The 117383-nt window shown below is 32.5% G+C and overlaps 1 protein-coding gene and 1 pseudogene across 1 annotated transcript; both read right to left on the bottom strand.

Moving 5' to 3' along the window:
* Window positions 1-34941: 34941 nt before the first annotated feature.
* LOC143066285 (uncharacterized) lies at window positions 34942-50086 on the bottom strand. The gene is made up of 4 exons (XM_076239276.1): window positions 50022-50086; window positions 37089-37188; window positions 36710-36786; window positions 34942-35539 (listed from the first exon to the last, which is right to left on the bottom strand). The coding sequence occupies exons 1-4, from the start codon at window positions 50074-50076 to the stop codon at window positions 35355-35357; spliced, it is 417 nt and encodes a 138-aa protein (XP_076095391.1). The 5' UTR covers window positions 50077-50086; the 3' UTR covers window positions 34942-35354.
* Window positions 50087-64515: 14429 nt separating this feature from the next.
* LOC143069845 (CD109 antigen-like) lies at window positions 64516-114341 on the bottom strand (annotated as a pseudogene).
* Window positions 114342-117383: the final 3042 nt, after the last annotated feature.

Here is a 117383-nt window from a genome sequence, read left to right as displayed (position 1 = left end):
TTCAACACCATGAATTGTACAACCTGTGCCATGGATAAACCCATATCATAAATTATAGAATAATAAAACTCAAACCGTGAGTTGTAAAACTAATACAAATTACGAATACTCCAATGGTTTATCCTCAACATTTTTTTCAATATAAGTCTAGAGAAAAATAAATGCATGGCAAATACCAAAAATACAATTCAAAGAATGTTTGAAAAAAAGTAAAAGCATAATAAACTCCAAGGAAAATTCAAAACAGAAAGTCCCTAATCAAATGGCATAATTAAACGACAGAACACATTAAACGAATGGACAACGACTAACATATTCCTGACGTGGTACAGGCATTTCAAAATGAACTTATAGCGAGTTGATTTAAAATAGGGACGAAAGATACCAGAACAGTCAAACTCATAATTCGAAAATAAACTGACAACGCCATGGCTAAAAATGAAAAGGACAAACAGACAACCAATAGTACACATGACACAACATCGTAAACTAAAGAATAAACAACACGAACCCCACCAAAAACTAGGGGTGATCTCAGGTGCTCCGGAAAGTATTTGATATACCAATATTGAAATCATACTATCTTATCATTTGTTTCACATATGATATCGGATATGTTCCTTACGTCGTATCTACAATCCCCTTCCCTTTCATGAATATGACCTACCGAATTAAACTATTTACCGGATTTGTTATCACACAAGCAACACGACGGGTGCCGCATGTGGAACGGATCTGCTTACCCTTCCGGAGCACCTGAGATCACCCCTAGTTTTTTGGTGGGGTTCGTGTTGTTTATTCTTTAGTTTTCTATGTTGTGTCGTGTGTGCTGTTGTTTGTTTGTCTTTTTCATTTTTAGCCATGGCGTTGTCAGTTTGTTTTAGATTTATGAGTTTGAATGTCCCTTTGGTATCTTTCGTCCCTCTTTTAAACATGTACCAATAATTCTCTGTGTTAGCTCAGTGGTTCTGGCTGAACATTGTTTTTGTTAAGGTATGATTGATTGAGTGTGGATTAATGCCATCAAACATAAGCTTTGTTGCAACAGACACTGAATTGTCCATCTATGTTCACCTATTTCCGTTAACAAAATACTTGTTGACATTACCAACTTTAGGGAAACCACATAAACAAGAAAATGTGATTCTATGACATAATAAATGTTCTTATTTACCTGCATTAGCATATGATGTAATAGCCATTCCCTAGTGAAGACCACAACATAAAATAAAAAACAGTTTTATTACGGATATACAAAGTTATGACTCGCATATGTATTGAAAGACAATTACAGAGAATGATAATTTTCCGGGTTTTGATAAAAGTGAATAATAGCTAAACACCGAACTATATTTATAAAGAAATTTCATGATAACAAAGTGATAATTTGGGGGAAATTTAAATAAAATATATAATTGTTCTTCTGCTCAGTGCTTTTAAGAGGGACAACAATTAATTTTGTGCAAAGACTGACCCGAGTTTGAAAGATAAAAACTATAATCGAGCGATTAAAAATTTATGTGTTTTTTATGTGGTCATTTCAATAAATTTCCTGTTTATAATTCTTTGAATTTTCGACTTTCTTATCCCAGGAATAGATTACCTTATCCGTATTTGGCACAACTTTTTTGATTTTTTTTTGCATCCTCAATGTTCTTGAACTTTTAACTTGTTTGGCTTTATAATTATTTTGATATGAGCGTCACTGATTTAGACGAAACGCGCGTCTGGCGTACTAAATTATAATCCTGGTACCTTTGATAACTATTTTGGCTGAGCGCTTGAATAATGGAGTCCTCTTTTTCTAAATATTTTACGTATTTGGTAGGTAGTTAATAATTTTTATTATAATAGTGTAAAAAAATTCATACACTATTGCTATATTGTATGGAAAAAGTAAAATCACGAAAATATCGAACTGAGAGGAAAATCCAATCGGAAAGTCCATAATCACATGGCAAAATCAATTGACAAAACGCATCAAAAACGAATGGACGAGAACTGTCATATTCCTGAGCTGGTACAGGCATTTTCAAATGTAGAAAATGGTAGATTAAACCTGGTTTTAATGCACAAAACCTCTCACTTTGATAACAGCCTAATACGTTCTGCTATTTATTTGTATTGTAGTCCTGTATTATTATGTTGTCATTTTAATGTTATATTTAACAATGCCATCAAAGTGCGAGGTTTGGCATGCCACAAAACCAGGTTTAACCCACCATTTTTTTGTTTAAAAATTTCCTGTACCAAGTCAGGAAATTAGCCATTGTTATATCATAGTTCGTTTCTGTGTGTGTAACATTTTTACGTTGTGTTTCCGTTGTGTCGTTTGTTTTCTCCTATTTTTGAGTGTGAATTCACATTACTATAAGACGTGTCACGGTACTTTTCTATCCCAAATTCATGTATTTGGTTTTGATGTTATATTGGTTATTCTCATCGGATGTTGTCTAATGCTTAGTCCGTTGCTGTGTGTGTTACATTTTAATGTTGTGTCGTTGTTCTCCTCTAATATTTAATGTGTTTCCCTCAGTTTTAGTTTGTGACCCCGATTTTGTTTTTTGTCCATAGATTTATGAGTTTTGAACAGCGGTATACTACTGTTGCCTTTATTCATCATATTCCGTTAAATTTACAATGATTCGTGAACTAAACAGACATAATACATAAAATAGTTAAAATATTGGTACAGCAGTTATTATCGTGTTACAATTTTAAAAGAGCAGGCACATGTAATAAGTGCAAATAAATTAAAATATTATAGAATAAGTCTTAAAATAATTCCACCCTATGAAGCGTTAAAAACTATTTTTCAGAATGGTAATGTTACTTATAAAATCACAAAAATATAGAACTAACCTTAAGACCTCGTTCCGACTAGCTTTTTTTAAGAATCGATTCAAATTCGATAAACCAGTGAACTATAATTTTAGTTCGAACGATCTCTATCGATCTCATTTGAACACTACACGTTAAATGACAATCGATCTGATATTAAAACCCATGAGATTATATAAAAAAAACACTGTGTCTAAATAGATAAAGTTTATCAAATTAATATGTTGGTACACACGCTTGCAAAAATAATGGGTGACGTTATTATTTAACTTGAAAAATTACAAAAAAACAAATTCTTTTCTTCTCGGTGATTTAAAGAATCCTTAAGGATAACCATTAATTTTGTGTAAATATAATAATACTCTATTCAGAAGCAATACAGCTTATAGAATATACAATTTTACAATATTTTTTTTGAATGCATCAGTGAAATATAAATACAATAATTATACACAATACATGTATGGCGGAGAATGAAAATAAATTCATATGATAAATTATTATTAATACAACTACATAATACGAATTTTTTTAATATTAAACAAAAATTTACCTAAATTATTAAGTTCTTTCACATTGTGAACTGATAACAACTGTATAAGTTTAAAAGTGGATGGATATTGCCAATAATATTTCTTAATGTATAGTTTTCTTACATCACTATATCTATTACATTCTAGAATAACATGGTATTCATCTTCTACCATATTGTTATTGCACATAGTACATAATCTGTTTTCTCTATCTACATTGTAATATCTGCCTGTTTCTATATTGAGGCTATGGGCGGAGATACGATATTTACATATAAAAGGTTTATATATTTGATTAACAGGTCTATCTAAATAAAATTGCAGTATATCTGTGTCATATATATATCTATAAAGAATACATTTTGATGAATTATTAAAAAAAGCATTAACATCAGCAATAAAGGTATCTTTCATTCTTTGTTTTAACTCATGTATGAATATATCAACATTATTTACGCTTTGTTTTAGCCATACATCATGAAAACCATATCTACATAAAATATCTTTGACTGAACATGTCCAATTCGATTTGTCATTGGGTTTTTGAAATGAACTCTACAACATATCTTCATAACATGCTTTAAGTATACAGTTATCAGTATTTAATAATTTAAACCAAAACTGAATCAGTCTTCTTTGTCTTTCATAATACATTGGATAACGTCCCAATTTACAGTAAACCATGTTATTTACAGCAGTTTTTTTAACCTTTAGAATTCGTTTTGAAAAATATAAATGTACTTTCTCTATATCATCAGCTTTATGATTACCCTACACTTCACAGCTATAATTAAGTATACTAGATACATAAGTATCAAATAAGGACAGTAACGTTTCACAGTTATAATATTCATCTACAATTTTACTACATAAAGCAAAAACAGCTTTTCTTCCTTGATTGGCTAACATTTTTTGTGTATGTAAAAAACTGCCATTATAATTAAAAAGAATACCCAAATATACAAAACTGTCACATATATCTATTTGGTTGTTATTCAAAAACCATTTTTCTTGACTTTTTACACTACCTCTATTTCTAAACACGACCACGTTAGTTTTAGACATATTACTATATAAACCATATTCCTCTGCAGAAGAGTTTACAGCATTTATCATATTTTGCAGATCATCTATGTTCTCACTAAATAAAACAGTGTCGTCTGCATACATAAGTAAAAATAAATTTAAGGATTTCAATTCATATGACTGACAGCCATTACTGATTAGCTCTACTTCCATATCATTGACATACAACGAGTATAATAAAGGGGATAAAGATTCCCCTTGCATCAAGCCAGTATTACAATTAAAAAAATCTGAATTTTTTCCATTACACTTTATACTAGTTTTCAATTTAGAATACATAGATTTAATTACAGTAAGAAGTTTACCACTAACGCCACATCTAACTAATCTCAACCACAATTTTACATGAGAAGCACTATCAAACGCTTTAATATAATCTATGAAACAGCAATATAAGCGTTTACCTTTTCTTAATGACTTAGAAATCAGGGAATGAAGACAGAAGATGGCATCAGAAGTGCCGTATCCAGGAGGGAATCCAAATTGTGCATCTGTCAGAGTGTTGTTAATCTTGCACCATGTTATAAGTCTTGAATTAATCAACGACGTAAATAGTTTTCCTAAATGTGACACCAACGAAATACCTCTGTAGTTTCCAGGATCGTCAGGATTTCCTTTCTTAAAAATTGGAATTAAAATACATTTCACCCATATTTCAGGAAAATATCCAGAACATAAAATATTGTTGAACAGTTTGCAAAGTACAGGTTTCAATAAAGGTTTACCAAACAGTATATACTCATTCATGATATTATCATAACCAGTCGACTTGTCTCTTTTTAGTTTTTGATGCACGAATCCAGTTCTTTTTCTGTAAACGGAAGATCTAGTTCCTCAAAAACTGTTTCCGGAGTATCACTCGTTCCAACATTCACTTCGGGAGGTTTAGACATAAGTTTTTTAAAGGTAAAAGGTGGCAATATATTGAAAGTATAAAACTCTCTTCGTTCGATTAACAGTTGATGAATGCGTTTTTGGCTGGGCGCTTGAAGAATTAAACCACTTTTTAAAACATGTTGTTGTATGTATGTGTGTTTTTGTAAGCCAGTTAATATTCTTTAACATTTTAATTCATGCTCATATATTTCATCTGTCCTGCTATTTTTTTTTAATTACCTAATAGTTTTGGACACTCAATTATGATAGTTGAGTTAACTATAGTAATATCGTATGGAAAAGTGCAGGACACATTAAATAAGTACACATACATTAAAAGTTTACAAGCATGTGTCCCTAGTACACGGATGCCCCATGCGCACTATCTTTTTCCATGTTCAGTGAACCATGAATATGGGGTAAAATTTCTAATTTGGCATTAAATTAGAAAGATCATACCATAAGGAACATTTGTATTAAGTTTCAAGTTGATTGGACTTCAATTTAATCAAAAGCTACCTCGACCAAAACCTTTAACCTGAAGCGGGATAGACAGATGGACAAACGGACGGACGGATGGACGCACAGACCAGTTAACATAATGCCCATAAATGAGGCATAAAAATAAATACCGCAAAACTGATTTCGATTTCAATAAACGTAACATTTGAAAGCAGTATTATAGATGTCACCAGGTAAAGTTGTTTTCAATCCTTTTCACATTTAGAAATACCAACCCCAAAAGCGTTATAAAAAGTATCTTTTATCTAGAAGAGAATGACAATGTTACTTATAACGATACAAAAATATAGAATGGACCTTCAGACACAGTTTAGACTAACTGTTTGAGAATCTATCTAAATAAAAACAGTTTGCTACAGTATTCACAATATCTTTAATCATAACCATTTCTATCGGTCTAATCTGAACCACTGCTATCACACTCCAAGTTAGATCCCAAATATGCGGATATTATTTTTTGCTGATTTTATAAAGTTTCCGTACGAGCTATTATAATTTATTAAAGAACTAAAAGGGTAATCAGAACAACCTAAGCAACAGACATCTTTTTGGTATTTCATTTCAAAATTGTGTCCAATATAAACACCGAGCTAAAATGCATTAGCGAAACATAAAACAATAGGTTTAATTAAATGCAAGTCTTATATGTTGAAAACTATTACAGTTATAGAAGAAAACAGTAGCCACAAAACCATTTGCACGTCATGATCTGAAATTTTTTTGGGTCCGAAGTCACTAAACAACTCTTTCACCTTTCTTTGATAACTATTTACACTACTGGGTCGATGCCACTGCTGGTGGACGTTTCGTTCCTGAGGGTATCACCAGCTCAGTAGTCAGCACTTTGGTGTTGACATGAATATCAGTTAAATAGTCATTTTTATAAATTTCCTGTTTACAAAACTTTGAATTTTACAAAAAACTAAGAATTTTCTTATCCCAGGAATAGATTACCTTAGCCGTATTTGGCACCACTGTTTTGAATTTTGAATCTTCAATGCTCTTTAACTTTGTACTTGTTTACTTTATCATTCTTTTGATCTGAGCGTCACTGATGAGTCTTATGTAGACGAAACGCGCGTCTGGCGTATTAAATTATAATCCTGGTACCTTTGATAACTAATTTCATATCAAAGTACTTTTTATTATATAAAAAAGAAGATGTGGTATGATTGCCAATGAGACAACTATCCACAAAAGACCAAAATGACACAGACATTAACAACTATAGGTCACCGTACGGCCTTCAACAATGAGCAAAGCCCATACCGCATAGTCAGCTATAAAAGGCTCCGATAAGACAATGTAAAACAATTCAAACGAGAAAACTAACGGCCTTATTTATGTAAACAAATGAACGAAAAACAAATATATAACACATAAACAAACGACAACCACTGAATTACAGGCTCCTGACTTGGGACAGGCACATACATAAATAATGTGGCGGGGTTAAACATACTTACGGGATCCCAACCCTCACCTAACCTGGGACAGTGGTATAACAGTACAACATAAGAACGAAATATATGTTTACTGTAGATTGTTTCGTTTATCCTGTTTCCTTTGCAGCCATGGCATTGTCAGTTTATTTTGGACTTATGGGTTTGAGCGTCCATTTGACTAACCTTCGCTTCAGAGAAACATTCCTTCATTGCTGATCAAAGTGACCAATCTTCTCCTCTAATATACAAGTGAGATATTTAGCTAGCTATAAAACAAGGTTGAATTGCCTTTGCAAAGCCAGGAATATAACAGTTGTTATCCATTCGTTTGATGTGATTAAACATCAGACATCATTTACTTATTCCATCAAATAACAGATTCTCCACACATGTACAACACTTAGTCATTTTAAAACACATGTGATCATAACCTAGGGAGTTTCAACTTGTTGTGTAGCCTGCAAGATTGGTAATATATAGGCATCCAAACCTGCTGTTCCGCTGAAGGCATATTTATTTGATGATTAATTGTATGAAAGTTCTCATACGTGACAGTTGATAATTTTTTTTTGTTTTTACAGATATGAAAATAATAACACAATATTGACTGCTGAATCCATATTTCTGAGATTTTACCTGTTTAATTGATTGTTTTATTCACACATTGTTGTCAACTATAATGGAATTTTATTCGACTGTCATACAATAAAGAGATTCGAGCATTTTTAATTTTACCATTTAATTAGGAACTTTCTGTTTTGAATTTTCTGTATGTAATTAGTTTTTTGGTAATTTATTACTAAGTAAAAGGATTGTCATGTTAAGGAAGCGAGTATCTTTAAGATTCATATAACACGGATTAGAACTACTATATTTTTTGTTTCCTTTCCATTCCTTCTCAAATGGTTTAGTTCAACGCCTTAGATTTTTTAGTGTTTTGATGGCGAATATATTCCAATTGTTTTTGGCACAATTATAACAACTTATTTAGTAATGATTTTTCCTTTTTTGGAATGACGAAAAATGAGATTGTAATGATAGTTGATATCTTATATTAAACTGTTTTTACTGTCTCAATATCCACATTCTTCAATGACAATCTTGTGTAACAATTTTCATGTCAACTTTGACCAAACTTAGCAGGAATCCTCTTTACGAAGGTATTCAAGAAAGTGTTATATACATGTATGTTTGCCTGGGATTGCATAGTGAAATATTAGTAGTGGAGTCACTACAAGTTCCAAAAACTATGTTCTCAGTATTTGGTATTGTACAGATAGTTGATATCTTAATATATTAAACTGTTTTTACTGTCTCAATATCCATATTCTTCAATGACAATCTTGTGTAACAATTTTAATGTCAACTGCCGGTGTACGTTTCTTCCTCGAGGGTATCACCAGCCCAGTAGACAACACTTCGGTGTTGACATGAATATCAATTATAGTAGATATAGATATAGGAAGATGTGGTGTGAGTGCCAATGAGACAACTCTCCAACAATTCATAAAAGTAAACCGTCAATGTACGGCCTTCAACACGGAGCCTTGGCTCACACAGAACAACAAGCTATAAAGGGCCCCAAAATGACTACTGTAAAACAATAAGGTCATTTTTATTAAGGTGTTGTTTAAAAAACTTTGATATTTCGAAAAACTAAGGATTTTCTAATCCCAGGCATAGATTAGCTTAGCCGTATTTTGCACACCTTTTTTGAATTTTGGGTTCTCAATGCTCTTCAACTTTTTACTTGGTTTGCTATACAACTATTTTTATCTGAACGTCACTGACGAGTCTCATAGAGACGAAACGCGCGTCTGACGTATTAAATTATAATCCTGGTACCTTTAATATCTTTTTTCATTAAAATCGATGGTATTTTTTTCTTCAACAAGGAAGTTTTCCCCGGTCAAAGCAATATATTTGATATAAGGTTCTCGCTTTTCTCTGAATTAGCTATTGTTGCATCAGGGATACCAATAACCATGCCTGACGATAATTGGTTTCACATAGCAAGAACCCACGATAATTGGTTTCACATAGCAAGAACCCACGATAATTGGTTTCACATAGCAAGAACCCACGATAATTGGTTTCACATAGCAAGAACCCATGTTTTTGCAGATCATAGAAACACAAATATAGCTATGCAACTTGTTTTGTTTTAAAATATCAAGAAAAACATTTTGGTGTTTCCTTGATAAGCTTTTCCTTTTTAAACTCTTCTCAATTCTGAAATCTACCTTTATAAATTACTTGTATTTATAATTGGTTCAAATAATACTGCAAATATAAAAAAATAAAGTTATAATACATACACTTATTAATAAATTTGTGATAACTAGACTAATGTACTCGGTATTCAGAAAATGAAAACAAATTTCACGTTTAACGAGGCTACCATGACAACAAATCATGCTGAAATTAGTATATATGAAAAATGTCTTCATTTCATTTATTTATCAAATAAAGAATACTTTAGACTGGCAAATATGTGCTCACACAAGAACCAACTTTATATTTGCCGAACTTATATCAAAAGATATAATAAAGCTTCTTTAAAATTGTTTCTTGCCTGCGCACGATGTTCCCACAATGTAAGTAAGGATGTAAAACTGCATAAAATCTGTACTTTTCATCGTTTTCATGGAAATGGTATATATCATGACGTTATTGTGACGTCATCAGATATAAAATCTTATGTTTTCCCGTCTCTATGTATTTTCAAATAATATGTGCAAAATTAGAAATAGTTTTTTTCTTTGGCCAAAACTGGGCGTTTATGCCCCGCCCTACTCCTTTATTATCTTACCTTGACCTCCACACAATTATCTGTCACACACACTTCTATGATGGAAGCGGAAAAAAGAGCCCTTGAATGGTAAGTCTCTATTACTACATTACCTAAATGTAAAAATGTATCGTAAGTAAAGTAAGATGTTTCTGACTTTTGGTTAGTTTTTTCTCTTTGACCAATTCCCCATTTCTATTCTAAAAAAATCCTTCAAAAATTGAAAATGCACGTGCATCGTTCTGAATTGACACGAATAATTTGCCGTTTGACGTCATACAAAACATTTATATATTGAATTCAACACATTTAATATTTTTTACGTAGTTACCTAAATCTTTACTAAATGGCGAATGATACCGAACGAAAACTCTAATGAATAATACAAACAACAATTTACAATCACGTTCTTATACACAGCACAGGCGACTAAAAACTGAGCAAAAATAATTTCAAAATTGTAAAAAAAAAAAGATTTAATTCGGTACATTACATTCCAGGAACAGAATTGGTAGGTTCGCAATTCGGAACTAAAAAAAATGTTTGTTCTTAGCCGACCATTAATGTCTTTTTTGTTTTATGTAAGCCATTATACGACACATAATTCATCTTTAAAGAGATGCGAAAGATAAACAAGAACTATCTTTAAAAAAGATATCTGACGTATCTAAATTTGAGTATATGTTTAAAACTATCCGACGTATTTAAATTTGAGTATATGTTTATAACCTTCAGAAGCACAATGACTAAATGATGCAGGACCTCTATAATTAGATTTCCATCTGAATGTAACTACAAGAAGGCGATTGCAGTGCACTGAAAACCTGCATAGTTTGACACAATTTGTCCTTGGTGGCAACGCCCGTCCACTACCTTCATCTTGTGAACAACAATGCTCTAACTATCTAAAAATCAATGAATTACCAACAAAAGAACGTTACAAATTGTTTTGTGAATATTCCGATTATATTTAAATAAGTGATTTACCATTTAAATAACGTGTTCTCTGTTTTTGTTCAGTATTCTCGGTCCTCGTATCTTTCTGTTTACATTCACCAAAACCCCGCGGAAATCTCACATGCGTAGGTGCGTTCTAAAAGTCATGTACGTTCGTACAACAAAGTAAACATTAAAAATTATATAATTGTCCCGAATAAACAGCTGTCATGGATGCAAAGAATTATTGGAGAAACAATTATTTTAATAAAAATATAAATCTTTGTAAAATCTAGTTCAAATATTTATAGTTTTTCACTTGCTTTCCATCATGATATAATTAACGAGACGTTTTTTTCAAACACAACCAAATCACCCACCATGACAGCATTTTGTCCAATCACAGAAAGGATTTTCGAGCATGCGTATTCTGTTGTCATAGTTAAGCGTCCTTAATTATAAGTTCAAAGGGCACAAACCGAAACTATACCGACTACGTCGGAAAAAAGTAAAATCACAAATGTACTAAACTCCGAGGAAAATTCAAAAAGGAAAGTCCTTAATCAAATGCCAAAATCAAAAACTCAAAGATATCAAATGAATGGATAACAAATGTCATCGTAAAATGATAACTCAAACAGAGGCTCCATTTCTCGTTTAATAGATTTGAATGTTTAATCCATGGATGTTGAAAGTCATCCATCACACACAAGTTATGTCCATACACTAATAATTTAATTTTGGATGTAACGCGTCTTCTGATTGGCTGACGTTATTTTGTTATGAGCCCATAGACATAATTTAGTCATGTGACCGTGATGTCATCAACGTTTTTTCATGGTTTTCTACGGTTTAAAATGGAATTTAGAATTAAATTATAAGAAATGACTGTAATATTTTTTCTGTCCATTCGAAATAACGTAAAAAACGTGGTGCACACTGTTAAATAACCCGCTACGCGCGTTATTCAGTGTGAACCAAATTTTTTATGTTATTTCTTCATAGACAGAAAAAATATTACAGTCATTCCTTAATTATTTTTAACAGCACTGAATTGACATTTTATAAAAAAATAAATATCAGAAGACACATTCACGCAGACGTTCACTGTTTACATTTCCATAATTTTCAAATAACTGAGACAAAATTTTATGTTGACATTAATGCTGTTAAAGCTTCTGTATCATCAGCATTGGTAGTTTTTATTTCTTCTTCAGATTGCATTTCTGCAACTCCCACTTCCAAAATTGATATTTAGGTATTCAGTCTGTGGACTTTCTCTTACGCTTAGTAGATTTCAAGCTTGTTGAGATACATGTAGCAACTGTATGGCTTTTTTTTACTGTAGGAGAGCTTGTCTTATGTACATGTATTAGTATTTGAGTATTTGTATCAGTGGATATATCTGCTACAAATTGTACTGCCCATGGTTCTGAATCAACTGCTTTAACTACACCTTAACATTTATGTAGACAAACTAGTTAATTTGATTATAATCAGGTTTCCCTATTAAGCATTTTTTATGTTTAATGGATATTGATATCTTTTATCATGTTTATTGAGAAAGATTAATAAAGACCAACAAATGCATATGATCTTAGTATACATGTATTTAATAAAATATCTGTAAAAACATATACGATGGCATTCATGTAAATGATGTAAATGCGGAATTTACAGTGTTGTAGTGTAATAATTTGCTTGAATTTATTAAAATTAATAATAACTCAGGTATAAAATTAAGCTTTATTTTATTTTATCTCAATTGAATTAAATAAAAATATAGAAATATGATAAAATTGTAAGCAATTATTTATATAATTAACAATTATTTGAATAATATGAGTTAATTACAATAATCTTTTGTTTATTTGTACAAGTATAGTAATTATTTTTAACTGGTTATCAATTGATTTCACAATTATCCTCTATAATCTTTTTGAATTCATTTATTAAAATCTCCCTTGGAACTTCAATATCTAATTTTGCTAAAAATTATTTTTTCATTATACATCCTAAAGTATAGTCAACAAAATAACTAAAATACTGGTATACCAGTAATGTACCAGTATTGTTGGTTTTTTTTTTAAAAGTTACAATACTGGTATAAATTTTTTATACCTGTATTGTTGACAATACTGGTATACCATACCAGTATTGCGATCACCAACTACAGGAGATCCTATGGATCTAATAAGTATGCTGGTGAATACTCTTAAATACCTTAGTTTAAGGAAAATTTAAATCGGAAAGTCCTTTATCAAACAGAAGAATTAAAAGCTCAAACAGATCAAACGAATAGAAATTAACTTAAATTCCCGACTTGGTACATGTATTTTCTAATGTAGAAATAGTGGAGTAAGATTTTTTTTTAAGTTAGCTTAACCTCTAACTTGTTTGACAGTCGCATAAAATTCAGTGTTTGAGACAAAAAAAAAAAAAAAAAAACAAACGACATAACAGGTAAAAATGTAAAATATAAAAAAAATAGGTGCAACATTAAACATATCACAACCATAATCATTATTTAAAAATCAAATATATCAACAAAGAAATCAAAATTGCATACAAATGAAGCACATAAGCAATAATGAAATAATTCAAAAAAATGACCACAGGACAACACATTAGCGGGATGCATAAGTCAAAACTTAAACAGATGAATACGATGATAAACAACGGCAGTATCAAGCATTTATACTTGAAGACCTTAATGCAATAATTTATACGTAATATTTATCAACAAAAGATTTGTATCTTCCAATGAATATTTTGAGACAACTATCAAAAGAAGGCCAACGAACAAGAATGTGAACAATTAAATGTCACCATACAGCCTTCTACAAAACGTATATCTCATAAGTCATGTCTTCCCCTACCATTAAATGAAAAAAAAAATATCGAAAGGTACTAACAGTCAAGTGTTAACCAATACATAAGTAAAACATTTCTAATATATGTAACTCTGGAAATAAACTCATCATGGATACCAGGATTGAATTTTTGTATTTGCTGTTGTGTACGGGGAAAGATCTGGCAGCCAAAAAATGTTATCGTTTTTCACTTGGCCCGTTTTTATCAGGTTTCCTTATGCTTTGATATTCATATTTAAAAAGAAAACAAAAATAATTAAGTGATGTGATTTTACTTTGACAGGTGAATAAAAGTGAGTAATTTTTATGTTTATTTATCAATACAATTCGAACAATTTTAAAAGTCTTGACTATTTTTGATTGTGAAGAAATGATCAATTGACAAAAAATCATGGGTAAATTATTTAGAGGCAAATAAAGTAATTTCATAGAAAAAAAAAATAGTGTTTTTGCTTGAAATATATCCATAAAATTAATGAAATAATATAACTTGTTAAAGAATAGTTGGAAAATACCGAGCTCCAACAAAAAAATGGCAAAGTCCAAAGCTCAAACACATCAAACGGATGAAAAACAACAGTCAAAACATATATGAAAGTGTTAAAAATTATGAGGTATACTTGCAAAAAGTAACAAACAACAATAATAGACTCCGAGAAAAATTGATTGATTGATTTATTTTTTGTGTTTTAGGCTATTTAGTGACGGCCATTTTTTATTCGTTGAGGAAGCCGGAGTGCCCGAAGAAAATCACCGACCTTGATAGGAAAACTGACGATCAAAGTCTATTAAGATTGGAGTCGAGTGCTCCTGCACGAGCGGGGTAGGAACTGACAGCCTCAGTCTTACTTCCTCGTGATTAGTAGTAGTGACTCCTTATACCACTCGGCCACCGAAGCATCTCCGAGAAAAATTGTAATTGAGTTGCAATCGATTAATCTTGTTCGATATTGGTTTTGACTTACTTGGAGCATTATGTTCTCTCAGTTTGATAGGCACTGTACTGTTAGATGTTATTCATGTTTGGTTATTGGCTTGAACTTACTTGGTTCATTATGAGACTGCTTCATTTGTTCTAGGTCGGTCTATACCCGGTTGCCCTATCACGTGACTGGGTTAAATATGGCTGAAACTAAAACGAGTGGAACCGGCTGATTTAAAGATGGCGACAGAAGTTCAAATTTATACTTTTTTTGCTTTCTAAGCTAGGGAATATAAAAAAATAACCTGTTAACAATAAATATATATTTTTAAAATGCAATCTTTTTTTCTGAGGCCTTATTCACCATAAAAACGTTTCTCCAAGATATTTTATAAATTTGAAAATAAAATATAGCATGGCAATTGATCATCGTCATAGTGGACAAATGCAGTATCATATAATATAGTCTGATTCAAAAAAAAAAATCAATCTGCACCTTTCAAATCCGACAATTTATCTAAAATTGCGTTTTCCGCCATACTTTAATGACCGGTTGATTGCTTGCCGGTGAGTGAAAACCGGCGAGGGCGGCATATGCCTATTTGCGCCGGCGGCTGATTTTACAGCCAATGTAGCGACGGTGCCTATACCCGAAGCGTCGACCGGGCTAAGCCGGGTTAAGCCGCTGTGGCAAATGAAGTACTACCATTGTTCCAACAGTGTGCTTGGCAATGTTCTGATAGATGTTATTCATGTTTGATTATTGGCTTGATCTTATTTGGTTATTATGTTCTCTCAGTTTGAAAGACACTGTACTGTTAGATGTTATTCATGTTGGGTTATTGGCTTGAACTTACTTGGTTCATTATGTTCTCGCAGTTTGCTAGGCACTGTTCTGTTAGATGTTATTCATGTTTGGTTATTGGCTTGAGCTTAATTGGTTCAATATGTCCCAACAGTTTGATAGTTTGGATTACTTTACCTGGTATGGGTATACATACATGTACATACAACACGTACTAAACAGACATAGATACAAATTACCAGAGAAGATGCTACAAATAACACCTGTAAATACATGTATCATATACAATTACCAGAGAAGATGCTACAAATAACACCTGTAAATAAATGTATCATATACAATTATTACAATAGAAACAGATGTCGTGGGAATATAATGCTGCATTTATACAACTAAACAAAAATGCGTTACTTATAGACGTTGCCCATGAAGTTGGTACACATTCCATTTTACTATAGATTATCATAAAAATAAATACGTAGACTTGTCAGTTCAATAAGATTATAGTGATTTCGGGTTGAATTCATTACTATAGACTTGCAAATTTAGAAAAAAAAACGAAATTTTAAATACCTAAACTTTTACACTTGATTATACCAATTTCAGGCAAAAACGGTATGTTCAACATGAAATCATCGTTTATCATAAAACAAATTGAATGTTAAAGTCTTCTACTTTAAGCTATAATTCCTATCAAAAAATTAATTTCCCTGCAGAAAAGTATTTCATCACATTATTCAGACTAAAATATCCCTTTTAAAAATGGTAGTATTTTGTGCAAAGTTTTGGTCTGTCTGTTTTTACATTGTTTAAAAGATAAACAGTAAACCACAACACACCAATGCAGAAATCTTCAGCAAAAATATTCAAACCCAATGTCACAATTGAGGACAAAAAGACGCGGCATATAAAATATGTCTTTCTGGAATTTTATACACAGATATTTCAAACAGGCAACAACATATGATAATGACAAAGTTAAGAGTTTTAAGGACTGGATGCAACTTCATTATTAGGAACAGATGGTTTCTTTAGTTTGTCGTTTGTATGGGTATACTATCTTTCGGTAGCTATATCTTTCAGATAGAATCGATTAATATGATCATACGTCTACAAACTCAAGAAAAAGCGGATGAGCAAAGAATCCACTAATGGATTTAAAAAACAGCCGGAACAATTTAGTTTGAAAAACATTTTTTTCTCTTAATTGTGACTATTTACCGCATCAAAATATAAATTGATTTGACGGAAGCCTTCTCCACTTTTCTGTACTGTCCTCCTGTATTGGTTGTATCGATTGAGTCTAAGTCAGCTTCCATTCCAGATGGTAAAGATCTTTCTAGAATTCCCATAGTACTCTGTCCTCCTCTTAGCCACCTTAAGAAGATAGTATATTTGTTAATTTGAATGTAATACGAAGTGTGCATAAATCAGGCACATCAAAGAGTTTCGTAAACTTCATACTAAGCAAGACCGTTCCTCAAATGTCGACAATGGTATTTCAATAATTAATTAGCCATGGCATTGTCAGTTTATATTCGATTTAAGAGATTGACTGTCCCTCTGGTATCTCTAGCCCCCTCTTTAACAAAGTAAAAACTAATTCCTATTTTGAAATGATATAGTCAGTGACAATAAGTTTGAACGACAATTCACTTATATGTTGATTAGAACCGAGATCACCTTTTACCCCAATGTACCCACATATTTGAACATTTACTTACAGTTTTAAAACAATATTAATGACCGGTGTTCTGGTAGCAGATACATACATTGACTATATCACTTCTCTCAAAATATTGTAAAGTTAAACGATCGTGTTGAATTGCGACGCTTATTGTCAATATCTAGATACAAGTGCATATATGAGTCAGATTACAGTGTATTTGTGGTTTCAAGTTCGATAAGATAGACGCAAAATGAATAAAATGTATACGACTTATTGAGAGCGCATCACATGTACTAAGTCAGGAATATGATGTACAGTAGTTGTCGTTTGTTTATGTAATTTATACTTGTTTCTCGTTTCTCGTTTTTTAATATAGATTAGACCGTTGGTTTATCCGTTTGAATGGTTTTACACTAATAATTTTGGGGCCCTTTATAGCTTGTTGTTCGGATTGAGCCAAGGCTCCGCGTTGAAGGCCGTACATTGACCTATAATGGTTCATTTTTATAAATTGTTAATTGGATGGAGAGTTGTCTCATTGGCTCTCATACCACATCTTCCTATATCTATAGAAACGTAAAGTTAATGTATAACGTTAGTTAATTATGATTTGTCCTAAAAATCGCCTGTATAAAATCTGCATTATATGCATAATGGAACAATACGATCAGAAGTGGACCACGACCTCGAAACGTATTAGATATTTTTTTTTGTAACGTGAAATAATTTTCTAAGTCATTATGCATGGACATATTTGTGGATTCTTTTTTCTTGTATGGAGTTTACAATTTCGAGTTGATTCATGAAGAGTTTTTCTCTAATAATTCAAAGGATAAGTCTATTTGTTAATTTTTCTTTTTGGTGTTTACCTAATGCGGTTGAGGATTCGTTAATGTATAAGTTAATCATATATACGGTGTTTCATTTGATTTGGTAAATATTTGATAATTTGATGTGTTCACTTGTGTTTGCCAGTACGGGACAATTTTACATTACGTAAATATATTGTTTTCTCATTCATAATAGTAAAATATTAGGTATCAAACGACGGTAAAATGTTCCTTAATGCAAAACGAAAATTCTCTCAACATGCTCAATAAGGCAAGTGATATATTACCTAAAACATGCCTTGAGTCTGAAACCTTTAGTTGAATCATTGAGTATTGTTGTTTTATTTGTAAAATAATGGTTTACATTAATACCCATACAAGTTAACGAATTAAGATCAAAGTGAAGTGAATATTAGTCTTGGGAGAAAGTGTTCAGAAAAAAACACATAATATTGAAGAAAAAAAACAACATCCGACAAAAAGCAAGTATAGGATTTAAATGATAAATTTGATCTTGTAAACTGTAAAAGTATTGTGACGAAAAAGTTTAGTATGGTACTTGAACTAAAGTGTGTATCCGTAGGTTTGCGCTGTGTTGTTGGATGTATAAGTTTCAGGTCGTGCCTTTTACTCGTACACGGACGACAAATTTCAAGTATACTCTTTAACAGGGTTACCCTTGAAATCTACTGGTAGCATGATTACGGGAATCCTGGTCACATAAATGAATAAATAAATGGATCCTGGTGCAGTCTGAACGATCTCTTGTAGGTGAAAATAAACACGAAGTCGAATGAAATTTCAATACTGTACTGTTAAAATCACACTACTATAACAAAGTTACAAGTATAACAAAAAGTACATCTAACTTCAGGCTAAATACAATATGGTTCTCCTATCTACTACATAAACGTTACTGTCCTTCCTCATTATGAATTCTCTCCCCTTCCTGTCTAACGCTCTTTCTCACTTTTATATCACTTCTACAAGCCCGGATACAAATATAGATTACTAGGGCAGTCCGTGCTCCGGAAATCCGGGTGATCCGGTAATCCGGGCTTCTAGTGTTCCGTGCTCCTTACATAAATTTACTAAGGCACCATATGCAAATCATTAGGGGTCACTAGTCAAACAAAGAAATGTTAATATATCTCTTAATTAATATATTCTCTTATGATCTCTAGCTGTATTAAATGGCTATGTGTGAAAATACAAATGTATGTAAACCTGATACAATTACATAACACACTTCTCTTAACTATGAACTTCCACTGTTCAGTTTATAACATCATAATAATAAGAAAAAACAATTAAATACTGATATTGAACACCTTCTAAAAAATTCACACGTAGCCAACAAGTAAGTACATGTATTTAAAAAAAAATGTATATATATTGTTATGATATTGTAATTATTATGTTTATTTATGTTGGCCTAATTTGTGTTGTATGGCCTGATAGTTGTTTACCAAATAATCTTATAACTATGCAGTTTAGGAATCACTAGAACAATCACAGAATGATTGGAACTTTCTAGAATGATCCTTATAAAAGATGCGTAATTTAAACTTCTACGTTATTCCAGAAACTTCCGTTGTAACTTTCCAGGATTTTCCACAATGTTCCATTATAGAGTGTTCTAGAATTTTCCATGACAACACTATATATACAGACACTAAAGTTAAACTCTCATAATTAAACTTGGACATAGACATTGATAGACATTAGTATTCACAGCATTTGGATTGACACTTTTATTCTACAAACAACATCATACTGGATTGTGACATTAGTAGTGAACGTAATATTCAAATTGGATTCCGAAAGATTTCCGGATACAGATAAAGATAACAGATTGGACTCATATTTTGACAGTTAAGTTAACAGTAATATTTGTGTAATACCTTTTGTAAACTTTTGTATAATAAATATTGTTAAATTTTAGTATTGATTTGTGTCTTTCGTTCGCTACAATTTAAAGGCGATTTCTGGCCGTAACAGAAATTGGGGGGCTCGTCCGGGATCTTAAAAATATTTTATTCAAAATTTGTTTAGTATTTGTATTATAACTAGCTAACAAAATTCTACAAAATGGCATTTGATGCTGGTAAATTTTTAAAAACGCCAGACCTGGAGAGTTTTGATAATTTAAAGAAAGAGGAATTAGTGTTGCTTGCTAAAGAACTGAAATTAGTTTTTAAAGTATCTATGAGAAAACAAATTATAAAAAATTTGGTTATAGACAAATTAGTTGACGCAGAAATTTTAGGTGAAGAGGCTCTTGAACTTAAGGTCGAAAATATTGACGCCTTTAAATTAAAACAGCTTGAATTAGAACATGAACTCAAATTAAAAGAACTGGAAATGAAGGAGAGGGAGAAAATAAAAGAAGATGAATTAAAATTAAAAGAACTTGAAATGAGAGAAAGGCTAGAGATGGAAAAACTGAAAATTGAAATGGTCAAAGAAGAAAGCAACACTAAAGTCCAGTCAAAATCAGATTATTTTGATGCAGCAAAAAATATACGTTTGGTTCCCAGATTTTGTGAAAAATCAGTCGATAAATATTTTCCACAGTTTGAAAAAATTGCAAATAATTTGAAATGGCCGAAACCATATTGGACTACGATGCTGCAAAGTGTTTTTGAGGGTAAGGCCGCTGAAATTTATTCCGCACTTCCATCAGAAAAAAGTTCTGATTATGATATGGTAAAACAGGAAGTTTTGAAAGCTTATGAACTAGTACCAGAAGCATATAGACAGAAATTTAGATCTTATAAAAAGTTTGATTCACAAACATATGTGGAATTTGCTCGAGAAAAAGAAGATCTATTTGATAAATGGCTTACGTCAAAGAAAACAGATAACAATTTTGATAACCTAAGACAATTGATGTTATTAGAAGAGTTCAAACAATGTGTTCATTTAGACTTAAAAACACATTTAGACGACAAAACTGTTGAGTCAATACATGATGCAGCTGTTATTTCAGATAATTATACTCTTTCACATAAAAGAAGTTTCAAGGGTCAAAATGTTAATACTTCCAGTGGAAATTACAAAAATCAAAGCACTGAGCATACTTATAGTAAGCCTGTTCCACAGAATAAGAGTCAGTCCAGTTATAATATGTCTAGTCCAAAATTTGATACTTTTGAGAAGAAGTCACTGACTTGTGCTTATTGTAAGAAGATTGGTCACCTGATGGCTGATTGTTTTAGACTCCAGAAGAAGAATGAACGAGATGATAAGCCGAAGACCAGTGCTTGTACGACACCTTATATTACCAGTACGTTGGAATGTCCTGCGAGTCAGGCTTTTAAGTCCAGTTTTTGTGATTACATGGAGGAATATAAACCCTTTATGTCTGATGGGTTTATTTCTATTGTTGATGATACCACTCTTCAGCCTATTAAGATTTTACGGGACACTGGAGCTTCTCAGTCTTTATTGTTAGAAGGCGTGTTGCCTTTGTCCGAGGAGACTTCTGTTGGTGCCTCCGTTTTGTTACAAGGTGTAGAGTTAGGTTGTATAGATGTTCCTCTCCATCGTATTTATCTGAAGTCAGATTTGATAACTGGACCAGTTGTTGTAGGTGTTCGTCCTAATCTCCCTGTAGAGGGTGTTACATTATTGCTAGGAAATGATCTAGCTAGGAACAAAGTGGTTGCTGAACCAATTGTTACCAGTGAACCAGTGGTGGATGTTAAATCACCTGAAGATGATGCTGAATTGTAGCCAGCTTGTGTTGTTACTAGGGCGATGGCTAGAAAACAACAAGATGAGAATTTGCAAGAAGACCAGTTTGATTACATGGACCTTTCTGACACTTTTATAGCTGATATTGAAGATCCTGGTAACTCAGAAAAGGCTATTATAAAACCACCTAGTGTTCACAAAAATGTTATTATGCCATGGCCAGATGTGAACAGCCATTCATTAGACCGAAATAATTTACTCGAAGAACAACATAAAGACCCTGAGGTTCTTCAGCTCAGCCAGAGGGCTCAACCACAGGAGGAAGCAGACAAAGTGGCCGAATGCTATTACCATCAGGACAGTATTTTAATGAGGAAGTGGAGGCCTCCTGATGCTACCCCAGAGGAGGAATGGAGAGTGCTATACCAAGTGGTGGTGCCTAAAGTTTATAGGCAAGAAATTATTGGTCTTGCCCATGACACCCCCTTGGCTGGGCACTTAGGTATAAGGAAGACTTGCCTAAAAATATTGCAACATTTCTACTGGCCCAGACTTAGAAATGATGTCGCAGAATACTGTAAATCATGCCATATATGCCAGGTTGTTGGTAAACCTAACCAGAAAATACCACCAGCACCACTTCTGCCTATTCCAGCCTTTGACGAACCTTTCAGCAGAGTTCTAATTGACTGTGTTGGACCTTTACCAAAAACCAAGACTGGAAATGCATATTTATTGACAATCATGTGTACATCTACCCGCTTTCCGGAAGCTATTCCGCTCAGAAATATCAAGACACCTACTATCGTCAAAGCTTTGATCAAATTTTTCACATTAGTAGGACTTCCTAAGTCTATACAGTCCGACCAGGGATCAAATTTCATGTCAGGTTTATTTCAGCAAGTCGTATACCAGTTAGGGATTGCTCAGTACAGATCAAGTGCTTATCATCCAGAATCTCAAGGTGCCTTAGAACGTTTTCATCAAACATTGAAGAACATGATTAGAACTTTTTGTCTTCAATTTGACAGAGACTGGGATGATGGAGTTCACTTTCTACTTTTTGCGGTTCGAGAGGCTGTTCAAGAATCCCTTGGATTTAGTCCCTTTGAGTTGGTATTTGGTCATACTGTAAGGGGACCGTTAAAATTGATTAAGGAAAAGTGGCTTACTGAACATACTGACTTGAATCTTTTAGACTATGTATCTAGATTTAAAGAAAAATTGTATACTGCTTGTCAAATTGCTCAGAAAAACTTAAAAAATGTACAGAACAAGATGAAAATATGGTATGATAAAGATGCCAGGGATAGAGTTTTTGAGCCTGGTGATAGCGTACTTGTATTTCTGCCTGTCCCTGGACATCCTTTACAGGCTAAATATTGTGGTCCTTATACAATAGAGAGTAAAATTAATGATTTGAATTATATTGTAAAAACTCCAGGTCGGCGCAAACAAAATAGAGTGTGTCATATTAATATGTTAAAACCATATTTTGAGCGTACTAATGTTCTATGTGATAGTAAACCAGTTGCCACTTTAGGCATGGTTAAATTTGAGAACAATCATGACAAACCAGATGTAATTGAACCAATTTTTAGTTGTAAAACTATCGAAGAGACAGTTAGATTGAAAAATTCAGAAATTTTGTCAAATTTAGACTCAAAACTTGCACATCTGTCTTTTGATCTTAGAGAAGAAATAAAAACTTTGGTATTTTCTTTTAAAAATCTTTTTCCAGATGTGCCAAACAAAACTACTGCTGTTTGTCATGATGTTGATGTAGGAGATGCTTCTCCAATTAAGCAACATCCTTACCGGCTCAATCCACTCAAACTTAAAGCTATGAGAAAAGAAATTAAATATATGCTTGACAATGATATTATTGAGCCGAGTAACAGTGAATGAAGCTCTCCTTGTCTCCTTGTGCCAAAACCAGATAAAACCTTTCGTTTCGTGACTGATTTCAGAAAAGTAAATTCAGTCTCAAAATCTGATTCCTATCCAATTCCAAGGATAGACGATTGTATTGATAACATTGGTCAAGCAAAATTTGTGAGCAAATTTGATTTGTTGAAAGGTTATTGGCAAGTTCCATTGACACAGAGAGCTCGTGAAATATCAGCTTTTGTTACACCAGATGGCTTATTTCAATATACTGTAATGCCGTTTGGCATGAAAAGTGCACCAGCTACATTTCAAAGAATGATCAATAATGTTATAAAAGATTTAAACTGTTGTTATGCTTATATTGATGATCTAATTATATGTAGTGATAGCTGGGAACAGCATTTAACACATTTGTATGATACTTTTGATAGATTGTCATATTCAAATTTGACTGTTAATCTTGGTAAAAGTGAATTTTGTCAGGCCACTGTTGATTATTTAGGGCATACAGTTGGCCAAGGTCAAGTAAAACCTATTATGGCTAAAGTGGAAGCTATTTCCAAATTTCCACCTCCTACAAATAGAAAACAACTTATGAGATATTTAGGCATGATTGGATTTTACAGAAAATTTTGTTCAAATTTTGCTACTGTGGTTCAACCATTGACTCATCTTTTACGAAAAGATTCTAAATTTATCTGGAGTGAAAATTGTCAAAACGCTTTTGAAAATAGCAAATCACTTTTAATTAATAGTCCAGTTCTGATTACTCCAGACTTTGAAAAACAATTTAAACTTGCCGTTGATGCAAGCGATGTAGGAATTGGAGCTGTTTTATATCAAGAGACAGACGATAATGTTGAAAAACCTATATCATATTTTTCTAAGAAATTAGATAAACATCAGAAAAATTATTCAACTATTGAAAAAGAGTGTTTTGCAATGTTGTCAGCACTTCAACATTTTGATGTATATTTGAATCCCACTGTATATCCTATTCTTGTTTATACTGATCATAATCCTCTCACCTTCATGCATAAAATGAGAAACAAGAATCAGAGGTTGACTAGGTGGAGTTTATTGTTACAGGAATATGATGTAATTGTAAAACATATTAAGGGTAAAGATAATGTAATAGCTGATGCTTTATCTAGAGCTTATTAAATCACTTTGTATATATTATGTATTTTTGTTCATATTATTCATGATAAGTTTTTGTTACACTAAAACTTCTTTTAAGGGGGGAGGTGTTATGATATTGTAATTATTATGTTTATTTATGTTGGCCTAATTTGTGTTGTATGGCCTGATAGTTGTTTACCAAATAATCTTATAACTATGCAGTTTAGGAATCACTGGAACAATCACAGAATGATTGGAACTTTCTAGAATGATCCTTATAAAAGATGCGTAATTTAAACTTCTACGTTATTCCAGAAACTTCCGTTGTAACTTTCCAGGATTTTCCACAATGTTCCATTATAGAGTGTTCTAGAATTTTCCATGACAACACTATATATACAGACAGTAAAGTTAAACTCTCATAATTAAACTTGGACATAGACATTGATAGACATTAGTATTCACAGCATTTGGATTGACACTTTTATTCTACAAACAACATCATACTGGATTGTGACATTAGTAGTGAACGTAATATTCAAATTGGATTCCGAAAGATTTCCGGATACAGATAAAGATAACAGATTGGACTCATATTTTGACAGTTAAGTTAACAGTAATATTTGTGTAATACCTTTTGTAAACTTTTGTATAATAAATATTGTTAAATTTTAGTATTGATTTGTGTCTTTCGTTCGCTACAATTTAAAGGCGATTTCTGGCCGTAACAGAAATTGGGGGGCTCGTCCGGGATCTTAAAAATATTTTATTCAAAATTTGTTTAGTATTTGTATTATAACTAGCTAACAAAATTCTACAAAATGGCATTTGATGCTGGTAAATTTTTAAAAACGCCAGACCTGGAGAGTTTTGATAATTTAAAGAAAGAGGAATTAGTGTTGCTTGCTAAAGAACTGAAATTAGTTTTTAAAGTATCTATGAGAAAACAAATTATAAAAAATTTGGTTATAGACAAATTAGTTGACGCAGAAATTTTAGGTGAAGAGGCTCTTGAACTTAAGGTCGAAAATATTGACGCCTTTAAATTAAAACAGCTTGAATTAGAACATGAACTCAAATTAAAAGAACTGGAAATGAAGGAGAGGGAGAAAATAAAAGAAGATGAATTAAAATTAAAAGAACTTGAAATGAGAGAAAGGCTAGAGATGGAAAAACTGAAAATTGAAATGGTCAAAGAAGAAAGCAACACTAAAGTCCAGTCAAAATCAGATTATTTTGATGCAGCAAAAAATATACGTTTGGTTCCCAGATTTTGTGAAAAATCAGTCGATAAATATTTTCCACAGTTTGAAAAAATTGCAAATAATTTGAAATGGCCGAAACCATATTGGACTACGATGCTGCAAAGTGTTTTTGAGGGTAAGGCCGCTGAAATTTATTCCGCACTTCCATCAGAAAAAAGTTCTGATTATGATATGGTAAAACAGGAAGTTTTGAAAGCTTATGAACTAGTACCAGAAGCATATAGACAGAAATTTAGATCTTATAAAAAGTTTGATTCACAAACATATGTGGAATTTGCTCGAGAAAAAGAAGATCTATTTGATAAATGGCTTACGTCAAAGAAAACAGATAACAATTTTGATAACCTAAGACAATTGATGTTATTAGAAGAGTTCAAACAATGTGTTCATTTAGACTTAAAAACACATTTAGACGACAAAACTGTTGAGTCAATACATGATGCAGCTGTTATTTCAGATAATTATACTCTTTCACATAAAAGAAGTTTCAAGGGTCAAAATGTTAATACTTCCAGTGGAAATTACAAAAATCAAAGCACTGAGCATACTTATAGTAAGCCTGTTCCACAGAATAAGAGTCAGTCCAGTTATAATATGTCTAGTCCAAAATTTGATACTTTTGAGAAGAAGTCACTGACTTGTGCTTATTGTAAGAAGATTGGTCACCTGATGGCTGATTGTTTTAGACTCCAGAAGAAGAATGAACGAGATGATAAGCCGAAGACCAGTGCTTGTACGACACCTTATATTACCAGTACGTTGGAATGTCCTGCGAGTCAGGCTTTTAAGTCCAGTTTTTGTGATTACATGGAGGAATATAAACCCTTTATGTCTGATGGGTTTATTTCTATTGTTGATGATACCACTCTTCAGCCTATTAAGATTTTACGGGACACTGGAGCTTCTCAGTCTTTATTGTTAGAAGGCGTGTTGCCTTTGTCCGAGGAGACTTCTGTTGGTGCCTCCGTTTTGTTACAAGGTGTAGAGTTAGGTTGTATAGATGTTCCTCTCCATCGTATTTATCTGAAGTCAGATTTGATAACTGGACCAGTTGTTGTAGGTGTTCGTCCTAATCTCCCTGTAGAGGGTGTTACATTATTGCTAGGAAATGATCTAGCTAGGAACAAAGTGGTTGCTGAACCAATTGTTACCAGTGAACCAGTGGTGGATGTTAAATCACCTGAAGATGATGCTGAATTGTATCCAGCTTGTGTTGTTACTAGGGCGATGGCTAGAAAACAACAAGATGAGAATTTGCAAGAAGACCAGTTTGATTACATGGACCTTTCTGACACTTTTATAGCTGATATTGAAGATCCTGGTAACTCAGAAAAGGCTATTATAAAACCACCTAGTGTTCACAAAAATGTTATTATGCCATGGCCAGATGTGAACAGCCATTCATTAGACCGAAATAATTTACTCGAAGAACAACATAAAGACCCTGAGGTTCTTCAGCTCAGCCAGAGGGCTCAACCACAGGAGGAAGCAGACAAAGTGGCCGAATGCTATTACCATCAGGACAGTATTTTAATGAGGAAGTGGAGGCCTCCTGATGCTACCCCAGAGGAGGAATGGAGAGTGCTATACCAAGTGGTGGTGCCTAAAGTTTATAGGCAAGAAATTATTGGTCTTGCCCATGACACCCCCTTGGCTGGGCACTTAGGTATAAGGAAGACTTGCCTAAAAATATTGCAACATTTCTACTGGCCCAGACTTAGAAATGATGTCGCAGAATACTGTAAATCATGCCATATATGCCAGGTTGTTGGTAAACCTAACCAGAAAATACCACCAGCACCACTTCTGCCTATTCCAGCCTTTGACGAACCTTTCAGCAGAGTTCTAATTGACTGTGTTGGACCTTTACCAAAAACCAAGACTGGAAATGCATATTTATTGACAATCATGTGTACATCTACCCGCTTTCCGGAAGCTATTCCGCTCAGAAATATCAAGACACCTACTATCGTCAAAGCTTTGATCAAATTTTTCACATTAGTAGGACTTCCTAAGTCTATACAGTCCGACCAGGGATCAAATTTCATGTCAGGTTTATTTCAGCAAGTCGTATACCAGTTAGGGATTGCTCAGTACAGATCAAGTGCTTATCATCCAGAATCTCAAGGTGCCTTAGAACGTTTTCATCAAACATTGAAGAACATGATTAGAACTTTTTGTCTTCAATTTGACAGAGACTGGGATGATGGAGTTCACTTTCTACTTTTTGCGGTTCGAGAGGCTGTTCAAGAATCCCTTGGATTTAGTCCCTTTGAGTTGGTATTTGGTCATACTGTAAGGGGACCGTTAAAATTGATTAAGGAAAAGTGGCTTACTGAACATACTGACTTGAATCTTTTAGACTATGTATCTAGATTTAAAGAAAAATTGTATACTGCTTGTCAAATTGCTCAGAAAAACTTAAAAAATGTACAGAACAAGATGAAAATATGGTATGATAAAGATGCCAGGGATAGAGTTTTTGAGCCTGGTGATAGCGTACTTGTATTTCTGCCTGTCCCTGGACATCCTTTACAGGCTAAATATTGTGGTCCTTATACAATAGAGAGTAAAATTAATGATTTGAATTATATTGTAAAAACTCCAGGTCGGCGCAAACAAAATAGAGTGTGTCATATTAATATGTTAAAACCATATTTTGAGCGTACTAATGTTCTATGTGATAGTAAACCAGTTGCCACTTTAGGCATGGTTAAATTTGAGAACAATCATGACAAACCAGATGTAATTGAACCAATTTTTAGTTGTAAAACTATCGAAGAGACAGTTAGATTGAAAAATTCAGAAATTTTGTCAAATTTAGACTCAAAACTTGCACATCTGTCTTTTGATCTTAGAGAAGAAATAAAAACTTTGGTATTTTCTTTTAAAAATCTTTTTCCAGATGTGCCAAACAAAACTACTGCTGTTTGTCATGATGTTGATGTAGGAGATGCTTCTCCAATTAAGCAACATCCTTACCGGCTCAATCCACTCAAACTTAAAGCTATGAGAAAAGAAATTAAATATATGCTTGACAATGATATTATTGAGCCGAGTAACAGTGAATGAAGCTCTCCTTGTCTCCTTGTGCCAAAACCAGATAAAACCTTTCGTTTCGTGACTGATTTCAGAAAAGTAAATTCAGTCTCAAAATCTGATTCCTATCCAATTCCAAGGATAGACGATTGTATTGATAACATTGGTCAAGCAAAATTTGTGAGCAAATTTGATTTGTTGAAAGGTTATTGGCAAGTTCCATTGACACAGAGAGCTCGTGAAATATCAGCTTTTGTTACACCAGATGGCTTATTTCAATATACTGTAATGCCGTTTGGCATGAAAAGTGCACCAGCTACATTTCAAAGAATGATCAATAATGTTATAAAAGATTTAAACTGTTGTTATGCTTATATTGATGATCTAATTATATGTAGTGATAGCTGGGAACAGCATTTAACACATTTGTATGATACTTTTGATAGATTGTCATATTCAAATTTGACTGTTAATCTTGGTAAAAGTGAATTTTGTCAGGCCACTGTTGATTATTTAGGGCATACAGTTGGCCAAGGTCAAGTAAAACCTATTATGGCTAAAGTGGAAGCTATTTCCAAATTTCCACCTCCTACAAATAGAAAACAACTTATGAGATATTTAGGCATGATTGGATTTTACAGAAAATTTTGTTCAAATTTTGCTACTGTGGTTCAACCATTGACTCATCTTTTACGAAAAGATTCTAAATTTATCTGGAGTGAAAATTGTCAAAACGCTTTTGAAAATAGCAAATCACTTTTAATTAATAGTCCAGTTCTGATTACTCCAGACTTTGAAAAACAATTTAAACTTGCCGTTGATGCAAGCGATGTAGGAATTGGAGCTGTTTTATATCAAGAGACAGACGATAATGTTGAAAAACCTATATCATATTTTTCTAAGAAATTAGATAAACATCAGAAAAATTATTCAACTATTGAAAAAGAGTGTTTTGCAATGTTGTCAGCACTTCAACATTTTGATGTATATTTGAATCCCACTGTATATCCTATTCTTGTTTATACTGATCATAATCCTCTCACCTTCATGCATAAAATGAGAAACAAGAATCAGAGGTTGACTAGGTGGAGTTTATTGTTACAGGAATATGATGTAATTGTAAAACATATTAAGGGTAAAGATAATGTAATAGCTGATGCTTTATCTAGAGCTTATTAAATCACTTTGTATATATTATGTATTTTTGTTCATATTATTCATGATAAGTTTTTGTTACACTAAAACTTCTTTTAAGGGGGGAGGTGTTATGATATTGTAATTATTATGTTTATTTATGTTGGCCTAATTTGTGTTGTATGGCCTGATAGTTGTTTACCAAATAATCTTATAACTATGCAGTTTAGGAATCACTGGAACAATCACAGAATGATTGGAACTTTCTAGAATGATCCTTATAAAAGATGCGTAATTTAAACTTCTACGTTATTCCAGAAACTTCCGTTGTAACTTTCCAGGATTTTCCACAATGTTCCATTATAGAGTGTTCTAGAATTTTCCATGACAACACTATATATACAGACACTAAAGTTAAACTCTCATAATTAAACTTGGACATAGACATTGATAGACATTAGTATTCACAGCATTTGGATTGACACTTTTATTCTACAAACAACATCATACTGGATTGTGACATTAGTAGTGAACGTAATATTCAAATTGGATTCCGAAAGATTTCCGGATACAGATAAAGATAACAGATTGGACTCATATTTTGACAGTTAAGTTAACAGTAATATTTGTGTAATACCTTTTGTAAACTTTTGTATAATAAATATTGTTAAATTTTAGTATTGATTTGTGTCTTTTGTTGGCTACAATTTAAAGGCGATTTCTGGCCGTAACAATATCCTGAGATAGATGATAATAAAAAAATAAAAATATTATAACTTTAAAAATATAAAAATAGCACCCCTGACTAGTTTTGGTTATTATGCGATTCTTAATAACAAATCTTAACACAACTTACATAAATATCATATTTTGATCATGGAACATAAAAAAACATCGGAATCTAAGATTTGATTCTTTAAATGTTCAAACGTACACTCAAAATTGGGCAAAGTTACACCAAGTAAATATCAAAGGTCACATGGCTCCATATCAACAAAATTATACTTTAAACTAATTTTGCGAACAAAATTTAAGTCTACGTGAAATAAGCACCACTTTATGGTCACCCCTCCTTTAGTATTGAAAAATCAAATAGTAGTGTTTTTAGGGCATACAATACAGTTTTGATCCCATATTGAAATTTTGATGAAATTTGCATATTTATTAATACCAGTCCTGATTAAATCAAATATGTAATAAAATATATACCTTCATGTGCTACTTTTTGGGTAAAATGAGGTAGAAATTTCAGATATTTGCATAAAATTTGGATTTGTGGACTTAATTTTCCATTCAAAGAAATACATAACTTTTTTTATTTTAAATGATAAACACAAGCTGTTTTTCATTAAATTATCTGCAATTTCTGTTTTATAAAAAAAAAAATCTTTAAATTCATGATTTTTTTTTTAAATAACTCATATTTATCAAATATTTATGAATGTAGAAAAAACGCATTTTTTGCTGTTTTTTTTAAATTAAAAAAAAAGGCATTATTGACACTTTCTTGAAACTTGATACAAATAATCTTCCTACATATAAAACAAACGTTATTAGTTTGAATGATAAAAATCAGTCGAATTATACGTCTTTTCCAGATATGTCCCAGTTTGACGTCGCGAAACAATAGTTTACGTTATCAGCGTCAAATAAATGTTACCTCCCCTGTAACTATATCGTATGCCATTACACTTGGACCTTGGTCCAGTCACAACTTCCCACAAGAGCCTATGCAATTATTCGCTTATTGCTGTTTTAAAGAAAGATTGAATGCATAAAATCATCGAACAAAGTTGATTCTTGTTGAATTATCATGAAATAATATAATTTAATTACGGGTGCCACATGTGGAGCAGGATCAGTATTCTCTTCTGGAGCATCGTTAGTTTATTTTTGATTATGAGTTTGAATGTCCCTCTGGTATCTTTCGTCCCTCTTTTACACCACATATGCTGGTTGCTATGCTATAAGTAGTGTTACATTAGATATTTTTAAATGAAAGATCATTATGCACATACATGTAATGCAAAATTGATCTTTTTATGTTAGTTTAGTTTTTATCAGGTATTTATACTTTTAAATTGTGCTTGTTATCCATGAATTGAGCGTGGGTATGTTTAAGTATCAGTTACTAGGCATTTATGTCATGAATAAGTGTTGCTAAGGAGAGTTTCGCATCTCTTAACGCACAATTTGACTGTTATTATGTTTTATTTTATCACCAGCAGGCTTCAAGTGACTTATTTTGTACATTTTTGTTAAAAATCATCATTAGATATTTTCAGCCTCAGTTGCTATGCAAAAAGATGGTTGCTATGGAGATTTTATGCATATTTTTCTACTCAATTGAATACACTTTAATGTGACACTTATTTTGTGAGTACAAATTAAATCATATGTGCATTTTTTTTTATGATAGTGACCCCTATTAGGTGACAAAATCTGTAGTTTTTGTACAAACTTGCTTCCGAAGCAGCATAATGTTGGGTAGCTGCCACCAATAAAAATTCAATAGTCTACCCAATTTTAGTTTTTCTTTGAATTATATGATAGTCATTCATTTTTGTCAGTACCATATTTTATATTATATACATCTGGATTTTTTACAATTTTGACCCAAAAATTGCTTATTTTTGTGTAAAATTTATAAACTTGAACCCTTTGATTTTCCTGTTACCATAGCAAACAGAAATAGACATTTTTTTAAGAAAAGATTTTTTTTAGCTTATAATTTTAAGGTTATATAATTAAAACATTTACTTGCAATAACCACTATTCTTTATTCTGATATTAAATTTCATGTCGGAATATCCTGTTTTTTTACCTCAAATAGTGTCTCAGATTCACTAGTTTCTATGGTAACCATTATTTAACTGTCAAAAAAGTCTTTTTTCCTCACAAATGACGTTATTGTTTGTCGTATGATCTTTTAAGACTAAGATGTTTATTTTAAGCAAGGTTTGATGATTTTTAATTTTTTCACTTTCCACCTGAAGCTCTATATGCTTATTGGCACAGCCTCTTAAGACTTTAAAACAATGGAGTTTACTGGTCTTAAAAATATGTAGCTAATCATTGTTTAAAGGGCATTGAGACACCATGATTGAAGGGTTTCCATCGACATATTGTAATTTTAAAGGGCTTCGAGACACCATAAAAATGTATTAAGGGTTTCGAGCACCAAATGAAGCTTAAATTTCTTACTCATAAAAAAAAAATCTGTATAAAACATAGTTCACACAATGAATACACAACTGTTTATAAAGTCACTTGTTTTAATAACTATCATCTTCCGTCTTTTCGTTGTGTTTTCTCTTCTTTTCTTTAGGCTGTCCAAGCCATGGTGACCGAATCAAGACCTCTAGTGCCAATATCAGTCCCGAGGGCCGAAGTTTCTTGATTCTGGCGTGACGCAATTATTCTATATTTATCATACATTCAGAAGTAAATACAGTAGTTTTGAATATTTGATATATAGCCTGCTGGTTAATCCATATCGCGCAACTTTGATGCGCACCCTTGATAATACCCTTTATCCTATATTTAGTAGTAAATACAGTAGTTTTGAATATTTGATAAATAGCCTGCTGTTTAATCCATATCGCGCAACTGTGATGCGCACCCTTTATCATACCCTTTATCACACCCCTATTTTTTTATTTTTATTTTTTTTATTTTTGCATTCAGTCCGTTTTTGTTTATGCAAGCTTCTGAAAATGTGTCCTAAATGTTAAGGTCATTCGGGCGTGACGCAATTTATTGAATGGCATCAGTGTTTGACATGTGACGTCACAAACGTCAAGATTTTATATTTTCTGGTACACGAAATGCAACTATAATAAAGAATGCAATGAAATACCATACAAAACACACACAAAAATACAATAAACAAAATATTTTTAAAACAACAACACGCAAATTTCATATATAGTCTCCTGTTGAAATATATGATAAAGCGTATAAAACATTATCACCCTCGACCAATATCATCCCTCGGGCCTAAAGGCCCTCAGGCTGATATTGGTATCTCGGGATGATACGGCATGTGATACAGATTTTGCCATGTATTATTTTCTATATGTCATATATAAACGTCTAAATATTTGACATCTTTACGACACACGTTAACGTAGGATTATCAAGGGCTTCACGATACAGTAAATGCATTCTTATGGAGTCATACAATTGGGTTAAGGTCATCTGTGACTTGACCATCGGTAAAATCCATTGATGTAATGCAAAACCACGTTTTACTGAGAGTAAAATGACAGGTAATAATTACATAAAAGATAATTGTAACCCCGTCTGTATCAAGTCGGGAGCTTCTGGCCTTTGTTAGTCTTGTGTGATTTATAAGTTTAAGTTAGTTGTGTATATTCTGGAGTTTGGTATGACGTTCATTATCACTGAACCCGTATACATATTGTTATGAGGCCAGGTGAAGCACGCCTCCAGTTGCAAAAGTTTCTCGCTGCATTGAATACCCATTGGGGGCCTTCGGCTGTTGTCGGTTGAGTTGTTGTCTTTGACACATTCCCTATTTCCAATTTTATTGAAACAAACTTTTCTATAGCATAGAGAGAAGATCAGTGGTAGTAATATATTTAACTATAAGTCACTTCCATTCATTTTAGTGCGTTATCCAGTATACGATAACTAAATATAGTTTAATATAATTTTATAATTTACGAAAACATATAATATGGTAAACGATTCAACAATTTGATAATAAAATTGAAAACAAGAAAATGTAAAATACGTGCAAAAAGTGCAAGTGAAGATTATTTGCTTTATATATTGTTCGATCTGCGCATGATTTACACATAAAGTTCCCATGTATTATTCTTCGTGTGTATATCATGCGTGGAACTTTTGCCTTTTTCGTTTCGAAGTTTTTTTCTTAATAAATCTACTATTCTAACTAATTATGATTGAAAGGCCTACATTAGGATTATATTTTCATACTTCAATTCCCTTAACTGCAAAATAAGAACGTATATAAGTAAATTCACACAATAAAATATTGATAAATATAATAAATGTATAGTTCCCGAAACAGTAGCTTTAGCACAACAGTTATGGTTCAGTGGGTGGATATGCTGGATCCGGGCCTGGCTGTGCAAAACTGCTTGGTTGACTGTACTGCGTTTGATCGTATGCAGGCGGTTGTCCATAAGCTTGCTCCCCATATTGGTGTTGTCCAACTACTGTTGTGGTTACATCTGGATGTGTCAAAACAGTTCCAACTCTGCCCTTCTGCTCTGTGTGAACAAATATTTGTTCATTAATTTTAGATCGTTTAAAAGGAGTAAAACAATTTTGCAAGTTTATATAATATCTTTGATTTGGGCTTTAACATCTTTTCACATTAAGGTTGCATGTGTTATATGTTGTTTAGAGCATTATTTATACTTCAAATAACATCTAAGTTTATGCTTAAATCTATAAACAAAAACAGAACACGCCACACAGCAACCATCTAGCACAGAATATTACGCTCTTAACTTCCTAGGGATTGAACATGATGCGAAGTGCTCAATACATCTATAATATAGAACAGTAAAACACAAGGCAAGGACAAATTGTTAGATATGTAGGATATGAAAAAGAAGTGCATTGCTAGTCAGATCAACAAGAATAGCACAAGCCTTTTAAAGACTATTTTAAAATGATAGTATGTTAATGAAGGAAAAAGCAGAAAAAACTAAAGTCCTTGTGTTATCTTTTTCTAAATATAAGCCATTGAAAATTTGGCGGGAAATTATCTCTCTGGACGTTTTATATATATTTGACATTGACATAACTTTCTTTCAAAAATTATAAAAAAATTACAAGAATTTTATAGCATGTTCAAATGTGACTTTTTAAACAATATGTAATAAAAAAAGAAAAGTATAGTTTGGCAGGGGAAATTGTTTAATTACATGGATAAAACTAGAGGATTCCGAATATCAGGCAAAAAAGGGGCCTTTTATACATTGCTGTTCGTATCTTAACATAGGCACCGTGTTGAAGCCATTTTGTTACCAATATTTGTTAACTTTTTATACAATGTTACCTCAATGGAGAGTTGTTACACTGGCACTCAAGTGCCCACATTTTTATCATTTATATTTACAACATTGTGACAATTATCTAACATTGATAAAAACAGATCTAATTTATGTGCTAATCTAAAACTCAAGGTTATTGCTCATATGAATGTAAATATGTCCACGATAGTTCATTTACATGCTCTACCAATTTTGGCGCTCATTCGGCGTCACTCTCAAAATGAAACACCAGTTTGATTTCATATTTTGATAATCACCATTGTGTGCCATCTATTTTAATTTCTTTTTTTAAACATTATATGTTGTCTTTCTCTTAGTAAATCAAAACGATTAATTAATCTTTTTTCAATGTTGCATGAACACTTAATATAAACCTACTTTTGCAGCTGAAGTATATGCAGCTGATGAAAATAGCGAGACCAAACAAACCTCCAATACATATACCGACTATTGCTCTGAAAACAGAATATATTCCAAATTAGGCAAAGATAAATACTGGAGCAAATTTGGAATACTCTACATGCAGTAAAAACATTCTTTAGAGCGATTCATAAAAACATTATAGCGAGCCCATGCATTAGTTATTGTTTACAAAAAAAAGGTTTGGTAATTTGGAACTTTTCTTAGTAAAAGAGAGGCATGTTATAGATAAACTATGATAATTTGTGTGAAATCACTGAGTATGTAGTTGACAGCTAATGCCCTTTCAATCGATTAAAAGACTTTCCAAAAAAACTCCAGTAATTACAGTACTCACCGAATGGATAAACAGGTTGACGACCCAGTGCAAACGTAACTATCAGGGCAGCACCAATCATATCCTGTACAATGATGGTAGTCATAGTAACACGACTGACCTGTAAAATACAGTAAAACCTATGAACATTGGGACGCAATTTGAGGCTAACCTCAAATAAAGGCAACAGTAGTATACCGCTGTTCAAACTCATAAATCCATGGACAAAAAACAAAATCGGAGTAACAAAGTAAAACTGAAAGTGAGTTACTTTTATAACATTGAATGTGAAGACTTCTAATTGCTTTTTATACATTGGAATATTTTCTCTTGTGGAATTAATGGAAATTAAACTGTCTTTGGCAGTATATTTTCTCAATATACAATGGTATGTGCTATCAATAATGTATTCGGCATTTCGTACATTATTAGATTAATTCAACACATTGAAATTTTTTATTTGTATTATAGCTTTTGACCATTCATTAGATTGGTTTATGATTAAATTATCAGCATCTGCTAGTCGTTGTTTTATTGAGGTCAATCGTTGGTGAAACTTAAACGTGGTAAGGTTTTATCATTTTTTTAAATCCTTGGTTAAATGAATCCCTTGGTTAAAGTTTTAACCACGGAATAGTTTTATCTAAAAATACGATTCCCTGTTTATTACTATATTGTTTAGAAGACACTGGGAAAGTTTATATACTTTCCTCAAAACCATTTTGTGGTTTTGAAAGAGGAGAGTAAACAATGTATTGTTATGTAGTAGATTTGAAGACCACACGCATTTAAAAACGACCTGCCTCTGATCCCTTCTACGAAGAGAGACTATTCAGAAAAGCTAATTTAGTCAGGAGTACGTTTGGTTTAAACATACACGAGCCCAAAATTTAAATTGATATATGCAAACGGCAAACTATTGAAAAGATGAAATCTTCACATTTTTCAAAGCTGGTGAACTTAAGTTTATTCATTTATACCAATCACGGGAGAATTTTCGGAAACAGACATGCTACAAAAAAAAGCTCTTTACCTAGAGATGTTGTGCCGTTTCGGCAGACCTCATATGCTAAGAGTTTTTTTTACCAGTGTGATAAAAGAAGAGCGAACGATACCAGAGGAACAGTCAAACTCAGAAATCGAAAATAAACTGATAACGCCATGGCTCAAAATAAAATCAAGCAGACAAATAATAGTTCACAAGAAACAACATAGAAAACTAAAGATTGAGCAAAACGAACCCCACCAAAAACTGGGGGTGATTTCTGGTGCTCAAGATAGATAAGCGGATCCTGCTCCACACGTGGCACCCATCGTGTTGCTCATGTCATTACAAACCCGGTAAATAGTCAAATTCGGTAGGTCACATTCATGAAAAGGGAAGGGGGTTGTAGTTACCTCGTACGAAAAATATCCGATATGATCTGTGAAACGGTTATTCCATAACGGTAAACCAATTCGTGATGACGTCAATTTACGAAGAGATGATTTCAACTTCACCATTTGGAACTCTTGGCTCAATAGCTTCCTAGTGAGCAGCAAAAGAGGGACGAAAGATACCAGAGGGACAGTCAAACTTCAAAAACAAAAATAAACTGACAACGTTTGGCTAAAAATGAAAGAAGACAAACAGACAAACAATAGAACACATGACACAACATAGAAAACTAAAAAATAGGCAACACGAACCCCACCAAAACCTAGGGGTGATCTCAGGTGCTCAGGAAGGGTGAGAGGATCCTGCTCTACATGTGGCACCCGTCGTGTTGATTATGTGATAACAAATCAGGTAAATAGTATAAAAATTGTAGGATAGGAAAATACAACCCTCTATCAAGGAAATCATGATAGAAAATACAAGCGCAGGAATATCGTATCAATATGTAGATATTTACTTTTTATGCAGGCGCTGCTGGAATGTTGCTACATAGAAATGGAATGTTCACAATTGGGAAAATGAAATCATCCCGTTTGTTTCAACCAACCCTCATTGTCAATTTCTAGAGGTAAGTCGAAATATGAGGCAGACTTAACAGTATCTGTTGAATCCTTTAATTTTTGTTCGATGGGAAAGATGCTTTCAACATAGTCACCAAATTTGTGAAGTATATAGTGAGAGAATATCACCTATATAGCGAAAAGTAAAGTTACAGGATTTTGCTTACTTCTTATTTTTAATCCTGTAGGAAGTCATCCTCAAAATAATAAATAATCAAGTCGGCAAAAAAGGGGCACAATTGTTTCTCATGGAAATGCCGACAGTCTGTTGAAAAACACGTCCTCCGAATATAACAAATATGTTGCAAATCAAGATATCAAACATCTTGATAATGTCAGTTTCAAAGAATTTTGTTTGAATCAGTGTGATACTTTACAAAGTAGGATTTATCCCTCCCTAAGAAAAGTTACTTGTATCTACTTTGGTACTTCTCTTTAACGAAACAAACTAATACCAACTCTTTCAGTTTTTCTTTTAGTTTGGAATGGGGAATACTTGTGTAAAGTGTAAAAGAGTCAAATGTTTTATGCTATTGCAAGATGGAAGAGTCTTAGATTGTATGTAGTACTCTAAAAGATCTTTTGAATTTTTAAGTATCCACATCTGATTCACGCCACCTCTAGAATATTCAGTTTCACAATAACTTTGAATATAAAAAAGAAGATGTGGTATGGTTGCCAATGAGACAACTGTCCACAAGAGACTTAAATGACACAGACATTGACGACTATAGATCACCGTACGACCTCCAACAATGAGCAAAGCCCATACCGCATAGTCAGCTATAAAAGGCCCCGATATGACAATGTAAAACAATTCAAACGAGAAAACTAACGGCCTTATTTGTATAATTTTTTTTTATCGAAAAACAAATATGTAACACATAAACAAACGACAACCACTGAATTACAGGCTCCTGACTTGGCACAGGCACATACTTAAATAATGTGGAGGGGTTAAACATGTTAGCGGGATACCATATCTCCCCTAACCCCGGACAGTGGGATAACAGTACAACATAAGAACGAACTATAAAAACTACTTGAAAAAGGCTTAACTCATCAGATGGACACAAATACAATTGGACGTGGCCGGGTACTTGTACATTCGGACAACAAAAAGACACTAGGAACAGATCTGAGAGTACTCGCAGTTATCTGACAGCTAGTTCAAAGCCACTAATAACTAATAAAATAAATCATGCATCTAAGACTAAAGCCCGGCTTAGATTGCTGATAAAATAGATGTTCATAATTCAGAAAGAGGTTTCGTGGAGAACCATCAATATACCTTTGTTTGTAAGGATACTTACGTAGTTTAGGCATTCAATACAGTGATGGAAGATTCAGTTCGTCATATTTAGTTCAAATTCCAAAGGAACATAGAACAGACATATTTGATTTTTTTCGAAAAACTAAGGATTATCTTATTCGAGGCAACTTTTTGATTTTTTTTTGTCCTCAATGCTCTTCAACTTTGTACTTGTTTTGGCATTTTAACCTGTTAGTCTGGGCGTCACTGATGAGTCTTATGTAGACAAAACGCGCGTCTGGCGTATTTGGCTTTATAAATATTTCGATATGAGCGTCACTGATGAGTCTTATGTAGACGAAACGCGCGTCTGGCGTACTAAATTATAATCCTGGTACCTTTGATAACTATTTAATTATAATACTTTGATTACTATATGATTATCCAGAATTTCCCCTTTTGTAAGTGTCATGAGGGAAATTTTTAGTTTCCATGTGAATTGTCAATACCGAATTCATTTATCAAGCAGTTTTCATACAGAAACGAAGATGTTTGGGGCTTTAATTATGCGGGGACAACATATTAGTCAGAGAGGTAGGATAAGTGTTTTGCAACATTTGGGTCTTTAAAGATTGACGTAGCATGGGGTATTGATAGACCCATTCAGTTTCTTGATTCTAATTTGTATCAACAACCTCACAGCCTTGATTGTCTCGTAAATTGAATATGACACACTCCGGTAGCAAAAGATCTTCATCATTTTATTTTAAGTATTGTTCATTGAAGGCAGATGCTGAGACTAAGTTTGTCGATTCTACTCAACTCTAACCATATATTTCTGTGTTAGAGTGGAAAATTATGCTGATTGTTTTTCAACATTCCCATTCCCCCATTCTTATCCGTCCATTCCGTTTTATACCATCGATTTTATACGGATTGTTCTGTAAAACACATGTATTTTACGAATAGATCAGCATGCTAAAGATTTCAGTGCGCACGTGCACGATGCACACTATTGGAATATAACTCAAAGATGTGCGAGACCACCAGATAATCATCGATTTGGAATCTAATGAAAATACGAGTTCATAAAACGTTAATGAGTATACAAAAACAAATGGGCATAAGAAGAACATATATTCATCTTTCACTTCTTCATTATATTAATAACGTTGTAATTTCAGGTTCAACCTACCACTTTATTTCAAAGGTGTCTTTATCGATAAAGAATAAACAGTATAGCAACAATGTTTTATATATCTAGTGAATGCTTTCAATCAATTCCAAGCGATAATTGCAACAATTATTTCATGCATTTTTGAAAACAGGTCAGCAATTAATCTAGTTTGTAAAGGACAGTGGTTCGCTATATGTGGTTTTTCCATCCTTGCGTAAAGATATGTAGACAGTTATTGTTAAAAATATACGTTGGAACGATGAGAACATTCAATATCGATAATTTCTATTCTAAAGGTGAGCTATGTAAACTAAAACTGTTATATATATAGATCACTGATTTAAAAAAGAAAGATCTTATTGATAGGGTTGTTTCGTAAATCGTATAAAGTATAATTGAACGATTTGTTCCATATGTAAATCAGCTTTTAATTTTAAAATAGTAACTCCCTGGTTGAAAGACCAATGGCATTTCTCGGAACGATGATTTAGCGACATATATTTTTTTTAATTATCGGGTATTGTTTGGAAATTCGACCAAATTTTTGCTCTAACACTTAAAACTAGGGATGGCAACGAGTAGTCGAGTACGCGTACTCGATTGAAAGGCCGAGTACTCGAGTACATTTTTAGTACTCTGATACTCGTTTGCCTGTTATTCCTCTTCAGATAGTTCTCTTCACATTTCCACTCACTTTAGTTCTGTTGAAGTATCCCCTTTGTAATACTTAATGAAATCAATTAGCAACATACATAATATTTATTCTATTTGTTATAGTAGTACCAGCAATGTTCTTTCCTTCTGAGGGAATGTTTTCATGTTTCTACTTGAATCAAAAAATAGAAAGTCAAACAGTCTTTCGTCTGAAATTAGTGAGCAGATCATATTTTTAAACAAAATCAAAGTGACCTGTGGTTAACCCTACGCAACTGATTAGAGACTTTTTTAACGGTGTTTGTACACGGATCAACACTTTGATGGATTATTAATTAACTCATCACAAGCCGTAAAAAATTAGCTTTGTTTGTGAATCAAGACTTCTATGTAAACGTGATTAGTATAACATGTACATTTAAATTAATCTAATTACTCTGTATTTGAAACTTAACTATAATTGTTTCATTTACAATTTAAAGAAAGTACGAGAGCGCCATTCAAACCCAAAAGTCGAAAAAAACAAACAAAGAAAACCAGACAAACGATAGTGCCAAAAACAAAACACAGAAAAAGTACAAGTAATTTGAAGTATTGTTGTTGACAAATAAATGGACAAGTCGTATTATAAAAAATGCCAACTCCTCCGGAACAGTTGATACATTCATTGTCTACTTTTTCGGACTGTTTGTACAAATATTTTTGATTTTATTGGAACTTGGTTCATGAACAGATACACAAACAATAATTGCTATTATGATATAGGTTATTGTAAAAACGGCGGTCGGTAATTCATGTGTAATTGACACACAAAAAAAAAACAACAGAGGAGCAAGCTATGTTTGTAGTACGTTTGTCTTTCGTTAATATGTTTAGGAAAGGTGATAACAAAAAACACTGCATCCCACCTAAAATTTCATACTTTTCAAAAGACGTTTCAGATTCATCCGTGTACTCGCGAGTACTCGAGTATCATGACCGAGTATACGAGTATTAAATTTCAGCAGCCGGTTGTACGAAAGTATCATTAGCTTAATGAGTCATTAAGGTTTAATGATGCATTAAGTTATTAATGTGACATTAGTTAATGAGTCCATTAAAATGTGTTGCACGAATTTTGTTTCACATTAACTAATAAACATTTAATGAAGGGTGTGTCATTAAACTATCATTAAATATTGGTTTTCCCCAAAATATTTCCCACAATTTCCTAAGTTGTAAACATCCGTCGTCTTTAAACTGTTTCTTCATTAAACTATTTGTACAACAGACTTAATGACACATTAGTTAATGACACGCTAATGACACTTTAATGAGCCGTTAAATTTAATGAAACGTTCGTACAACCGACTGCAGATCTTTTGACATCCCTACTTAAAACACAATTTTTGACAATATGATAACTCATTCGAAAAAACGTTCACAGTGATTGAAAAAGTCTCCTCTTATTTTAATGCTTTATATAAATCTTAAACTAAAATATGTTTTCACAATACTAATTGTTTGTATGAAATTGAATGTGATATTGACCATTCCATTCCAAAACCTTCGATTGATATATTTAGTAATGACAATCGAAAATGACATGTACACGTTCTCAAGTCTGGATACGAAACAGCTATGTTCAAGTTGTATTCAAAAGAAAGCGTAGGTTTGAAAAAAAAATAATAATACAAACACCCATGATATTTATAATTGTATCTAGTGATTTATGTAACTGCCATATAGTTGCTCAATGGATAACAAGATAGAAGAAGTTTAAGGCTGAAAAGTAGCATAAGTAATATATTTTATTTATCTTATTTTTTACAGTATAAAACGTATGATAAATCGTGTTTCAGTACTACTCAAGATTCTGAAAGGCAAGATATTAAAGCACCATAACCTCAGAGAAGTTATATCATTTTTCTGTTTTCTTTAACTACAATTTATTTAACTTTACGATATAGTAAATTTGTGAATAAAAATAAAACCCTTGCAGATTTATTTATTTAAATGCCAACAACTATTTAAATCATTATGTATCTTACAAAATATCTGTGTACATATTAATCTTACTAGAACACAACAGCGAAATCGCGGGCATTTAGAGTATGTTTTAAAGTATGCAAACTGTGACAGTTGTAGGAGGAATTTATGTTAAAAAATACATGACCGGAGAATTTCAAGAAAGGTATTAAAAGGTCATATGTACTTTTGGGGGGGGGGACAATTTATATCGGCCCTCCCCCTTTTTCTATTTTGTTTTTAATTTTCTATTTATTTCATTTTTTTGCCTTTTTCCACAGTCCTTTATTTGTTTCCTTTCTGTTAAATTTCATTTTTTTTGCGTTTCTAGAATCAGAACACAATTATTCTTACCCTTTGCTAGAATGCATTTTTTGCAAAAAGTCAAATTAAATTTTAAAATTTGCACCGCTTCAAACATGAAATAAAGGTAACTGCTTATAAACCATTATTTTTCAAATTGAATATTATACTTCTAGGACAATCAATCAGTGTTTTATTCTTTTGAGACCCCTATAAACATGTCAATGGTAGAATTTTAATCTTTTATAAATGACTAAGGCTAATTTCTACCCTACTTTCATTTTGGCCAAATCCCTTCTTTCACTTTCAACAATATTTTTTTTCACATGTTTTACTTATTTCAATATATATGCAACTAATATGACCCCTTTTAATAGTAAAAATTTCAAAGAAAACAGTAGACAGAATACTTCGGAAGCATGACCCCATATAATAATTGGGAGCTATATGCCAAGACCACGAACAAAGGGAATTACTTGTGGTCTGAAGCCTTCTGGAACATACGTATATTCCAAGTTTCTTCTCCATGGCGATCACTGCTATAATTATATAGAGAGTTTCTGCATAGTATAGTAGTATAATCAAGGTAGACATGTAGATACACGCGAAAATCATGTGAAAGTTAAAAACCGGAAGTCTTATCTATCACCAAAAGTCGGTCTGATGACGGATAATATCCGGACGCCTTTGTCCATTTTCCTCCCAAAATAACTCAATCTGAATAATGGATAAAGAATGGATAACAAATGCGACTATGCATGGTACCTACATGACACAGAGACATAATGATTAATTAATTGTGGAAGGAAGAGAAGCGACACACAAAATGAGGTCTTCACGTTTAATAGTATAGATATTATTTGATATCAACTTATAATAAAAGGCATAAGAAAATATCTCTGCTGCCTTTCTGTCAATATGCATAACGTTTCGTCATCCACTTGTACCTTTGCTGTTTATCTATTACTAGCATGTTGTTAAAACTTTAGTGACATTATCAACAAAGCCGGTTGCAATAGAAAATAAAACTATCGTTATTCCTAATAAAAAACGAGATCGTTATTTTATTTTCTGGCACACTTTTTAGTTTTCAGATATCATATCCCTAAACTTAACAATGCGCTATATACAATGTATAATTAATACAAAGGGTAACCCATAATGAAAACGGTTTTTATAGATTAATAGAATAATTGAGCAGCAATATGACAAAAAGAAACATAGTCAACTATGTCTTAGGAGAAAAATACCTTATTTTCTGAATTATTTCTGTGGAAAGAAAAGATATGCAATAATCTATAAGGCTTAGCATCGATTTGACAACTTAGCTCGTGATACATCTTGGGACTAACATACAGGCAGATTTCGACCCAGAGATGGAAAAGGATTAATATTTACATCTAATAAATGAAGTGAACCCAAAGCGCTGTCCACAATTTATAGAAAATATGCATATACCGCCTTAATTCTAAAAAGACGAATTTATTTAATGCCTAGGTCACACATTCACGGATTTGATGTCGGACTAATTAGCTACGGATACGATTCGGCATCATTCGTGGTAATCTATATTAATCCGTAGAGTTCCGTATTGTAGCCGTAGTCATACGTAGTAGTACTTGTATTTCATTGACAATTTTTCATCGTGTGAAAAATTGACACGTATGAAAAAACGTAATAAACCTTACTAAACCTTATAAGAACGTACATATCCGTTTCAGTCCATTTCAGTCCCTCTGAAACTCTTCTTAAGAACGCAAAGGTTCCAACCGTACCAGTAAGACTCAACAGGACAATGGCATTTGAGACTTATAAAATTTTGAATAATTTGGCTCCTGTATGTTTACAAAATTTACTCCAAATTAAACACACTAAATATTCTTTTAGATACAGACATATTTTGGAAATACCACAGGTAAGAACTACCTCATATGGAAACAAATCTTTTAGTTTTGCTGCTGCGTCTTTGTGGAATAGCTTACCAGAACATTTCAGGACTGTTTACAGCTTCTCACATTTTAAAAGAATTGTTCAGTCCTGGAGTGGAACAGAATGTTTTTGCTCTGCCTGTAGATAACTTGTGTTACAATATTTATGTTTTTTATGCTGCATTTACAGTTTGCATTGCAACGGAAATTTTGTTTTTATATTTTAAAATTTGAAAGATTTGAAATTTTTACTTTATAAATAATAAATTATTTAAAAATAATTTTTAAACTGCAAATTTTTAAAAATTTAGTGCTTCATATATATGTTTTGGTATTTTGCAAGATACATGGATATGCTATTTGCTTAGAGTTAATTTTTGGTGCTGCTTTTTATTATTTATTGCATGCTGCATGCCTTGTTTTATTTGTTATTTCAGATGTTTTTATATTCGGTGAAAAGCTCATTGGAGCTTATGTTTGTACTGTTTGTCAATATGCCGAATCCAAATAAAGTTTTACTTACTTACTTATTTACTTACTTACTTCCCCAAGCAGGCTGAAGATTTCAATGCACACGATGCACACTATTGGAAGAGCTTTCAGAGACGTGCGAAACTAACAGAATCTTTTTTTTAATTTTGAAGCAAATGCAAATACGAGTTCATAAAACGTTTATGAGCATACAAAAACAAATGGTCATTCAAAGAACATATAAATTGTTCAGATATGTTTCAAGAGAAGAAGATTCATTACATATTACTTCATTGTATATTATTAACCTTGTCTCAAAGCTGCATTTAATCTGGAATGTCTGTATTATTAGTTATACGTTGCAATTTATGGTTCAACCACTTTCTTTTGGAAGAGTCTTTATCAATAGAGTATAGCAACAATGTTTGATATATCTATTGAATGTTTTTTTATATCAATTTAAAGTCATAATTGTAACAATTATTTCATGCATTTTCGAAAACATGTCAGCAATAAATCTAGTTTGTAAAGGACAATGGTTCGTTATATGAGGTTTTTACCATCCTTGCGTAAAGATATGTAGACAGTTATTGTTAAGAATATACGTTGGAGCGATAAGAACATTCAATATCGTTTATTTTTATTCTAAAGGTGAGCTATACAAACTAAAAGCGAAAAACTGTTATATATACAGATCACTGATTTAAAAAAGAAAGATCTTATTGATAGTATTGTTTCAAGTACAACTGAACGACTTTTTCCATATGCAAATCAACTATCAAAATTAACATAGTAACTTCCTGGTTTAGGAACCAATGGCATTTGGCGGAACGTTGATTGAACTGTCTTAATGTGTTAATTTACGGGTATTGTTCGGATATTCTACCTAATTTTGCTACTGAACACTTCTACAATCTTTATGTTAATATCAATTTACTCATAAGAAAAAGTTTTTAAAGTTTTTGAAAAAATGTTCTCATATTTAAATGTACAAATGTATGTGTTATTGAAATTTTCGCAACATTCCCACTGCTAAATTGTATCCTTTTTATTCCGTTGTATATCATCGATTTTATACGGATTGGTTTGTAAAACGCATGTATTTCACGAATAAATCAACATGTTAAAGATTTCAGTGCACATGATGTTCACTGTTTGAATAGCCTTCATAGACATGGTAAAGATTTCAAAGCACAGGATGCACACTGTTGGAATAGCCTTCAGAGACGTGGTTAAGATTTCAGAGCACATGATGCACAAAGTTGGAATAGCCTTCAGAGACATGGTAAAAGTGGAATTTGAAGCTACTGCAAATACGAGTAAACAAAACGTTTATAGGAATAAAAAACAAATCGATCTGGAAGATTATTTAAATGTTTCACGAGAAGAATATTCATCTTACACTTCTCCATTATCATATTATTTCAGAGATACATGTATTAAGTCTGAAATGTCTGTAGTATAAGTGTAACGTTATAATTTCTTGTTCAAGAGCTTCTTTATCGCTGAAGTATAGCAACAATGTTTTACATATCTATGTTTGTGTCTATTGACTGATTTTTAATCAATTTCAAGCGATAATTGAGACAACTATTTCACGCATTTCCGTTAACAGGTCATCAATAAATCTAGATTGTAAAAGGCAGTGGTTCGTTAGATGATATGTTTCTAACTTGCTTATAGACTCTTATACATTTATTGTTTAGCATATGTACGTTATAACGTTAAGAACATTCTATATAGAACTATTCTTCTTTAAAGGTGAGCTATACCAACTAAAAACGCAAAACTGTTATATATACAGATCACTGATTTAAAAAGAAAACTATTATCCATATCGTCGTTTCTTTGACGTAAATCGTATACGGTATAGTTGTTCGACTTTTTCCATATGAAAACCTATCCGTATCAACATAGTAACTTCCGGATTGAGTAATTTCCGGTTTGAAACACCCATGTCATTTGTCAATATAATTAATCGGCTTGTTCCAAATGAAAAACCCGACGTTTTCTGATACTATATAAAAAAATAACGATCGAAAATTTCATCTACACGTACTAAGCATATTAATACTGGATACGAAACAGCTAGGTTTAAGTTGTACGCAAGAGTAAAAATATAAACACACACAATATGTATAAATTTATAGTGTGACTGCCGTACATTTGCTAAATGGATCACAAGAGAGAGGAACGACATTAACGGATGAAAAGTGTCATTAGTAAATAATTACATTAGATGTATGTTTCATTATAATACGGTATTCTGATTGGTTAACTAGCAATCTCGTGATATTCCTTAATCAATTGCATTACACAATGCAACTTTTCATTCATGATGACACGAGGTCCCACAATAAAGTGCACAGGTAAATGAAATACAAACTTGATAAAAGGCGTGTTTTCATGATCCTATAGGTATAAATGTAATTATAAGTATTGAATGCTTTTTTTTGTAACTTTATAGGGTTGTAAAAGCGTTGACCGTGCGCACATTTTTAGTATGAAGCGCTTCCACGCTTCATACAAAATGTACTTCGGTCAACGCTTTTACACCCCAATAAATATACAAAAAAGAGCATTCAATTCTTAAATAAGAATTATTTATTTTCTATTTTTTTTTAAAGTACAAAATGTATGATCAATCGCGTTTCAGTACAACTCACTATTGTGACAAGTAAAAGATTAAAGCACCATAACCTAAAAACGTTAATTTTCACTTTTCTTTAACTGCAACTAATATCACTTTATGGTATAGTAACTTAGTGTATACACATGAATCCCTTGAGGCATTACCGTCAGTCAAGAAAGATAAACAATCAATTACAAGAGAATTAAATCTGAACATTCCTGTATAAGTACAAACAAATCAGACAAGAGAACTAAATCTGACCATTCCTGTATGTGTAAACAAAAATCAGATTTTATTTTAATAAATGCAAGGAACGATTTAAATCATTATATACATATTTACTAAGCGCAGTTTAATAGTAATAATAAGCGTATTAATAATAACTACGATATGAACCCTTTTCAAAATATATCTTCCATAGCGTCATTTCTTTAACAGCAAAAAAATAGGAATACAGAAAGGTTTTAAGTTCACGAGAAAAGGATGGAAATACATTTCACGTGAAATTATCATTTTGTACAATTTAACCTACCTTTCACATTTATTATCAACGAAGATATACCAATTATGAATAATACGATTTCCATGTTTGCTGTCCTGTACCAAAATTTTTGAAAGATAAAGGATATATTATTATTATATTATTATATTTCAACCTAATGATCTGTTCTGATTTAAAACAATGCCAACTATTTACTTCCTGTAATTTTTATTTATATGCAAATAAAAAAAAAGGTTTCGATTTGAAAAGTTGGCAATGTTTCCTTTGCTTGGTTAAGCAAACATACATTCAGTGTGTACATTTTTTATAAAGAATTGGCTTTTCCGAGTTACATTTCGAAATCATACTTTTAAATAAAGGAAAATTCTTAAAATCTAAGTACACGTTTTTCTTTGACAAAGAATTTATTTAAATGTTATGATTAGCTTTATATAAAAAATGAATATAACAAGACAGTAGAAAATCAGTTGATAAAGTATAGCTTACAAACAACTGTTTGGTTTCAAAGGTAATTAGTCAATAATAATATATTCAAAGGTCATTAAAGTGACGGAAGACAGCAAACACAATGAAACGTACGAAATGATTAATAAGAATGCGTTTAAAAATATATATATATTAACTGAAGAAAAACAAAAATACAAACTCAATCAGTGATACTTAAACAGAATGTTGGGTTAACAATTAGTTATTTTGTTTAATGCATTAACGTTGAAATCGTGTTGGTCATTTATAACTTTTTATCAATAAATCTAAATACGTAATAATAGGCAAATTTGAAAACGTATGCAACTGGTGTGCGGTAACTTCTTTGTAGTCACGAAGCCTAGATGAAATGTTAGAACTATGACACATCATAGTGAAACGTTTTTATGTATTTCGTCATTTAGTTACATTGTTATTGTATCAGATTACTTGTTCTCATCGGCAGTTTTAAAATCATTCGTTATAACCAATTGTTATCTCATTCGGTAAGAGTTTATTTGTTTAATTTTAAATTAATCATGCAGTGATAATCTGGAACCCCGTGGCTCCAATTATTCAAGTGTTTCGTGCTCTTGTTAACCTCTTATCTGTTGAATATTTGTTAGGAGATTTTAATCAAAATTGTTATGGGGCTTATATGGCAAATAGAGTGTAATAGAAGAGAGAAAAAGCTTTGAGATTGTGCAAATGCATTGTTGAGCCTGCAGTGTAGATGTTGCACAAATGTTATAACTGTTACTTTATTAACACATTTTATTTTGAATTATACAGTATTGAATGTTTAAGCTACTTTGTGTAAATGTTTACTTACAAACCTTCGTTCAGACTACACTATGATTCATTTATTTATTTCCGTAACCAGGCTTTCCTTAATCACGCTACCAAAGTTTATCATTGCCATTTGACTTCCGCGTACAGGTGAAAGAAACAACCTACAACTAATACAACCCAGCTTGTCAAACCTTCTTCGAACTTTATGAATCTTTGGCAGAAGCTTTTTATGATTGATGTCTGAGGTAAAAGTTTGAAAGTATTTTTTATTCAATTATTGTCATAATACACTTGAACATCTATGAAAATTAATTATTTCATGTCCATATAAAGAAATTTGCACAAACAAGAGGTTTAATTTGATCGAGTGCTGCTCCTTTTATACATATTTTAAAGTAACTGGTTTGGACATTATCTCTTAAACCAATGACCATTAGATCCCAAAGCAACACAATTAATACATTAAATATAAGATATAAACAGAATTGACTCAAAGTATGTTTATTCAATGGTGGGTTTTCAATGACAGAAATGGTGTCTTATTTTCCATAACTTGTTAGCTACAGAGAGCTTCGCCAACTCGAACCCACTACCAGTAGATGATTTTGCCTGGACCAGATTGGGGCCCTCAACCCCATCGCCGAGGTTTGGGCGTACACTTTAGAATAGCCCCGCTACACTACTGCTTTTATAACCACTGGGTCGACGTCTTTGCTGGTGGACATTTTGTCCCCGAGGACATCATCCGCCCAGTAGCAAAACTACAATTGCATGGATTTACGAAGATCAAACAGGAAACAGGCTCGGACGTCGTCCAGTATAAAAAGGTCCGAAACAGACGTCACCATGGACACGGTGTCGTCTGATACGGCAGGTGTCCCCTCATCACCAGACATGACAAATATCTCAAACATGACTCATTCAAATCATCGTCCAAGTGACAATAGCAATATTACACATATACAGCCATGTTCAGTTCTCCTTAAAGACATTTTGGTTTTTGATGACACAGTACAACACTGTCGCATTTCAAAATATGAGACCAAAGGCTGCAAAACGTGTGCAATTTTAATTACAGATACTGAATTCACTAGCAATTTGACCAAGAAGTCATATTTTACAAGAAGTTACAGTAATCTGAATTGTAAATCGATAAATGTCGTCTACGGATAAGTTTGCAACCTTTGCGGATTGGTATACGTCGGTGAAACGAAAGGAAGGCCGAGCAAACGTATTTGCGGTCATAGATCAGACATTAACCTCAATGCTAACGACATTCTATACCAGCATTTCAATCAGCCCGATCATTCTATCGTTTCTATGACAGTTCGCATTATCGAAAAGATATATCAAAGCTCTAACAATCCTAATCTTTCAACGACTCTCCGTAGACAAAAAGAGGACTACTGGATTAGACAATTGGGAACTGCAACACCTTATGGTTGCAATGACAAAATTGATGGTATAGGTATTCTATCTTGTCCTTCGTGTAACTCGGTGAATGTGATGAATATCTTCAACTCGACTCCTTGACGTAGACGCAGTCATGGTCATCGTCATTATGAATCACCTTCTCTGCATGATGTCTCTTTTAATGATTTGCTGCCATTTATGCAAAAGCCGTTAGGTATTCATCACATTCGCTTCAAACTTTATTCATTACCCCTTTCAAAACTGCATTCTCTGATTAATTTAAATTTGGAATCCACTGTTTCAAACCCTCATTCAAACCAATACAAACTTGAACCTATAATTTCAGATATTGCAGACTTTTGAAGCCAGTCCGCATTGGAAAAGATGAAAAAGAGAAAAGATCTTTCCTTAATCTTTCCTTTGCCAACAAAGGTCTCGATGGCGTCAACTAAGGCAATATTCTCATCATAAATCAGTTCAACCAAAAGTATCTCATTATTTCAAAGACCAGTCTGTACCCATCATTTCTTATACCTATAGCAAACCTATTGCAACTAAAATGTTTAATAACAAACACGTTTTGGAGGATCTCGATGTTGACGACTTCAAGTCTAAACCTCCTGATTGCACTTGTGTTAGTTCCCAATTCACATATAATCCTGCTGGCCACGTAATTACCGGTGATCTCAACATTGTCAATAACACTTCTCTACGAATTGTATTATCGAAAGGTCCGAAATATCGTGAGCCTAAATCCATCAACTGGGAATACAACTTTAAAATTTTGATTGATTCAGTCGAGGATTATGCCAGGCAATTGGCTAAGCGCGAGAAGGAAGACGTAGACACTCTTTCCGAATGGATTAAGGCAGTGAGGTCATTGATACAAACCATAATTAATGTACTGAATGGGACTATCAATGCCAATCTTTAAAGACCCAAATGTTGCAAAACACCTATCCTACCTCCATGACAAATATGTTGTTGTCCCCGCAGAAAAAGCCCAAAACAACATCGTTTTTGTGTGTAAAAATCATTACATTAACTGCTTGATAAACGAATTAGGTATTTCCAATTCACTTGGAAACTCAACATATACCCTCACGACATTTACCAAAGAGGAAATCTTGGATAATCATAGGTCTGTTCTATGTTCCTTTGGAATTTCAACTAAATATGACGAACTGGTTCTTCCATCACTGTATTGGATGCCTAAACTACATAAGTGTCCTTACAAACAACGGTGTATTGCTGGGTCTTCCAAGTGCTCAACGAAACGTCTTTCTAAATTATGAACATTTATTTTTAACTGTCCCTTTGGAAATTTCGTCCCTCTTTTATCAGCAATCAACGACAGGCTTCAAAGTTATTGTGAAACTGCTTTTTCTAAAGGTGGCGTGAATCAGATGTGGATACTTAAAAATTCCAAAGATCTTTTAGAGTACATATAATCTCTTTCATCTTGTAACAGTATTAAAACATTTGACTTTTTTACACTTTACTCATTCCAAACTAAAAGACAATTTGAAAGAGTTGGTATTGCTTTGCTTCATAAAATAGAATGGCCTACGTAGATACAAGTATCTTGTCTTAGGGAGGGATAAATCCTACTTTGTAAAGGATCACTCTGATTCAAACAAAAAATTCTCAGAAACTGATATTATCAAGATGCTCGATTTCTTGATTGACAACATATTTGTTACGTTCAGAGGACGTGTTTTTCAACAGACTGTCGGCATTCCAATGGGAACAAACTGTGCCCCTTTTCTTGTCGACTTGTTTTTTTATTATTATGAGGCTGACTTAATGGGGGAACTTTTTAGGAAGAAAGACAAGAAGTCAGCAATATCCTTTAACTCTACTTTCCGCTATGTAGATTATATTCTTTCACTAAATAATTCAAAAATTGGTGACTATGTGGAACGCATCTATCCCATCGAACTACAGATAAAGGATACTACAGATACAGTTAAGTCGGCCTCATATCTGCACTTACATCTAGAAATTTACAATGAGGGTTGGTTGATAATAAAACTTTACGACAAAAGATATGATTTCAGCTTTCCAAATGTGAACTTTCTATTTCTTAGAAGCAACATTCCAGCAGCACCTGCATAAGGGGTATATATCTCCCAATTAATACGATATTCCCGTGCTTGCATTTTCTATCATGATTTTCTTGATAAATGGTTGCTGCTCACAAGGAAGCTATTAAACCAAGAGTTCCAAATGGTGAAGTTGAAATCATCCTTTCGTAAATTTTACGGACGCCATCACGACTTGGTTAACCGTTATGGAATAACCGTTTCACAAATGATATCAGATATGTTCCTTACGTCGTAACTACAATCCCCTTCCTTTTCATGAATGTGACCTACCTAATAAGACTACATACCGGATTTGATATCACATAAACAACACGACGGGTGCCACATGTGGAGCAGGATCTGCTTACCCTTCCGGAGCACCTGAGATCATCCCTAGTTTTTGGTGGGGTTCGTGTTGTTTATTCTTTAGTTTTCAATGTTGTGTCATGTGAACTATTGTTTCTCTGTTTGTCTTTTTCATTTTTAGCCATGGCGTTGTCAGTTTATTTTAGATTTATGAGTTTGACTTTCCCTTTGGTATCTTTCGTCCCTCTTTTGTGATGGAAATGAACGACTGCAAACCTTGCTTTACTAAATTTAAAGGGAACAGCTGTCATTATAATTTGTTGACTCATTGGTTTTCTACTCCACTAGGACAGGGATTTTCACATGAAAGTGGACGTATTAGATATTTTTTTTACTTTCGATCATTATACTCTTTAAGCAAATGATCTTACATGGTCCATGTGCATCAGACAATGACGTCGATGGTTTGTTTGATGTAACGATATGTCTGTCCAGTTTGGATTAAACAAGCACAACCATGGATAAAAAGGGTTCGATATTGGCCCCCGAAGCGAGTTGTGTCATATTTTTGCAGTTTTGGTATTTTATTTGTACCAATAGGTTCTAAGGATTCGCTAAATGAGCATTTGGAATGGAGAATTTCTTTTTCTGTGGCAGAAAAGCATCTGATAGTCTCGTTTACACACACTCAGCTTTTTTGTTAATATGCTCTTTTGAAACTTTTGTTTAAGCAAGTTATTGATAAAGAAGAGAAATTCAACGGATTACTATGTTCATATTTCATGAAAACCATACTTTTCTGGGTTTCTGAGGAATTCGATTCATCCCTATGGCGACCTAATAATATGCTGCCTCGTTTCATGAATTGTTTTAGACGACTTATTTATTGCAATACCTACAAATGTCTTCCTCATTATTCTATAATCGAAAACAATTTTTGAAAAGCAGATTGAACAGACAACAACATCAGCACTTTTTTATATTTCTAAATGACTTGAGCGGAATATATTGTTTTATAAATTATGTACTATTGAAATTCTTCAACAACGCTCCTATTATTTCAAAGACGTCTGACACTGAAATTGTTTGCCGTAAACTTAATGCCATTTCTCTTCAAAATGCACGACCGTATCTCCGGATCTTGGGAATGATCAGTATATTAGACTCCTCATCTCGGAATTTAAAATGAGGACAACTATTTATCAAGATATTTTTTCAATATTTAAAAGCACAATGATTTCTTGCCGTTTATAGTTGTCATTATTATAACAAGGCATTTTTATAGCGCATTATATAAAAATACAATTACTCTAAGCGCTTTACATGTTAAAACAAAAGTACACAAGTTCGTACATACACGAAATAACAAAGTTAAAAATATACCGAAATATGTATAAAGCATACATCAAATCAACTTTAAAAGTGTGTTAAAAGAATTATTAATGAATAAGTAAAAATTTGAAAACTTGTTATCTTAACTAAATATTTCTAAAATTTGCAGAATTTTGTATTTAAAAATAAGTTACTAAAATATTTCAGCTCGTAAAAAAAAAAATACAAAAGTTATATCAAAATATACAGAAACACATGAATTCAGAATAAAATGTACAAAATATTAAAAATCAACATCAGTCAAATACAACCAACAGTTCCAGTTTTTAACTATGAGCGATCCACAATGCAACTTTGAAAAGATGCGTCTTTAGTCCTTTCATAATAGTTCTAGCGATTGTTCATTTCGAATATTTGTTGGAATGCTATTCCACAGAGTCCCGGCCGCCACATCGAATCTCCGTTCACCATACATTTTGGTCCGTGCATTTTTTGGCATCTCAATTAAAGAAGCATTTTCAGATCGCAACGATCGTGCTGGTTTGTAAAAATGTATTAGTTCACTAAGATACGAAGGTGCAAGTCCATGCAAGGCTTTGAATGCGTAAAGCAACAATTTGTACTGACATCGGCATTTGAAAAGTAGCCAATGAAGAGTCATAAGTGTTGGAGTTCAAACTTCTTTTTGCGGGTCACTAGTCTGGCAGCTAGAGTTTTGCAAGCGTCCTCCGTTATATATGATCGAATCAATCTGATGGAAACAGGATTTGGCAATTGCAGTGGGATTCTGTCAGCTGTTAGACAAAAGCATGGATATTAACGCCAATCATGCTAACAAATATAGATATAAACTATCAAAGCAATATTTGACGTTCTTTTTCATAGGATTACACGGTGATGCAGTTTCATGTTGGATGTACTTACTACTATTGTATTGGCCTGTATACTACCTCTCTCAAGCTTATAAGTCATGCTTTAAAACAATGCGACCCTGATAAAATATTTGTCCGTGGTAGTAAACTGTATACCCATCAACTATCTGTGATTTAGAAAGAAGAAATACGACGAAAGATATGGAAAAGCAGACATGCATTTCTACAAGCATCATGTTATAAATTTGATATTTTTTTATTATAATTCTCGCGTTATTCCTCGTGAGTTGGATGTACAGGCTACCACACTAGCTTACATACCTCCAATTGTCTATATTTATTTTCTACGATTCCTATGCTTTTACAGGTTACAGGAAGAGTCCATGTGTATTCAGGCCATTCGTGACTTACGGATATCTGTCATTAGAAGACATCCTAAAAATTATATACATTCAGTGGGAGAAGCCTACCATTGTTCAGCAGTAGCCTTGTTGATCGTTGGACAAACGATGGCCGGATCGTCGATATTATTTTGCTTGTATTAAATTATAGGTTGTTTTGCTTTTACTGTTGCAGAAATATTAGAATATTGCTTTGACTTATGGTTCATAAAATAAATCAAAGATAATGAATAGGGTTTTGTTTTGAGAGACGAATAAGTCCTTAAAACTCCATTAATAAAGATACAAATAAACTCATCATAGATACCAGGACTAAATTTTGTATATACGCTAGACGCGCGTTATGTCTACAAAAGACTCATCAGTGACGCTCGAATCCAAAAAAGTTAAAAAAAAAAAAAAAAAAAAAAAAAAAAAGCCAAATGAGGTACGAGTTTGAAGAGCTTTGATGACCAAAATTCCTAACAGTTTTGCCAAATCCAGCTAAGGTAATCTATGCCTTATTGATTATATGTTTGGACTCAAACTACTTGTATTATTTTTCTTGACAAAAATAACTGACGTTTTGAAAAATACTAAGTTGCTATTATCTAATACGATAATCGTCATAAAATATCTTTCTCCAAAGCAATGAGTGCTAACTTCTTATCTTTCTTCCTAAGAAGTTCCTGTATGAAGTCAGCCTCATAATAATAAAGAAACCAGTCGGTAGGAAGAGAGGCACAATTTGTTCCCATTGGAATGCCGACAGTCTGTTGAAAAACACGTCCTTCGAACGTAACAAATATGTTATCAATCAAGAAATCCTGATAATGTCAGTTGCAGAGATTTTTTTTGTTTTGTTGATTCTTTACAAAGAAGGATTTATCCCTCCCTAAGACAAGATATTTGTTTCACAATAATTTTGAAGCCTATTTTTGATTGCTGATAAAATAGATATTTTAAATAATTTAGAAAGAGGTTTCGTGGTGCACTTAGAAAGTATACCTGAATACCTAAATTATCTGATACACTTGCATATCTTTAGGCAAAGTTGACTTTAGATGAATTTGGCTATTTATTTTAGGCATTTTTGACATATAGCTCTTCAACGGTTTCGGTAATTATACATTTTCGGATTTCAAATGTTTGGCTCTGAGCGTTCCTGGTAAAGGTAATTCCAGAAAAGCGCTTCGGACGTAAAAAATTATTAAACGTGTTCCTTTCATTTTTTTTATAGGTGTTCCATTAACTTTTCCTATTTACACTGTTGTGAGCCTTTTGATTGTGTTACTTTATTTTATTCCAGCAACCTGGTTTATGTACCTTGTTTGGTACAATTGCATGCGTTACTAAGTCTTATTAAGAGTGTGTGACTTTGTTTTATTTCAGCAATTAGGTTTATGTACCTTGTTTGGTACAATGGCATTCGCTATTAAGTCTTCAATTTGTTTGTTACACGTAGATCGTTTAATCAGTTTTATATTTCTACATGTTCTTTAACACTCACAATGTTTATTTGTAAACTAAAAATGTTGTTTGATTAAGACAATTACCCATCAAAGTTCGAATGAAGTGGGTGTAAGCAATTATAGGATCCACGTCAACTCTGTGTTTTTGTTAGATGTATTTCTATTTGTATTCATCTGATGAGTTAAGACCTTTTTAACTGACTTTTGTATTTTGCTGTTACGCCATTGTCGCAGGTTAGGGGGTTAGGATCCCGCTAACATGTTTTAACTCCACCACATTTTATATATATGTGCTTTTCCCAAGTCAGGAGCCTGTATTTCAGTGGTTGTCGTTTTTTTAGGTGTTACGTATTTGTTTTTTCTTTTATTTTTTGTATAAAGGTTAGGCCGTTAGTTTTCTCGTTTTATTTGTCATTTAGGAGCCTATTATAACTGAGTATGAGGTATAGGTTTTGCTTATTGTGGAAGGCCTAACAGTGACCTATCGTTGGATTGATAGACACCGTATTTGACAAGGTTGAGATTTTGGGGAATCATAAGTCCTGTATTGCGTCAATGAACATTACATTGGACAGCAAATCTGAATATTTACATTTTTTGAATTTGATGCTTTAGCTCCACAAAGTTCCGTACAAACAACGGTAAATTGCATCTGCATGTTTCACAAAACTATGGTCTATTATACCATTTTCTACATTTGAAAATGCCTGTACCAAGTATGGAATTTTGCAGTTCCTTTCCACTCGTTTTTTATGTGTTTTGTCATTTGATTTTGCCATGTGATTATATGGACTTTCCGATTAGATCTTCCTCTGAGTTCAGTATTTTTGTGATTTTACTTTTTAGAAAGACAGAGTTATGTCCGAAATAAACAAAGGAATCTCAGAAATACTTTGAAACTGTTCACTCGTCTAGTGTTATTAACATGTATGTATGTAAAGTCTTTAAAATGCAAAGAAAAAATCTTGACAATTTTAAACCTCGATATTTCTCTGCAAATAAGTTTACCACAACCCTGTATACCACCAATCCATATGTGAAATTAAACATCGGATCAAAGAATAATGCACAATAATGAATTAATGCTTTTAACTATAAGGATGGTAGCTTACGCTATACATTTATTATTTTTGGATACAATACGGCATATATTTTTTTTATAGTAAAAACAAAGATAAAACATGCCTTATAGATCGATCGAGTGATCAGTATGCTGGAGTTTCGCATTGATAACAAATTTGTTTGATTTGGAGCTAGACTTTTTAACAATTGTCGGGAATCCTATCGAAACAAACTTAGCATCTTTTCTTGTCGACATCTTATCTTATAATGAGTCGGGGTTCCAAATATCAGACACCTGTCAAAACATGGAAAATCAAAGAAGAGAGATCATTTAATTTCACATTCAAACTTTTCTGATTGGGTTTCATTAAGCTATCCCCCAGAACTAGAAATCAAAGAAACATTATTTACAGCTTCCTCTATCTCATTCTTAAACTTTTACATCTGCTACTCAAACATTTTGAAACATCACAAGTGTCTCATCAAAAATTGGGTTAACCAGGGTTAATATGTCAAAGAACGTCTCATTCTTTTTCTCAAAAAACGAAATCATTAGAATACACCAAGACCTTGTTTATTTATATTCCGTATGAAAATTTATACACGATTGTCTTGAAGTGAAGATTCGATGTCCAAACATCATACAAATTACTTGATATTTGTTCTTTGATTTGTCTTTGTTAATTATTAACCTTTACTGTTTAATAAATTTTTGTAATTAGAGTTCAAAGTCAATTACAAATAAAATATAAAGCGTTAAAATACCCCGAACTAAATACCAATCAATACACATCCAACGGATGAAATATCATAAACAGTCTGAGAGAGAAAAAAATTTGAATATTGCCAAAATATATAACATATATAGCATAAGTACCGACCGGATATAGGACAATTAGTTTCCAAACTGTTTGGCAATACATAGTGAGTTATGATTAAATCTCCACAAGAGACCAAATGACACAGGAATCAACACCTTTAGGTCACCGGCCTCCATCTATAGTTAGCTATTCAATTTTCAATATGACAATAATGATAAAAATCAAGCATTTAGGACAAAAATATCAATCAGAACACAATTATAATTAAATGGACTTACTATAACCGCGCCATTAACAGTCAGTGAAAACATGATCTTCTACAAACTAAGTCCGCAGTAAACCGATAACGACAATGCAAAACTAGAGGCTCCAAAGAGACTGTGTCGCTCACCTTGGTCTATGTTCATATTAAACAAAGGACACAGATGGATTCATAAAAAAATTGTCTTTTGGTGTTGTGTTTGTAGATCTTACTTTACAAAAAATGTTTGCTGTTTACAATTATCTAAAGTTACCGTGGAAAATATTTAGTAAATTACAATTTTTTGAAAATTGTTTTGAAATGAATATAACTCCTTAAGGGATAAATTGATCATTTTGGTCATGCATGCTTTTTCTGTAGTTCTTACTCTGCTGTACATTATTGCTGTTAACAGTTTATTTCTATTTATAATAATATTCATGATAATAACCAAAAGCTGCAAAATTTTCTTCATATAACCAATTCAGGGGCAGCAACCCAACACCAAGCTGCTTAAGGGGTCAACTAAACATTTTGGTCATTTGACATATTTGTAGATCTTACTTTGCTGAACATTATTTCTGTTTACGGTTTATTTCTATCTATAATAATATTCAAGATAATAACAAAAATTAGGAAAATGTCCTTAAAATAACCAATTAAGGGGCAGCAATCCAAAACGGGTTGTCAGATTCATCTGAAAATTTCAGGGCAAATAGATCTTGACCTAATAATTAATTTGACCAATGTCAGATCTACCGGTTTCAAAGATATAAGCCAAAATCTATATTTTACCCCTGTGTATATTCTATTTGAAGTCATGGTGGCCATTTTGGTTAGTTGGCCGGGTTACCGGACACATATTTTAAACTGGATACCCCAATGAGGAATGTGGATAAGTTTGTTTTAATTTGGCTCACTAGTTTCAGAGGAAAAGATTTTTGTAAAAGTTAACGACGACGGACCACGACGATGACGACGGACGAAGGACGTCAAGTGATGAGGAAAGCTCAGTTGGTCCTTCAGGCAGTACAAAGAACACAATATACAGTTTTCAAGACTGAACATATATTTGGTTATTTACATGTAGATTTGTATTTTGAAGAGATTTAAGTATAGGAAGTAATTCATTGTACTTTGAAAATACACACTCTGAATCAAACTTACTAATCTCTGCAACTTACATCATGAAGATGATTGAGTTCTTTATTGACAACATGTTAGTTATGTGGGTCTGTTTTAAGTCAAATAAAAGTCATTCCATTGTTAAGCAATAGTACCTCTTTTTCTGCCTATTTGTTCCTTCATTGATATGATGCTAAATTTATACAGGACAGTATCCTATTGCAGAAACTAGCATGATCCCTAAATATATAATGAAACTAGCATGATCCCTAGATATAAAATGAAACTAGCATGATCCCTAAATATATAATATCTTATCAATAAATGACTATGTTAAACGCTTTTGTCTAAATGAGCTTGAAATAAAGGATACGCAAGATAGAGTTAAGTTAATAGTTTCAAAGAGTGTTGTTAAAATCATTATGGACGCCATTACTAGTATGAAGGCTATTATAGAATACGTGTTACACATATGATAACTGATATATTCCAACTGTTATAAGTCCAAACGCGTCGTCTTCTCGAATGTGACTCATCGAATTAAACTAATCGCTGCTTTGAAGACCCATTGGTAGCCTTCGGCTGGTATCTGCTCTTTGGTCGGTTTGTGGTTTCTTTGACATATTCCCCATTTCCATTCTCAAATTCATAGTCATTTTTCTGACACTGCCAGACTTAAATTTAATGTGTTTTGATTTTGGTTCTAAATTGAAGTTACCAAGTTAGGTAAAACTAGCTATAAAACAAGATAAAATCCCCCATTGTCTACATCAGAAGTTCTCTATACAATGTCAGAAGCAATACAGTGGTTATCCATTCGTTTGTTAAGTTTTTGATTATTCTATTTGCATAGGTACTTCCGTTTCGAATTTTCCACGTATTTCAGCATTTTTTTTTAAAAAAAATTCTTCAAAATAACAACTAAATACAGAAAGACAAGACTGTAATAACAATAAAACAAAATATCGATATACAGTTTTCTATGATTGCACAAAAATTGAGAATTTTCAAATAAATGTAAAAGATTTCAGTTGAGAGCTTTAATTAGATGTAAGAAGATGCGATATGAGTGCCAATGAGTCAACTCTACACCCAAGTCTCAATTTATAAAAGATGATAGTTAGAGGTCAAAGTATTATCTTCAACACGAAGCCTTGGCTCACACCGAACAGCAAGCTATAAAGGGTCCCAAACAATTACTAATGTAAAACCATTCAAATACGAAAAACCAACGGTCTAATCGATATAAAAACGAGAAACGAGAAACTCTTATGAACCACATGAAAAAACATCGCAAAATAGAAAGACATGCTATATAATATCAATTGGAATGGTTTACCTCCATCAAAAAACGTAATACCAAAAATGAACAAACACTATATCTAACTACTGAACGAAATCTGATCTATGATACAATGAAAATACAAAGTTAATAAAAATAAAGGACGAATAATGAAAGTAAAAGTATCATATCGGGTTTTTCGGGGTCTTTGAGGCAGATAAGTTCAAAGGGGCCTGACTCATAGAAAAAACAAACTAAATCATAATTTCCTGTCGATATGCACATCAACATAGTATGTCCTTATTATCCACAAAATTTAATAAAATTATGTTGTGTGGTTTAAGAGGAGTTGCAATGACAGACTGTTGCAAGAGCATATTGAGGCAAATAAGTTCAAAAGCTCCTAACTCCTAGAAACAAAAGTGAATAATAATTTCATGTCGTTATGTACATCTGCATCGTATGTCCTTATAATCAAATTCTGTTGTGTGGTTTCACAGAAGTTGCGATGACAAGAACAGGACTGAAGGAATGACTGACAGACGGACTGACGGACGGACGGGTCAAAGCATCATACTTTCCGGAACTTTTTTGCGTGTGGTATACATATGAATACGACTATTTAATGTATTTTTCAGATTCTGTGAAGATCAAAATGACCGTTTTATTCTGAAATCATTTACTAGTGTGAACATTTCCTTTGGTTTTTATTCAACGTTCAGCTGCTATACTGATGTTGTTTTAGGGAATATGTTTTAATGTTGAATACCTTTGTATCTAAGCTGCAGGCGTTAACAGTTTGACGTTAATTGCAACGATTTATCCTACTGCATTTGTATTTTAATATTTTAAAAACAAAGAAACGTCTTAGTATTTTAATTTTAAACAACGGATAGAAACAATTGACACAATCACAATTTATTCCGCTTTAACATTTTTAAGTACAAGTTAAAGATATCTGGTATAACAAAGTGTCTATTTGTTGATATAAAAAGAACAGTTATTCATCTATAGACAGTTTCGGAAACTTTCTTTTCTCGTATTTCAGGATTATCGTCTCTGAAAAAATTAAAATATATCATAAGAACCTAACCTATTCAATCATTTAACGTTTTATAACAATTGAATATGCATTTAAGCGCATATCACAAGTAAGGAGCCTTTGGCCTTACTTAGTCTTGTATGCTTTTTTTTAAATTTCAGTTCATTTCTATGTTTTGGAATTCAGTTTGAAGTCCATTTTCACAGAACAGAACTAGTACAAATGTTTATTGAGGGGTCAGCTGAGGACCACTTCCATATTAGGAATTTTCTCGCTGCATTGAAGACCTATTTGTGGCCTTCATCTGTTGTCTGCTTTTTGGTCGGGTTGTTGTCTCTTTGACATATTCCTAATTTCCATTCTCAAATTTATCAATGGATATTGAATATGTAGATACTGAGACATTATTTTAACTCATGTAATAGTATAGATAATAAAGTAACAAAGCTGTTTGAAATATAAATACATTCAATAAATAGTAGAACAAGACATAATCGACTACTTATTTGAAATTCATTTATTCGATATATAAAATAAGAAGCTTATAAAGAAATAAAAAGCTTGTTCAATACATTTAATTACGAAGATCAGCTTTTAGTTCTATATCAGAAAATGTTGTGTTTGTTTTTGTTTTGCAATTCCAGTTTCAGATTAAAAGTAAAGTTAAGAAATAATTGCGTGCTGACAACAACAACGCACACAAATAAACAAAAATAAATACACATGATACATTACTCACCTTCACTTCTTCACAATTGTTCGGACCACACACTTCTATAATGGTAGCATTGGCAAGAGCTTTAGATTGATAAAACTTAACTACTTCATTACCTAAAAACAAATATACAGCAATTACTATATGTTTCACAATTGTGCGGACCACATACTTATATAATGGTAGCATTGGCAAGAGCTTTCGATTGGTAAAACTGACCTACTTCATTACCTAAATACCTATATACAGCAGTTGCTAAATGGTTTAAGTTTACAACTGATCTAGTGTAGATATACATTTATTTCGTGGTCAATGCTATTTTATGTCGCTAAAGGTCAATTCAAATTTTGAAACTATTTTTTGTTAAAGATGGACATCAGTATATATAGTTTTCTATTTGTTATACAGCAAAAGAATTCATCTTTATATTCAAATTGCATATTAAAGTGATGAGTAAATTTTTGAATCTGTCGATAGTTAATGTTAAACCAACCAGTAGTTCGTTTGTCAAAAAAAGTTGTAGTGTTCTATAGTAATATAACTTACTTGGCTCATAATACTCCCTCAATTTGACCCACACAGGTTTATGACGAGCAACCAGTGCAACTCTCCTTATGTCTACTTCAATACACATTTGCTCTGACAAAATCTGTAGAAAAATACAAACATTTATGTGACCAAACAGTGTAATAAGAATATCAAAATATTGACTAAAAATGATTTACAAAACTATCGATCGTATTTGATTGGATATGGTGTTATATACACAGCCAATGATTTGTGCCACACGGTCAATCTCCGGTGCAGAGTTCATATTCGTTCCATACATGCTTTGCAATACTGCACTTAATATTGAGTGTAGTGTTACAAAGGATTGGACGGACCGGATATGTGATCTCTGCGCCGGAGATTGCCACACGGTAAGGTTTATCAACATACAACATCATCTACTTGGGACTTAATATATGCTGAGAAAATTCAAATATCAAACGGAAAGTCAGAATCTTGAGAATTATGTAAGGAACATCCTCCCATAGATAAGGGTTTATAATATCGTTTTCAATTCAAACAAGACAATTACATATCAACGATATTGTGTATGGTGAATTCTCTAATTTTTTTGTAATTGCGCATTTCCTGAACGATGCAACACAAGTATTTCTAATCACTAGTGAAATATATGTTCGCATCGTCCTAGGTCTGAGAACACAGTTATTTCGTAGTGCATTTCTTTTAGACAATAAATGGAAATAAAAAAATCCCACCTGCCTTTTCTCAATAATACTTGTACAGTGTGGTGTACTACTTTTGGAACAAATTATATCAAATTGATAGAAAAACTTCAACGGCTCTAACTCAAAATATGACAATTTTATGTTCAGCAGGTCTTGAAATCTTTAAACAACTTCCGAAATGCTTATTTTAACCTTTTTCTACTGGACCAAATCACAACTTTACTTTGAAATTCATGAATCAAGTTTTTTCACAGTGTAATTGTATCCGCCTACTTGATATTTGAGGCATAAAACATGAAGAAATAAATTTGGAAGGGGTATATTAAAAAGATTGGCAAGTAACACACTGTCCACATGAGGACAACAAAAATCAAGGGAAGATAACTGTGTACTCGATCCTTATGAATAATCGAAATTTAATTATGACGTAAAGTTTTCTTGATTTCTTCTCAAGTCCTGAAATAAGTCGACCATGATTCATGACTCACATAAAAATAATACAACTTTCTGCAAATGTTTGGAAATGAAGGATATATCGTTAGACACTCAGATGGAATCTATATTTATTATTTAGGTGACTACATAATACATAGTAAACAGCAATCGAATGATATAGTTTTAAAACGAACATATGTGAATAACTGGAAAATGTAGCTGTGATGCAACTCAGTGGTGTTTAGAAGACATGTTATGAGCTTGTCTCAGAGAAAACCATGCAAAAGTGTCCAGGAGTGAATTTTGCGGAATCTCTTTAAATTTGGTACACACAACACTTAGGCCATGACAATATCACTTGAATTTTTTTTAGCTTAAATTTTATCGGATAGCCCAGTTTTGTAGCGCCATCTATTTTCACAATTTTTTTTACGAGAAAATTGCCAAATTCAAGGTTTTTTATGGATTTAATTCCAACAAATAATTAATTCTAGCCATGATAAATATCTTTTTTCCCCATGCATGTGATAAAGCATATAAGGAAATAAAAAAAATGTAAGTAATAAATATATTTATTTGATTTTTTATAGTAGGGCCTTTATATTTATTAAACAGGTGTTTAAGGAATTAGCTATTTTACCAAATTTAGGACCTGAAGAAATGCAAAAAAGATGAGGCTGTAATTAAAAGATGAATACATCAAATTGTACTACTATGACATTCCAAAGAAATATATAAAATCCACCCACTGCAAATATTTAGAACATATATTTATTATATAACACTGTATCGCTATTTTTTATAGTATTTTTATAAACAAAATCATGAAACAAAATCTTTTTCTTAATTGTCAAAATGAGTGATTTTATACTTCTACTGGTGTTTCTTATTAATTCAAAACAAAGTCATAGTGAAAACGATAATCAAAGTACTAAAAGCTCTTACGGAAAGTTCTTTTTAACAAATAAAAAAAAAGGTTTGATTCATAATCCAAATTCTCAAATTTGAAACTGCTAATTGCATGTTTTGTCTTTAACCTGTTTTTATGAGTATATCTAGCACCTGCTTATATAAGAACTTTAACAATCATAATTAAATATAAGCATGATAAGCACAGAAATGCAAATGTAATGTTGTTGGAAATCTTACATGCTACTTATGAATATTCATTTGTGTGTAATTATGCATGTTATTCAGTATGTTGGTCCAGGGGTACATGATACTGATCATGAGGCTGTCAAATTAGAAGAAAAAAAAACACAAATCAAATCATTATTTGAAATGAGAAAAGTTTGGTTTCATGTGTAGGTCAGGTTGGAAAGGTGATGACAGAATAATTTGTTGTAAATTTTTACCAAACAAAACATCAGAATATTTTTATCCAATGTAAATTACACAATATTTTAGCTTTTTTTGTTAGTATTTATACAATAAGACACTGAATCCTGTACATTTCTTTTTAGTAGCCCATAACGACATTCAAATCATTATCATGATTATAGAATTCATAGTTCATAAAATCATTGATACCCGCTGACTCGGCAAAAACGTATCAACTATCAGTTTACAGCAAAAGTAGCCATAAAACTGTCCTTGTACTATTCTACGAATTTTCATTTTCATTCTGGCTTATAATTCTCACTTGTATATTCACAAAAACAAGATCAACCCATCTAATATCTACCATGAATTCCATAATTCTTATTTCGGGTATGTTCTCTCTATCATCACTTATTCACTTTCATCTTCAGAAACTAATAATAATATATCATATTTTGTTCAATGTATACCCAAAATTTAGTAAAAAATGCACGAAAAGGCTTGAGGTGGGGTTTTAAAAAATAAAATAAGGCTATTTTTACTTATTTGCCATTGGTGGATTTTTTAATCAAATAAAAATTTGTGGAAATTTTTTTATTTCATGTATTTCTGTCTTCACCTTTTCGAAAACCAGTGACTTAAACTTGGCTAATAAATGACATATACAAAATAAGGCATTAAAGAGAGCACCCTTTAAGTGTGCAAAAACATAGCAAATGCTTTATAAATGCATAATTTGTGATCTTTAAAATATATTTCCGCAATATAAATAGCTAGAAACCCAATAGAACTAATTTTGTGACTTTTAAAGTACTTTCGAATAAACATATATTTGAAGGACTTTTTGGCTAATTTTATTCAATTATGCATCTTAGCTTATTACTAAAAAAAGACACAATTCAGAGAAGTCTAAAATATATTTTCTGGTTTCCATTGAACCTAAGATATGAAAAAACTTCATTAGCTGGATAAGTTTTAACCAACCTCCTGGATGATTTTTCAAATTTTGCATGGTTTTCTGTGAGACAAGCGCTTAAGTTGTATGTATTGGTGGCTTGGTATTTGTACTCTTTTATTTAAAGAGACAATGAAAGAACATAGCATGACTAAATCATTACCGCATCTAAATATAAATTGATTTGACGGAAAGCTTTCTCCACTTTTTTATACTGTCCTCGAGTATTGGTAGTATCGATTGAGTCTAAGTCAGCTTCAGTCCCAGATGGTAAAGATATTTCTAGAATTCCCATAGTACTCTGTCTTCCTCTTAACCAACTGTAATATACGGAATAGTAGTGTATAACATATAAACATAATGTACAAAGTATCAAATGTTTGAGATGGCATATTCAATTGGTATGTTACTATGTTCAAATGCTTTAATGGACGTGAAATCCTTATTGAAACAATTCAAATTAATGAAATGCTTGACATTCTGCTGTTAGTTATTACATTGTTTGGGCTTTTTCGTTTTAAATAAAGGCAACAGTAGTATACCGCTGTTCGAAACTCATCAATCCATTTAGAGAGAAAAACAAATCCGGGTTACAAACTAAAACTGAGGGAAACAAATCAAATATAAAAGGAGAACTACGACACAACAGAAACACAACACTAAATGAAACACACACACACAGAAACGAACTATTATATAACAATAGCCATTTCCTGACTTGGTACAGGACATTTTGAGAAAGAAATGGTGGGTTGAATCTAGATTGTGGCTAGCCAAACCTCTCGCTTTTATGGCAATGTTAAATATAACATTAAAATGACAACATTACATGTCGGGACTACAATACAAATAAATGGGAAAACATATTGGACAGAGCAAAATACAAATCATAGCTATCAAAAGGCACCAGCCTTATAATTTAATACGCCAAACGCGCGTTTCGTCTACACAAGAATTGCAAGTACCGCTCAGATAAGAGTTCGAAAACCAAAACAAATACAGAATTGAAGAGCTTTGAGGACCAAAATTCCAAAACGTTGTGCCTAATATGGCTTAAGTTTTCTGCCTGTGATAAGAAAATCCTTAATATTTAGAATATTTCATACTTTTTCACACGGTAAATTTATAAAAATGACTATAGATTAGACATACATGATATCACCGAAATAGTAACTTACTACAGAATACATTAAACAAGCACACAAAAAGTCACAGCCGAGTTAGCGGAACAGATCGACGCACACAGTGACCTCACATTTGAATTTCTAAATTTTTTTTTTTAAATTGGTTAAAATTAGGATATGATTCAAGATTAGGTTTGCAATACAGATATAATATTTATTAATTACAATGAAAAATACAATACCTGTTAATATAAAATTGTGGTAGTAATTAAAAAATTAATTGTATTGTCTAGCTATGTCGGTGTTTCTGTAAACCAAATATATCGTATAAATTAAGTTGACCAAAACAAAAATCTAATAAATGAACAGGGTGAGTAATAATCTTTCCCATAATACACGAATACAACAGAAAAAAAATTAGATTTACAACTACAAACGATAAGACATTTGACAAAATCCGATGAGAATAACAAATATAACATCAAAGTACCATACCACGTCTTATAACAATGCAAATGCACACTCAGTAAAACAGCCACGTTCGGGAATAGGTCACATTCGGTAATTAAAAGATCAGACGACGTAAAACCACAATGTAACAAGTGGTTAAAATGTCCTTACTTAGATTGGACAAAGATACATCGTATGGATCAACCAATGTTTGATGGTGTACGTAAACATTACGGAGTGTCATTTTTAATCTTTGATGGAGCAGTTTCTGCGTTAGAAACACACTTCTGTATATGAAGTCCGTATAGTGTGAACATACACGAACATAATGTATCAACTGAGATATGTAAACACCATACCAAGGGGCAGAGGGTATGTTATTGCTGAGAATTTGAAAATTGATAACTGGGAAGTTGAAATCGTCCCGTTTGTCATAGATTTTCGTGTGGAGTCATCCATCTGCGTCAATATTGAGGAAAAGGTCAAGGTATCAAGCAGTCCTTCTAGAATCAGTAGTATCCTTAATTTCAAGTTCCATGGGACATATGAGATGTAAGTGTTGACTGAAATATGGGTTATTCAATGAAAGACATCATTAATATATCGGAAATTCAATGTGACTTGAAGATTTGTCTCATTGGTACTCATACCACATCTTCTTATTAATACATAATAAACTTTGTGTTTCTGCCCTGACCCTGGTATCATGTAGCGATTAACTCAGCTAGCCTATATAGACTAAAGTCAATCTGGTTATATTGATAAATTAACTGTTTACAAAATTTAGAATTTTTGAAAAACTGAAGCTTTTCTACCTCAGGCATAGATTACCTTAGCTGCATTTGGCATAACATTTAGGAGTTTTGGTCCTTAATGCTCTTCAACTTCGTACTTCATTTGGCCTTTTTTACTTTTTCGGAATCGAGCGTCACTGATGAGTCTTGTAGACGAAACGCGCGTCTGGCGTATATACAAAATTTAGTCCTGGTATCTATGATGAGTTTATTTCCAATCTTTTTTTCAGTCTCTTGAAGCAGCTTGTATTCATGAATTTGGAGCAGGCTTATATCTATTTATCTGAATCATCGTGTATTAACTTACCTGAAGCAAACTCTGAGTCTGAATCCTTTAGTTGAATCATTGAGTACTCTTGTTGTCAGAGCGAATGCTGGCTCTCGTAAATCGCTGTTAACATTGAAATAAACTGCAACCTGGGTGTAATATATATGTGTGAACCCAATAACTATTCTAAAGTGATATTTCTTTTTATACAACCTATTTTAAAAATTTTGTAATTTGACATGCAAAGTGTAAAATATTTAAAAGATTATCATGGTTTTAAACATTAATTTTTAACTAAATCTTGATGGAAGCAATGTTAAGACAGATCATTAAAGCAATGTCAAGTCAGATCATTTAAGCAATATCATGTGGTTCTTTTTTTATATAAGAAGATGTTGTATTACCTCAGTGTTAAGTCAGATTATTTAAGCGATGTTCATTTTCTATGTAAGGAGATGTTGTATTACCTCGATAAGACACAGTCCTCGTCCATTAGCATTCACCGATACACTTCGTGCTGTATTTGGAATCTAAATGACAAAAACTCATACAATAAAAAAATATCAAATATATGTAATACGTAATAATGATTTATATTGAGGCATTTTGAATATTGATATAATCAAAATCTTGCTGATTCAAAATAAAGAAGTTGCCGTAAATATATATGTTGTGAAATGAATGATTCATGTTGTGAAAAAAAAAGGAATATATCTATGTGTTTTTGCAACCAAGGAAAGATCTAGAAATGGTGTTTGGTAAAAATGATGAAGAATTGGCATTTGTCGAATGCAAACATGAATACAGAGCTGAAGTCAATGAGATAGTATACAAAATCAAGATTGAAAACAAAACATGCAACAAGACCGAAACAAGCATTCCAAATAGGTTATAAAAATACATAACAGTAACTTAAATATAGAACATACAAGAGAAAACGAAAGAAGACACGAAACGTTGGCTTTGAATCATTACCATATGGGTTTGTTTTTTCAACAATAGTCAAGAAGTGTTTGCTATTGATATGTGTTAACAAGCGTCTAAATAATATGTCAACCACTTAATTGAGTAATGTATAGAAGAGCTTAATTTGATATGACGAAAAGATCTATGAGCACCATCAACAGTTCATAAGTCTTTGAAACGTATAGTGCATGATCTGCTTACCCTTCTGGAGCAACTGAGATCACCTCAGGTTTTGGTAGGGTTCGTGTTGCTTACTCTTTAGTTATCTATGTTGTGTTCAGTGTACTATTATTTGTCTGTTTGTCTTTTTATTTTTAGCCATGGCGTTGTCAGTTTATTCTCGATCTATGACTTTGAATGTCCCTCTGGTATCTTTTGTCCCTCTTTTACAGAATATTTCTGGTTGTTATCATTAATTGTAAGGATGGGATTAAAAGTACCCAGTGACATGCCAACTACACAATACACATCGATTGCTGATTTTATCATGCTGAATGCCTTCACTTTTTAAAAGATGATTTTTCAATCGCCTGACAGTCGAGACATCCACAGCAGGATATAATTGTTTCAGTTCATCCTTTTAATACCATCTTTGTTGAGATTATTGTTTTATTAACTTACATCTTCTATTTGTAATACCAGGGCTTTCCTGATGATATTTCAAACTTACATCTTCTATTTGTAGTACTAGGGCATTTCTGTTGTTTACGTCAAACGTTTTTCCCTGAGGCCACGTGTCACCAACAGTATTTACACTCATTTGAAAATTAGGTACGTAAATCTTTTCTCCCAACCCTGACAGTGCTTGAATTGCTATCACGGTGTCCTCAATAAATCATGTTTATATTTTATTAGTTCGTAGTAATATAATGAATTTGGAATACATAATGTTGCTTTCCAATGTTGATTTTTCATTTAAAACTGGGAGAAAGAATTGAATACAATAGATGAGTTTCAATCAACGGCTGTCGTTTGCCAAAGTTATGTTTGACCAATAAAAGTAAACATTTATCAAAATCGCCTACAGTTAAAAGGTTTAAGTTTAGTAAAAGAAAAACTAAAAAGTAATTAAATTTAATTTTAATGTTTAATCAACCTTACAAACAGGAGGTTCAGAGTAAGTTTAATCCAATAATCTGTTAAAATCATTCTGTAATAAATAAGAGGCATCGGTTGCTGATTGGTGTAAGTAATACTGTAACACAAGATTGTCAACACTGAGGTTGGTGGTGTGAATTTCGCACGTAACATGCGTTCCAGAGACCAGTTTAACAGACTTCGATTGTAAATAGTTATCAAAAGTACCAGGATTATAATTTTATACGCCAGACGCGCGTTTCGTCTACATAAGACTCATCAGTGACGCTCAGATCGAAATAGTTAAAAAGCCAAATAAAAAAAAGTTGAAGAGCATTGAGGATCCAAAATTCCAAAAAGTTGTGCCAAATACGGCTAAGGTAATCTACTCCTGGGGTAAGAAAATCCTTATTTTTTCGAAAAATTCAAAGTTTTGTAAACAGAAAATTTATAAAAATGACCATATAATTGATATTCATGTCAACACCGAAGTGCTGACTACTGGGCTGGTGATACCCTCGGGGACGAAACGTCCACCAGCAGTGGCATCGACCCAGTGGTGTAAATAGTTATCAAAAGTACCAGGATTATAATTTTATACGCCAGACGCGCGTTTCGTCTACATAAGACTCATCAGTGACGCTCAGATCGAAATAGTTAAAAAGCCAAATAAAAAAAAGTTGAAGAGCATTGAGGATCCAAAATTCCAAAAAGTTGTGCCAAATACGGCTAAGGTAATCTACTCCTGGGGTAAGAAAATCCTTATTTTTTCGAAAAATTCAAAGTTTTGTAAACAGAAAATTTATAAAAATGACCATATAATTGATATTCATGTCAACACCGAAGTGCTGACTACTGGGCTGGTGATACCCTCGGGGACGAAACGTCCACCAGCAGTGGCATCGACCCAGTGGTGTAAATAGTTATCAAAAGTACCAGGATTATAATTTTATACGCCAGACGCGCGTTTCGTCTACATAAGACTCATCAGTGACGCTCAGATCGAAATAGTTAAAAAGCCAAATAAAAAAAAGGTTGAAGAGCATTGAGGATCCAAAATTCCAAAAAGTTGTGCCAAATACGGCTAAGGTAATCTACTCCTGGGGTAAGAAAATCCTTATTTTTTCGAAAAATTCAAAGTTTTGTAAACAGAAAATTTATAAAAATGACCATATAATTGATATTCATGTCAACACCGAAGTGCTGACTACTGGGCTGGTGATACCCTCGGGGACGAAACGTCCACCAGCAGTGGCATCGACCCAGTGGTGTAAATAGTTATCAAAAGTACCAGGATTATAATTTTATACGCCAGACGCGCGTTTCGTCTACATAAGACTCATCAGTGACGCTCAGATCGAAATAGTTAAAAAGCCAAATAAAAAAAAGTTGAAGAGCATTGAGGATCCAAAATTCCAAAAAGTTGTGCCAAATACGGCTAAGGTAATCTACTCCTGGGGTAAGAAAATCCTTATTTTTTCGAAAAATTCAAAGTTTTGTAAACAGAAAATTTATAAAAATGACCATATAATTGATATTCATGTCAACACCGAAGTGCTGACTACTGGGCTGGTGATACCCTCGGGGACGAAACGTCCACCAGCAGTGGCATCTACCCAGTGGTGTAAATAGTTATCAAAAGTACCAGGATTATAATTTTATACGCCAGACGCGCGTTTCGTCTACATAAGACTCATCAGTGACGCTCAGATCGAAATAGTTAAAAAGCCAAATAAAAAAAAGTTGAAGAGCATTGAGGATCCAAAATTCCAAAAAGTTGTGCCAAATACGGCTAAGGTAATCTACTCCTGGGGTAAGAAAATCCTTATTTTTTCGAAAAATTCAAAGTTTTGTAAACAGAAAATTTATAAAAATGACCATATAATTGATATTCATGTCAACACCGAAGTGCTGACTACTGGGCTGGTGATACCCTCGGGGACGAAACGTCCACCAGCAGTGGCATCGACCCAGTGGTGTAAATAGTTATCAAAAGTACCAGGATTATAATTTTATACGCCAGACGCGCGTTTCGTCTACATAAGACTCATCAGTGACGCTCAGATCGAAATAGTTAAAAAGCCAAATAAAAAAAGGTTGAAGAGCATTGAGGATCCAAAATTCCAAAAAGTTGTGCCAAATACGGCTAAGGTAATCTACTCCTGGGGTAAGAAAATCCTTATTTTTTCGAAAAATTCAAAGTTTTGTAAACAGAAAATTTATAAAAATGACCATATAATTGATATTCATGTCAACACCGAAGTGCTGACTACTGGGCTGGTGATACCCTCGGGGACGAAACGTCCACCAGCAGTGGCATCGACCCAGTGGTGTAAATAGTTATCAAAAGTACCAGGATTATAATTTTATACGCCAGACGCGCGTTTCGTCTACATAAGACTCATCAGTGACGCTCAGATCGAAATAGTTAAAAAGCCAAATAAAAAAAAGTTGAAGAGCATTGAGGATCCAAAATTCCAAAAAGTTGTGCCAAATACGGCTAAGGTAATCTACTCCTGGGGTAAGAAAATCCTTATTTTTTCGAAAAATTCAAAGTTTTGTAAACAGAAAATTTATAAAAATGACCATATAATTGATATTCATGTCAACACCGAAGTGCTGACTACTGGGCTGGTGATACCCTCGGGGACGAAACGTCCACCAGCAGTGGCATCGACCCAGTGGTGTAAATAGTTATCAAAAGTACCAGGATTATAATTTTATACGCCAGACGCGCGTTTCGTCTACATAAGACTCATCAGTGACGCTCAGATCGAAATAGTTAAAAAGCCAAATAAAAAAAAGGTTGAAGAGCATTGAGAATCCAAAATTCCAAAAAGTTGTGCCAAATACGGCTAAGGTAATCTACTCCTGGGGTAAGAAAATCCTTATTTTTTCGAAAAATTCAAAGTTTTGTAAACAGAAAATTTATAAAAATGACCATATAATTGATATTCATGTCAACACCGAAGTGCTGACTACTGGGCTGGTGATACCCTCGGGGACGAAACGTCCACCAGCAGTGGCATCGACCCAGTGGTGTAAATAGTTATCAAAAGTACCAGGATTATAATTTTATACGCCAGACGCGCGTTTCGTCTACATAAGACTCATCAGTGACGCTCAGATCGAAATAGTTAAAAAGCCAAATAAAAAAAAGGTTGAAGAGCATTGAGGATCCAAAATTCCAAAAAGTTGTGCCAAATACGGCTAAGGTAATCTACTCCTGGGGTAAGAAAATCCTTATTTTTTCGAAAAATTCAAAGTTTTGTAAACAGAAAATTTATAAAAATGACCATATAATTGATATTCATGTCAACACCGAAGTGCTGACTACTGGGCTGGTGATACCCTCGGGGACGAAACGTCCACCAGCAGTGGCATCGACCCAGTGGTGTAAATAGTTATCAAAAGTACCAGGATTATAATTTTATACGCCAGACGCGCGTTTCGTCTACATAAGACTCATCAGTGACGCTCAGATCGAAATAGTTAAAAAGCCAAATAAAAAAAAGGTTGAAGAGCATTGAGGATCCAAAATTCCAAAAAGTTGTGCCAAATACGGCTAAGGTAATCTACTCCTGGGGTAAGAAAATCCTTATTTTTTCGAAAAATTCAAAGTTTTGTAAACAGAAAATTTATAAAAATGACCATATAATTGATATTCATGTCAACACCGAAGTGCTGACTACTGGGCTGGTGATACCCTCGGGGACGAAACGTCCACCAGCAGTGGCATCGACCCAGTGGTGTAAATAGTTATCAAAAGTACCAGGATTATAATTTTATACGCCAGACGCGCGTTTCGTCTACATAAGACTCATCAGTGACGCTCAGATCGAAATAGTTAAAAAGCCAAATAAAAAAAAGTTGAAGAGCATTGAGGATCCAAAATTCCAAAAAGTTGTGCCAAATACGGCTAAGGTAATCTACTCCTGGGGTAAGAAAATCCTTATTTTTTCGAAAAATTCAAAGTTTTGTAAACAGAAAATTTATAAAAATGACCATATAATTGATATTCATGTCAACACCGAAGTGCTGACTACTGGGCTGGTGATACCCTCGGGGACGAAACGTCCACCAGCAGTGGCATCGACCCAGTGGTGTAAATAGTTATCAAAAGTACCAGGATTATAATTTTATACGCCAGACGCGCGTTTCGTCTACATAAGACTCATCAGTGACGCTCAGATCGAAATAGTTAAAAAGCCAAATAAAAAAAAAGGTTGAAGAGCATTGAGGATCCAAAATTCCAAAAAGTTGTGCCAAATACGGCTAAGGTAATCTACTCCTGGGGTAAGAAAATCCTTATTTTTTCGAAAAATTCAAAGTTTTGTAAACAGAAAATTTATAAAAATGACCATATAATTGATATTCATGTCAACACCGAAGTGCTGACTACTGGGCTGGTGATACCCTCGGGGACGAAACGTCCACCAGCAGTGGCATCGACCCAGTGGTGTAAATAGTTATCAAAAGTACCAGGATTATAATTTTATACGCCAGACGCGCGTTTCGTCTACATAAGACTCATCAGTGACGCTCAGATCGAAATAGTTAAAAAGCCAAATAAAAAAAAGTTGAAGAGCATTGAGGATCCAAAATTCCAAAAAGTTGTGCCAAATACGGCTAAGGTAATCTACTCCTGGGGTAAGAAAATCCTTATTTTTTCGAAAAATTCAAAGTTTTGTAAACAGAAAATTTATAAAAATGACCATATAATTGATATTCATGTCAACACCGAAGTGCTGACTACTGGGCTGGTGATACCCTCGGGGACGAAACGTCCACCAGCAGTGGCATCGACCCAGTGGTGTAAATAGTTATCAAAAGTACCAGGATTATAATTTTATACGCCAGACGCGCGTTTCGTCTACATAAGACTCATCAGTGACGCTCAGATCGAAATAGTTAAAAAGCCAAATAAAAAAAAAGGTTGAAGAGCATTGAGGATCCAAAATTCCAAAAAGTTGTGCCAAATACGGCTAAGGTAATCTTCTCCTGGGGTAAGAAAATCCTTATTTTTTCGAAAAATTCAAAGTTTTGTAAACAGAAAATTTATAAAAATGACCATATAATTGATATTCATGTCAACACCGAAGTGCTGACTACTGGGCTGGTGATACCCTCGGGGACGAAACGTCCACCAGCAGTGGCATCGACCCAGTGGTGTAAATAGTTATCAAAAGTACCAGGATTATAATTTTATACGCCAGACGCGCGTTTCGTCTACATAAGACTCATCAGTGACGCTCAGATCGAAATAGTTAAAAAGCCAAATAAAAAAAAAGGTTGAAGAGCATTGAGGATCCAAAATTCCAAAAAGTTGTGCCAAATACGGCTAAGGTAATCTACTCCTGGGGTAAGAAAATCCTTATTTTTTCGAAAAATTCAAAGTTTTGTAAACAGAAAATTTATAAAAATGACCATATAATTGATATTCATGTCAACACCGAAGTGCTGACTACTGGGCTGGTGATACCCTCGGGGACGAAACGTCCACCAGCAGTGGCATCGACCCAGTGGTGTAAATAGTTATCAAAAGTACCAGGATTATAATTTTATACGCCAGACGCGCGTTTCGTCTACATAAGACTCATCAGTGACGCTCAGATCGAAATAGTTAAAAAGCCAAATAAAAAAAAGGTAAGTTTTCTTTACAAATGACAATGTCCGAGCACTTCGGCTTTCCCACAAATAAAAACTGCCACGAAATAGCCCCATAGTTCTAAACATATCTTTAAACACAAATAAATCAAATTCAAATGTATACATTAAACCATGGTCGGTTTTTAACATTGAATACTATACACAATCACGATTTTTAATTGATAGATGTCTCATTGGCAATCATAGTAAGGGTAACATACCTGTGTAGAAATGAACCCCCCTCGTGGATTTCTCTGTCTACCTAACCATTTCATTATCAGAATGCCGTTGTCTGTATCGTCTTATAGATTGTATCCTAACAGTATATAAGAGGTCATTTCAACATCTATAGCTCTGACTTTAGTTTGGGGTGGTGTCCAGGTTTTCCAAGGTTGCAGTTTGTCTGCTTCAGTGTCAGGTAAAGTCCAGTATTTTTCACCGCCTTAAAAGGTTAAACAATGTTTTTTTTTTAAATAATATCATATCAAATTGTCATTCTTTGATTCTCAGACAATATGGTTTTTTCACCTCTCAAACTAGAGGCTCTAAAGAGCCTGTGTCGCTCACCTTGGTCTATGTGAATATTAAACAAAGGAAGCAGATGGATTCATGACAAAATTGTGTTTTGGTGATGGTAATGTGTTTGTAAATCTTATCTTACTAAACAGTCTTGCTGCTTAAATTTATCTCTATCTATAATGAACTTGGCCCAGTAGTTTCAGTGGAAAATGTTAATAAAAATTTACAAATTTTATGAAAATTGTTAAAAATTGACTATAAAGGACAATAACTCCTAAAGGGATCAACTGATTATTCCAGTAATGTTGACTTATTTGTTAATCTTACTTTGCTGAACATAATTGCTGTTTACAGTTTATCTCTATCTATAATAATATTCAAGATAATAACCAAAAACAGCAAAATTTCCTTAAAATTACCAATTTAGGGGCAGCAACCCAACAAAGGGTTGTCCGATTCGTCTGAAAATTTCAGGGCCGATAGATCTTGACCTGATCAACAATTATACCTCATGTCAGATTTGCTCTAAATGCTTTGGTTTTTGAGTTATAAGCCAAAACTGCATTTTACCCCTATGTTCTATTTTAAGCCGTGGCGGCCATCTTGGTTGGTTGACCGGGTCATGCCACACATTTTTTAAACTAGATACCCTAATTATGATTGTGGCCAAGTTTGGTTAAATTTGGCCCAGTAGTTTCAGAGGAGAAGATTTTTGTAAAAGATAACTAAGATTTACGAAAAATGGTTAAAAATTGACTATAAAGGGCAATAACTCCTAAAGGGGTCAACTGACCATTCCGGTCGTGTTGACTTATTTGTTAATCTTACTTTGCTGAACATAATTGCTGTTTACAGTTTATCTCTATCTATAATTATATTCAAGATAATAACAAAAAAAAGCAAAATTTCCTTAAAAGTACCAATTCAGGGGCAGCAACCCAACAAAGGGTTGTCCGATTCGTCTGAAAATTTCAGGGCAGATAGATCTTAACCTGATCAACAATTATACAACACGTCAGATTTGCTCTATATGCTTTGGTTTTTGAGTTATAAGCCAAAAACTGCATTTTACCCCTATGTTCTATTTTTAGCCGTGGCGGCCATCTTGGTTGGTTGACCGGGTCACGCCACACATTTTTAAAACTAGATACCCTAATTATGATTGTGGCCAAGTTTGGTTAAATTTGGCTCAATAGTTTCAGAGGAGAAGATTTTTGTAAAAGCTAACGACGACGGACGACGACGACGGACGCCGGACGCAGGACGACGACGACGGACGCCGGACGCCAAGTGATGGGAAAAGCTCACTTGGCCCTTCGGGCCAGGTGAGCTAATAAAAGTTGTTTTTATTCTTTTACTTCTAGCATTATTTGAAGAATTGATTTGAATACTTTCATATCTTCATAACTAGGTGAAAGTAAACTATAGAAGTTTGCACAGATTTATTCCCATTCTGCTTTGGAAGAAATAAAACAAATAGCTTAATCCAAAACGATATTAAACATCGCTTATTGAAAACAAATAACAAGTAGTTGGATCGAATACGATTTACTTTACAATATCGTAAGGTTGAAAGCAATAGAACTTCTTCTGATTAATTATACAATAAACAATTCCTTTTACAAAATGTAACCGTATCAATGATACTTCAGTTGTCCCACTTTAAGACTGGTTACATCTTCTAATCCGCGGTTGTGTATTTCTAACATCAGCGAAACAAATTAAAAACCAATTGTTCAGAGAACAATTGAAGGTCTTTCAGTTAAGATCTATTTTGATATTAAAATATTAAAAAGCAGTCTAATATGTCAGTTCCTATGGCTTTATGGTGTTTAAATATGAATTTAAAGCAAAGGTCAAAATCTAGAACGTCCTATTAAACTTTGGTCTTGACCTCAATGTCAAGGTCACAAACCAAGGACATTGAATCAAAAGACCATAGGTCTAAAATATGTATGGTTAATGAGTAATATCACTTCACACATAATTCTAAATATAAGAGGGGCGAAAACTCCAATTTATTGTCTACGGACCCTTTCAACCAAAATTTATAAGTTACTACATGTCCCAACTAACAATTTTGTAAAAATAATTTGTCGATATCTTAAAAGTTTAATGAAAATGAGTGAAAATAAAACCAAAATCAAAATTTAGACCTTGACCTTTGACCTTGACCTAAATTTATGACCTTGACCTTTGACCTTGGCCTAATTTTCATTTTTTGGACCAAGGACCTCAAATCTAAAGACTCTTGGTCTCTATCACTTATGGTTTACCATTTAGAAATACATATCACTTAATTCAAGTGAAAAAGGGATATAACTCTCATATGGAGTCTCCTTAAAGCTTTGGTCCAAATGAATATCCTTATCCTCAAGATGTAACGAGCAATTTGGTAAAATAAATTTGTCGTAATCTTTTACGGTTGCGAAGGAGTAGTGGCAACAGACAAACAGTGTTTGGGGAGATAACTCTTACATCGTAAAGTATTTTGTTACGCAATTGTAATTTTTTAAAGCGTATAAACTATACGATACCATATTCCAAATATCTTAGCGACATCTTTTGAAACATCAATACTACGCAAGAAAAAAAATAAGGAGGAAGAAAAAAAAAAATATAAATAATAATAATAATTAAAAACAAATTGTTGAACAATTGAAGGTCTTTCCACTAGTAACAATCTATTTTGATATTGAAATATGAAAAATCAGTTTAAAATGTTAGTTTCTATGGCTTTATGATGTATTAATATGAATTTAAAGCAAAGGTCAAAATCTAGAACGTCCTATTTACCTTTAACCTTGACCTCAATTTCAAGTTCACAAACCAAATTAAAAAGCAGTCTAAAATGTCAGTTCCTACGGCTTTATGGTGTTTAAATATGAATTTAAAGCAAAGATCAAAATCTAGAACCTCCTATTAAACTTTGGTCTTGACCTCAATTTCAAGGTCACAAACCAATTTGTAAAAAATAATTTGTCGATATCTTATAAGATTAATGAAAATGAGTGAAAATAAGCCAAAATCAAAATTTAGAATATGACCTTGACCTTTGACCTTGACCTAATTTTCATTTCTTTTAGACCAAGGATGTCAAATCAAAAGACCCTAGGTCTTTATCAGTTATGGTTTACCAGTTAGAAATGCAAATCACTTATATCAAATACATAAGGGGAAATAACTCTCATATGGAGTCTCCAGATAGCCTCGGTAAAAATTAAAATCCTAATCCTGAAGATGTAACGAGCAATTTGGTAAAATAAATTTGCTGTCATCTTTTACGGTTTGCGAAGGAGTAATGGCCACAAGAAAAACAGTAATTAGGGAGATAATTCCTACAAGGTAAAGTATTTTGTTACGCAGTTGTCAATATTAAAGCGTAAAAACTATACGATATATTATTCCAAATATCTAAGCGACATTTTTTGAAACAACAAAACTACGCAAGAAAAAAAATTGAAGTGGAAGAAGAAAAATAATAAGAATTAAAAACCAATTGAAGGTCTTTCCACCAGTTAATATCTATTTTGATATTGAAATATAAAAAATCAGTCTAAAATGTCAGTTCATATGGCTTTATGATGTTTAGATATGAATTTAAAGCAAAGGTCAAAATCTAGAACGTCAAATTAACCTATGACCTTGACCTCAATTTCAAGGTCATAAACTGAGGATTTCAAATCAAAAGACCCTAGTCTCTAATATGTATGGTTAATAAGTTATATCACTTTAAACATAATTTAAGATATGATAGGGGCTAAAACTTCCGTTCATTGTTTACGCACCCTTTCAACTAAAATTATTTAGTTACAACATGTCGCAACTAACAATTTATACAAAATAATTTGTCGATATCTTATAAGGTTAATGAAAATGAGTGAAAATAAGACAAATTAAAAAAATTAGAATATGACCTTGACCTTTGACCTTGACCTAATTTTCATTTTTTTGGACCAAGGACCTCAAATCAAAAGATCCTAGGTCTCTATCACTTATGGTGTTCCAGTTTAAAATGCATTTCAAAATTTCAAATACAAAAAGGGAAATCACTCTCACATTGCTTCGGTCGAAATTGAACAAAGCATGCGAAGGATATAACGAGCAATTTTATAAAATAAATTTGTTGTAATCTTTTACGGTTGCGAAGGAGTTGTGAGCACAAGGAAAACAGTGCATACATACAAAGAAAAGTATTCGGTTACGCAGGGTAAATTTCAAAAGCGCATAAACTGTTCAATATCATATACTGAATATCTAAGCGACATATTGCGAAACAAATGTTTATCGCAAGAACAAAATTAGGCGGAAAAAAAAAAATAATCAGAAGAAAAACAATAGGTCTTTCCACAGAAAAGTGGAAAGACCTAATAAACCAATTGATTAGAGAACAATTGTAGGTCTTTCCACTAGTAAAGATCTATTTTGATATTGAAATATGAAAAATCAGTTTAAAATGGTAGTTCCTGGCTTTATGATGTATTTATATGAATTTAAAGCAAAGGTCAAAATCTATCACGTCGTATTAACCGTATTAATCAATTTCAAGGACCAAGGACCTTAAATCAAAAGACCCTAGGTCTTTGATATGTTTGGTTAATGAGTAATACCACTTTATGCGTAATTCTAAATGTAAGATGGACAAAAACTCCCATTTCCTGTATGCACACCCTTTCAACCAAAATATACAAGTAAGGACATGTCGCAACTAACAATTTATGAAAAATTATTTGTCAATATGTTATACGGTATTTGAAAAGAAGTGAAAATAAGCCAAAATGAAATTTAGAATATGACCTTGACCTTTGACCTTGACCTCATTTTCATTTTTTTGGATCAAGGACCTCAAATCTGAAGACCCTACATTGTAGGTCTCTATCACTTATGGTTTACCAGTTGAAAATGCATATCACTTGAATCAAATGAAAAAGGGGGAATAACTCTCATATGGAGTCTCCATATAGCTTCGGTCAAAATGAATATCCTTATCCTAAAGATGTAACGAGCAATGTGGTAAAATAAAGTCGTAATCTTTTACGGTTGCGAAGGAGTAGTGATCACAAGAAAAACAGTGTTCGGGGAGATAACTCATACAACGTAAAGTATTTTGTTACGCGGTTGTAAATTTTTAAAGCGTATAAACTATACGATATCATATTCCAAATGTCTAAGCGACAACTTATTAAACAACAATACTACGCAAGAAAAAAAATAGGCGGAATAAAAAAAAATAATAATCAGAACAAAATCAAAAGGTCTTTCCACGGAAAGGTGGAAAGACCTAATTATTAATTGCAATACATACCATTGACTTTTGCATTTTTCTCAAGTTCTGCTAAGATTGCACCTGCTATCGGATGTTTGGCCAACGATAAGGCATAGAATGATATAGCAAGTTCATATATGTTAGCAATGGATGCAGGTGCACCGTTTGCCACAAATTTAACTGCTTTATTTATAGATTCAGTTACACTCTTCGGTACCTGGAACAAGATATATCAATCATTTGTTGGTAATGTGTTCTTTTTTATCTTAATTTTAAAAGCAGGCATACTGCATTCACATTACCAAAGTTAAACAATTAATAAGGTTCTTTACGCTAAGCTTTATATGTACTTTACCTTATTTCTTACATCAACTTTATTTGTACGCTGGTGAAGAGTTGTCTCATTGGCAATCAAACCATCTCCCAATTCTTCATAATAAACGTTCTGTTTGGACTTCATTTGGATTTGATTTTGTTTTTGTTTAGGTTTGCTGTCTGACCATTTGAATGCTTGTTTATAGTAATAGAAATGAAAAGAATCGGTCAATTCACCAGTATATCAATATCAGACAGTCAGTTAAAAAAATTGCAAGGTTTTTTCAATTTTAAAATCCCACCGATCGATGCATGTAGTGTAAACCTAGTTTAAACAGGACAGTTACATCGAATCACAGTACCTATCTTATGTTTTATTTACCTCCTTGGATACTTGATTATTGTCTCGTGCTTCAAGAAGTGCTATGAGGACAAATGCAGTCAGACTCCTTTTACTAGACACCGATCCTCCCTGAAAAAACGGGGAAAAATCAGTGTAAACTGTGTAACTTACCATTAATGACAATATAGTATATAATTAGGATTTCTAGATGGTATAACAAGGCTCCTATTTTGTCCCTTACTTTTGAAACAACGAGGAAGGAAGTTATCAAACACAAAAGCTGTATGTTAAGAAAACAAATAGCTATGTAGATAACGGCAGATGTATTTAGCTGTTGCAATTGTGCCATTGTCATGCAAATCCAATCTTACATGTGTATTAGACATTTTAAAACAAAATAATATTGTAAAAACAGATTTTTAGACATATAATTTTTTTGTGCAAATAAGATAGAAAAGAAGTTTCTGATGAAAGTTAATTCGATAAAGCGTTTCGGACGAATCAATTTTAAAGCCTGTTGTTTTGATTGGTTTGCTGGTTTGCTATCATAGGATCAGTAGTCAGAACTTCGGTACTGACAACATTAATAAAAAAAATCTTTCTAACCTAATCCGTTTATAGACAAATATAAGAAATCCAGGTTACACCTAGTCAAGCGAAATTGACCTTAATATGATTTGGCTCCTTTTTAGTCGTACGCCTCTTCTTCAACTTTTTCAGTTCTTATGTCCGCTCAAATATTTGGGCTCTGGAGTTCCTGATGAAGGTGAATTCATTAAAGTATTTAGGTTTATAAACCATGACAATGAAAGATTAGTACTGATAGTTATAAATATAAATGGTAGCAACACATGTTAATGTACCTGCATTTCCTTGTGAAGAACAATTCCTGGTTCGGTAAAGGCCCCGGATGTTTCTTGTTGCTTTATAATCCATTGAACAGCCTTTCTTATGACGTTGATATCAATATAGGTAAAACTTACAGCTTGTGAAAAGGATTTGATCACAAAAGCAGTCAACCTATGAAATCAAAAGTTTGTTTTATGTTTAAACATTAAAAATCTTGTTATAACAGTAAGAAGATGTGGTATGATTGATAAACATAAGAAGATGTGGTATGATTGCGACCAAAACATTCTCCACCTGTAAACACATTTTTTTCATATATTATTTGTTATTTTCTGAGCGTCAAGTTTTTTCATTAGTTTTCAATGCCATTGGTTTACTTCCTTGTTTTGTATTACAGCTTCGATTATTTCTGAACCACCTCGTTTGTCTCCTATACGCGTGCTAGCCTTGAATAAGATCATCATCATCATCATCATCATCATCATCATCATCATCATCATCATCATCATCATCATCATCATCATCATCGTGCTAGCCTTGAATGAGATAATTTATTGTTTTCTCATCATCATCGTCGTCGTCGTCGTCGTCATCATCATCATCATCATCATCATCATCATTGTTGTTGTTGCCTTTATTATTTTAATTTGTTGCTAGTTAAAGTACGATTATACGATGTGGCGTTAGAGATTGCAAAATATATTTTCAGACATAATATAGAATAAATCTTACCACGTAGTTCCATTTTTATCGTTGTTCCCAAAAGCGCTGAAAGATCCATCATCATGAACATATGATAGTTCTCTTTGGTAACCTATTGAAGAGAATGATGTTGATAATTTTTTCATGCATTTTTCAAGAAATACTTTTAGTTATTCTAAGCTAAAAAATACAAACATGAATATTAATAAGTTATTACGTTAGTTATGTAAAATAAGAAGATAAGTTATGAACGCCGATAAAACAACGTAACATCGTTCAAGCATTTACGTGTATTCGCTGTTATACACAAGAAGAAAATCAAACGTACAATTTATTTGCTAAAACTTTTTGACGTATGGTACATACAGACACTTGCTTTTTGTTGTAGCATATTTATCCTGAACATTCTTTTATTCCTATCATTTTTTTATTCAAAATCTTTTTTTTATTTTGATAACTATATCGCAACTCATTAAAGGATAAAGTCAAACAACCATAGGTTATCGATTTACTTTAAAGCACTAATTTAACATACGTTTTAATTGATTAGAAATGTGAATAAACGTAAAGTGGCTAATTACATGGGCGCAGAAGGCATAAACTATCCACACCTTTATGAATAAATGACGTAACCATTTCGAGGCATAAGAATCCAGTCCTGTTATTTTGTTCCATTCAATCTGATAATAGTTGTAAGTTTGATATTCTAGCTCTATCGATATATTTGTATTACCTCCCTCTAAAATGCTCTCGACTCTATTTCGTACATCATTTGCAAGTCTGTTTGTTGTTTTCAAGTAAGAGCTGACGTAAACATTTGGAGCGAATCTGATCATGTTCTGTTCTCCACAACCGTATGAAATCTGAAGGAGATCCTCTAGTCCGGCCAATATTGCCCCTAACAGGTCACCTATGAAAAACACGTATAATTGATTAACAGATGGTAATTCGAGAAACGAAAGTATTAAAATAAACATTCAAAATTGTGTTGGTTCAAGTGAACGACGGTGTATTCGTTTACAATTGTTTTAGGTGGCACTTACAAATAAACAACGAATCTTATGGCATAAGAAGGTGAATATCTGAATCGTTTTATTTCCTGTGACATAGCAGTTTCCAAGCAAAGAATGTGTTATCCATTTGTTTAATATGTTGGAGCTTTTGATTTTTCCATTTAATGACGGACTTTTTGAATTTTCCTCGGAGGTTCTTTCATTTGTTATTTTACTTTTTTGGTATACAATATCTTTTTTGGTATACAATATCGAAACGCGCGTCTGGCGTACTAAATTATAATCCTGGTACCTTTGATAACTATTACAGTATGTTTTCAAGTAACAGAATATTTCTACTGTGTTATTTTCAAATTTCTTCTTTTAAATCATGTTTTATCTTTTGTTAATTGTCTACGTTTTACTGTGTATTTAGTACGTTTAAACAGCAATGAAACCTTTTTTACTTTGCCTAATTTAATCGTATACTAGTAGTTTTCTTGTTACTTTTTAATGCATTAAAGCATGACCTGTTAAGAATACCCGATGTCTATTATTGAAACTATGATTGTTAGGGAATTAAAATACTGGTGTCCAAATAAATACATGTAGTTCAATATAATTTCAGACTCACCAATAACTTGAATTTTGATAAATCCTGAATCTTCAACAAGATTTGGTGGGAAAGACAAAGAAATTGTCTCTCTAACTCTTCCTCCTTGACGGAGGTCAATAAATAATGGAACGTTGTAGTTTTGTTTTATACCTTCGGCCTGCAATTTTCAATTACATATATCTAATTTTAGGCTTATTTTATATTTACTCAATTTGCGGTGGTTGCAATCGATTACGTTTCGCTATCAGATTTGAAGAAGAAATTATAATCATTTCGGAATCAAAATTCCAAAAAGTTCATTGACTAAAAATACATCACTATATGAAAAACAATGCACTTCATATAAAACAAAATATTCGTTTGTCATGTCATTGTTTTATTTATTTCAATTCAATGCTTATACTGTTCACACAAGTTTTTATCTTAAGACTTCATACCAGACATAAAGAAAACAAATCCAAGAATAAAGATGTAAAGAAAATTTAATATGATGCACACAAGTATTTATAGTTCTTACTCTGTAGTTCAAATAAAGTAAATAGCAATTTTATGGCAATGCACTACTTTAACTGTGCTGAAAAATTGAACATATCTTTAATTGGATATAAAAGCGAACATTTTTATGGACCATAGAAAGTATACAAAATAGCTACTGTAGATCTAAGAACAAGGCAAAATATACCATTAGCTTTAAAAAGATCCTTTTATGAAAATTTAATAGTAAAAAAGTATTCAACAAATGTTAACCGGTCGTTCATCAGATTTTGTGTTAAACCAAAATCGTCACAATATGTTTTATACTTTCAAGTTTGAAAAACAAATAGGATAAACTATTTCCTTTGAACATTTACTACTTTCTGGTATTTTCTTTCCGAATAAGTGGTGGTACACATAAAACAAAAAAAAGTAATAAATAATGATCGTTCTGCTTATACATGTATTAGTAATCTGCCACTAATCAAATTACCTCTATTAGGAATTCACGCTGTACAGCGTCAGCTCCAATAGTAGATCTTGCAGTTCCGTCTAAAAGTATTTTACCAAGAGCTATTGGTTTGAGAGGGAAATATACAGACGCCACACTGTCTTCCTTCACTAACACAGACTGTTAAAAAACGAGTAAATTCTTATTGATAAGTTTGAAGGAAATATTCGTTATGCCCGTGCCTGAACAGACGTTTAAGTTTGTCCGTAATAAAATAAAATATGTTTAACTTGTAAGTATTCATTCATGGAATTTGGTACTTCATTACTGACAGTTTTTCTCAAAAGTAAACGACAATACCAGACGTAAAAACGGAAAGTCTCTAATCAAATGGCAACATTAAAAGCTCAAACTCATAATAAAACAAATGGATACAACTGTCATCCTGACTTTGTACAGGCATTTTCTTATGTAGATAATGGTAAATAAAACCTGGTTTTAAATAGCTAGCTTAATTTTTTTAAACTTGTATGACCATCGCATAAAATTATATTCTATTGGCAACAATGTGTGAACAAAATAAACAGGCATATTTGTTTTTACCATACCATAATACCGGTCACAGAATGATAGGATGTAAGTATGCAGCCACGTCAAATTGATATTACCAAACTTACACTTCATAGGTAAAGTTATAATACACAAAGACAAATACAACACGTAATAAAGATGATAAACAACGTCAGTACCTCAAATCTATACTCACAAACCATCGTGTATTATTTGTGAAGTTGATATGGAATATTCATGAGCAAGGTCTTATCATCTGTCGATGATTTTTTTTTAGGACGAGACTTCAAATTTACCATATGAACACATATTTGATATTTTTAGTGTACCCCTAGAATCCTGATTTAAACAAGTCATCGCATCCTAAATTAACAGTTAAATTCTTTATATAAACTCACATACGATTCACATGAACTCCTTGTTCATTTGAAGAAACGTATTCATCAGCTCTTCAGCAGTTAATTATCTTAAACATTTATAAGCTTTCACATATTCAAATGTGCGTTTCTAATGAAAATAATCAAGAAAAGCTCTTCGGACGTATGACTATAATCTTGTTTTGTTTTCATATTTTATAACACGTAGTTAAATCTTCATATTTTGTTTTTAAAAGTCTCTTTTAGAGTTACGTTCGTTTCTCTTACTGTTTAGGAAGTATATCACATCCATTTAATACATTGTATAACAAAAATGCGTGCTATAAACGATACAATCTATTCGTATGAAAATATTAATCACAAAACAATGAACGAAACAAATATGAATATAAGAAAAGAACATATTGTATATCTTGTTACGAGACAGCTTTGCGTAACAGATAAAAACAAAACCCCAAAGATCTTAACATTTATACGTCGTCAACTGCTTTCAACAATACGAAACCGTATACCATGTATACTTGCAGTAAGCTTTAAAAAAAGAACTCTTTATTGAATATTGTGAAGTGTTATAAATGATGATTCAATTGTGCTAGTGTACATATTCATTGAAACTATACTCTCAGCAAAAACTTTGTAATTCGTATATATGAAACACAAAAGAATAACAATCATTAAATAGTTACCTTTGTCCAACCGTCTGCGCCTGGACTATAGTCGTTTCCGTTAGCATCAACAAATGTAAAGTTAACATTGTTATCAAGCTTCACCGAAACCTAGGAGTAAACGTCGTGGTATGTATTCAAAAATATACAAATAGTTCATACAGTGCGAAGATCTTCCAATATGCAAGTATTACCTTAGCGGTATTTGGCACAACTTTTTGGAATTTTGGGTCCTCAATGCTCTTCAACTTTGTACTTGTTTGGCTATAAAAATTTTGATCTGAGCGTCACTGATGAGTCTTATGTAGACGAAACGCACATCTGGCGTATTAAAATATAATCCTAGTACCTATAACTACTTCATTTTTGCACTTGTTTTAACAATTTCATGTCTACACACTTAAACAGTTTTACAGACAGTAAAATATCTCATTGTTGATTATTGGAAAAGTAGCTGATTTTAATTTTAATTTAATTTAATAATGAAATTGTACCTGTTGATCTTGGTCTAAGTAATTGAAAACTGTGACTTGGACTATAATAATTTCACCTCGTATGGCAGAAAATGGAAGTTCAAAACGCATAAAAAACCTTTGGAAAATTGTTATCTGAAATAGAATGCATTATTGTTCCTTCTTATATCTGATTTATAATAAGTATTCCTCAATAAGGGACTTAAACGGTAGTTTCCAACAAATACTTTCCGATGAAAAATGTTCGTGTTGCTTACAGGAATATATGATAAAATACGATATGATGCTAAGCAATACTGTAAGAATTGATAAGGTACTTTCCCATTAACTTTTTTAATGAAAATCGGTTATGTTTTCTTTTTCTCATCGACTTGTTTTTCTACGATTTTCTAAATTATATAGTTTCTTATTTTTTATTTTTACCTTTTGCTAAAAGAACAAATCTGTACAGAATGTAGTTTTATTTGAGGATGTAAAAATACTCTGTAACGTCCCGTTTGTGTGATTGTCTTTTTGCTTTAAATCTATCTGATAAGTAAAACTCTTTGAAAGGGATTTTTTTTATAGTTTGTTCTTTTGTTTTACCACTATCCAAGGTAAGTTTGATGTGTTCGAACTTTTAATTTTGCTGATGCTAAGGGAGTTTCCGGTTGGAATTTTCCTTGGAGTTCTATATTTGTGTGATATGACTTTTTTGTACATAAATCAGACCGCTAGTTGTTTTCTTTTAAATTGTTTTGAATTTCTCATTTCAGGGTCTAGTATAGCTAGCAGTGACTTATATTTATACTTGTAGTAAAGGCAACAGTAGTATACCAGTGTTCAAAATTTTATAAGTCGATTGATTAAAACTCTTGTTGCGAGTTGTCTCATTGGCAGTCATACCATATCTTCTTATATTTAGACGTTCTTTTCCAATCATGTGTATTGCGTGAATGCATATATTAGATTGACATGACACCAAGGCAATACAATTAATTAATATACAGACCTTTGTCTTAAAAATAAAAATTCAATTCAATTGTAAACCCATAAGATAAAATGATTACATTTGCAGTATTTTCAGCAACTCCAAGACCGGACCTCGGATTTACGGCAAATGCTGATGCAATCCATTCTGTTATAGTGTCAGGAACTGTTGCTATTATTGTTGCCGTTCCATCAGAACTGAAATAAAAAAGAGTCATAATCCCGTGGCTTGTATGAAATAGATTCCATAATAAAGCGTGATGTTAAAAAAGCATATACATCTATTGTTCAAGATCGATTGAGATATTGTAACAGAAGTAATTGATTGATTGTTGGTTGCTAGTGGCAAATATTTCATGCATGTTCAGGAAAAAAACTAAATTATAATGAATACAATATGTATTTCTTGTTATATAGGCATTCTAACAGATAAAGAAAAACAAGATTCCATAAATTTATTTGAAGATGAAATTCGTTATCTGATGAAATAATGCTTAATCGAACAACAAGGTAGAATCATGTCAAATTCTGGTTATAGAAATAATAAAAATTCAAATATTATTAGAAAATACAGAAAACAGATTTATTTCACTTCTCTCATGTCAACATGAAGAACTATGTACAACTTTGACTTTAATTTGTTTTACAATAAGAGTACGACTGCTCTAGTTAAATCTATATCATCATAAGCTTTTTACTTATTGTTTTCTTATTCTTATATAGATATGAGAAGATGCGGTATGAGTGCAAATGACACAACTCTGCTTCAAAGTTGTAGTTTTACAATTTTACAATTTGTAAAATATAAACCATAATATATTAGATTACGGTATTCCCCCACGGAGCCTCAGCTCACACCGAACAGCAAGCTATACAGAGCCCCTGAAATAATTAGTGTAAAACCATTCAAACAGGAAAACCAACAGTCTAATCTATAAAACACGAATGTGTCCATAGTACACAGATGCCCTACTCGCACTATCATTTTCTGTGCGACCCTTTAGTGGACCCTTAAATTGGGATAACAACTCTAATTTGGCATTTAAATTAGAAGGATCATATCACAGGGAACATGTGTACTAAGTTTCAAGTTAATTGGACTTCAACTTCATCAAAAAATACCTTGACCAAAAACTTTTACCTGAAATTTGCACTATCATTTTATAAGTTCAGTGAACCATGAAATTGGGGTCAAAAGATCATATCATAAAGCACATGTGTACTAAGTTTCAAGTTGATTGGACTTCAACTTCATCAAAAACTACCTTGATCAAAAACTTTAACCTGAACGGACGGACGGAAGGACAGACGGACTAACGAACGGACGAACCACCCAGAAAACATAATGCTCCTGTACTTTCGTAGGTGGGGCATAAAAAACCCCGAGAAACACTAATAAAACACATCAACAAACGACAACTGCTGAACACTACGTTCCTGACCTAGAACAGATCCAAACAAATGCAGCGAGTTTAAGTGTTTCAATAGGTACCAACATTCATCCTTATTGGAATCAATAGTGTAACAATAAAGCATAGAACGACGTACTTAAGAATATCAACTGAAATCGCTTAACTCAATTAAAAAACATATACACACAAGTGAACATACAATGGACGATTAAAGTTGATCTATGCAAAATGTTAATACAAAATCGATAAACTAAAGGATGATACCCCCCCACCCCCAAATAGAATAGAATGTAGGAGAGAAGGTCACAGGACAACAAGTTACGGACAAAAGGTCACGAGAAAAAATTTCAATTTCTATTGAACAAGAAACAACTAATTTTAGAAATATTTTATTTTTCTTTTTCTTGAACGATTATCATGATTATATATACCAAATAATTGTTATGAAAACAAAATGGTAAAATACTTTTAACATAAATGGCTTCATGGTTCCAAGAAATATATCCTTAAATTGAATAATTTTTCATTAATCAAGGCTTATAAACAATTTCGTAACCTTAGAAATAAAAACAGGTAATAAAAAGTGTATAGTTTGTTCAAGATCTTTCTGTTATATATTCAAATAATTGAAAACAAATTATTTGTGATTTTTTGTCCTGTGACTTTTTGTCCTATTAAATTTGTGACTTAATGCCCTGTGACTTTCCTCAGAATATTGTATATGTTCTAAACCATATGAGCATATGGACTGTACGCGTACGGTCCAAACCGTATACGCATACTCTTACTGTCCGACCATACGCGTACGCATTATGGGTTAAATTTATACAAACATTTATCATGATCTTTAATTTGGGTTTTACAAATTGTTATTATTACAATAAGATGTATAAAATGAACATATGAACATTTGAAATAAAATGTTTAATTGTATATCTGAATCCTATTTTTGTACTCTCGCTCATGTTAACACCACAAGTACCGTAGTATTTGTTACATTTACATGTTTGCAGTTCACGCATGCTCCTCAGTCCTTAGCTTTTGCATTTAGTTCAATTAGTGTATTACTCATCGACAAGACAAGAGATTAACAGATTTAAATAGTCAAAATATTTTATTTGAATTACAATCGAACTTTTTATATTAATTTGAGAGTTAAGTTATGTTGATTTGTTATATGCGTTTATATCTAATAAACTTTGATCAACTTCTTTATATTATAGTCAGACCGTACGTACGCGTACGGTCCGATGGTATGAGTATGTTAAAAAAACGTACACATATGGTCCAGACCATGCATACGCGTACGGTCCAAATACTCATACGGTCTGGTACATATACATGTAAATGTAAATATTTTTGTTGTAATGTATGCAGAACAAATTGATAACAGAAATATTTTTTGAAAAATAAATAATTTTGTTGTTCATAGTACGAGAACAGAAGTGAATTTTAAAACTCATACCAAACACTATCAAAGCTGGTATATATGCAAAATAGCGAGATTTAGATATAACATTGAATAAACATAATAAGTAAATATCCAATAACAAATAAGCCAGTTTCTTAACATTATTTATGATATGCTCTTTATTGATCGGTAATTGGTTTGATAGAGTATTCTTATTTTTTACCAATCACTCACGATATTCCTGACATAAATCGTGTGGCTAGACTTGAATGGCGTGTTATTAGACTAATGAGCTATTTGTTGGAGAACTCTAAATCAAATGCGGTGCTTTAAATGCTTCAAATAAAAGATTATTATCATATCGTAGTCGTTTTTTAACCGCATAGACATTCACAAGACAAAACTATAGATACCAATTAGTGTATAGTTATAGTTGCCTACCCTGTTGTTCTGTTTACCCATATCCACGTTTCCGGAAAGTTCTTTCGTATTCGTGTCCCATCTCCACTCCCATCTCCAGTCCCATCTCCATTCCCATTTCCATTTCCATCTCCATTCCCAAATCCACTTTCATCCCCAATCCAATTTCCATCATTCCCATCTCCATCCCCATTTCCATTCCCATTTCCAGCCCCGAAACCAAATATTCCAGCTGAAATTAAATGCGTTATGGCAAGTCGATCATTACAAATGACAGATATTTTCCTCCTTCATTTTCTGTTTCAACTTATCAGAAAAATACTTTGACAACTATTACAAGTAGCAAAGAAAACGACAATACGACAAAAACAACATATACATTAATGTATATTTAACTTTATACTGGTAATTGGAATGAAAAAGACATGGTTCATTATGCTTGACAAAACAATTTACAAACAGTCAATTAAGAAGAACAAGTCATAAACAACTCAATTGAATATGTTTCTATGCAACCTTTAATTTGATCTCAGGGTAACACATGTTTTGACCCTGTTCAAAAAGAAATGAATGTTAACATTGAATAGTTAACCATGTTAACCAAGGATGCTAACAGGAAATTATTCTTTTTTTAATTGATACGATGCGAATATTTAACACGTAAACACGATGATTATAAAATTATAACAAGAAATCAAACAGACCTAGAAACTCGTCTTTACTTAAGTGCACGTGGTTTGTCCATCTATCATATCTATGTTTATGTTTGTATTAGATCGTAGTCTTTGGAAGTTACCTATATGATTATTAGAAGGCGTCTAATCTAAATATGCATGAAATGCTAATGCATTAAAAGAATTGCATGCATTGATTCTTACCTTGACCTACAATGGAAAATTTTATAATGATTGTGAGTTGGATTGAGAGTTTTCTCATTGGCACTAATATCAAATTTTCTTATATCTATCTATATTTGTTTCTATTTGAACTCTTTGATATTTGAATATACGTTTAAGTGTGCTATATATCTAGTATGAGTATTTAAGTTCAATATGTGATCCTGATATGACATTTAATGTCATTGTATTCTTGTATATATATTGGTATAATCAATCAAGAGACAGCAACTAATATCACAAAAATACAGAACTCCGAGGAAAAGTCAAAACAGAAAGCCCTTAATCAAGTGGCAAAATCAAAAGCTCAAACACATGAAACGAGTTGGTAAAAACTGTCATATTTCTAACCTGGTACGGGCATTTTGCCCATGTAGAAAATGGACGATTAATTTATGATTGTATGATACGTAATATCCGTTTTAAAGAAAGCTCTTAGCGAACCGTTATTGTTTAGTTGGTTTACTTCTACGCAGCAGAGTCCTGTCATTGTTGGTAATTAGTGCTATCCACCATACATTTTCACGAATTAATTTATCGACTAGTACAGTGATGTTGTCAACTCAGTGACAATTATAACTTGCATATGTATGACAATTACAAGTAAAAGAAGATTAAGAGTTCAACTCGAAATGTAAATATTTGTTATTTTTTTTAATGAATTAGATAAGTAGTAGTTTCATATGGCACCCAGCTTTTATTAATACACAGCGTTAAACTTTATAGCTTACCGTGTGACCTACAACATTGCATACTTACGACTTCGTAGAGGAATGTACTGATAAAGCAAAGCATCTGTCAAAACATAAACACCAGCACCCTGTTTACAAAATAGACGATTTTTAAGGTTTTAAATTATTACAAAAAAAAAATCCGATCATTAAAATCAATTTTCATTGTTACATTTGCTAATTTAGTCATGTAACTATGACTTCGATAAAGTTTTCCGTTATTTTCCTATGAAGTAATGTAACGCAACAACAGACAACATCTTATTGGCATCATTCACCTCCCTGTATACATGTACCTGTCGAAGATCACTTATAATTGGTTAGATAATATCAACGGTATATTTTTTACTGACAAGATATAAAAAAGAAGATGTGGTATGCTTATTTTGACAATAAGTTACTCTTCAAAAGTGATGATCGATGCTGAAGAAGTAAAATTACAAAAATGGAGCAAGATGGTTTTTTTTTTGTATTAGAAGTCTTCCAAAAAGACCCGATACCAAAACCTAGAACTTCAGCATTGTCCTCGGAATCATCAATGAGAAATCGGTTCACTTTGTTTTGATACTTGATTTTTAATTGGTTTGCCAGAAAAGTCAACGTTCAGAACATATTCTGCGACTGAGCCATGGGGAAGGGTTAAATGTCTCCCTCGTATTTATCAATCAAAATCTGTTTTTCAACTTAAATTTATACAATTAAGAAGTAAATACTACATCATGGTCATTTGCACTCTAGCTACTTCATTGTAAATAATACCACATCTTATAAGGATATTGTTGAAGTGCACGAAAGAGAGAAACGAGTATATCACTAAAATAAATACGTCAGCGAATCAAATTCAGAATAATTTCTCTACTACTTTACTTGAAATGATCATAAATATAACACTTTGGTAATCAAAAATTCATCTGATATAAGTTTCACCCAAAGATAAAAACAACAGCGAAAACAAGTAAGAATCTTTGATCCAACGATTCATCTGAGGTAAGGATTCTTATCCCAGGAATAAATTACCTTATGCGTATTTGGCACAACCTTTTGGAATTTTGGATCATCAATGCTCTTCAACTTTGTACTTGTTCGGTTTTATAACTTTTTTTATATGAGCGTCACTGATGAGTCTTATGTAGACGAAACGCGCGTCTGGCGTACAAAATATAATCCTGGTAATTTGATAACTAGTTAGATGCACCCTCTTTCAGCAATAAGAACATGACAACATTACAGGGTACAATGGTACATTACATGCTATATTATACACAAAGTCAATTGAACCCCTCTTTTTATCATAATCAATATTTGTTAAGAATTAAAATCAAAATAACAGTCTCAACTATGTTTGTCACTGAATACTTGCACTAAAAATCGAGAATGCATCCTTGCCATCTGTACCATCAAATTGATCAGTAGATCCAGAGAAGCCATCTTCTTGAAGTTCATTCAATACCTTTCAATATTAAATACAATCGTTAACCATATTGCAGCGATTCAATTGAGTATATAAACTAAATAATTCTCAACTGTTTATTTGTAGTGTAATTCGTGTGTTCGACTACCAAATGAAACAAACAAACAAAACATTATATATTATATAACATAATATTCCAGATAATAGCCAATGATCGTTTTAATCAACAGGATGTGAAAGATGATAAAGTAAACAATAAATAAGATGCATATGTCCATAAAAGAGTATTAAGTGAAAGTTATTTTTCTTCTCATATATTTTATGATGGTATGATGATCAACCCATCACGGGAGAGATTATGCTTCATTTTCTATGACGAATACACTATTTTTATATAATGAGTTAAATTGAAGTCTGGAGCTGGCATATCTTTAGTTGCTAGTTACTATAGTTTTTTGTTAATGTATGTTTCATTGTCATTTTGCTTTCATGATCCTCTGGGTTCATAGATCATTTCTAGTAATGGTAAATGATTGCCATAGTCAGTCGATTGAGTGCTGCCTTAGTCCAGTCAGCAGATAGCAAAATAAAACAATTGTAGAATGGAAAGAAATGTATTTTCCCATTCTACCAATGTGACACCCAATTAACCTGAAGAAAAAGGTATAAATAAAGAAAATATTTTTATAAAAAATATATACGAAATATGAAGAATTAAGACATTAGCAACTTATATAGGAGTATGTATTGTTTTAAAAAGATTTTCCTGAAGTAACATTGCTAATGACTTCATTTCCTTTATCATGCATCCAAAATTATCACAAGGATTGAATTTTTGATGAAGAAGATGTGGTATGAGTGCCAATGCGACACCTCTCCAGTTAGGTCACAATGTATAAATAGTCAACAGTTACATGTCACATTTTGGCTTTAAACACGGAGCCTTGGCTAACAACGAACAACAGGCTATGAATAACCGTAAGATTACTAGTCTAAGTGTAAAATTGAGTTTATATACACTAAAAATTAAATCTATATATTTAGAAGTATAAACAAAATTTAAGTTCTTTATATTAAGTTAGCAAAATACGTTTTTAACAAATGACAGATTATATTCACAGAGAGAGATAGCTTACATCTTGTGTTGTGATATCATTTCCTGATTTCAGTAAAATAACACTTTTATCAACAGCGAGGACGTTCACCAATGAGTATGGATGAGCCGTTAATTCAACCCGAACTTCATCACCTGGTTTAGCTCGCCTTTTGTTGAATTTAATAGACACCTGAAGTAATAGATATTATCAAAGGTACCAGGATTATGATTTAATACGCCAGACACGCGTTTCGTCTACATAAGACTCAAAACTTTCAAAAGTATCGTTTAATGACACGTTAGCAGTATTGTTCATTAAATCGTTTGAAATGTCAAAAAAGGAAATCCATTTAATCGGACAAAATTATTGTAGATTTTTGAGTTTGACTGTCCCTTTGGTATCTTTCGTCCCTCTTTTAAATGTTATAAATCTTATCTATCGGAATAAGAGAAAAACATCGACATGTTTCTGACTTGAATCTTTCACTTCTAAAGCCGTTGTTTGTAATTCAGTTATATTGAAAAGATTGTGTGAGCAGCTCTATCAGACAGATACGGATACAGATAATTCTAGTTGTTTAATAGTCATCAATCGATTAATAGGAAACAAATCCGGGTAACAAACAAAACAAATGGTAAAACATCAACTTTAAGAGGAAAAATACACTGAACTGCTTAAAAATAAAATATGCCAAAATACATAGAAACGGACTATGTGATAACAACTGCCTTTATCCTGGCTTGGTACATGACATTTTAGGACAAAATAGTGGGTTGAATCTAAATGTATGGCTAGCCACACCTCCCGTTTATATGGTAATGTTATAATTATATACATATTATTAAATGACAATAATACATGACAGGAATAAAGTAAAATATAAATCTTAGAACAGAAGTAAATTTATTACAATTCTGAATATCATTTACCAACTATTGTTCGAGTTGAGGAAGTGTAGTCCATTCCAGGTGATGTTAGTTAAGTGCTGATAAAGTGAGGTTAGGGTATAGTTTAAAAATTGTCATCGTCTTGTTTGTCGTAAACGTGCGGATTCGCTTTTAATTTACATTCGTTTCTTAAACTTGATTCTTTTTAAGTGGTTTTGTTGTTTATATTTGTGGTTGGGTTTTGGCAAGTAAATTCAAATACATTACAAGGTTAATTTTTTTGCAGAGATGAAGTAAACTGTCATAATTGACAGAATGAGTAAATTTTAAATACGGTACTATAAAACAAGTACAAGAAATTGTACAAACAAGAAAATGTAGTATGATTGCAAATGAGGCAACTCTCTACAAGAGACAAAATGACACAGAGTCACCGTATGGCTTTCAACAATCATCAGCAAAGCCCATACCGCATAGTCAGCTATAAAAGACTCCGAAGTGATCAATGTAAAATAATTCAATTGATAAAAATAACGGCCTAATTTATGAACAAAAAAATAATAAAACACATCAATATACGACAACCACTGAATTACAGGCTCCTGACTTGAGACAGGCACATACTTACAGAATGTTGAGGGGTTAAACATGTTAACGGGATACCAACACTCCTCTTACCTAAAATGTTCCGAAGTCAGCGGAGGGGCCAAAACAGTCAAGAAATAAACAAATATTATTCTTGAGGTAAATGAAATTTAAAAGTAGACGATAACTTCCAAAGACAGATAAGCATTTATACAATATTACATTTTTTTTAATAATTAAAAAAAAACTCACTTTATCAACACAAAAAAACCACAAACACACACACACACACACAAATGAAAAATACATCACAAAACCAAAAAATGGCAATGAAGGCAGAATGATAACAAAAAAATTGTCAGATAATATCATAATATTTGAAACATGTACTGTATTTTTTATATTAAACTTTAATTAAGACATGACTAAATTGGTATGTAGTTTTAAAAAAGGGGACATACACAAAAGTTAAGATTTCAAATCCAAAATATAATACAAATTGCAACAATATCTTATGTTATCGTTATTTTTGGGAACTGTTATTATTATACTGATGTTTTTGGAGGCGGTTTTATAGAATAGCAAATCTCTTGCCTTTTATATCCCGAAGTTTTTATGTAAAGTGGAAAAGATATATGATATGCATATGATGAAGACATAGTCTTTCAATAAGTTAAATTGAAGTTTGGAGCTGGCGTGTCAGTTAACTGCTAGTAGTATGTTATTTATGTTTTATTGTCATTTTGTGTATTTTCTTTTAATACATCGTCTGACATCAGACTCGGACTTCTCTTGAACTTAATGTTAATGTGCGTATTGTTATGGGTTTACTTTTCTACATTGGCTAAAGGTATAGGGGTATAGGAGGTGGGTTGATATCTCATAAACATGTTAACCCCTCCACATTTTTGTGCGCCTGTTCCAAGTAAGGAGCCTCTGGGCTTTGTTGGTCTTGTATTATTTTTAATTTCAGTTTCTTGTGTATAATTAGGAGTTTAGTATGGCGTTCACTGTCAATGAACTAGTATATGTATTTGTTTAGGGGACAGCTGAAGGACGCCTCCGGGTTGGGGAATTTCTCGCTGCATTAAAGACCTATTGGTGACCTTCTGATATTATCATTATGATTTTGACAATGTAACGACTGATTAAGACGTAGTTATAGGAGCGGGTGTCGATATGAGTCTTACATATACTCACTGCATTATCAAATATGTCCTCAATCGGAAATGATATAGCATCAGCAACAACTTCACCATTGTTTCGTCTAACATAATAAATGAGTAACTTTGCTTGAGGAATCATTGCATATGTGATTCTAAGATTCTGGTCTTGCTGCTTTCTATTTCTCATCCTAAATCGCCCTTGTGTTATAAGTGATCCTTTGGCAAAAACCTGTTCAAGAAAAAAAAAATAGTTTTCGAAACATTTGCTAAAAGTACAGAATTATTAAACACAATGTATAAACCAAGAATTCTATTACACTATAAAATCAAAAACGACCACCTCGGTGACGTCTGGTGTTTAGTAAGTCTAAGTTATAGCAGATAAATTGTGTATGCCAGACGCGCGTTTCGTCAATAAAAGTTTTAACAGTGACGTTCGATACAAAGCTCAATCAATAGATTTAAATCAATTCTTTAATACGGAGAGGTAAATGCCATTTTAAATCCTAAAACTGCTGTAAACAACATGTTTTAGAATAATATATATGTCTCTCCATATTGGCACAACTATATAGTTTTATTCAAAGAAATCATTGGGCTTTCAATCACTTTGCTAGACTTGATTTGGATCGGGGATATACTGTAAACACTAAAATGTATCAAATGGTACGTATAAAGCTCAATAAGAATACTAATATTCACCTTGACATCATGGTCATAAAAGTGAGAGGCTGACGATAACAAAGAGACAGTTTTATAGACCCAGGTGTCTCCTGTCATGAAGGTATCACCCATCAGGTAAATGCACACAGCGTCAATATTATAATGATTTTTTATTTTAGTTTCTTGTGTATTATTTGAAGTTAAGTATGACGTCCATTATCACTGAACTTGTAACCATATTTGTTTAGGGTACAGCTGAAGAACGCTGTTATCTGCTCTATGGTCGGGTTGTTGTCGCTTTGACACATTTCCTATTTCCATTCTCAACTTTATTGTTTCCTTAAGTCATAGAAAATATTATATACAGTATTTTTGAACGAATTGATTCATATGGATAGATATATTAACACTGTATTAGAATCAAAATTGTAATTTAAAAAAATCTGAGTATCTAATTTTTCATATTTCTTATTTATTGCTTTTATAATTAAAAATCACATACTTTGTAACTGCAGAAGCGGATCATTTCTGTACAGCGTATAATCAATGGTAATCTCCTCCCAGGCTGAAAATCAATAAATAAAAGTTATAATACGATTTTTTTGTAACACGTTTGATAATTATCATAACTCTTTCGTAAAAATGCAATACAAAATTAGTTACACAAACACACGTAAAGGATTTTTTTTTCTCATTATGAGATATTTATATCTAATAGGATAAGGATATATACTAAGTTATTTTTATTATGCGGAAAAATATTATTTCGTTGTGTTTTCTATTGTCCATATTCACTAGTATGTCTTTGTTGTCTTCTATATTTGTTACTATATAAAAGGTATTTTTGGTACTTCTAGTAGTTGTTTTCATCCTTAGTCTCATCTTAGTGTTCCCATGCAGACATGCTGTTAAAGATAAGTTCAATGTCAATGCTTTACATTTCACAATTCGTATGACAGTTAGATAATTTCACTTGAAATAAATTGTTTTAGTGTATTTCTAAAAATAATTTTCATCTACAATTAAGAATATACAATCCTAAATCATTCAATAGAAAGTAAACTTTGAACACTCCAGGAACTTTTCGTGTTCGTGTGTTGATAAAATTGAGAATGGAATATATATTTTTAAACTTTTATGAACACGTTTTGAATACTCTGATGTTTTATTTATCTATTTCATCTTTTACCATTACAGTCTGATTTAATTCCTTTGCGTCAGATACCAAGAAATACTTAAACATGATTTTCTGATTTTAACTACATGTATTTGAGACCTGACAGCTCTGTATCCCTTCAATGCTTGGACTTTACCTTGGCATTTCTGTTATTCTTTACTGACACTTTTATAAAGTTTCTGCTTGGTGATTCTGCTCGTGACAAATACTTTGACGTTCTTTCTTTGCGATAAAAGGCCTGTTGTGAAAAGTAATTAGATGTTTTTTTTTATTAATTTATTATTTCGTCCGGTCTAAATTGGAGATTAAATTTGATATCCCGTATATAAAGATTGCTAATCTATACGCAACGTTAGGAACTCCAAGCACAACTGCTTTGAGACATTTGTTAATGACCTCTTGCTAAACAATTACTTGCCCTATCAAACTAAATTTCCAATGACAGTGTAAAAGTAAAATTACAAAAATACTGAACTTATAGGAAAATTGAAAACGGAGAGTCCCTAATCAAATTTGATGAAATATACAGTTTTTGTGTTTTCTGTGTCAATTAACAACACTTATACTTCGAGCTGCATCCTTATTTTGCATTTTTGTTATACGATTTTATTTGTTTATAATGGATTGTAAGATTTTACGTTAAACAGCTAGATATAAAATAATGTTGACGTTCAAAATAGGAAGGGACACATAAGTACATAGTCATGTTAAATGGATATCACAAAAACTGACTTAACAGTAAAAGTAATATTGTAAAAATAAATAATTTTGTCGTTCAAAGTATGACGAGATACATAAGTTCATAGTCATTTCGAATGGATATCACAAAAAATAGACTTAACAGTAAAAATAATATTAATAAAGACAAATAAAAAAATATTATAACATATTATTTAGATGATAAACAACGTCAGTACACAGAATTTAAACTTCAAGACCATCGTGTATTATTTGTGAAGTTGATTTGGAATAGTTGTCAACAAGATCTTGGTATCTTCCGATGAACTCTTTTAGGAATAAGATGAGGCGTTTTTGACATACATGTATCTGTGGTTATCAACTTTCTGCCCAGACACTGGTGACATTTGAAAGCTCTTGGATATCGAATAATTTGGGAAATGTATGTCCGTAATTCAGGTGAAGTTTGGTATATTGCTACTAAGGTGCTTCATAGTGTTTTACTCTACATTCTAGTTGACCAAATGCACAAAATTCAGATTTTTTTGTAAATTGTTTTGTCCTTAATTTTTCAAGAAACATATGTCCTGTGATATTTAGCAAACTGCAACCAACCATCAATTGAAACGAAGTGAGCAATGATGTAAGGGACGATTATCTGTTAATTTTCTTGTTTATCTATATGTTTGGTAGAGAATACCTCAATACTACCGGATAGTGCTGCTTTAGGGAATGTAGCTGAGAGTACAATTATTCCTGATTCAGGGATCTGTTTCAAACGTGTCCACAATACTTTTGTGTCCTCGTTGATAGGTCGGGAAAATCGCCCAAAAGGCATAACCTGATTATTGCCACCAGTTGGAGACCACTTTTGTTGTTTCTTTGTTCCTGGTACTCTATACGTGACCGTTATGTTTACAGAGTCTAATGATGATTTTAGATTACTTCCATCACGCCTTGTTGCTTTCAACTAAAATGCACCATTTTCAGAAAAAGCCAAACAAATGTGAAAAGATTTAGTCTCTTTTTTCTAAATTGAACAAATTTATGGTGATTTCAGCAGGAATTAGCAATTATACTCTATATAAAAAATATCATCAGGTGTTTTAATTACAAATATGCTTATTGTATAATAAAACCCCAACTGTTCAGAAATGGACACTTTTTGCATTTTGCATTTTGCATTTCGAGGCGATGGTATGAACATCCTCTCAATACCCTGTGTTAAATTAAGCATTTTGCTTAAACACATTTAAAAGTATTTCAAACCCTGCTTCTATTACATTGTATGCACATTGATAGCTGTCGACCTTGACATATTAGCTGACATAAAGCTTCTGTTGGTCAAGTAATGCCTCGCATCGTATGCTTTATCAAGGGTTGTCAACCGATACATACCACATTGTTGGAAGAGTATGACTTTTTTTCTGTATTTAAAGGATGATAAGTTTACTTAACACGCGGTCACATCAATAAAATGTTAATAATTATTGTGGACTCAATCATTTTTGTGAGTACCAAAGTTTCCATTTTTTTTTCGTACTGATTAAATTTCGTGTTTCTGTTAATCTGCTTTCATTCCTATTTAATTTAGTAATTCGTTTACTATTTTAGCGTCTTACGATTGATTACATTTTATATAAAATTCTATAATGTGCACATTGAAGAGAAAACATATGGTAACCTTGGTTTGTTTAAGCGAACCTTATAGTAAAGCTTACTAGTAAATGGAGATGCAGTATGAAACATAAAATATATCATCGGATTTCTAGCCACTTACCATTATTGTATAATCTAGTCCTGCTTTAAATACATTCGACATACTTGAGGAAAACGTCAGTTCTTCTTCTGTGTCATATATTACAACACTTCCTGTGTCATTTACCGAAATGCCAGTAATTGTTTCATTTACTATGGCGATAACCTTTATGTAGGTTCCCAGTTTAGGTGCAACGTCACTCATCAAGACTTTAATTGTTGATTTTCCTTTGATCTATTTAATTGGTAAGGCAAATATATATCATATGCACTTATCTTCATAAATAAAGGCAACAATAATAAACCACTGTTCAATAGTCATCAATCGATTACGCCAAAAAAATCCGAGGGAAACACGTCATTTATAAGACGAATACAAAATAACAATAGAAACAGTGATCTGCAACAAAAACAGAAACAAACACAATTTGCTAGTTTTTTGTTGTTGGTCGATTGAAGTGTATACAGATTTTGTCATCATAAGCTGTGTTTAATTTGATCGAAAAAGACTCGTTTTACAAAATACGGTTCAAGACTACATAATGACAATGATATTGAGCTTAATCAATTCGTCAGAATATTTATGATACAAAAAACAAAATGATCAAGTAAGTTATTCTACAAACTTGCTCATTAATACCTTAAATTTCTTTACAATCTGGTCTTCTGTATTCCATTCACTTTTAATGATCAGCTCTGCATCCCCATCAACTGGTTTCCCAAAAGTATATCTATATATGAATCATTTACGTCAAGGTTAATGTAGTATACAGCAGCACTTATCATCAGTTTACGGGGAGGTTACATTTTACAAGGATTAGGGAAGTTATTTGAGTTATGTCTAAATGAATGTAAAAAATATGATGAAAAAAACAACCATTTACGACTTGATAGTTTTTGTCAATGCGGATCTACAAACAGCTGCAATACAACTGGAAGGTGTAACTGGTCATATAACCAGGTTTAACTAACTATGAACTCTAGGAAAAGACTGTATTAAGGAATATGACAGTTTTTTTTACTTTTTGTGTTGATTAAAACGTTTGATTATGTCAGGTTTTTCCCAATCCGCGGTAGATTGTAATTTAAAATGTCCGCTTTTCTGTGAGATATAATATATACTAGGTATATATCTCCCAATTGATACGATATTCCCGTGCTTGCATTTCCTATCATGATTTTCTTGATAGAGGGTTACTGCTCACAAGGAAGCTATTAAACCAAGAGTTCCAAATGGTGAAGTTGAAATCATCCCTTCGTAAATTTTACGGACGCCGCCATCACGAGTTGGTTGACCGTTATGGAATAACCGTTTCACAAATGATATCGGATATGTTCCTTACGTCGTAACTACAATCCCCTTCCCTTTCATGAATGTGACCTACCGAGTTGGACTATATACCGGATTTGTAATCACATAAGCAACACGACGGGTGCCACATGTGAAACAGGATCTGCTTACCCTTCCGGAGCACCTGAGATCACCCCTAGTTTTTGGTGGGGTTCGTGTTGTTTATTCTTTAGTTTTCTATGTTGTGTCATGTGTACTATTGTTTTTCTGTTTGTCTTTTTCATTTTTAGCCATGGCGTTGTCAGTTTGTTTTATATTTATGAGTTTGACTGTCCCTTTGGTATCTTTCGTCCCTCTTTTATATACTAGTAATTGCATACACATTTTAACGATAATAATTACAAATAAATGCATATATATTCGCACAATGCATAACCTAAAAACGAAAAGTATGAACATTCAAAAATAAGTGTTCCCAGATATGTCACGTTTAGATAAAAAAAAAAAAAAGAAGAAACGTGTTTAAAATGTTAAGAAATATTTTGCTCAAAGAGAGGAAAAGATACCAAAGAGAGAATCAAACTCATAAGTCGAAAATAAACTGGCAAGGTCACGACGAAAAAGACTACCAGACAAACAAGAGTTCACAAACACAACAAAGACAACTAAACACTAGGTAACACTAGCCCAACCAAACACCGTGGGGATTTCATATGCTCTGGAAGTATTAGCTGATCCTGCCCCACATGTACCAACTTTGGTGTTGCTAACCTGGGTATACATATTGTGATGAGTCTTACTCGGAAGGGTACATTTGAGGAAAAAAGACGACGGGATTTAGTTTAGGACAATTGAACACTTTCTGTCGTCATCTGTGAAACAGGTCAAATATTTCTATATGGTGTCTGTAAATGTAGGGATACTTCACCAGTTGGAACTCTTTGTTAAATAGTTTGCTTTTAAGCAGCATCCCTATATTAAGGAAATTATGATAGGAAATACAAGCTCTAATGTTTTTTTTATTGTTTCTTTGTTGATTACCACGGAAGTACTACTTTTTTATAAATAAAAACATGATATCATTTGAATATAGATTTTGTGAAAAAAAAAATGTTTAGAAGAAAATCCATTCGTTGTCAGTTACAAACCCTAAAATAATCTATTGAGATATAACACGCATCAGTATACTTCAATACGATAGCAACCTAACAAATCTAATAACGAACGAAATCTAAATTTTTAATTTCAGTTCTGACTGTAGACAAGTGACAATAAGATAAGACAAACTATGAATAAATACCAATAGATATTTGAATTTTTTATTTTTTAAATAAAAACAAAACAACATTTGAGGCAGCTAGCAACAATTTGTTTGTGTCTGCATTCACTATTTCTTGTTCTTCCTAATAGAGGTCTATAATTGTGTGTCTAAATCTTGTGTACTTATATACCTATTGTGTCAGTTTGTTTTGTTCATGCATCGTTGGCAATATAATAAAATTTGATGCGACTGTCATACAAGTGAGAAGTTTAGCTAGCTATAAAACCAGGTTCAATCCACCATTTTCAACATACGAAAATGCCAATACCAAGTCATATGACTGTTGTTATCCATCCCTTTGATGTGTGATATCTCTTGAATTTGCCATTTGATTAGGGACTTTCGATTTGGAATTTTCCTCGGAGTTAATTTTTTTTTGTGATTTTACTTTATACGTTATAACACAATCCGTAACAACAAATATATTAAAGATGCATCACAATTAAATGATAACTTACAGTGCATTGATAGTAACTGTGAAAAATCTGTCTGTTTTCAGTTCAAACGAAGGCAGTACGACATTCACTTCAAATTTAGGTAGAACTACATAGAAACACATAAGCAATCAGTATTATTTTTTCAATAGAAATGCATTCAAAGTTAATGTGAATGATTTCAAACATTAGATATTTAAATACACCTGTTGATATCAAATGATAGTTTTTCAGACATAAACAGGTGACTTACAATAGATCAACATCATACAAACTGACATTTAATCCTGGTACCTTTGATAACTAATTAAATTACCGAGGAAACAGAGAGAATAATACAATCAGGCAAATTTATATAGGATTATAGCCTCTTCTATTTCATCAATGTTTTAATGCTACTAATGTGAGACAGGGTATTGTTGTTTTAGCTCTAACTCACCAACTTGTTGAACATCGAAACGCTTTGAAGTCTTTCCTCTCTGGAATAAAGAAGGTTAAACTGTACAGCGGAAAATAGTATTAAATATAAAAACAAAATCGACTTTACGAGGAGAGAACACTGTATTATTACATTGATAACAAGTACTATACTGTCAAAACTTAACAGTTTAATATCGTGTTTACGTATGTGTTTTTGAGGACAATAACTACACATGAGTTAAAAAAAAGATAGTAACTAGTGAACACGAATGACCGAGGACAATTGATATTAGATATGAGTTTCGAAATTTATTTTAGTGAACATTAATTTAGATGAAAAAATACAACTAGACATGAGTTTCGATAAACAACGATAAACAACTATTAACTGACACGAGTTTAAAACAATAACTGCAGAGCATGAGTTTGAAGAGACAATATTTTATTCCATTCTAAATTCATGGTCTCTAGTAATTGTGAATTGTTTCTCGTGTCCATTAAAAATTAAAAATCACAAAACCACCGTTTTTCTTTTGACATTAAATTCGTTATCGATGCTATTTATCTGATATACATTTCTCAGTTTTTTTAAGTTTGTAACCCGGATTTGTTTTTCTCAATGGATTTATGAATTTCGAACAACGGTATACTACTCTTGCCTGTATTCAAATATTATATTATCCAGTAAATTAAAGAAGCCAACTGACCATTTGCTCTACTTTGATTGTCCATCTTCCAAGGTTTGTCAAGGTCGATAGTTGGAAAGTACCGGCAAACACACCAAATACTGCGCTAACATTGAGAAACTGTTTCACTCGATTATTTTTGGGATCCTGCAAAAACATTTCAGTTGCAAATTATGATATATTCATAAATGCTATGACCAGAATTTCACATTCACCGTGGTTTTGATATTGTTATATTTGTATATAAACTGTGAAACTCACATCTTTGATAGAATTCAGTAACTACATACAAGTACAAAAATAGATTGAAGGCGTTAATGATAATTTTGCAATGCTCTTCAACTTCATACTTTATTTGGCATTTTAAACATTTTTTTATTCGAGCGTCACTGATGAGTCTCTTGTAGACGAAACGCGCGTCTGACGTATACGTTAAATTTATTCCTGGTATCTATGATGAGATTATTTATGGTCGTCCAAAATAGACGATGTCCGTAAAGTATATATATATATACATATTACCGACATCCATCATAGACGGAATTACCAATGAGACTTTCGTGCTGTAAATAATGGGTAGTTTTTTTTTTCGAAATTCATTTTTTTAATTTGTATAATTTCTATTTTTTATCATTCCGACTCTCAATTTGATTCCTTTTTATATATATATATTTGCATTATTTAACGAATTTAAAATGCAATGCATAGAAAAAGTTATTTTAACAAAAAAATAACATAAATGAACTGACCTGTATGTAAATTGTCAAAGGATCTCTTAAAACCTTTAATCGTTGATTAGTGCCAAACACCCTAAACTGAACTGTTGAAAAAGAAGGGTTATTGCATAGTATTCGATAATAAAGTCAAGTTGTATAATTTTGTGCAAGGGAAGAAATAAAATAATACCACATTGCAATTTAAAGCTTCAGTATAGATTTTAAATTCCTAAAATAACGTTTGAACAATATGAGCAGTTTGAATGTGTTTTATCAGGCACATTTCGTAACATTTCATTCATTCACAAATATTTCCATGATTATTTATCAATATTGACCATCAACGCTCCTCAAATACGAGTCTAAAACTAATTGATTGGTTATAAACACATTGCTTTGAAGAAACAGTGTTTATGACGATTATCTTAGTAGATAATAGCAACTTAGTATTTTTCAAAACGTCAGTAATTTTTGTCAAGAAACATAATACAAGTAGTTTGAGACTAAACATATTATCATCAAGTCTTTCTGTATCCTTATCAATGGAGTTTTGAGGACCTATTCGTCTCTCTAAATAAAACCCCATTCATTATCTTTGATTTATTTTATGAACCATAAGTCAAAGAAATAATGTAATAATTCTGCAACAGTAAAAGCAAAATAACCTCTATAATTTAATACAAGTATTTGTTACGTTTGTTTATCTAATCGTTATAAGAATGTAATTTCTATTATGACGTATCTCTACTGTATATACTGCGAATATGATTCCATATTTACCTAAGTCGCCTGGCTTATAAACAGCTTTGTCGGTCTGGATAAAGATGGATGACGCCTTCTCTGTGACTCGGATTTCTATAGCAGTTTTATCAAATTTAATATCTCCAATGACTCTCACTTTTATCTTGTAATCATATCCTGGAGGGGTCTTTTCTGGTACCTACAATTATTATCATACATTACGGATACCTGCATTCAACATTTTAGAAAGTATTAATTACTGAAAATATTTCATGTTTCATAACGGCTTTATTGAATTATTTCACATAGTTTTTTTTATAAATTTTCAGTTTGTAAAATAATGCTGAGGCATATTAATTATTTTTTAAAGGATATAAAGGCATTGAAAGTGTTACCATGTTAAGTTTAACCACCGCTGAATACCTTAATCTTTTGGTAAACTTGCATATCTTTATAGGAATTCCATTACCTTTGATTATTTACATTTACGGAACCTGTAATTTAGTTGCTGATATGCTACATATCTGTTTTTCGTTCATTTTTGTACATATTTAAGGCCGCTAGTTTTCTCGTTTGAATTAATTTAAATTTGTCATTTCGGGGACTATTGTAGCTAATTTTGCGGTATGGGCTTTGTTCATTGTTCAAGGCCGAATGGTGACCTATAGCTGTTGATTTCTATGTCATTTGGTCTCTTGTGGAGAGTTGTTTTATTGGCAATAATACCACATCTTCTGTTTTATATCTTAAGGGTTATTTTAATCAGCTCTGCATATTTTTTTGTTCAATTTGAATGTTCGACAAGGTTTATGTATGACCTTTATATGGAATATTAATGGTAAACTTGCATGTGTTATTAGGTGATTGTTATTACATCTATGTCTTCATATTCTCAGAAACATTTGGATGTGTTACTATATTTGTGCATTTATATATATTCTTGAATATGTTATCGCATGCGAAATTTTGATTTTTATGCATTTTTAATGCATTTTTTATGTTATGTATCTTATATTTTAGCTTCGCTGTAACCTTTGTATTTGCATGGTTTATGAGAATAAACTATCTATCTATCTGCACCTTCATTTGTCATTTAAACTCCACAAACATGTTCCAAAATTCAAATGTAATACCACTTACTTTGAGTGTAACAACGGCAGGTCTCTCTAAAACAAATAATACATACATTGGTATATCAAAACGTTCCTTAATTATGATTGAACAGAAGTATACTACTGTTGCTTTTATATAAACAAAAAGATTTTTTTTTTAAATATTTAAATAATAGTTATATTATGCATTAACATTTTGACACTGTTAAGTGTCTTTAGTCCATTATGATGATATAACATAATTTCGAGTGGATTTGACATAATGCATAAACACTTGTAAATTGTTCATACCACATACTGAGTAATACAGATGGGTGCGGTCCTAACCTTGACAAAAGTTAACTTAGAGTTAACTTGTTGACTGCTTTTTAAGTTAACTTGAGAATTTTTAAGCAGACCAGCAAGTTAACTTCGTCTACGGTGGACCAGACCTACGGTCCGCTTTTTTATGACTGCTGCAGACCTATCGACGGGTCTGTTCCAGACCAGACCTGTGGACAAGTCTGCTTTTGACCAGTCCTGAGGACAGGTCTGCCCCAGACCAGACCTGTGGACAGGTCTGCTCCTGACCAGACCTGTGGACAGGTCTGCTTCTGACCAGACCTGTGGACAAGTCTGCTATTGACCAGACCTAGGGACATGTCTGCTTATGAAATGTTATCTTTTTTGCAACTTTTCATATCAGACTTGAGCTTTATTAAAATATGTATAAACAACATTCGCATTGTTCTTCCCAAGAAGGCCTCTGATAGCAAATTTCTTTACTCGCTATACTCTACTAGACATTATTAATAACAACACAATTCTTTCTTTTTTCATTTTTATATATTCTTATAAACAATAGTCAATTACATAGAGCTATCATATTTTTTTTAATTAGAAGGCGGATAGAAATTAGGGTTATCCAACGCATCGGAACAACATTCGTATATCATGGGATATCAACATCTTTGTCGACGTTACTTCGTTCCCCGTTTTTTACCTGTCCCTTCATAATTTTTACTTTACGCATTTATACATGCATGGATATTTCATTGTTATTCTACTTATTTGGATTGGATTTACTATTCTTTTTCCGCAGAATATTCTTACGAAAATTGTACAGTTGTACAGTGTCCGGATATGTACGATGTGGTAAAACTACCAACAATCTCGTCAAATTCGTCAGATTTGTCGAGAGATTTGTGCACATGAATGAAATAGTTGTCACTTGACGTTTAACAACAAACAAAATGAATCAACCGACATAATAGATTAACAGTATACTATTACCAGAAGAGAACCTCAAATACATTTTTTATTAAAAATCACAAATGAATTCAGACATGTCAGTGTTGGTACATGTACTTGGATGATGCGGCCTAATAGTTTCGTTTTACACACCCTAGTGACTGTTCAATATTATGAATACAGAGATGAAACGCTGACATTCTCAATGTATGCGGAAAAAAATTGCATTAATTGTTTTCCTTATTGCTTACATTTGCCGTCCTACTAACATGTTCACAGGAGTGCCAGGAGAAGACATAATTAGGCGCCATCCCAACAGCGGTCATTTATTTTATACATTGAATCCAGACATCAAAAATATGGCTGATTTACTATGCGGATATATATAGATTTTTAAATTAAAGTGCACATATAATATATATATATATATATATATGCAGGTCAGTTTTTGGTCGATGCAGTCAAATAATTTTGTTGTATATAAGTCAGCAAGAGGTATCAAATCTACTGAAATTTTGTTACGTATCAATATTTTGAATAAAAGGAGGACATGCCGACATCCAAAATTAATGCGAACAAAAATTTGTTGTTATTATATTGCAATATTACTGTCCATTGTATTATATATTGAATCCTGGCATAAAAAATATGGCTGATTTACTATGCTGGTATACATGGTATATAGATTTACAAATTAAAGTGCACATATGGTCAGTTTTGGTCAATGCGGTCAAATCATTTTGTTGTACAAGTCAGCATGAGGTATCAAAACTACTGAAATTTTGTTACGTATCAATATTTTGAATAAAAGGAGGACATGCTGGCACCCTAAATTTATGCGAACAAAAATTTGTTGTTCATGTTGTTATTGTATTGCAATATAGCTGTCCATTGTATTATACATTGAATCCTGACATAAAAAAATATGGCTGATTTACTATACTGGTATATAGATTTACAAATTAGAGTGCACATATGGTCAGTTTTGGTCTTGGTCAATGCGGTCAAATTATTTCATTGTACAAGTCAGCATGAGGTATCAAAACTATTGAAATTTTGTTACGTATCAATATTTTGAATATAAGGAGGACATGCTGGCACCCTAAATTTATGCGAAACAAAAATTTGCTGTTATCAGGTGGTTATTGTATTGCAATATTGCAATCGATTGTATTATACATTGAATCCTGACATAAAAAATATGGCTGAATTACTATGCGGGTATATATGGTATATAGATTTACAAATTTAAATGCACATATGGTCAGTTTTGGTGGAAGCGCTCAAAATATTTTGTTGTACAAGTCAGCATGAGGTATCAAAACACATTAATTTTGATACGTATCAATATTTTGAATAAAAGGAGGACATTCTAGCACCCTAAATTTATGCGAACACAAATTTGTTGTTATTGTATTGCAATATTGCTGTCCATTGTATTATACATTGAATCCTAACACAAAAAATATGGCTGATTTACTATACAGGTATATAACTTTACAAATTAAAGTGTACATATGGTCAGTTTTAGTTGATGCGGTCAAATAATTTTGTTGTACAAGTCAGCATGGTCAGCATGAGGTATCAAAACTACTGAAATTTTGTTACGTATCAATATTTTGAATTAAAGGAGGACATGCTGGCACCCTAAATTTATGCGAACACAAATTTGTTGTTATTGTATTGCAATATTGCTGTCCATTGTATTATACATTGAATCCTGACATAACAAATATGGCTGATTTACTATGCGGGTATATAGATTTACAAATTAAAGTGCACATTTGGTCAGTTTAAGTTGATGCGGTCAAATAATTTTGACGGACAAGTCAGCATGAGGTATCAAAACTACTGTAATTTTGTTACGTATCAAAATTTTGAATAAAAG

The sequence above is a fragment of the Mytilus galloprovincialis genome, chromosome 3 (assembly GCF_965363235.1).
Source record: "Mytilus galloprovincialis chromosome 3, xbMytGall1.hap1.1, whole genome shotgun sequence".
NCBI lineage: Eukaryota > Metazoa > Mollusca > Bivalvia > Mytilida > Mytilidae > Mytilus > Mytilus galloprovincialis.
Note: the sequence above shows the minus strand (reverse complement) of the source record. Positions and strands in the feature narration are given on the sequence as shown.

Excerpts from the sequence above, each read along its gene's own strand:
- LOC143066285 (XM_076239276.1), bottom strand. The coding sequence starts at position 50,076 with ATGGAAATCGTATTATTCATAATTGGTATATCTTCGTTGATAATAAAT. Across the intron at positions 37,189-50,021 it reads GTTGATAATAAATGTGAAAG|GTCAGTCGTGTTACTATGAC; the intron begins GTAGGTTAAATT and ends TGTATTTTACAG. Across the intron at positions 36,787-37,088 it reads TCAACCTGTTTATCCATTCG|AGCAATAGTCGGTATATGTA; the intron begins GTGAGTACTGTA and ends TTCTGTTTTCAG.